Source organism: Balaenoptera ricei, chromosome 8 (assembly GCF_028023285.1).
Source record: "Balaenoptera ricei isolate mBalRic1 chromosome 8, mBalRic1.hap2, whole genome shotgun sequence".
NCBI lineage: Eukaryota > Metazoa > Chordata > Mammalia > Artiodactyla > Balaenopteridae > Balaenoptera > Balaenoptera ricei.
The window spans coordinates 42,501,493-42,645,671 of NC_082646.1; the positions used below are offsets into that span (position 1 = coordinate 42,501,493).

Consider the following 144,179-nt stretch of genomic DNA (forward strand, 5'->3'; position numbering starts at 1 on the left):
GTTTTCAGATCCATGAGGATGAGTGAAATAACCTATGGAGAGGGTGTAACAAATTACCACAAACTTAGTGGCACACATTTATCCTCTAACGGTTCTGGAAATCTTTAGTCCGAAATCAGTTTCAATGGAATAAAATCAGGGTGCCAGCAGGACGAAGCTCCCTCCAGAGGCTCTAGGGGGGAATGCATTCCCGTGTCTTTTCCAGCTTTTAGAGCAGCATTCCTCCATCTCCAAAGCCAGCAGCTCAGCATCTTACTTCAGTTGTCACACAGCCTCCTTCTGTAGTCAAATCTCCCTCTGTCTCTCTCTCATAAGAACACTTGTGATTACATTTAGGGCCAATCTAGGTAATCCAGTATAAACTTCCCATCTCAAGATTTTTAACTTAATCATAGCTACAAAGTCTTTTTGCTATATAAGATAACATTCACAGGTTCAGGGATTAGGACATGGAATCTATAGAGATATTATTCAGCCCACCCCGGAGGGCAAAAGGGAGAAGAGGGCCCGGTTCAAGCCCTGGGTCATGCTAACATTTAAGTCAGAGGGAGAAGAAGGAACTAGCACGAGACTGAGAAGGAATAGCCACTGAGGAAGAAGGAAGGCTGGCAGGCCATGTTGTAGAGCCAAGGAACGAGAGGGTACCTAAAAGGAAGGAGCTGCCAATGGTTACTGAGATGTTAAGTAAAGTAAAGATGGGGAGGAAGCCACAGGAAATGGAATCATTTCCATTATGATTATTATGGTTCTTATGGTTTTGATAACAGCAGATTGGGATGCAAAGTCGGGGTGGGGCAGGGCCCTCTGGATGGGAAGCCATTGGAATGGGTGGAGGTATGCATAGGGTGAGGTGATATAGACAGTGTGTGGACAGTACTTTCAGTTCTGCTATCAAGGGCCCAGAGAAACTGGGTTGGAGGAGGTTATGGAGTTAAAGACAGTGGCTCTTTGTTTGTTTTCTGTTTTTAATGGAGGGTATTGTTGATGACTTCATGCAGGAGGGAAAACTGATAAGTGAGGGAATGAAATTCTTGGGAAAGCAAGAAGGGATGAGGCCCAGAATTAAGGGAGAGATTGGCCCTGCTAGGAGCAGGGACACTTCTTCTATTGTAACAGGAGGAAAAGATGTGTATAAATGTGGTTGATTAGAATGAAGAAATGTGGTATATTTGAGGAAACAATGTTTGGGGAGAGTGTGTTATCTGTAGAGATATATTGTGACTTTGTTTCATTTCTTCTAACAAGTATAACTAGGATAGTTGCTAAATATCTAAAAGATAATTCTCCTGTAACTAAACACCTGCTCCCGGTAAAATAAATTACATATCACTGTACCTGGGGTAGGGGGTTGAAAAAAAAACATGCAAATAGCCATCTTTATAATATGTGAAACTTTATTAAAAAGAGAAACGGTATAATCAAACTACTTTGTGGTTTCATTTTCATTAAAAAAATAAACTAAGAGAGAAGGAAAAAACTTATAACTAAATAATTCGTTGTCTAGGTGAGTTATAAGTAAGTCATTTATCATGATTATTATTATGAAAATATACAGCCTACACGTGTCTGAAAACTGTAGAGCACGTACTACAAAATCACATTATCAGTGGTTAGCAGGCTGGAATTCAAAATCCTTGGGTACCATGTTTGATATGACATTCAAGCAATTTATGAACAGAACTATTAGCATTCGCATCCTGTTTTATGTAAGACTATAGCCTCTATCAAAATACCTGTTTCCTCTCACCAAGATGAAGATGAGAAAATATGAAAGGTCCCTCCACCAGAGTATTTTTTAGGTCCTACTTATTCACCTGGACAGCCAAATGATCCACTGCTAAGGCAGGTGTACTAGTATCACTCATCTGGCAGCAGCATGGGCTAAGGGCAATTTCTCAGTCTAGTAATAAATGTTGCCTTTATCAATCTTACACCTAAAGCTTAGGCATGCATATAGAGAGCATGGATTGCCTCGTAATGGGTTGAGTTTAGTTGTTCAATATTTTATTTTGTATTTGAGACTTGAAAACTGTAATACATATCTCAGAGCTGATTTGTTGGTTTAAAAAATTGCCACCGGGACAATTTTGCCTTTTTTTTTCTCTCCTCTTCCCATCAGAGGTTATGTTTTTAAGAGGCATGGACTCGAGGATTTTGTGAGATCCCTTCTCCTCCCAGCCAGTCAGCTGCATCGACTAATTCTTCCTGGTGTTTTTTTACACGATGAGATTGTCTTTATTTCATAAAAGATGGAGACTGGGAAAGATCCTCCTAACTGAATGAAAAATCAGACTCAAGATTCAAGGTCAGACTTGCCTCTTGCAAAGTCCCCCCCCTCCCCTTAGAAGCTCCCACTAAACTCTCAGGGAGTGTCTTGACTCACAGTGGGAGAACTAGCCTGCTATTTCAGATTCCAGCCCTCCACATTCTGAAATACAAATACAAATTCTCTAGTTGATTTTTGAAAATACAAACATTGCCACAGAAACATCTTGTAAAAATGTGTAACATGAAGTGAGTCGTAAACATTTAAGTATCTCTACAGGTTTGCCTAAAAATGGCAGAATTTTTAAAAATGCATATAACTCTGCCTTTTGTAGCAAACAGTGCACAAGCTATTTATATGAAAGAGGAAAAGGCCAGGGGAGGTGGCTAAAGCCTCCAAAAATTTCATTTGGTCAAATTCTATCAGCAGATACTGATTTAGACATTTTCATGAACTCCTCAGAAAGTTATTTTTCCTGGAACCGCTAAGGGAAGCATGTTACATAACAACGTTGAAAAATCAGCGCCATTCCAGTTAGATGTCTGAGGCAGTGTAACTCTTTCCCGAAATTGTCCATCTAGAGAATGTGACGGTTTGTTAAGGAAGCACTATCTAATCTAAGAATTATGAAAGACAGAAAACAAAGATATCTTTCAGAGGGTCTTCCCACTTCAGCGAATTTGTTCAGAGAACAGACTGGGTCAGTTTTCTCAGTCATGCCCACTCTTCTTATTCTCTATTTTATCCTGAGGATTATTCACAGCCCCTTTAAAATAAATAAATAAAAGCAAATTGCTTTGAATGTGTTCCAGAGGATCAGAGCGTGATCCAGGAAACAGTGTCAGACTTCCTTGGTGAACGATACCCTGGTCCATTTTCCCTACTGAGGAAGACCAGCAGGTCACAGAGCATCCGTGGGGAGCGCACAGGACTGGACTTCCTGATATGCCACCCGCTTCCTTGCAGAGTACAGTGTGAGGGAGAGAATCACCGTGACAATCAGAAGGAGGAGTCCGATGATGAAAAGGATGACCAAGGCTGCTTTGGCTCCTCTGGGACCCAGATTCTTGCCGAAGAAGTAGAGCTGCTCCTTGCCAGGTTCTTCTGTGCAAAAGAAAAGTAAGGTGTCAGGCCTCTGCCTTTCCCTGGGGAGTGAATACTGACCATTCACGTGCAGGATTGGGGGAGGGTATCAATACCATTAGAGGGCGCTGTAGCCGGGTGGGACGCTCCTCCACAAGGAGGCTTGGTGGAGTAAGGAATCCCGTTGTCTGGACAAAGAAGACAATTTGATGGTTTATAAACAATAGAAGTAGATTCTTTTCATGACATGAGTTGTTTCAAGAGTTATGTCATTTCACCAACAAAGACTTTATCCCATCAGTATCTGTAAGTCTTTGTTGGATACTCTCTGTGCTACTTCATGCCAGTACACGTGCTGTTTGTACCCCATCCACATTGCAAGCTTCTGCTCACCTGTTAAGATTCATCTATGGAACCTTGGCTCATGTCTCCAAACTGTTAATCATTGCCTCCTGCTGCTGTCAATGAACCCTGTACTCTGCACTCTATCTTGGCATATGTCATATTCTATTATGGTTAAATGTCTGTCTCTCTTACTTGACTCTGAGCTCCTTGGGGGCTCTCATGCCTCCTATTTTCAGGGTCTACAGGAAGCCTGGTGCTATCTAAGCCAGCATCACTGACAGATAACAGTACCGATGTTTTGAAGGACTGTGTAGGTTGTCTCCATGCCAGCATGGATGTGGTCAGATACATGACAATGTAATAACCATGTCCCTGGGTGATCCGCAAACAGTTCAATGGTTTGGAATGTCCCGGGAAAGAGGTCATATACATCTTCTCGGTAAGATTTATCTATCTGTGGAAAGAAGGGAATAATAAAGATAAGAGCAGAAATCAATAAAATCAAGAATAGGAACATCATAAAGATAAATCAAAGAAACCAAAAGCTAGTTCTTTGAACAGATTGATAAAATTGTTAAACCCTGTGGAAGCCAGCTTGTGATGGCCCCCAAGGATCCCTGCTTCCTGATACTCATAACCTTTGTAGTCCCCTCCTGCATTGTCTGAGGGTTGGTCCTTGAAAGCAGTAGCATATGGCAGAAGTCATGGCATTCTACTTCCAAGAGTCTTAGACCCTCTCTCTCACTCTTTCCCCTTGGATCATTCACTCTGGGGAAAGCCAGCTCCCATGTCATACCCACATGGTGAAGAACTGAAGCCTCTGGCCAACAGTCCTATGAGTGAGCTTGGAAGTGGATCATCCAGCCTCAGTCAAACCTGATGACTGTAGTTTCAGCTGACATCTTGACTGTAGCCTGATGAGAGATGCTGATTCAGAACCAACTAACTAAACTATTTCCAGCCTAACCCAGAGAAATTGTGAGATAATAAGAGTGAGTTGTTTTAGGCCACTATGTTTTAGGGTGATGTGTTATGCAGCAGTAGATAACTAATACAAACCTCTAGACAAACTGACCAAGAAAAAATTTAAAAAACACAAATTACAAATATCAGAGATGAAAGAGGAGATATCACTAAGACTTTATAGACATTAAAAAGGACAATAAAGGAATGTTATGAACAACTGTTTTGTCCATGAATTCTACAACTTAGATGGTATGGACAATTTGCTTAAGATGAAAACTACCAAAGTTCACTCAAGAAGAAATAGATGACCTGAATAGATTATTTATTCAGGTTAGATCTATTCAGGTTATCTGTTAAAGAAACTGAAATTATATCTATTAAAGACACTGAAATTGTATTAAGACCTTCCAACAGATTAAACTCCAGGTCCAGATTGCTTCATTGGCAAATTCTACCAAACATTTAGAGAAAAAAAATAATACCATTTCTAAACAAACTCTTCCAGAAAACAGAAGAGGACAGAACACTCCCAACTCATTTTATGAGGCCAGCATTAGCCCAATTCTAAAACCACACAAACAATTTACAACAGAAGAAAGCCACAACCGATATTCTTTATGAACATATATGCAAAAATCCTTAACAAAACACTAGCAAACTAAATCCAGCAATATATAAAAAAGGATAGTGCATCATGACAAAGTAAGGTTTACCGGGGAATGAAAAGCTGGTTCAACATTTGAAAATCAGTCAATGTAATTCACCAATAGACTAAAGAAAAAAAATATGATCATCGCAATAGATGCAGAAAAAATAGGATTTAACATCTGTTCATGATTAAAACCCTCAGCAAACCGAGAATAGAAGGAAACTTCCTCAACCTGGTAATGGGGTCTACAAAAACCTACAGCTCACTTTATATTCAATGGTGAGTGACTGAATGCTTTCTCCCTAAGATTAAGAGTAAGGCAGGGATCTCTACTTTTGCCACTAATATTCAACATTTTACTGGAGATCCTGGCTAGTGCAATAACACCAAAAAGGAGGGGTGGTGGTGCATAAAGATTGAAAATAAAGAAATAAAACCATCTCTATTCACAGACAACATGATTTGCCATGTAGGAACCCCCACCCCCCCCCAAAAAAACCATCTACAAAAAGAAAATCTACAAAAACTACTAGAATTTGTTCAGCAAAGTTGCAGGATACAAGGTCAATTATACAAAAATCAGTTATATTTCTATATACTGGCATGACAATTAGAAATTGAAATAAAATGAATACCATTTACACTATCACCAAAACTCCTGATATTGGTAATAATCTAACAAAATATATGCAAGATCTGTGTGATGACAACTACAAAACATTGATGAAAAAAATCAAAGAAGTTCTAAATAAATAAATAGAGAGATATGCCATGTTTGTGGATTGGAAGTCTCAATATTGTTAAGATATCAATTCTCCCCAAATCAGTGTACAGATTCAATGCAATCTCAATCAAAATCCCAGCACAATTTTAAAAGCTGATTCTAAAATTTATATGGCAAAGATCTAGAATAGCTCAAACAATCACCATCTGATTTCAAGACTTTTTATTACAGTAAAGCAATCAAGACAGTGTGGCATTTAAGAAAGGACAGGCATATAAATCAATGTAATAGAACAGAGAGCCCAGAAATAACCCACATGTATATGATCAATATGATTTTGACACAGAGGGAGAAAGGATAGTCTTTTTGCTGAAAGGTGATGGAAGAATTGGACGTCTAGGGACTTCCCTGGTGGTCCAGTGGTTAAGACTCCATGCTTCCAATGCAGGGGGCATGGGTTTGGTCCCTGCTTGGGGAACTAAGATCCCACATGCCGTTGTGCAGCCAAAAAAAAAAAAAAAAAGAAAGAAAGAAAGAAAAAAAGAAAAAAAAGAAAACTTGGATGTCTCTATGCAAAAAATAAACCTTGAACCACATATAAAAATTAATTTAAGATGGACCAGAGACCTAAATATAAAACCTAAAACCATAAAACTTCTAGAAGAAAATCTCTGTGACCTTGAGTTAAACAAAGATTTCTTAGACATGCCACCAAAAGCATGATCCATGAAAGAAAAAAATGATAATTTGGACTATATCAAAATTAAGAATTTCTGCTCTTTGATAGATAATGTTAAGGGAATGAAAAGATAAGCCACAGACTAGGAGCAAATATTTACAGATCATATAGATAGAAAGGATTTGTATCCAGAAAATATACAGTCCTCAAACTCAACAATAAGGAAACAAACAATCCAATTTAAAAATGGGCATAAAATTTGGACATCTCACCAAAGATTTACAGATGGCAGATGGTAGAAAAGATAATCAGTATCATAGCCATTAGGAAAATTCAAGTAAAAAACAAGATACCAGAATATACTTAAATGGATGGCTAAGAAAAAATAAAGTAAGAATGGAAGATACCAAGTGCTGATGTGGATGTAGTTGTGGTCAAGTGGTACTCTCATATATTTCTGGTAGGCGTGCAAAATGTACTGCCTCTGTGGAAAACAGTTTGGCAGTTTTCATAAAGTTAAGCTTATACTTACCACATCGCCTAGCAATCCAACCCCTAGATATTTTCTCAAGGAAAATGAAAACTTATGGTCCCACAAAAGCATGTACACAAAGGTTTATAATGACTTTATTTTTAATAACCCCAAACTGGAAACAACCCAAATGTCCCTCAGTGGAGGAACAGATAAACAAACTGCAATACATCCATACAATGGAATATTGCTCAAAGATCGAGTGGAACAAACTGCCGTTACAGCAAGGTGGATGCAATTCAAATGCCGACACAAAATGAAACAAGCCAGATTCATAATGCTACAGACTGTATGATTTCATTTGTATGACATTTCAGAAAAGGCAAAACTATGGAGACAAAAAATAGTTCAGTGGTTGCCAGGGTTTAGACATAGGGAAGTAGATGACTCTAGAGGGTGCAAAGGGGACATTTTAGGGGGTTGATGGAGGTGTTCCATATTTTGATTAGTGTTGGTTACACCACTGTATGTGTTTATCACAACAGAACTGTATACTAAATAGCGTGCATTTTACTCAGTGTAAATTATAGCTTAATTTAAAATATTTATGTATGTATATAAAATAATTTGTATATGTATGTAAAATAATTGTATAATTTTATAAGTTTTACTAAATTTTATTTTTTTAATATAATTTTTTAAATGCAGATTGAAAAAACCAAGTTCTGAAAAGCAGCATAGCCATTTAATATGTGAAACTAAAATCATTGTAGGTTAGTACTTGGTATCTTAAACTGTGTTGAATGAATATACAGAGGGGAGAGGATATTAGATGTTTCATTAGTTGCTGTTCATTCCTGTATAATTGGAAAAGGAGCAGTGCAGGTTTTCCCTGCCGATTAGATGTGATTATTCTTTTCTATTCTACTTCCTTGTAGACTGCACAGCTCTTGAGATGGCAGACTATTTGGACCTTATCCCTGAGATTCTGATTCATCAGGTCTGGGGTGAGGCCTGGCAATCTGCTTCTTAAACGGCTCCCCAGGTGGTTCGGAACAGCCAGCACCACCCATAGGGTGCAGCTTGATGCTCGAAAGGCAGAAAGCCACACATGGTCCAGCCCAGCCCACTAGGGCAAAAGTCAAGGTAAAATTTTGGGCCCAAGCCAAAGCTTGAAATATCTCCTTTACTAGAAAGGACTATTCTGTTGGCTAATTACATAGAAAAGAAATGGAAAAAGGGAAGGGAAAGAGGAAAGAGAAAAGAAAAAAAAAAAAAGAGGAAAAGGGACAAAATACTATGGGTACTTTCATATACGATACTCCAGAGTGGTCAGAATTATCCCCATATAACTGATGAGAAAACTCATCTGAAGCTCAGAGGTTTTTTTTTTTATTACAAGCATAATAAAATACATATTAAGACATATCTACCAGTGGAAGGACACAGTCATATTTTTCTGTTCCATTCTCTAATATTCACTAACATCCCTCACAAGCCTTATTGCCAAATAACTCTCATTTCACAATGGAAATATATTGAATCTGTTAGTAAGTCTTCCCCAAAACACTTTTCTTATACTTACCTTGAAAAGAAAGCTCTCAGCATGATAATGAATGGTGTGTATGTCCATTTCACTTCCTATTCCTAACAGATACCAGTTTGTCATTGTATTTTCATTCATGATGAGGCCATGGAGATTCCCAAAAATCTTTCCATTAATAGCTAAGAAGGTAAAAAGAGAACAGCCTTTGATTAGTGATGATTACTTAATCTGGTTTTAGAACTGATTCAAGAAGATCTTTAGGTCACCAATATTTTCGTCTGCCTGGTAAACATGTAATAATCTCACTCACACTTGCCAATGTCCCCACCATCTAAGACACCAAATTCAGAGTACTAAGAAATCCCTATAAAAGAGAGCCAGAAAAAGGAAATAGTAGTTTGTTTTTAAAAGCTATCTCTTGGGTAGCAGTACATGTTGGTTGGAATATGCCAAATAGGCATATTCCCTTTATGGGGTGGATTACCACCTCATGTGTGAGGTCGCCAGATTTATACCATTCTACAGTTGAGTGGACAAAAGCCAGAGAATTAAGTTTCTATAAATCAAAACTGAAGCAATTAAAAGGTATTTACTTAATATTTCACTTTCTGAGAACTAGTTTGGGGCAAGTTCCTAAACCTGGCTGAATCTCCAAAAAAAAGGAAAACTTCACATGGGCTGAGCCCATGATCTAACAATTACCAAAGCAAGCTCAAGCTGGGCTGACATGGCGAGGACTTTCACTCCTCTGCTTTCTACTAACTTTTTATTCTTTGCATCATGACACAACCAAATGAGTTACATTCATTAAAAAGAGAGAGCCTACTAAGAAACTTTTGGGAGAGGGAGGCAAAATTGTAGGGGAAAGAGTAGCTGAATCAGAGATCAGGCTACTATATTCTATACTATATTCTAATCAATGTTAGCAATTAACTAGCTTTGTTATCTTGGGCAAGACCTATTTTTTTGCACACTTTTGGCCAAAAGTAGATCTCGGTGAGAGAGGATAGGTATATCAATTAGAACACATTACTTACACTTAAAAAAAAGAAGTACCTTAAATTTCAAAGAATTAAATAACATAGACACATTAAAACAGAAATTTGGTGATGGTGTTTCATGTTCCAGAGACAGTTAAACCAGGCCCTCAAATTTGATCAACTAGAAGTTATCCTGTATTCTTATAGAAATATACCAATAAGTGATAATTCATTTCCTAGGAATTACTTTACAGTCTGATAGTTTAGGGATCCCAGCATTCAGAGATACAGCTCCCTAAACAGTTGGTCCAAAACCTCATTGGACCCTGTGGGGAGCCAATCAATGGCTTGGCTGGTTCCCTCTGAAGGAAAGCTTTAGAGGACTTTCTTCAGTCCAGGTGCCCCTGGGAATAAAGAAGGGCTCAGAGAGGGAGGCTGGGACCTTGCACAGATTTCTATGAGCTTATCTCAACAAGAGGGAGGCTGGGACCTTCCACAGATTTCTATGAGCTTGTCTCCTTTTTAAACCTCTGATATACCATGCATTTTGTTGCTCTCCTCAAAATCATCAGAGGGTTTAAAATCTCGTGGATCTTTATTAAGATACTTCTTAATATTGTCATCCAGATACCAGGATTCATTCTCATTAAATACCAAAAACAACAGAACAAATTCATAGTCAATGTCGCTTCTTCTTCCCTTTTCATTCAACACTCCTTCCCTGCATGTAATCAGAGGGCCCATCAAACCACTATAGGTATCCTGAAAGAAAAATAAACTGAATTAGAAGAGCCTTTGAATAATTTAATAACACTGATTAATTGCTTGTAAGAAAGTCATTGTAAAAATACTAAAAGACTATTGACCAAGGAATAAGTACTAAGAAATCCTGAAGAATAGGGTGATCTTTGTGAAAATTTAGGACTATTTCTAAAAATTTTCTAAGAGTGAGCTTTTTGAGGGCTGAGGCTGTGTCCTTCACTCATAGCTGAGTCTCCAGAGCAGAGCCCAGTGTCTACTACATAGAAGGGGTTAAATAAATATTTGTTGAATAAACAAATGCTTATTTCTATTTTCCTGTGTGCTTTTCAAGTGAGACTGTATTTTTTTTATAGAAGTGTAGTTGATTCACAATGTTGTGTTAGTTTCAGGTGTACAGCACAGTGATTCAGTTATGCATATATACATATATATAAATATATAATATTCTTTTTCAGATTTTTTCCATTATAGATTATTACACGATGTTGAATATAGTTCTCTGTGCTATACAGTAGGTCCTTGTTTATCTATTTTATATGTAGTGTGTATCTGTTAATCCCAAACTCCTAATTTATCTCCCACCCCCGCTTTCCCCTTTGGTAACCATAAGTTTGTTTGCTATGTCTGTGAGTCTATTTCTGTTTTGTAAATATGTTCATTTGTATCATTTTTTTAGATTCCACATATAAGTGATATCATATGACATTTGTCTTTGTCTTTCTGGCTTACTTCACTTAGTATGATCATCTCTAGTTCCACCCATGTTGCTGCAAATGATGTTATTTCATTCTTTTTAATTACTGAGTAATATTCCACTTGTGTGTGTGTGTGTGTGTGTGTGTGTATAGCACATCTTCTTTATCCATTCATCTGTTGATAGACATTTTGGTTGCTTCCATGTCTTGGCTATTGTAAATAGTGCTGCTGTGAACACTGGGATGCATGTATCTTTTTGAATTAGAATTTTCATCTTTTCTGGATATATACCCAGTAGTGGGATTGCTGGATCATATGGTAACTGTATTTTTAGTTTTTTAAGGAACCTCCATACTGTTCTCCATAGTGGCTGCACCAATTCACATTCCCACCAACAGTGTGTGAGGGTTCCCTTTTCTCCACACCCTCTCCAGCGTTTATTATTTGTAGACTTTTTGATGATGGCCATTTTGACTGGTGTGAGGTGAAACCCAAGTGAGACTGTATTTATAGGTATATACAGACGCTTATATTCCAAGTCCTATGGGTAAAAGTTAGCTGGATGATTTAGGAATTGATATGAGCCCATGGATGACTTCCATGTCGAGTTGCTCAGCCCTGAGCTTTCTTTTGATAGAAAGCTCCCACATTTTCAACTGCCTATTAGCTATTCTACCTGGATATGACTCTTGCAACAATTCAATCTGCTAAGCATTTCCAAAATGAATTTTAGTATTTCCCTCAAACCATTTCCTTCTCCTGAATTCTCTATTTCTGCTAAAAGCACTATGATATTCCTTGTCATTTAGTTCAGGAAACTTGATTTCAATGTTTACTTCCTCCTTCTTCCTCACTCCATCCCATCTCATTTGCTATCAAATCTTACATTTCTTTTCCCTTCACAATGCCTCTCCATTCTGTGACTTCCTTTCCATTCTATCTGCCATCCTTCTAGTGTAGGATATTAACACCTCACCCTGGACTAGAAATTGGCTCCTCTCTGGTCTCTGCTCTCTGCACCTCCAGCGCATCCTGTTGACAACCACCAGATTAATGTCATCACTCCCATATCTAGAGGTCTTCAGTGACTTTCCAGTGATGGTCCTACTGAATAAAAGACTAATCCTCGACAGGTCCTGAAGCCCCTCATGTGCTCTCCCAGTGGACTTTTCTAGCTTATGCTCCCTTGCTGCTTTCCTTTTCTACCCTAGATGATAGCCGCACGGGACTCTCAACATTTCCCAAACACAGCTTCTACTTCCCTATTTTCAGCTTGGCTCATGATGTTCTCTCTTCCTAGACTCTCTTCCCAATGCCTCCTCTATAGCCCTGCACTCATATAAAACTCACCAGATTCAGAGTTGTAATATCATTACGGGTGTGCACACGTATTATTTTCCCCGAACATGATAAGTTCCTTCAAGACAAGAATATTTGCAGCCCTCATAGTACTTGGTGGGGTCATTTGTGCATCACAAGGGCTCAATAAATATTTGTTGGGATGCACAAAGGAATCAACAAATAAATGTAGGTTTCCCATAATTCTAATATGTAAGTTTTTTTTTCAAGTGTCTGGTATGTTTCTCCTGAACTCTTGTGCTCTCCAATACAACTCAGGGACATTAATGCAGCCATCTAATACTTAAAATGAAGGCTAAGATAATCCCTCACTTTTTAAAATGATGGGCAATGTTTACATTTTATATCAGATATGACCTTAATTTGGACTTCAATTTATGAAGTATAATTCTAGACTAGTTGTTTTATATACACATACCTGGCTCAAGTTCAATATTGAATCTTTGCCTTTAATTTCTAAGTAAAGTTAGCCTATTTATCATTCAAATATTTTGTAGTTTCAGTTACTAAGTTTACTTGGAGTGTGTTTTCTTTCCTGAGCCCTTTTTCACACATCAAAAACCATGGTATAAATTAAATTAAAATATATATTTATTTTATGGTTATCTATTTTACATATCCACTCTTGCTTCAAACTACCTTGTAAGTTCTAAATTTGGTAATTGAAACATTGAGATTTTATTTTTTCCCCTATACTTTAGATCAAGTGTCGGCAAACTTTGTTTTTGTAAAGCACCAGATAGCAAGTAGTTTTTACTGTGTGACCCATACCATTTCCATCACAACTACTCAACTTCATCATCAATAATGCAAACAAACAGTCATGGCCACAGTTTGAGACCCCTGCTCTAAACCAATACATCTCTTCACATATACCCACCATAGTTGTGATAACTTGAATAGTCAGTTTAAAGCCATATCACTTTGAGCATTTTGGTGGCTCTCTCCACCTTACCTTCACAAAGTTTACTGTTGAATAGTAAACCCATGGAATACAATTTGGGTCAGATGGCCCTGGACCGGACCTTTTAGGGACATTCCATCTGTAAGTTTTTATTTCTCCTGAAACAAATGAGAAGAAATAGAAAAAATTTTTATTCATGTTACCTCTGTTCCAGACAATTTACCTGAAGAAATACAAACAGATTCTTCGTATATTTTGGTTAAAGTTTATTGCTGAGTAGAATTGCCCATTCATTAGAAATGTTCCCATTAAATTCACATCTTGATTTTCTGCAGGTTCAAAATGATAGATTTTCATTTCAGACTATAGCCTTCCATCTTAGTTTGCCTTTTCTATTATCAACTGATGTTTATTCAGGAAATGAAGACTTATTTTACACCTCAAAGGTTTTTTTTCCTCAAATTATGTATCTTTTTCCTAAGAGTTATGCTTGAGCATGCTTGAGTTACTGTGGGCCTCAGCCTTGGCTTCTTGTGGAATCAGCAGGGAGATTTGTAAACTCTCACTGCTCAGGCCTCATCCCAAACCAATGAAATTAGAGTATCTGGGATCTGGTACTAGGGTACCAGTATATTCCTTAAGCTTCTCAGGTGGTTCTAATGTGCAGGCAGGTGAGATCTAGTTGGAACCAGAGAGAATCAGAGAGGCCTAGTTTCAAATCTCAACCCTAATGACTTGTTTTCACTCAACCTTGACAAGCTACTTAATCTCACTGATTTTTAGTTTCCTTATTTGTAAAGTGGATTAGTCATCTCAGTTTTCAAATTGTTGTGAGGATGAAATGAAATAAAATACCTAGAATAGTGCCTCACATTGAAGGCAGTCAATAATTGCTAATTTGTATGTATACTAATAACAAATACATGCACTCCCTCTTGTCAGTCCCCATATCTGTGCATCCCCTGGGGCTGACCCAGAGCTTTGCAAAGGAGTCATAAATATATTCATGAATTATCAAGATAATCACATTGTAAAAGGCACATTTAAATTGTTATCTCCTTTTGAACTGTGTCCCTTCCCCACCCTATCAGGACAAGCAACCTACAGCTGAATGTGAGCCACAAAGCAAAACAAAAGTAATGCTTACATGAAACTTTGCTCCATGTTTGCTCATGCACTAGTTGGTTAGCGGTATAATTTTAGGTCTAGTTTCCATGATTTTCATTATAGACCCTATGCCTTGGTAATCACAAGATAAACAACTGATATTTAGCTTTCTAAATGCAAGTGACTACAGGGGTGGTGTTACAGTTGGAACAATCCATCGTCTACCCCAGCTGGGAGCCCAGCTCTCAACAAAAAGAGGATGCTAAGTAAATGTTTGTTGAGTGATTTAATAAAAAGGAGAAGAAGATGAGGAAGAAGAAGAAGAGGAGGAAGGAGGAGAAGAGGAGGAAGGAGGAGAAAGAAGAAGAGGAAGAGGAAGGAGAAGGAGAAGAAGAAAGAGAAGGGGAAGAAGGAGGAGGGGGAAAGGAGGAGGGGAAAGGGAGGAGGAGGAGGAAGTGGGGGAGGAGGAGGAGGAGGAGGAGGAGAAGAAGAAGAGGAAGAGGAAGAGGAAGAGGAAGAAGAAGAAGAAGAAGAAGAAGAAGAAGAAGGAGAGGAAGAAGAAGAAGGAGAAGAAGAAGAAGAAGAAGAAGAAGAAGGAGAAGGAGAAGAAGGAGGGGGAGGAGGAGGAGAAAACTGATAGGGGCTTACTTTTCTTAAAATGCTAGTTTGCTCTCTTCATCACATGCATGCCCTGATTAAACTTTCTTCTCCAAGTTGCCTGGACTTCCTGCACAAAGTTAGTTTATTGCTCCTACATCCAACCTCTGGGTTCTTCCAAATCTTTCTGCGTTATTAGAGACCCTTGTGGGGACTGAATCCCTCTGAGTTCCAGTAAAAAAATAATAATAATTTCTCCTCTGCCATGCTTTAAACATTTTTCTCCCTACTCTTATAACCCTCACATCTAGGACTCTTGGAAGGCCAGTCAGCATAGAGGAGTTGTGTCCCTTGCCACTCCTCACCACCAGGGCACAACAGCCTGGGAGGGGTCACACCAGCTTGCCCACAGCCCTACCAGAGCTCCCCGCCTCCCATGGCTAATAGGCACCTTTCTTCCTCCCTTTAGAGTTGCTTTCAACCATCAAAAATAAATATATTTAATAGCTTTTTTGATCCATTTTAAACCATTTCCCTCTTCATCAAAGCAAGACACATCCATTATAGAAAACCTAGAAAGTATAAAAAATGTGAGGAAGTAGAAAATATGATCACTCTGCTGCTTAAAATACCACCACAAAGATAAAACCATTATTAACATTTTGGCTTATTTCCCTTCTGGTCTTTCTTCTATACTTGTATTTTGCTTAACAAGTCTTTCCCATGTTATTAAAACTTTCTTAAATGTCATTTAATGATTGTACAATGGTCCATTCTAAGAATATTCCAAAATTGACTATTTCTCTGTAGATAGACATTTAGATGTTCATGAGAAGTTTCTTGAAGCAGCTTCTGATACTGGGAGTAGGTTGGCAGAAGTTGGAATAGTAGCCAATAACGATTTCCCTTCCCACAACCCATCCTTGAATAGATACCTTGCTAACTTTTTCTAGTGATGCATTAGATTGTTTTCTTTTCTTTATACCTATTTAAATTTTTTAAAATTTATATGACCTTTATTGCAATTATATAGCATTATTATAATGTTATTATGTATTCATCAGAGGTAAAATGGAATATAACTCCCTGTAATTATACCTATGGTTGCTATCAATTTCATAACTGAAGGTCACAGGGGCTCTTGACATTTATCACAAGCACACTTTAACTGTGTAAATGTTATGGAAGCTCCTTAAATTGTGAGCTCTTCTCTCCCTTCAATGCATCTTTTAAAAGCCAGTTGGAGTTCTATCTCCTTTATAAAGCCTTCCCTATTTGTTCCTAATTAAACAATCAGTCTTCACGGGTTTTCCTTCTCTGAAATTTTATCAACACTCTCAGGTATATTCTTGAAATTCTTCACCACTTAGAATTTCATCTTGCGTAATCTGCACTCTTGCTGAAATGATTCATCTTTTTTTCTTCCAAACTCATTTTAAGCATCTTGAACGAAATGTGTGGTTAAGAGCTCAGGTCCTGAAGTCAAACAGAGTTCCACTATTACTAATGTCTGACCTGGTTAAGTTCTTTACTCCTCTTTGCTTCAGTCACCTGTTAAATGGGCATAACTACCATACTTCATCAATTACAGGATGCACATTTTTCACAGTTTAGCACATCTGATGTCAGGATGTATCTTTCAATCAGTGACATGTTAAAGTTTAATTGGCAGCATGTTTTTTTTTTTTTTCTTTCTTTAGTAACAGATAAAGTAAGGATGGCCATTACAATTGATGGTATCAGGTTAAATGAAATATGTTAGTGTCTACCTCCCCGGGTTATTTTAAGGATAAATGAGTTAAAAAAAACTTGTTTTAAATGTAAAACCTGGCACAAGGTTAACACTGAATATGTGTTAGCTGTTACGTCTTAATACCCTTTAAGGTTCCTAATGGAGCCCTAGGAACTCCATAAGCACTTGGTCATTGGATGAATGGTGATTTCACATTGGGGTAATGGTTGGAACACATTGACATTACAATGAGCTCTCCAAAACCCTTCAGAGTTCAGAAAAGATCAGAGAAGAGTTGAGTCTGCAGTACTCATCAGGATGGAGCAGATCTGCGGGGTAAGTTACCTGGCTTTGTGACAGGCACTGGGAGTCCCTTCCCACTCTCCATGTCCTCCACTCCGTGGGCTGAGATGGAGTAGGGCCGATTGGCCTTGTTCATAAATATGATCAGGATGGAGTCGCCCACCTCGGCATGAATCATTGGGCCTAAAGGCAAAACACAGACCTGTGTACATTGTCGTTGCTCTTTTCAACATTGGTGTAATTTACATGTAGGTAGTATTTGACAAAATAAACGAAGGTTAGCACCGTTATTAGTGTATTTCCTCTAGAGGGAGATATTGGTAGCATTAAATATCACATCATGTTTGGCAATTGGACCAACCTGGGTTCAAATCCTGCCTCCTTCACTTACTTATTAGAGAGGCCTTGAGTAAGTTAAGTGACCTGAGTCAATTTCCTTATCTGTAACATGAGTTTAATAACACCATTTTCAGAGGGTTACAGTAAGGATTGAAGCACAGTAAATACTCAATAAATGCTTAAATTTTTATACTGCTGAGACATACTCTCCAGGAAAAACTATAGCCACGGGACATGGTGACATTTTTTGTTTGTTTGTTTGTTTTTATTTCAGAAAAAAGTGCCCGTTTTGTTATCATTAAGGGATTGGAATCCAAATGACTATGAAAATATAATGTCAATTAAAATTTTTTTAATTAAAATATATGTATATTTTATATATATAATTCCATGCATACTAATGATGTAGGATATGGTGACTTTCAGTTGTAATCCCCCTGTGTGTAACCTTTGGTAAACCTAAAACTGCTCATTATCTGGTTAATGGATATAATAGTGAGGATACAATGAAATGATGCGTATAAAAGGGATTTCTAAGATCACAAAATTAAAACATATGTATTGATGTATGGTCAATACAGTGATTTCACTAATGCATGTCCAAATGTCCAATGCTGTTTCTCAGTATTTGGATACCTTCACGAGATGTGTTCTTCAGCAACTCACGTGTACACATTTCTGTTACAAGCAACCAGCCTGCGTGCCAGTGGAAATCGGCCCACACATCTCTGGAGAGGCCTGCACCCACGTTATTGTGGGACGACCCTCACCCATGACAGGTGCCTCTTGGTGCCCAGAACGTGCCACAAACACAGTTTTCTCAGCCACACCGACAGAGTATCGTACACAAAGGGGTCTTCACAAGGCATTGCTTGAGAGAGGTGGAAACAGACTTCCATCTTGGAAGCACATCAGACCCAATCCCAGTGGTTCTCAATATGTATTTGCATTCTACATTCATAGGGAGATACACCCACGGTTGAGAGTCAGACCACACCCATCCATTCTTCACTGGTTCAAACCATGGTTTTAATTGCTCTTTTGAGAAATGTAGTTGGCTGTCCGTATGAGTGGATGCAGAGTCCACGGATACGGAGGGCCAACAGTACTACGCCATTTAATATAAGAGACTTGAGCATTTTGGTACCCATAGAGGTCTTGGAACAAATCCCCTGTGGATACCAAGGGATAACTGTACTGATGAAAGGCCTAAATAAATCTAAAATTTGTTGGACTATTATTATCTTCAGAAGAAATACTTAGTATGAATCAGAAAGTGTCTGAAAAGCACTCTTTTAATGATAAAGCTAGAAAAGAAAAATCTAGGCATGTTTTTAAACAGTAGTTTGGGGTAGAGTTACAGATGGGGCATGTGCATACTTATATTAAAATCACTATTTGTGTATACATTACCACATAAATTGCACATGCCTTGCTGTATTGGTGAGAGGGAGCAGATGCTTTCTGATTTACCGCCTGGTGGGTCACAGGGAACAGTAATGACCAGAGGTGGGCCTGTCCTGTGCCCTTTGCAGCTTCAGGAGTGCAGACCTCTCCCCGAGCTGCAGAAAATGAATAGATGGGCCTCCCGCTCCACTGGCTGAAGTGCTGCTGGGCTGGCCTCTGATGAAGTCACTGGTTTGTGTCATTTTACTGAGCAAACCAAACCGGGGCTCTTTGGGGGGGGGGGCGGCCCAGCCCCCTCTGCAAGATCAGCACCCTTTCTTCAGAGATCTGTCCACACACAGGGCTCAAAAGAAGGAATGTTCCCATGGGAGATTACTCATTTGGTATGACGAACAAGCTTGGGAGCTGACGTTAATCGATGGTGAAGATGGATGGGCTGTTTAGTAATTTATGAATCTAGTAATCTCGTGGTGCCTTATTTTAATAATAAGAAACACATTACAGCCTTACTATTTATATAAGTTGCCTTGTACTTTTAAAAATGGAGAGGGATTTCTAAAAGTCATCTAGATTAGCCCTCTGCTTTAAGATTTCATCTTCATAATGGAGTCAGGTTTGGTGATGTTCAGGTGAAGAAAAGTGGGGAAGGTTAGCAGGAAGGGCTTATCTGATCTCCAGGTCAGGCAGCCCGGGGCATCAGACAGGCAGAGTAGGTTCTGAGAAGGCCAGGAGTTAGGGCCCCTGGAACTGAATCTAGGCCATTCACCCAAGCACCCCTCTTTTTTTTTTTTTTTAAAGATGGGATTTTTAAATTAATTAATTTATTTTAATTAATTAATTAATTTATTTATTTATGGCTGTGTTGGGTCTTCGTTTCTGTGCGAGGGCTTTCTCTAGTTGTGGCAAGCGGGGGCCACTCTTCATCGCGGTGCACGGGCCTCTCACTATCGCGGCCTCTCCCGTTGCGGAGCACAGGCTCCAGACGCGCAGGCTCAGTAGTTGTGGCTCACGGGCCTAGTCGCTCCGCGGCACGTGGGATCTTCCCAGACCAGGGCTCGAACCCGTGTCCCCTGCATTGGCAGGCAGATTCTCGACCACTGCGCCACCAGGGAAGCCCCCAAGCACCCCTCTTAAGTAAGGGGTTCCTCTTTTGTCAGAATGATTTTCATGGTGTGTTGGTAAGGCACCGTGCATGGATGATTGAGAACCTTGGTGAAGTTATGCAAACACTCTGCCTGCTGTTCTGAGGCATCAACTTGTTTCAGATGAAAATTTCCTGGCTCGGCAGAGGGGTGGCAAAGGAACTTCAGGGCAACAGGTACTGGTTAGACTGCCCTGATGATACGGATTCCTGTTTGCACGTCATCTGGCAGTCTTCTTATGGCTACTGTTTATATGAGCTGAGCACATAGCACACTCCCTGATAGTGGGAGAGCAGGAAGTTGTCATACTTGGATGAATGCAGTCAGGCTACTCTGTTCCTTCCACCCCTTCTTGGGAAGAAGTCTAATCAGACGTGTGTGTGTGTGTGTGTGTGTGTGTGTGTGTGTGTGTGTGCTGGCAGTGCACGGCTGCGATCTGTGCCATACCCAGGAGTGCCAAGTGCTCCTCTCCTGGCGGTTGGGCTTTGATCTCCACAAATTCTCCATTGGTGTATTCCCTGTAAACCACTTTCTTGTACTGAGAGCCAATCCAGTTTTCAGTGTGGTTCATAAATATATCTCCATGTCTGCAAATCAGAAGCAACAGGAATTAAAGTTGTTAGAGGGTAGGAAAATCCTTGAGTGCTTCTGCATGATTTGGGGGTGCACTGGAGCAGTACTTCCCAAATCTGGCAGCAATCAGGATCTCCGTGGGGAGCTGGTTTTTTGCACCAGGCTCTCGGGGAGTGGGACCAGGATTCTGCATTTGAAAGCATCTCTGGGTGCTCAGATGTGGGCAGTCCGGCACTGGCCTATTGTCCACTCTTGGGAACCATTGCTCTAAAGCCCTACTGGGCGCTCAATCCCTGACCAGCCTTAGTTAGAGACTCATAAGAGCCCTTTGAGGTTGCACTTCTCTTCTTGGAACTAACTAACCTCACACACATGCTCACCCATGCACATACACACACATTCTACCACCCTGCATTCCTCCAGATTTTATAGGTATCATTCTGTACCTTGTTATGCTTTTCCACTTTAAAGAGCTCAAGAAAGTCTGTGGGTTGTGTATTGTGCATATACATACAAATATATACATATATTTCGGCCACGTTGCACGGCTTGCAGGATCTTAGTTCCCTGATCAGGGATTGAACCTGGACCCCAACCGTGAGAGTGCCGAGTCCTAATCACTGGACCATCAGGGAATTCCCTAAATATAGATACAGTTGATTCTTGTTATACACAGTAGTTACGTTCTAGAGAGTCACCCCAAACACTGAATTAACAAATACTGAACCAGTGTTCCTAGGGGAAACACAGGGTTAGGTTCCTTTGAACCTCGGGTCACAATATTTTCATCAACAGATCAATATATAACCTTGTTTGACGTGTGTTTCTGTTTAAAGACATCTTATGCAATATATATTGCTGATCCATAAATACTGAACTCATGGCCAATAGTACTATGACTCATGCCTGAATGAAGCTTATCAGGCACCTGTATTTCCTCCATAAGGGCACATTACAGCCTTCCCGTGCTTAGGGACCCTAGACAGCACTTCAGCCCCAAGCTGGGGGAGCCATTTTAAACAGCTAAATCACCAACAAAAAGCACAAAGAAGAAAAAAAAATGGCTCTAAATAGATGACCAAAAGGACACTTGTTTCCATAGGAGAGCTGAAACAAGAAGGCAGAAGGATGCATTGTTGGTTTGACCTCTGCTGGGAATGTGAACATCAAGTGACATACATTTTTTACTGCTTTATTCATATCTGCAAATGACCACAAAAGCACCACGAGAATTGACTTGGGGGTTACAGACAAATTTCAGCAAGTAGGCAAATTCACAAACATGGAATCTGCAAATAATGAGGATCAACTATATATTTTATCTAGCACCAAGCTAGATCATCACAGAAGATAGAAACAAATCTATTGACTTTATCTCCAAATATAGTGGGTCTCATATCCTTCCATTTCCCTACTGTTAAACTGCCGACACTCTAATCTAAGCCACCTACCTAATCTAATCACTTACCTGTATTAACTGGAATTGTTCCTAACCATGTTCTCTGCCCCCAGTGCTTCTTTCCTCTCTCTATTCTCTACTCCAGGGGTCCCCAACCCCTGGGCCACAGACCGGTACGGTACGGTCCGTGACCTGTTAGGAACTGGGCCACAGAGCAGGAGGTGAGTGGCAGGCGAGCAAGCGAAGCTTCATCTGCCGCTCCGCATCGCTCCCCATCACTCCCCATCGCTCCCCATCGCTTGCGCTACTGCCTGAACCATCCACCCCCCTTCCCCCTTCCGTGGAAAAATTGTCTTCCACGAAACTGGTCCTTGGTGCCGAAAAGGTTGGGGAACATGCCAAATTTGAGCATGTTGGTCGGTCCTTGTGGAAAAGCTTTTTAAGGCTTCCCACTGGCAGACCCCTCAATTTAGCTCTCATACCCTTTCCCTATCTGCCTCTGCCAACCTCCCAAACCTGGTTTCCTATCATTGCCCCCCCACATGCTCTATGCTCACGCCATTCTAAATGTTCACTCTCTTGAGCTCCACATGTCCTCCACACCTCCAGGCCTTCACTTGCTGCTTTCCTGTGCTGAGAGCACACTTCCCACCTCTTCAACTGACCCTCTCTTCGTGTTCCAGCTCAAAGACTACTTCTTCCCAGAAGCTTTCCCTGATCACCTACCCTCTCCCCACCTTTCCCCCAAGATGGGGCTTCCCTTCCCACAGTGACTGCATGACTCAGTGTGCTTGTTCTAGTGTCTGCCCCATGGGCCATGAATTCTGTATGAAAAGGACCTTGTGTGCCCTTCTCAGCACTTTGCACAATGCCTAGCACACAGTAGGTGTTTAGCAAATGCATGTATATCTTCTACCCACCACTGTGTGCTTTCCAAGAGAAGAGAATTTTTCTTCTACTTTTATTTTTCCAGGAGTCCTAGTAACGTGTGGTGGCGACAAGCACAGACCCTCGAGCCACCTCTGCTGTTTTCCAGCTTCCCTCCTCTGCAAAATGATGTGATGATAATTCATCTACCTCCCAGGACTGGTGTGAGGATCATCGAAGTTAAGACCTGTAAAGCTGTGTCTGTGTCAGACACCTATTAAGAAACACATAAGCGCTTGCTCTATCATCTCACTAGGATGTCACATGATAATGCTGGGCGAAAGCTGATGGAATGGGTCAAGTGTGTGGCGAGGGTCATATCAGATAAGGTTTGTAAAAGGCCTAGTAAAATGCCTCGCTCATGGGGGGTGCTCAAGGTGGAGAGTCTTTTATATATATATATATCTTTATTGGACTATAATTGCTTTACAATGTTTTGTTAGTTTCTGTTGTACAACAAAGTGAATCAGCTATAAGTATACATATATCCCCATATCCCCTCCCTCTTGAGCCTCCCTCCCACCCTCCCTATCCCACCCCTCTAGGTGGTCACAAAGCACTGAGCTGGTCTCCCTGTGCTATGCAGCTGCTTCCCACTAGCTATCTATTTTACATTTGGTAGTGTATATCTGTCAATGCCACTCTCTCACTTCGTCCCAGCTTCCCCTTCCCCCCCATGTCCTTAAGTCCGTTTTCTACATCCACGTCTTTATTCCTGCCCTGTCACTGGGTACATCAGTACTGTTATTGTAGATTCCATATATGTGCATTAGCATACGGTATTTGTTTTCCTCTTTCTGATTTACTTCACTCTGTATGACAGACTCTAGGTAGATGGTGAGTCTTGTCTGGAATCCCAGGTTAGTTAAATGACATGCATATCAGTCCACAAGCTCAGGAGTGCTAGGTATAACTTTATTTCTCTATAGCAACCTACTCTCTATTTTCAAATTCCTTCTCACTGCACAGATCCTGGCATTGTGCCAATGGTCCCGTTTGTTGCCTTTCTGGGATCCTGAGGTCTCCCCAGCATGTTCTTAGGAAGCCTCAGGGAAAGACTTCCAGGTTCCAAGTTGAGGCAGAGGGTCTGTGCTGACCAGTATAATAAATGTCTCAGGGAAAACACATACTGAGGGGTAGTTTGAAAACCAGAGGTGTCCTATGATATGGCCTTGGGTCAAAAGTCAGAGGCATAGCAACTGGAGTGCAGAGGGGCATTCGTTCCTGGGCTCTGATCTACACGGGTGCCACAGATTGCCACTAGGATGACTTGGCATTTCAATTCTGTACTGCATTTTTATCTACAGATCTGTTGTATTTTTAATAGGTGAAAATGCTCTCATCCCACTTTGTTTTTATTTACTTATGGGCACAATCCAGATTGGCAGGGGCAGGGTGCAGGCACACTCAGCACCCTCTATCTCTCTCTCTATGCAGCTTGGGAGACAATCTCAGAAGACCAAAGCTGGCTCTTCCTGCCAGCCCAGAGGGATGGGGCTGAGAACAGAAATTACACTGAGTTTCAAGACAATAAATTTCTTACACACTCGTGGGCTAAGATTGTACACGTGACAAAATTATTATACGATGATTTCTTCAGTGATGGCAGCCTGTTAATTTAATAATCATTTTAGAAAAAGCCAAATTAATACTCATTTCATTTTCTGCTGCAGTATCAGTCTTTAACTTGTATTGGCAGCACTGGTTTAGCAGGAGGGGTGTCTGGTTTAGCAAACTGGGTTGGTGAATCATTGAATGAATTTTAAATCGTCCTGTCCTTGAGGCAAATCTTTTAAAAATGGAGAGTCATTGTGTTTCTTCATTTGTCCATAAGGTGGCACCATTACATCCTTTGCATTAGCCTGAACCCTCAAAACAGGCCAAGTAAGAAAAGAAACGAAACAGGTTAATATTCGGAACAGCTGGGTGTGGGAGAGTTGGTGGGGGGCATAACCACAGAGGATTAATTAGTATGAGGGCTGGGGAGGGGAGAGCAAGGGAAGTGAGATAATAAATATCAAAGAGGAACAAGGGTGTGAAAGTCAGCTTGTGTTGAGAACAGGATTTGTCCTTCAAAAGGTCTATGTTCGACTCCAACTCTGCCAGTGACTAGTTGGACCACTTAACTGGGCCGAGTCTCCTCGTCCGTATATGGGACGGTGATACCCAAGCAGAGGGTGTTAACTTTGGGGGAAAGGTTTGCAGTTCTGTGCCTGAGATGCTCCTATTCCTTTCCTCCTTGGCTCTAACCGGCGGCCCTGGTGGGCTTAGGGCAGTAGGGACCAGTGGTCATCAGCCTGCAGGGGGCTTGAGCCCCGCTCATTCATTGGTGCTTAGCCTTGGCCGACAGCGCTGCCCAGGAGGGTCAATCTGGCGGACTTTCTGGGTACCAGGCCATCCAAAGACCTGCTTTTCCTGTCCCAACTCGGGGATCTCTGCCAATGCCTCCTACGTGCTCCCTGGTTGTCCCCTACGGTCAGCGCTCGGCCAACGGCTCAGCCTCCATCCCTTTCCCCCACTGTCCTCAATCTACAGCTGCCCATCCCCTCACCCCAGATCTACACACCATCTCTGCCTCTCTCTGCATCCTTTTGTCCTCCCAGGATCACTGTGAGATGGGCCTCTTTGCCTAAACCCTTTCAGTCCAGGCGCTCACTCAAAGCCACATTCGCTGGTCCGACAGCCACCCTTGGAACCAGCCAGCGGATGTGGACCGAGCCCGCCGCGGGAGTGTCCTTAAAATGACTTCAGACCCCTTCCCGGGACAGAGAGGAGAGCTTCCCTAAGCTTTCGTGCCCCTGAGTAAAATCTCTTGTCTGCCAGAACTGGGCAGACAAAACCAGGGCATTTTTAGTTTCCACGTTTGACAAACGTCCACGGAGCATGTGCGAGCCCACCCGAGAGACTCCGCGGCGGCTTCGCCTGTGGTACCTTTCCCATCCTCTGTCCGAGTGCTGCTTTTCGAACTCCCAGTTTTTGTTAGGGGCATAATCCCATTCTACCTCTTCAGCGGCGATGTAAAAGGTTCTTATCATCCCGTACGGCTGCTCAGAAGGGTCCTTGTTGCCGCAGCTGCTGACCTCATACATTTGATTCATGCCTCTCGTGAAGTGGTACAGGGTGGAGCAAAGCACCGTGAAGTTGCCTGGAAGAGAAATAGCTTGGCGTTGTGTGCGATGCTCGAGAGTTTGATTTTGGTTTGCTAGCAAACCTGTGTAATTTATTTCAAAATAGCTAACCGATAAGGTGGATTTTTAAAATATCATCTTTATATAGTATTTAAAAATCAGACCCCAAGGGGAATAAATTACTTTGAATATATTTACTTATGGGGAAAAAATACCATCTGAAATTCATTTGTCACGGACAAATAAAACTTGCAAAGTTGTTGCCAACAGATGATTTCTCTGGGTCTTCCCTATTGTACACACCTATTAGAAGATGGTCACTCCTAGAAAATCACTGATAGGTGATGATTATCTTTGCCCCGCCCAGTTTAAAAGGAGCTCATTACCCGTAAGATGAATATTCTAGACAAAGTTCAAATTAGGTCACGTTTCTGAAGTCATGTCTCTTGCCCTAAAGGCGTTCATAAGCTATAAAGTGCAATACACAAGTAAGGTATTACTATTAAAGCCAAATGTATTTCTTCATTAAGCCCTTGAGCAGAGGATGGTCTTGTTCTAATGGTAAGTCTACATTATGCCAGATGAAAAGAAAAAAGAAAAACCAACAATCATGTCTGACTGAGAACAATATAATTTTTAAGCTGAATTTTCTAGATACCTTGGCATCAGGTATACATATCTTAACTGAATTCACCATAAAATCATATAAAACCAAATTATTGGAATGTATCAACTTTCAGTGAAATTATTGGATCAATAAATCTTCCCTTCCTCTAGTAGACTCTGTTCTCAGAGGTGAGTGAGAGTGCGGGTCTCGTTAACTACCTACAAAGCACAGGGATAGCTTCTATCATGCTACACATGTCTAAATACTGCCAAGTTACCCCTTCAGGATGAGCCCAAACCATTGGTTCATGGGGTACCCTAGCACCCCGTGGTGACCGTCATGAGGAAGGGTCTCTATAAAACCAGAGAGAAGACACCTCGGAAGACAAACGTGGCGAGAGCTTCCTCTGCCTATGTGGGTCTCCAGGCAGCTCATTATTTATGTGTTCATCATTCCTTCAACAGATGAGGAATTATCTTCTCTAAGAACAAAGAGGAGCTTAAGGCCTTGATTGTGGTGATGTCTTCACAGATGCATACTTCTTTCCAAACTCATCAATTTACATATAGTAAATATACAGCTTTTTGTGTATCAGTCATACATCAATAAAGTGGTTTAAAAAAAAAAAAGATTCAAAGAGAAAACGTTTGACTTGCAACTGACAGGCTCCTCTACCCATGTTTTGGGCACTCCTTTTGGCTTAGAGATATGGGACAGGAATTGGTGAAATAACTAAGCTTTTCAGCAATAACTGATTTATACTCACCACCAAGTATAAACTGGAAAACATCATCATGTAGCTCTTTAGAAGCCTGTAGGGCATATGAGTAAGTAGCCAAAACCCTAAAATTATTCCAGCCATCTCTAGTTTTGAATGCCTCTTTCTATGGATTAAACCTATTTGGCTGTTTTCCTCCTCTTCCCTCTTTGGTCTTGAAGAGTGCATTAAAAAAAGATTATTGGTCCCAAGTCATCCCTTGGGATGATTCATAATTGATCAATTATATTAATATAGAAATGTTGAATACTAGAAGTTTACAAGGCAAGGGTTATGGAGCTCCTACTCTGAGACAGTTCTTAGGCAAAAGTTTTGAAGCCCAAACCTCAAGTTCTTAACCAGTGACACGGAGAGGCATCTAAACTGCAGTTCTAGTGTGGAGTAAAGAAGTAAATACCCATTCATAAAGGAGACAGAGCTGGCAAGAACACATCTTGGGTAGAATATTGGTTTCTTTTTAAGACTTATGAAAAAGTTGGGTTGGAGAAACCTTTTGAACACCCGTAGCACTTGCTATTCTTATTTTTCATGAGACAGCATATGCTGCCATATGTAGCTCTATATCTTTTATTAAAATGCCCCCGTTATCTAATTAGCTTGGGAATCTCTAACAGAAGGGACAGGTACTGGTATTTCAATGGGCTCTCCATGAACTTAAGACCCAATGCAGCCTGCTTTCTGGGTGCCCGAGAGAATGAAAATAAGGAAGTCCCTATTTGGGACTCATCAAGAGACCACCATCAGTCTCTAAAGAAGGCAGACAAGTTCATGTCTATAACCTGGAAGCAACCACTGGGCTGCTCATGCCTTGTTGATGTTTCAGAGCAGTAACTAAAATGATGTTTGTGCTTAAAGAGAACAACAACAACAGCAAAAAATCCTCTTTCTTGGGGCTGAATTGTTCATGGATGTAAATCAAGAGCATTCTCCTAGGGTTTGTGAGGCAAGGTCATTTGGAGTACTCCCACTTCTGCTTTGTGGATGTTATCTTAGATGCTTTTCCTTTGTCCTTTACACTATATATTTGAAATAAAATAGTCAGGATTCTCTGATTCTAATCAGGACTATTATTATTATTATTATTATTATTATTATTATTATTATTATTCTAATCAGGACTCTTTCTGTACACCCGGAAGTGCCCTAATTCAAACAATTTCTTCTGGGGGAGGACCCTTAGAGTATATGCCTGGGACAGGAATAAAGACGCAGACGTAGAGAATGGACTTGAGGACACGGGGAGGGGGAAGGGTAAGCTGGGGTGAAGTGAGAGAGTGGTATGGACTTATATATACACTACCAAATGTAAAATAGATAGCTAGTGGGAAGCAGCCGAATAGCACAGGGAGATCAGCTCGGTGCTTTGTGACCACCTAGAGGGGTGGGATAGGGAGGGTGGGAGGGAGACACAAGAGGGAGGGGATATGGGGATATATGTATATGCATAGCTGATTCACTTTGTTATAAAGCAGAAACTAACACACCATTGTAAAGCAATTATACTCCAATAAAGATGTTAAAAAAAAAAAAAAGAGTATATGCCTGAAGATAGGAATTTGATCACCTGAGCTGGCCCTGCCAAGTTTACCTGCATGGTCCGGCTGCATGAATGCTGTTGTGGAGACATGGGGAAACAGGGCCAGGGAGTCGCGGTGAGTCCCTCGTAGGTGGATGGTGTTCCCTTGAAAATAAACTCCATGCATGTCAGTGTCGCTGCCCATTCCAATCATATGCCAGGAAACTCTATCCTTTTTGCACATGGTTAGTCCTTGCTGGTTGCCATACATATAGCCATTAATAGCTAAATGGAAGAAAAAAGATAGCAGAGCCCACTATAATTTTGTAGATGTACTGAAAACACGTCATCTTAGTGAAAGATTATCAGTGTGTGGGGGGGCAGTGGTGTTCAAGTTCAAACTATTTACGGAAGATCCTTATTATCAGAGAATAAATAGTCCTGGGGAAAAGTCACGTGGTGAATCAAATTTAAATGGAGACTGAAATTAACAATGAATAATGAAAATACACTAAACTGTGAATCTGTTCTATTTAATAATGTATACACAGAGCATTAATTCTAAGAATCAATAAGAAATAAACCAGGTTGTTTTCTGGAGTAATTTTTTCTGACAAAATTGTTTGATAGTATAATATGATATCCTTCATTTCACATTTTAGGTTTGCAGATTATAAAGAGTATCATCCTTGCAAAAATATTTACAGACTTCGTTAATTTTCTCGAAGTCTTTTTTAAAGGTCTTGATATAAAAATCATTTTCTTTTGAGGTTCTTATCCTATCATCTCCTTGTTAAGTGTCTTTTCCTCAGTTATTCATTTAATTTTGTCAGATCCTCATTTGCAAATGGCTTTGCATTTGATTCTAGAAGTTATCACACATCTCTTCACTGATTTCATGGATCTTGCATTATTTGAAAAAACTGCAGTTGATTGACATTATATTTGCCTGTCTAGTCAGTGGAGAGGGATTTTGGGGTGGGGGGGAAGGGACACTAAGTTATAAGAGGTTGGCCCTTGAGTAAATAATTTTGCCTTACGATAACTTTGATTTCCATTCCCCAATAAAATAACTGACAGAACTTTGAATAATGATCACTTAGATATGAAAACACTTTGTATCTCCAGAAATGCAAATTCTTTTTCTCTTTTACATCAACCTCAATCCATCAATAGTGGTTACCTGGAGCAGTGCCTTGAGAAGAATTGAGAAACCACATTCCCGCTCTGGGGGATGAATGCCGTGATTGAATAGCACTGAAGGGTGAGTGCACCTAATTATGTCTCAAGCTTGATGGCCCTTAGAGAGATATTCCCACTCCCACTCCTTCTAATGCCCATTCATCATGCACATGAATGATCTGTTACAATCTCATTGTCAAATAAAATTACTTTTTGTTTCTTTATCTGCAGAATGAGTGGTGCTAGGTAATTTTACTCAAATATCTGGAATTATTAGTAGAAATTCCAAGAAGCCCTGGGGCTGCTGAGAAGAATATCACATTTTCTGAAACAAATCTTTGATAATGCTCTTGCAAATAAACTAAGTCTTGTCTGTTGAATGTTAAAGAGATATCATTGTAAATTGTGATGCTAATGATTTAGTCCTTGGCTGGCTGGTAGAGAATCCTCTGTTGCCTTGGAACTCTAGTTTAAAGCCTCTCTTTCCCTGGAATTCCCTCCCTGGTGGTCCACTCGTTAGGACTCGGCGCTCTCACTGCCAAGGGCCCGAGGGCCCGGGTCAGGGAACTAAGATCCCACAAGCCAAACAACGTACCCCCCAACCCCCCAAAAAAGGCTCTCTTTCTGGAACATTCATTCATTCATTCAGACATTCAACAAACAGCGTTGAATATAGACTATATAATACGAGCAATGTAAAGCATTGTATGCTATATAAGGCATTTTCTCTTTGGTATTGTTGCCAACTTTCTTTCTCCCACCCATGCAAGCAAGACTGGAGACAAAATTTAATTTATAATTAATGTGAAATTTAAACTAAAACACATAATTTTCCTTGAATTTTGCTTGAAAAATGACATATTCTACATGTTCAAAATATACAAATGTATTTCAAATTGCCAAACCAGGATGGGACTGGATTTGACATGGTCCATTAGATTGTTTTCTGTTTTCTATATACAGGCTTCTCATGATAAATTGCTTTTGCAACCTAGCTTCTCCACTAAGGAATTGCTATGTTTCCTAATTTATAGTTGAGTTTACCTTTTCTGTTGGCTACTAGAGAGGTAGGAACCACATTTTGTATTCAGTTATAACAAAATTTTTCGTAGAAGATGATATTGAAGGTGCACTATTCCATGCTTTCCATTGGTCCAAGAGGGGACTCTGTTGGAACAGAACATCCAGGACCACAGGAGTCTGAGCTGGTGCTGTGCATCACTTGGAACCTTGAACTTTTTTTGGACTTCCTTGGGATAGAGGGAAAGGGCTATTTCATTATTTTCCCATAATGTTTCCCATACTTTTCCCCATAATATTTAATAAACATTTGTTTATTGTTTCCCAATAATCAGATGTTATGCTTGGTCCTAAGACAAGGCCTGTTATCTCGCCATGCTTGCTTTACGCACTGAAAAAAAATTTTATTGAAGTATATTTGATTTACAATATTATACTAGTTTTAGGTGTACAACATAGTGATTCAGTATTTTTATACGTTATACTACATTTAAAGTTGTTACAAAATAATGACAATATTTCCCTGTGTTGTACAATATATCCTTATAGCTTATTTATTTTATTCATAGTAGTTATTTTCTCTTAATCCCATAGCCCTATCTTGCCCCTTCACCCTTCCCTCTCCCCACTGGTAACCTCTAGTTTATTCTCTATGTCTGAGTCTGTTTCTTTTTTGTTATGTACATTCATTTGTTTTACTTTTTAGATTCCACATATAAGTGAAACATACAATATTTGTATTCTCTGTCTGACTTATTTCACTAAGCATAATACTCTCTAGGACCATCCACATCGTTGCAAATGGCAGAATTTCATTCCTTTCTATGGCTGAGTTTTATTTCCATATATATATATATATATATATATATATATATATATATATATATATATATATATATATATATATATATATATATATATATATATACCATGTCTTTATCCAATTCATCTCTTCATGGACACTTAGGTCGCTTCCATATCTTGGCAACTGTAAATAATGTTGCTATGAACATTGGAGTGCATGTATCTTTTCTTTTCTTTCTTTCTTTTTTTTCTTTTTTTTTGGCTATGCCACACAGCATGCAGGATCTTAGTTACCCTTCCAGGGATTGAAGCTGGGCCGCCTGCATTGGAAGTGTGGAGTCTTAACCACTGGACCACCAGGGAAGTCCTGCATGTATCTTTTCGAATTAGTGGTTTGGGGTTTTCTTTTTGTTTGGATATATATATACCCAGGAGTGGAATTACTGGGTCATATGGTAGTTCTATTTTTAGTTTTTTGAGACACTTCCATACTGTTTTCCACAGTGGCTGTACCAATTTACATTCCCACCAACTGTGTAGGAGGGTTCCCTTTTCTCCACATCCTCGCCAACATTTGCTATTTGTGTTCTTTTTGATAATAGCTGTTCTGACAGGTGTGAGGTGATATCTCATTGTGGTTTTGATTTGCATTTCTCAGATGACTAGCAACGTTGAGCATCTTTTCATGTGCCTGTTGGCCATCTGCATTTCCTCTTTGGAAACGTGTCTACTCAGTTCTTCTGCCCATTTTTAATCAGGTTGTTTGTTTCCTTGATTTTGAGTTGTACAAGCTGTTTATATATGTTGGCTATTAATCCCTTATCAGGCATATCATTTGCAAATAGTTTCTCCCATTCAGTAGGTTGTCTTTTCATTTTATTGATGGCTTCCTTTGCTGTGCAAAAGCTTTTACGTTTAGTTAGATCCAATTTGTTTAGTTTTTCTTTTATTTCCTTTGATTTAGGAGGCAGATCCAAAAAACTATTGTTGGGATTTATGTCAAAGAGTGTTCTGCCAATGTTTTTCTCTAGGAGTTTCATTGTATCCAGTCTTACATTTAGATCTTTAATCTATCTTAATTTTATTTTCATATATGGTGTTATAGAATGTTCTAATTTCATTCCTTTACATGTAGCTGTCCAGTTTTCCCAGAACCACTTATTGAAGAGACTGTCTTCTCTCCATTGTATATTCTTGCCTCTTTTGTCATAGACTAATTGACCATAAGTGCGTGGTTTCATTTCTGGGCTCACTATTCTCTTCTGTGGATCTATGTGTCTGTTTTTGTGCCAGTACCAAAATGTTTTGATTACCATAGCTTTGTATATTGTCTGAAGTCAGGGAGCATGAATCCTCCAGTCCTGTTCTTTCTTGAGATTGTCTTGGCTATTTGGGGTCTTTTGTGTTTCCATACAAAATTTAAAATTATTTGTTCTATGCTCAACATCACTAATTATTAGAGAAATGCAAACCAAAACTACAATGAGATATCACCACACACTGGTCAGAATGGCCATCATCAAAAAAATCTACCAATAATAAATGCTGGAGAGGATGTGAAGAAAAGGGAACCCTCCTACACTGTTGGTGGAAATATAAATTGGTACAGCCACTATGGAGAACAGTATGGAGGTTCCTTAAAAAACTAAAAATAGAGCTACCATATGACCCAGCAATGTGACTCCTGGGCATATATCTGGAGAAAACCATAATTCAAATAGATACATGCACCCCAAAGTTCATTGAAGCACTATTTACAACAGCCAGGTCATGGAAACAACTTAAATGTCCATTGACAGATGAATGGATGAAGAAGATGTGGTACATGTATACAATGGAATATTACTCAGCCATAAAAAAGAAGGAAATAATGCCATTTGCAGTGACATGGATGGACCTAGATATTGTCTTACTGAGTAAAGTATGTCAGACAAAGACAAATACATGATTTCACTTATATGTGGAATCTAAAAAAATGGTACAAATGAACCTATTTACAAAACAGAAATAGAGTCACAGATGTAGAAAACAAACTTATGGTTACCAAGGTGGAAAGGGAGGAAGGGATAAATTGGGAGATTGGGATTGACATATACACACTACTATATATAAAATAGATAACTGATAAAAACGTACTGTGTAGCACAGGGAACTCTACTCAATACTCTGTAATGACCTATATGGGAATAGAATCTAAAAATAGTGGATATATGTATATGTATAATTGCTTCACTTTGCTGTACAGCAGAAACTAACACAACATTATAAATCAGCTATACTCTAATAAAAATTAATTTTTAAAATGTGATTAATTAAATTAGAATAAAAGAAAAAATAATAAAATTATTTGTTCTAGTTCTGTGAAAAATACCCTTGGTATTTTTATAGGGATTGCATTGAATCTGTAGATTGCCTTGAGCAGAATGGTCATTTTAACAATATTGATTCTTACTATCCAGGAATACAGTATCTTTCTATCTGTTTTTGTTGTCTTCAATTTCTTTCACCAGTGTCACAGTTTTCTGAGTTCAGGTCCTTTACCTCCTGGGGTAGGTTTATTCCTAGGTATTTTACTGTTTTTGATGTGATGGTAAATGAGATTGTTTCCTTGATTTCTTTTTCTTATAATGCATTGTTAGGGTGTATAAATACAACAGATTTCTATATATTAATTTTGTATTCTGCAACTTTACTGAATTCATTGATGAGTTCTACTAGTTTTCTGGTGATGTCTTTAGGATTTTCTAAGTATAGTGTCGTGCCATCTGCAAACAATGACATTTTGACTTCTTCCTTTCCAATTTGAATGCCTTTTATTTCTTTTCCTTCTCTGATTGCTGTGGCTAGGACTTCCAATATTTTATTGAATAAAAGTGGTGAGAGTGGGCATCATTGTCTTGTTCCTGATCTTAGAGGAAATGCTTTCAGCTTCTCACAATTGAGTATTGTGAATTGTGAATTGAGTGGAGCTGTCATATATGGCCTTTATTATGTTGAGATATGTTCCCTCTATGCCAACTTTCTGGAGAATTTTTATCATAAATGGGTGTTGAATTTTGTCAAAAGCTTTTTCTGCATCTATTGAGATGATCATATAGTTTTTACTCTTCAGTTTGTTAATGTGGTATATCACATCGATTGATTTGTGGATATTGAGAAATCTTTGCATCCCTGAGATAAATTCCACTTGATCATGGTGTATTATCCTTTTAATGTATTGTTGAATTCAGTTTGCTAATATTTTGTTGAGGATTTTTTCACCTATGTTCATCAGTGATATTGGCCTGTGATTTTCCTTTTTTGTGATGCCTTTTTCTGGTTTTGGTATCAAGGTGATGGTGGCCTCAGAGAATGAGTTCAGAAGTATTCTTTACTCTGAAGTTATTTTGAATAGTTTTAAAAGGTAGGTGTTAACTATTCTCTAAATGTTTGGTAGAATTCCCCTGTGAAGCCATCTGGTCCTGGACTTTTGTTTGTGGAGAGTTTTAAAATTACTGATTCAATTTCATTACTGGTAATTGGTCTGTTCATATTTTCTATTCTTCATTCAGTCCTGGGAGATTGTACATGTCTAAGAATTTGTCCATTTCTTCCAGGTTGTCCATTTTATTGGCATATAGTTGCTTGTAGTAGTCTCTTATGATCCTCTGTATTTCTATGGTATCTGCTGTAACTTCTCCTTTTTCATTTCTCATTTTATTGATTTGGGTTCCCTTTGGCTTTTTCTTGATGAGTCTGGCTAAAGTTTTATCAATTTTGTTTATTTTTTCAAAGAACCAACGTTTAGTTTCATTTATCTTTTCAATTTTGGGGGGTCTCTATTTCACTTATTTCTGCTCTTATCTTTATGATTTCTTGCCTTTTACTAACGTTGGGTTTTGTTAGTTCTTCATTCTCTATTTCCTTTAGGTGTAAATTTAGGTTGTTTTTTTGAGATTTTTCTTTTTTCCCGAGGTAAATTTTTATTGCTATAAACTCTCTTAGAACTGTTTTTGTTTTATCCCGTAGGTTTTGGATTATCATGTTTTCATTTGCATTTGTCTCTAGGTATTTTTTGATTTCCTCTTTGATCTCTTCAGTGATGCACTGGTTGTTTAGTAGCATATTGTTCAGCCTTCACATGTTGTGTTTTTTGCAGTTTTTTCTCATGGTTAATTTCTAGTTTTATAGAGTTGTCATCAGAAAAGGTGCTTGACGTGATTTCAATTTTCTTAAATTTAGGGAGGCTTGTTTAGTGGCCTAGCATGTAATCTAACCTGGAGAATGTTCCATTTGCAGTTGAAAAGAATGTGTATTCTACAGCTCTCGGATGGAATATTCCATATATATCTATTAAGTTCATATGATCTAATGTGTCATTTAAGGCCAGTGTTTCCTTATTGATTTTCTGTCTGGATGATCTGTCCATTGATGTAAGTGGGGTATTAAAGTCCTCTATTATTATTGTGTTACTGCTGATTTCTCCCTTTTGTGTCTGTTAGTATTTGCCTTATGCATTTAGGTGCTCTTATGTTGGGTGCATATATATTTACAATTATTATATCTTCTTCTTGTATTGATTCCTTTTCCATTATGGAGTGTCCTTCTTTGTCTTTTGTAACAGTCTTTAAAGTCTATTTTATCTGATGTAAATACTGCTAGCCTGGATTTCTTTTGATTTCCATTTGCTTGGAAAACCTTTTTCTATCCCCTCACTTTCAGTCTGTGTGTGTCTTTAGCTCTGAAGTGAGTCTCTTGTAAGCAGCATATAGATGAGTCTTTTTTAATCCAGTCATCCACCCTATGTTTTTTTTTTTTTGCATTTGAATAAATGATTTACTTTCATCTCAGGGAAAACAGGTAGTTAGGGAAACACACTACATTTTACAGCCCACATTAGTTTGTAGTTGGTCCTAACCCTTCCTGGCACAGCTGTCAACAGCATCAGCTGTTTTAACCAGAACCAAGGTGTTCACCCCCAATAGAATGTACACAGATGACACTAGAGGACTGCTGGGTTTTCCCTGAGAGAAGCATTAGACAGACAGAAGTTGCTGAGAGAGCCATCTTTCCAAGCAGCCCCTCCCTTTCCATTTTGGAGGATTTGCCTGAACTATGCAGCTAGTCAGCACTTAAAACATGTGCCTCTTCTCCCTAAAGAATCACCCACCCTGCCCCAAAGCACTTGGGCTCCCTAAGCCCTCACAGCCTCTGACCGAAAATAGCAATTGAAGATTCTCATCTACATTTCACCAGTCACACCTAGTAAATTGGGAAGTGGGGCCCCTAAACTCCATCAATCTACAGCTCTGTGCTTATTTCCACAACTGGCTATGGGGAAACAGGCCTTTTTAGTCACCTCAACTAGATCTTAAGATTAATTAACTATATAAAGTGCTTTTAGGTCCTTAGAGATAGACATGATATAAATAGGTGGTTTATGATCAAGAATGATAAATACACAGATAAAAATAGCTCTAGCTAGATGATCTTAAGGCTTGGAGATGAGCGGGCAGGGCAACTGTTCCCTTATTACATTCTTAGTCATTTTATTCGTGCCTATTTTTGTCTGAAGTCCACATACTAAAGGTCAGGTTCAGAAGCTGAAGGTTTCAAAATGACCCTGGTTCCACTATAAAAGTTTTCTTCAGTTTACTAGTAGCTTTTATATAACTCTGAGGTTTAACAGAGCCCATCAATTTCTATAAGTTTAAGTGAGCATATTCAAATGCAAAAGAACCTAGAGAAAGTCACCTAAGATACCGTCCCCTCCTCTGAAAATCCCTAAGGGGATTTTGAAAATTTCTCCCCAAAGACAGGATTAAGCAACAACCAATAAGATACTAGTCCAAGGAAAAGGGACTCTTCTCACCTCATCACTGTTACTGTCAGCACCCATTGTACTGCCACCTCCTAAGGATAAAATTCAAGAAGGATGAAGGTCTGTGGACTCCTTGGGTGGTCACTTAGGTTCCTAGTGCCAAAAACTAAAAGGGCTAGTATGAGTTCAGGGATGGCAAGGTAAATTTGTAAGAACTATAAATATCTGTAGAGGGAGCTGAACAAGCAGCAAATATTTCAAGGAAGGATAGGAAATAAACAGTAAGTTTGATAAAACATCAAGTCTAAAGTCTGTAGAGATGCCAATGCAAAAATTTGAAACAAAGTTTGAGAATCATTAATAGAAATGAAATAAGTATTCGTTTTATTAACTCACTAGGCTTAGACCTGTGTTTAACAAGCAAGCCTAGTAATAGCACCATGGTTAGACTATAGCCTGCTTTTCCAAGCCACCATTGTACAATTTATTAGCAAACAAGGGATCAAATGTCTCCCATCCACCCGATGTGATCTTTTTATACATACTCCTAATTAGTCCCATTTGGAACAGCTGAAAATCTTCTAGCAAAAGCTTTGAAGATGAGCTCATGAACTCAGTTTAAATTTCACCAGTTAAATTAAGTCAAATGGAAGGAACTCAAATGAGTAGTTGCCCAATCAGAGCCCATTATTTGCAAGTCATCAAACCGTGTGCCCCGTCCCCCAATAAAACCTTAAAACCTTGACTCAATTATTGAAAACCCACATGTAACAAAGTGAAAGGATTAATTTCCATTCCTCAATTTCTCAGTCCCAGGTTAAAAAACAAAAAACAAAAAACCCCAAACAGCTATTTAAGAAATACTTACCAAAATCAGATAGGAAAATTAAAGCCTGCATACTTATGAATCAGAATTGTTGTACTACAGCCAGGTTGCGTACAATTACATCAGTTGGTTCTGTATACAATCTAGAACTGACTAGCACAAAATTTAGAATAGAAAAGCTATAAGAAACAGGTTCCTAACTACAGAAGTTGTAAATTTCAAAAGTGTATGAAGAAACTAATGTAATTTCAGACTTTTCTCCCTTTACATTTCAAATAGATGTTCTGCAAAAATATATACAATTTTTACAGACGAATACAAGTTTTTGTCTTAAAAACAGAATATTCCAGATTTGTAATTGAGCCTTAAGTCAAGTATTCTTGGCCATCGCACTAGGCTAATAAACTAGGAATCACTCAAACCAAGCCAAAGTAGAACAGGTATAAACATCCTGGGCATTGGACTTCCTATTCAAGAAGCACATCTAGGAAAGCTAATTATAGAGGATAAAGCTTCCCTTCACACTCTGTTGTACAGTGTTGAGGCTTCTCGTCATAGGTTCTATTATTTGTAGCTTAAATCCATTTTACACATGCCGCTGGCATTGTTAGTGCTTCTATTTTAACACTATAGAAGCTAATGGATTCAGTGGGCATGTTTAATGAACTCTATGACTAGCCTGGCTACTGGCCACTTTCCTGTTCTAGGCAAGGTAATTAGTCTCTCCACCCTACCATCTTCACTAAATCTAAAAGTCCTCCTCCGTGGCCTCCCAAAGTTTGCTTGTTGCTGAAACTGAACTCTGCTTCTTTCACTTCTTTCAGACAGTGACTCTTCAAGGGGGACTACTTTTCCCATGTATTTATTCCTGTTAGCCATAAGCCTCCTGCCACTTGCTTTTCTCCATTGCTAGAGTAGAACTCTTGGAGGTTATGGCCTGCACAGCCTGAAGTCCACTTCATAAATACATCTGATTTCACAGCAGGCGTATGTGGCTTTGGTGGCTGGAGTTGGTTAAGAGACAATTATTGCACTTAAAAGTCTATCGTATTAGATACGCCAAACCAGCTCCTACTCCAGCAACACCTGCAAAAGCCAGCAGCACATTTCTGAGGCCATTTGCTAGGTCCTCTCCATGGAAGAAGTCCACAAACCCATCCCAGCCTCTTTGTTTGACTAGCCAGTCTCTTTTTGTCCTTACGAGAACATCTGTGATGCTTTCTGCTAATGGTTCGATGCAGCTTTCTTGGTTTATACTCTTCAAGTGTTTGGCCACAAAGGCACCAAAAGAAAGGAGAGTCACAATCCTGCCCCAATTTGTTACTCCGTCACTGAAAACATGGACCATCACTCGAGACAAAGATTTGACATCGTCTTCGTTTTTGATGTCCAGTTTCTGAAGCATGCCTTGGAAGGCCGTCTCGTGGCTGTGTTGCACACCGTCCCCGACCCGTGGCACGGTCTCTAACGCCTTCCAGCTGGCGGCCCCTGACCCGCCCAGTGGCTTCACGTCCTTGGCGCTGGTTGCCTGCTCCCGGAGGTATCGAGAGATAATCTCCAGGGACTGCCGGTACAACTCGTCCTCCTCCTCCTCTGCTGGGGGCAGCATCGAGGGGAGTGAGCCGTCCGTGCTGGGGCTGTTACTGGCCTCGCCGACCAACTCCAGCAAAGGCAGGACAGCCAGCCACTTCCCCAGAGGCTCTGGCTCCCACCTGTCCAGCTCGTCTTCAGGCTACATGATGGCATCGGAGGCCAAGGATTCCATCTCCTCAGGCGGCGAGGCACGGCGGGTGGGTGCGAAGAATAGCAGCCTGGCGGGGGTCGCGGTGATGTCGGGGCCCTCGGCGCCAATGGGTGAGGGCCGCGTGACCCTCCGGGCGTCGGGCGCGAGAGTGGCCGGGGAGGAGGGGGTGGAGGGGTGGAGGGGGGTGGAGGGGGTGGAGGGGGTGAGGTTGAGGGGTCGGGGGGCACCGTGCCATCTTCCCCTCCTCCTACCTCCCGCCGGGCCGTGGCCTCCTTTCCCGCAGCCAAAAGCTGCCTCCCCGGAGGAGAGGAGCCGCTGCTGCTACCTGGTCTCAATCCGGTCCCCCCCCAGTAGAGTTTGAGTCTGATTACTGTGTTTCTCTTGAGGCCGAGCATCTCAAACCGCCGCTTCCGCTTCCTGAGAAAAATGGGGGACGCCCCGACTCCTATCTTGAAGAGCGGAAGTAACAACTGAGAGAGGCGCTCCTAGATCATGGTTTTAGGGCCAGTCCACCCTATGTCTTTTGATTGGAGTATTTAGTCCATTAACATTTAAAATGATTATTGATAGATATGTACTTACTGCCATTTTGTTACTTGTATTCCAGTTGTTTATGTAGTTCTTCTTCTTTTAGTTTCTTCACTTGTGGTTTGATGATTTTCTTTAGTGGTACGTTTGTGTGTTCCTTTCTCTCTAGTTTTTGTGTATCTGTTGTAGGTTTTTGATTCGTGGTTACCATGGGATCATATATGATGACCTATATCTACTTGTTTTAAACTGATAGTCATTTAAGTTCAAACACATTCTGAAAGATCTACATGTTTTACTCCCCTCCCACACATTTTGTGTTTTTGATGTTATATTTTATATCTTCATGTTTCTTTCTTTACTGAGTACTGTAGTTATATTTGATACTACAATTTTTTTCTTTTAATCTTTGTACAAGCTTATTTAAGTGATTGAGCCTCAGCCTTTACCCTATATTTGCCTTTAGTAGTGGAATTTTTTCTTTCCTATAGATTCCTACTTCTTGTTACAGCCTTTTCTTTTCCACTTAGAGAAGAACCGTTAACATTTCTTTTAGACTAGGTTTAGTATCGATGAACTCCTTTAGTGTTTGCTTGTCTGAGAAGTTCTTTAACTCTCTTTCTATTTTAAATGATAATCTTGCTGGGTACAATATCCTAGGTTGCAGGTATTTCCCTTTCAGTACTTTGAATATATCATGCCACTCCCTTCTGTTCTGCAATGTTTCTGCAGAAATATCAGCTGATAGCCTTACAAGGGTTCGCTTGTATATGACTCTTTGTTTTTTGCTTGCTGCCTTTAGAATTTGCTCTTTAACTTTTGCCATTTTAATTATGACATGTCTTCGTGTGGGTCTGTTTGGCTTCATCTTGTCTGGGACACCCTGTGCTTCTTGTATCTGGATATCTGTTTTGGAAGTTTTCAGCCATAATTTCATCAAATACATTTTTGATCCTTTTCTGTCTCTCCTCCTTCTGGGACCCCTATAATGTGAATGTTGGTACATTTGATGTTGACCTAGAGACCCCTTAAACTGTTCTCACTTTTAAAATTTGTTTTTCTTTTTGCTGTTCTGAATGGGTGATTTCCTTTATTTTTTCTTCCAGATCACTTATGTGTTCTTTTGTATCACCTAGTCTGCTGTTAATTCCTTCTAGTGTGTTTTCATTTCAGTTATTTTATTCTTCATTTCTGACTGGTTCTTTTTTATATTTTCTAGTTTCTTGTTAAAATTCTCACTGTGTTCATATATTCTTTCCCCTAATTCAGCCAGCATTCTTATTACTATTGCTTTGAGCATTTTATCTGGTAATTTGTTTTATTAGTTGTGTTTTCAGGGGTTTTCTCTTGCTCTTTCAATTAAAACAAATTCCTTTGTTTTCTCATTTTGCTTAACTTTATCTGACTATGAAAGTAGGTGAAACAGTTACCTACTGTGATCTAGAAGGGGTGTCCTTATGTGGGAGCATTCTTTTACAGTCTGCATGTGCCCAGTGGTTTTTATGGGAGAGCTGGATCTGACATGAGCACAAGTTATGTCTTTCCCCAGGGTGTGCTGGCAGCTATCACCTTGGTAGGAGGTGGGGCTGGAGATAGATGGGCTAGGGCCAGAGCCAGGTGTGAGACAAGGTTTCCTCTCTGCTTAGTGGCTGTCACCACCCTATCAGGGGCAGGGACAGGTCCAAGTTGCTGGAGCAGAAGCCCTGAGAGTCAGGTCTGAGTTTGCTCCATCCCTTCAAGTGTGTGCTCTCCCTACTCCCAGCACTGGCACCCTCAGCTCAGAGGGGAGCTGTGCTGGAGCAAAAGGGGTTGGAGCAGGCACTTGGCATGGGTTGAGGCCCAGGCTGTGGCAGTTCAGCTGTACTCAGATATTGGGACTGCTTCTGGTGCACTGCCTATGTACGCACCAGAAATGGCTGCCACTGCCCTGCTCAGACACTGCTTCAGGTCTGGCCTCATTTGTGTCTCACAGCCAAGCTCTCTCCCCTTGGCCACAGTAGCTGTCACCCCAGTGGAGCTATGTCATGAAGCAAGCAGGCCTGTAGCAGTTGCTAGGTTCAGGCTGGGGCGCATGCCAGGGCAATCACAGGAAGCTGTCCAGCCGCCTATGCTGTTTCAATCTTCCCTCTCTGCCCTGTTTCAGGAGTAAGCAAACATGTGCATGCTGCTCGAGAGTGGAACCCAGGCTTCCTTCAGCCTTCCTATTAGTCCCACTGGCCCTTCAACCAGTCTAAGGGACTCATCTTCCTGGCATTGGACCCCAGGACTGAGGTGCACGACATGTGGCTCAAGACACTCACTCCCCAGGGAGGCAGGGAGGATCTCTGCCTATGTAATCTCCCTCTTCTTCTGAGTCCCCTCCCAGGGGCGCAGTTCCCTACCTGATTGATTCTCTTCCCTTCATACACATCCCATTAGATCTTTCTTTTCTCCTTGGTTGCATACGAGTCTTTCTACCAGGCTTCAGTTAGTTTTCAGTGAGAATTGTTCCACATGTAGATGTGTTTTTTTTGGTTTTTATTCATTCATGATATTTTATGCAAATGTAATTGTAGTCACTTCTTAAAATTATAGTTTATAAAGTCCATAGTCATGAAAGTGAGTTTCTATGAAATTGTAGTCACAAAAATACATGTCTACAGTTTTTATTTTTATTTAAATTATAATTATTCCTCTTTAGCTGTCAAGCCCAGTTTTTTTTCTTTTAACATCTTAATTGGAATATAATTGCTTTACAATGGTGTGTTAGTTTCTGCTTTATAACAAAGTGAATCAGTTATACATATACATATATCCCCATAGCTCTTCCCTCTTGCGTCTCCCTCCCTCCCACCCTCCCTATCCCACCCTTCTAGGTGGTCACAAAGCACCGAGCTGATCTCCCTGTGCTATGCAGCTGCTTCCCACTAGCTATCTATTTTACATTTGGTAGTGTATATATGTCCATGCCACTCTCTCACTTTGCCCCAGCTTACCCTTACCCCTCCCCATATCCTCAAGTCCATCCACTAGTAGGTCTGCATCTTTATTCCCGTCTTGCCCTTAGGTTCTTCATGACCTTTTTTTTTTTTTCTTAGATTCCATATTTATGTGTTAGCATACAGTTTTTGTTTTTCTCTTTCTGACTTACTTCACTCTATATGACAGATTCTAGGTCTATCCACCTGACTACAAATAACTAATTTTCATTTCTTTTTATGGCTGAGTAATATTCCATTGTATATATGTACTACCTCTTCTTTATCCATTCATCTGTTGATGGACACTTCGGTTGCTTCCATGTCCTGGCTATTGTAAATAGAGCTGCAATGTACATTGTGGTACGTGACTCTCTTTGAATTATGGTTTTCTCAGGGTATATGCCCAGCAGTGGGATTGCTGGGTCGTATGGTAGTTCTATTTTTACTTTTTTAAGGAACCTCCATACTGTTCTCCATAGTGGATGTATCAATTTACATTCCCACACACAGTGCAAGAGGGTTCCCTTTTCTCCACACCCTCTCCAGCATTTATTGTTTGTAGATTTTTCGATGATGCCCATTCTGAATGGTGTGAGATGATATCTCATTGTAGTTTTGCCTTGCATTTCTGTAATGGTTAATGATGTTGAGCATTCTTTCATGTGTTTGTTGGCAATCTGTATATCTTCTTTGGAGAAATGTCTATTTAGGTCTTCTGCCCACTTTTGGATTGAGTTGTTTGTTTTTTTCATATTGAGCTGCATGAGCTGCTTGTAAATTTTGGAGATTAATCCTTTGTCAGTTGCTTCATTTACAAATATTTTCTCCCATTCTGAGGGCTGTCTTTTCGTCTTGTTTATGGTTTCCTTTGCTGTGCAAAAGCTTTTAAGTTTCATTAGGTCCCATTTGTTTATTTTTGTTTTTATTTTCATTTCTGTATGAGGTGGGTCAAAAAAGATCTTGCTGTGATTTATGTCATAGAGTGTTCTGCCTATGTTTTCCTCTAAGAGTTTTAGAGTGTCTGGCCTTACATTTAGGTCTTTAATCCATTTTGAGTTTATTTTTGCATATTGTGTTAGGCAGTGTTGTAATTTCATTCTTTTACATGTAGCTGTCCAGTTTTCCCAGCACCACTTATTGAAGAGGCTGTCTTTTCTCCACTGTGTATTCTTGCCTCCTTTATCAAAGATAAGGTGACCATATGTGCATGGGTTTACCTCTGGGCTTTCTATCCTGTTCCATTGATCCATTTTTTTTTGTGCCAGTACCATACTGTCTTGATTACTGTAGCTTTGTAGTATAGTCTGAAGTCAGGGAGCCTGATTCCTCCAGCTCTGTTTTTCTTTCTCAAGATTGCTTTGGCTATTCAGGGTCTTTTTTGTTTCCATACCAATTGTGAAATTTTTTGTTCTAGTTCTGTGAAAAATGCCAGTGGTAGTTTGATAGGGATTGCCTTGAATCTGTAGATTGCTTTGGGTAGTAGAGTCATTTTCACAATGTTGATTCTTCCAATCCAAGAACGTGTATATCTCTCCATCTATTTGTATCATCTTTAATTTCCTTCATCAGTGTCTTATAATTTTCTGCGTACAGGTCTTTTGTCTCCTTAGATAGGTTTATTCCTAGATATTTTATTCTTTTTGTTGCAATGGTAAATGGGAGTGTTTTCTTAATTTCACTTTCAGATTTTTCATCATTAGTGTATAGGAATGCTAGAGATTTCTGTGCATTAATTTTTTTATCCTGCTACTTTACCAAATTCATTGATAAGCTCTAGTAGTTTTCTGGTAGCATCTTTAGGATTCTCTATGTATAGTATCATGTCATGTAGATGTGTTTTTGATGTGTTTGTGGGAGGAGATGAGTTCCACATCCTCCTACTCCACCATTTTGATCCCTTCCCTCTAGGCATTTTTGTTGACTCCACACTCTGGTGGCCATTTGAGTTTGGACTCTTGTGCATTACTCTGCCACCTTGGGTAATCTCTCCAAGACTAACAAGAATCCCATGTTACTCACACCAATTACAATGTGGGTTTTCTATTGTTAACAACTGATGTAAAAGAGACAGAGAAGGATAATTAACTAATTTCTCCTACATGAAGATCTTGGATAGGAATGGCTAATGTTTTACAAATTAACACTTTAGATAGTCATACATACAACTTGATAAGAGATGCCTTGCTGGATAATAATTATTTCCAATTATCACCTGGATTATCAGACTTAATGACATTATTGCAAACCCAAGCGAGGGCATTTTGTCAGTAATTTTCTACATTTATGATGTACTGTGATCTTTGCTAGTTCAAATTTTGTATTGCTTTATCTAAGGCTGATAAAGTGCTTTAGAAGTATTAATTAAGTTTCACATCTCTCGAGATAGGGAGGTTTCACCATACCTTGTGAGTCTGAAGCCATGAAATATTTTCATCATGACCAAGAACAATACCCAAGAAACCAAACTTAAGATAGTTAAAGCATTCCAAACATTTTCACTTCAAATGCAATTATGACTTTCCTTTACAGGAGGGAAAAACATTTTTCATACCATGCATTTGGTTGGACTTCACAAACTCTTTGTCATCCTTGTCAACACTGAAGGGACGCCAGGTAAACTTCTGAATATTTTCATCAAGATACCTGCTCAGATTCTCATCAAAGACTGTGAATAATAGGTAAAATTCCTTGTCTATTCCTTTCTATAGAGAAGAAAGAAATGAATGTATTAAAGTACAGCTTGGAGGACTTCTTAGCTCTACTTCACTTTCAAAGTTAACACAAAGTAACACAAAGTAAATTAGGGTCAATGTCAGCCATAGATTTACTAGGTCATTTTGTAAATCAGGTTTCTGATAAATTCATTCTACACCCAACAAATTCATCTTCCTCATTATATCCTTCTCCCTGTCCATGTGACCTCCTTAGAGGAAATAAGTCGTTGCTCAGAAGCTTTCCTTCCCTGTGGTACTCCTATTTTCAGGCTGGTCATCACTGTCTTATTTTCCTTACCCTAGACTCCAAGTCCTGGCCTTGGCCTCTCTCTCTCTGGCCTCGGCCTCTCTCTCTCTGGCCTCATCTCCATGTATCACCCCCTAACTTATTCCAGCTACCCTGGCCTTTTGCTCTTCTGTGAACACACCAACTTCATTCATGCCTCAGGGCCTTTGTGTGTGCTGTTCCCATTGTATAGAAGGTTCTCCTAGGTCTTGCCTGGCTCAATCCTTTATTCTGTTCCATTCCCTACACAGACATCACCTCCTCAGAGTGCCCTTCCCTGACCACCCTATACAAAACAGTCACTCATCTTCCATCCTGCCTGCAAACTCACTCACTTTACTTTACCACACTTTACTTTTCTTCATAGCACTTATCTCCACCTGAAATTATATTTTACTTATGCACTTATATTTTTTGATGTTGCCCAACTGCAATGTAGGCTTTGTGAGAGTAGGGAAGTTTTGGGTCCCTCTCTGTATCCCCAGCTCCAACAAAAATGACTGGAAAAGTAGGCGCTCAATAGGTGATTTTGAGTGAAATAATGAATTCACGTAACCCATGGACTTCGCTATGTTATGTTAATTTGAGTTGATATTCAGGGATTACTTCCCACTGTGTATATTCCTAATCCGTCTTTTTTGAGCCTGTCTGACCAAACAGCATCTTGAACTGCTGAAATCTACTTTTCTTTAAAGCTGAACCAGAGAGGTAACTGTATTTTCTGTCCCTCAACCATCTTCCCATCTCTAATGTGCTCCCTTCCAATCTACCCTTCATCCTGCTGCCTGCTCCAGAGGGATCCTCAGCAGTGCCATCTGATCATATCTCTCTACTTAATCTGGAGAATACAATCTAAACTCACAGTGATCAGTTCCTGCCTACCTGTTCAGCCTCATCTCTCAGCCCTTCCCTCCTGGCACGTGGACTGAAGTAAGGCCAAGATCCTTGCAGCAATCTGAATTTGCTATGTTCAGCAAGCCTCTGTCCTTTATGCGTGTACCCCCTCAACTTTGATGGTCTCCCACTGTAATCCAACTTCAAGGGTCAACTTAGCTGTCCCACCCCTGTGAAGCTTTAACTCTTCATTGAAGATAAGGGTATTCTTTGCTTTATGTTCTTACTATACCTTATGTACACTTACTGCTTTTATCACATGGTGTTTTAGAAGGCAATAATTTAAAATGATTGGCTATGGAAAGAAAAAATATAGGCTTAAAATTTTTCAAAATACAATATAAAAAATTGGGGGGGGGACAAGGGGTCAAATATATTTTAAAAGATCTTGGGTTCTAGTGCCATTCTACTTAAATGCTGTGAAAACTGGGACAAATGACTTGTCTTCTCTAAGCCTAATTCCCTCATTTGCAAACTGAGGATATAAGTAGTCCCTACTTCATGTTTTTTTGGAAGGTAAATTAGATACTATAGGTAAAACACTCAACACAACATCTGGCAAATACTAAGTACTCAATGTTAACTGTTATTAACTGTGATTGCAATTGTACACAAGATGAGAAGGAACCATTGAAAGGAGTTCAGTTGAAGAACCTCATCATCTGAGAGTTACTTGGAATGTAACTTGGTCTATAAAAGTGGGATATTAGCCCAGGAGAAGGTTAGAAGGTAGGTGATAGGACCCTGTGTAATGATTAATTTTATGTGCCAACTTGACTGGGCTATAGGGTGCCCAGATATTTGGTCAAACCTTATTCTAGCTGTTTCCATGAGGGTGTGCTTGGATGAGATTAACATTTGATTCAGTAGACTGAGTAAAGTAGATTGCCCTCCTTAATGTGGGTGGGCCTTATCCAATCAGTTGAAGGCCTTAGCAGAACAACAAAAAGTCTGACCCTCTCACAAGTAAATGGGGATTCCTCCTGCCTTTGAACTGGAACAACAGCTTTTTCCTGCCTTTGGACTCAAACTTAAACACAGGCTCCTCCTGGGTCTTGAGCCTGCTGGCCTTTTGGGTCTCCTGGGTCTCTTGCTGTGACTCACCCTGCAGATCTTGAAACTTGTCATCCTCCATAGTCATGTGAGCCAACTCCTTATAATAGTTTTCTTTCTATCCATATACACATCCTAATGGTTCTTTTTCTCTACAGAACTAGGATTATTGCCAAATATTATAAAATATACCATTTAAATAAATAGCTTGCTATTTCTGATTGGTAAAGTAACTTAAAATGGTTAAATGGCTGACTTTTCCTCTTTTCATCAATGTGTTTAATATCATGCAGACATAGCTTGAAATGCTATGCTTTGCCACACTAATCAGTGTGGCTTAATCGAAACTTCTAAGTTGGGACTTGCAAGAAACAACCTACTTGCTTTCTTGTTCCTTTGGTCATAGTGACTAATGTCCAGATTATAGTGGTGAGCTACAGGGGTTCTCAAACTTGGTTGCACATTGGAGTCACCTGGAGATTCTGATTTAATTGGTCTGGAACACCTGAATAAAGGATGTTTAAAAGGTCCCCCCAGGTGATTCCAATGTGTGGCCAAATTTGAGAAAACTTGCCCGCCAAAATGTTCCCAATTTGCATTTCATATAGATCTCTGAAGCTTCTAGAATCAAAGCAATGCACAGGGAAAGAGACCCACCAAATTCCAGCCACAACAAGCAGAAATCCTGGTTTTCTAAGTGGGCATCTGTAACTTTCAGATCTTAAATTTACATTTAAGATCTGAAAATTAAAATTTTAATTACATTAAAATTACCTTAAATTAAAATTCAGATCTTAAATTAAGGAAAAACAAAATAAAATAAAATCCTCATTTCGTAGAAGTCAATTTCAAGAGCAATGAGGAAAAATCACTTTTTGTAACTGACTCTTTATTAATATTTACTCCCTAGCCATATTACTGATCTCTCTCACATACAACCCTGAGAAGAACTTGGTGACCTTTGATGGCCTACCTGTGTCCCATCAGCATTGAGAATGCCCTTTTTACAGACTAGCAAAGGCCCTACAAGGCCAGAGCTGGAATCCTTGATTGGCTCAACAGCTGAGAAGTAAAGATAGGTCAGACAGGGGGGATCATCAGCTGTTGGGCTTACGCTTTCAGGCACCGTCCACCTGTATGTGAAAGTTTCACCTGGCTTAACGTGTGCCCCTGGCTTCAGAAATCCTGAGGAGATAAATGAAACAGTTATTCAAAGCAACAGCCAAGAACATTAAACTTGTCACACTGGGTCTTCCAGCCCTGGTGTGTCTCTCTCTGATGATGTACTTTGTGGAAGGACAGTTGTTTTCACTGTATCCTACCAGGGAGGCCACTGCCACAATCTGCTGTTTCATGAGATAGAAGCTTATATCAAAGGATTATCTTCTTCACAGATTACATTTAATATCTTCACAGATACTACTTCTTATTCATCTACCAGGCTTAGCAAATGTTAGAAGAGCGATAATTGCCCACTTATATATTAATATATAAATGTAAATTCATAAAATATCATTGAGTACCTTCCATGTGGAATATATTATACTTGGCCTTGCAGAGGACACCCCAAAAAGTTAAACAAGAGACCTATCTTTAAAGAGTTTGAAATCTAGAAGGTTGAACTAGGAATAACCCAAATAACTACAAGTTAGAGGAGGTAAGCGAAGGCCCAAGGTAACAAAGCTGATAAATGGCAGATCTGGGTTTCAAATTCAGGGCTGTCTGATTCCAAAGACTTTGCACTTAACCCTCACATGATATAGCCAAATGAACACATTGAGTCTCTCCAACTAGACTGGGGCCAGAGACTTTCTGCATCTTGTCCAGAGCTTTGCAAAAAGGTGCCCAGGAAGTTTTCTGAGTTAAACAATAGAAAATGTGGACATTTGCACTGTCACTAGTGTTCTTTCTGCACACACACAAAAGTCATTGTGAGCATTTTGACCAAGGAAGAGACTGCAGGCACAGGAAATGTTGCTGCGGCAGGGGGAGGGGAGGGTGGGTGTAGAGAGGGGGAATGCTCCCTCTGTTCCTTCCTTCTCTGTCCCCTCCCCATCACCTGCTCTGGACTGTGACCGGCCTCATACTTGGGCGTGAAGAAGTAAGTATCCCAGGAGTCATGATGTCTGTTGTAGTGATGGGGAAGGCTTCCAACGCGACCAGGAGTTTCCCAAAAGCAGTATCATGAATGGAAGGATAGCCCCTGCAGCCACTGGGTAGAAGCTGCCTTTCTTACATGTAGAGAGCCTGTGCTACATACTCTGTGATTGGGAGAGGCCGTGTATGATGGTAAGCGCATAATACTGGTTTTAAATAAATATTTGTCGATAGAGACAAAGCAAAGACCACATGTAAGATTTTGATTTCAACAAAACATTGGAAATCAGAGTTCCCTTTCAGCCTTCAGCCACAGATCCCATCCAAATGCAGCAGAAAAGCTCTCCATCTTAGAGAAGTGGGGGTGACTGTGAAAGTAGCTCACTTTGAGATTTATTACATTACTGAGGGAAAAGGAAAGGCATTAACATTTCCTAAGTACCTACTGTGGGCCAGACCCTGTCCTAAATTCTCTCCATCCTTTCCCAAAGCCCTATGAGGTGAGTGTCATTATCTGCATTTGATAGGTGAGAAGAATAAGGTTCAGAAAGTTGAAATAGCTGCTCAAGCTCACAGGGCTGGTAAGTAAAGGGACCAGGATTTGAACCAGGTCTGTCCAGTTTCAAGTCCTTTGCTCACTCATCCTGTTTCCTCCCAAGGCTGAGGCTGGGACTTACCATCTACATTTGGGGCTGCATCAGAGGCCTTGTCATAGATCACACCGTGGGGCAAAATACTGTAGACCTTGTCGGCTTTGTTAGCAAAGGTCACTAACAGAGTATCACCCACCTCTGCCTTGATGATGGGACCTGAGAAATATTAAGAGAAGGAGGGATAAGAGGATGAAAAGAGAGAAGTGGATAGGAGCAGGAGAAGAGTCATTCCATGTTAGGTGTGCATGTCCTACTAAAACATTTCCCCTGTTCAAAACATGACAGATGGTTTCACTGTACCAAGAATTCCAAGGTGGGCTTCTGCCTCAGAGAGTCTTTTTCTTCGAGTAAAAGTTGCATCAACATACTCTATATACTGAGCCTTCCAATATTTTCCTCCTATTCTGTTGTCCCCTTGTGTGAAGTAGAGCTCAGAGTCACTGTGGAAAGAATAGGAAGTTGGCTGAGATTACACCTCTGCATATCCACCAAGTGCCTTAATTATGGAGCTTTACTGTATTGCCTTTAGCCCATTTATCCACCCATATCTCCAGAAAAGATAGCACAGTCTTCAAAATAGTCAACCAGCCTTAAAAGTCTTCAGAAGCTGTTTGATGCTCAAGCTCATTTCTCTCTTAGCCATTGTACTTTCTTCCCCAGAGGTCCAGCAACTGAAGAAGGCACAGGCAAACTCCTAAATTACCAATATTGGAGTCCCAGAATGGTGTCCTACAAAGTAACAAAGAGCTAACTGGTTTCTTTGCAGAATAAGCATCCCTCTATCTCTTGCTGATGTCAATATGAATAGACTCTGCATATAGTATGCTCTGATATCTGGCATGATTAAGGAATGGAGTGTCTAGTTAATCAAATAATTTAATCAATGGAGTTACCATACAAACTATATACATGAAATACCAAATTTCAAAGCTGTGAAATACGATAATATAACTTCCAATTAGTACTATCTCTATTCTATTTCTGTCAATGGGGCCATCACTCTTGCAGACGTGCAGGCTTTGTCTTCTTTTTCTGCCTCATCTCCTTATCTTGTTCATCCTGACTTTGTAACCTTTTATTTTGCACCCTTCCTTTTCTTCACCTTCATTTCTTCATCTTTTCCTTTCCTTCCTTCCCATGGTCACAACCCCAGTACGTGCATGTCCTCCTCACCTTGTGCTTGGACCATTATATAAACCTCCTAACTGTGCACACAGCATCCTCTATCTCACATTGGCTCACTCTTTTTTTTTTTTTTTACCTTTTTTTAAAATTGCATTTTATTTTTTTTGAATTTTTTTATACAGCAGGTTCTTATTAGCTATCTATTTTATACATATTAGTGTATATATGTCAATCCCAATCTCCCAGTTCATCCCACCCCACCCCGCCACAGCTTTCCCCCCTTGGTGTCCATACATTCAGATTTTTTTCTCAGCATACACACTACTACTACGTTAATCTTCAAAATAGTAATTTTTATTGTCATTTTACCTGCTCCAAAATCTTCTGTTGCTTCCAATTGCCAATTGCCAATCAAGTAAAGTTCAAATGATTGGAGGACCTCTGCAATGGATATCCAGTTTACCCCAATTCTCTCTGCATTGCTCTATGTAAGTGCCCGTTCCCCATGCAAATCCCCCACACCAGTCATTCACTCTCTGATCTAATCACTCTGCTTTATGGAAGATGCTTTGCATTAACCCCTGCATCTAAAATTTCCCTCTCTTTACAATTCACTTATATAAATTCTACCATTCTTGAGACCCTACTTAAGTTCCACTTCCTCTGTGAAGTCTTTCTGGTTATCGTAGCTCTCTCTGAATGCGCAGAGAACTCACCGTCTGGACAACTCACCTAAATCTTATTTGTAACTTGCAAAATCACTTCTCTTCTCCTGTGCATTCAGCTTCTTTCTCTACCTGAGATTAGGAACATTGTTTTAGACCTCCCTGCATCCCTTATGTCACTTAGTACATTGTGCTGTCACATATTACATTAAATATTGATTGAATATAGCTTAATATTTCATATTTTATAAGGAGCTTCTGAATTCTGGAAGGCTTCTAAGAAATGATTTTCAATGTTAATTTTCATTATTTTGTTTATGGAGAGATAGTGGTCCATAGAGAATGTTCATATCAAAAACATTTTCATATATGGTCCACACAAATTCTTTAGGCAAGCCTCAAGTGCATTGGTTTGGTGGAAGAATGAATGAATGAATGAAATTTACAATGAAAGAAACAAAGGGTATCTTATTGACCACAAAGACAATTTTTAAAACACTCCCTCAAACATTAAAAGGATTATAGGATAGATTCTTGCTGGGGATGCGGGCCCGGATGGCCGCGGGAAGCCAAGGATACAGCATTACATTTAGTCTTCATGTCTCCATAGGCTCCTCTTGGTTGTGACAATTTCTCATACTTTCCTCATTTTTGATGACCTTGACAATGTTGAGGAGTACTGCCTTGTTCTAAAGCCTCAGAGTCTTCTGCTTCAGTTGGCAGAAAGAGAAAGAGACAGTGGAGGAGCCACTTCAGATTCATAAAAACCACAGCTTAGAGGAAGTAATATCTTGGAAAATTTTGAATATTAAATAATACATGCTACTGGATTATAAGGGAAAGAGTGACTTTAAAGAAAAACCTTGGGGGAGACCTTCAAGATGGCAGAGGAGTAAGACGTGGAGATCATCTTCCTCCCCACAAATATATCAGAAACATCTACATGTGGAACAACTCCTACAGAACACCTACTGAATGCTGGCAGAAGACCTCAGACTTCCCAAAAGGGTCTTGGTGCTCCAGCCGGGAGTCAGGCCTGTGCCTCTGAGGTGGGAGAGCTGAGTTCAGGACATTGGTCCACCAGAGACCTCCTGGCGCCACGTAATATCAAATGGCAAAAGCTCTCCCATAGATCTCCATCTCAACACTAAGACCCAGCCACACTCAATGACCAGCAAGCTACAATGCTGGACATCCTATGCCAAACAACTAGCAAGACAGGAACACGACCCCACCCATTAGCAGAGAGGCTGCCTAAAATCATAATAAGGTCACAGACACCCCAAAACACACCACCGGACATGGTCCTGCCCACCAGAAAGACAAGATCCAGCCTCATCCTCCAGAACACAGACACTAGTCCCCTCCACCAGGAAGCCTACACAACCCACTGAACCAACCTTACCCACTGGGAGCAGACACCAAAAACAACAGGAACTATGAACTCGCAGCCTGCAAAAAGGAGACCCCAAACACAGTGAGTTAAGCAAAATGAGAAGACAGAGAAACACACAGCAGGTAAAGGAGCAAGGTAAAAACCCACCAGACCAACAAATGAAGAGGAAATAGGCAGTCTACCTGAAAAAGAATTCAGAGTACTGATAGTAAAGATGATCCAAAATCTTGGAAATAGAAAGAAGAAAATACAAGAAATGTTTAACAAGGACCTAGAAAAACTAAAGAGCAAACAATGATGAACAACACAATAAATGAAATTAAAATTCTCTAGGGCTTCCTTGGTAGCGCAATGGTTAAGAATCCGCCTGCCAATGCAGGAGACACAGGTTCGAGCCCTGGTCTGGGAAGATCCTACATGCCGCGGAATAACTAAGCCCGTGTGCCACAACTACTGAGCCTGCGCTCTAGAGCCGGCGAGCCACAACTACTGAAGCCCGCGTGCCACAACTACTGAAGCCTGTGCGCCTAGAGCCCGTGCTCCACAAGAGAAGCCACCACAATGAGAAGCCTGCACACTACAACGAAGAGTAGCCCCTGCTCGTCGCAACCAGAGAAAAGCCCGCGTGTAGCAATGAAGACCCAAAAAGCAGCCAAAAATAAATAAATAAATAAAATAAAATCCTCTAGAAGGAATCAATAGCAGAATAACTGAGGCAGAAGAACGGATCAGTGACCTGGAAGATAAAATAGTGGAAATAACTACTGCAGAGCAGAATAAAGAAAAAGAATGAAAATAATTGAGGACAGTCTCAGAGACCTCTGGGACAACATTAAATGCACCAACATTCAAATTATAGGGGTCCCAGAAGAAGAAGAGAAAAAGAAAGGGACTGAGAAAATATTTGAAGAGATTATAGTTGAAAACTTCCCTAATATGGGAAAGGAAATAGTTAGTCAAGTCCAGGAAGCACAGAGAGTCCCATACAGGATAAATCCAAGGAGAAACACGCCAAGACACATATTAATCAAACTACCAAAAATTAAACACAAAGAACAAATATTAAAAGCAGCAAGGGAAAAACAACAAGTAACACATAAGGGAATCCCCATAAGGTTAACAGCTGATATTTCAGCAGAAACTCTGCAAGCCAGAAGGGAGTGGCAGGACATATTTAAAGTGATGAAAGAGAAAAACCTACAACCAAGATTACTCTACCCAGCAAGGATCTCATTCAGATTTGACAGAGAAATTAAAAGCTTTACAGACAAGCAAAAGCTAAGAGAATTCAGCACCACCAAACCAGCTTTACAGCAAATGCTAAAGGAACTTCTCTAGGCAGGAAACACAAGAGAAGGAAAAGATCTACAATAGCAAACCCAAAACAATTAAGAAAATGGTAATAGGAACATACATATCGTTGACTACCTTAAATGTAAATGGATTAACTGCTCCAACCAAAAGACATAGACTGGCTGAATGGATACAAAAACAAGACCCGTATATATGCTGTCTACAAGAGACCCATTTCAGATCTAGGGACACATACAAAGTGAAAGTGAGGGGATGGAAAAAGATATTCCATGCAAATGGAAATCAAAAGAAAGCTGGACTAGCAATTCTCATATCAAACATAATAGACTTTAAAATAAAGACTATTACAAGAGACAAAGAAGGACACTAGATAATGATCAAGGGATCAATCCAAGAAGAGGATATAACAATTGTAAATATTTATGCACCCAACATAGGAGCACCTCAATACATAAGGCAAAGGCTAGCAGCCATAAAAGGGGAAATCAACAGTAACACAATAATTGCAGGGGACTTTAATACCCCACTTTCACCAACGGACAGATCATCCAAAATGAAAATAAAGAAGGAAACACAAGCTTTAAATGATACATTAAACAAGATGGACTTAATTGATATTTATAGGACATTCCATGTAAAAACAACAGAATACACCTTCTTCTCAAGTGCTCCTGGAAGATTCTCCAGTATAGATCATATCTTGGGTCACAAATCAAACCTTGGTAAATTTAAGAAAATTGAAATCGTATCAAGTATCTTTTCTGACCACAATGCTATGAGACTAAATATCAGTTACAGGAAAAAATCTGTAAAAAATACAAATACATGGAGGCTAAACAATACACTACTTAATAACCAAGAGATCACTGAAGAAATCAAAAAATACCTAGAAACAAATGACAATGAAAACACGAAGACCCAAAATCTATGGGATGCAGCAAAAGCAGTTCTAAGAGGGAAGTTTATAGCTATACAAGCCTACATCAAGAAACAAGAAACATCTCAAATAAACAACCTAACCTTACACATAAAGCAATTAGAGAAAGAAGAACAAAAAAACCCCAAAGTTAGCAGAAGGAAAGAAATCATAAAGATCAGACCAGAAACAAATGAAAAAGAAATGAAGGAAAAAATAACAAAGATCAAGAAAACTAAAAGCTGGTTCTTTGAGAAGATAAACAAAATTGATAAACCATTAGCCAGACTCATCAAGAAAAAAAGGGAAAAGACTCAGATCAATAGAATTAGAAATGAAAAAGGAGAAGTAACAAGTGACACTGCAGAAATACAAAGGATCATGAGAGATTACTACAAGCAACTATATGCCAATAAAATGGACAACCTGGAAGAAATGGACTAATACTTAGAAAAGCACAACCTTCTGAGACTGAACCAGGAAGAAATAGAAAATATAAACAGACAAATCACAAGCACTGAAATTGAGACTGGGATTTAAAATCTTCCAACAAACAAAAGCCCAGGACTAGATGGCTTCACAGGGAAATTCTATCAAACATTTAAAGAAGAGTTAACACAAACCCTTCTCAAACTCTTCCAAAATATAGCCAAGGGAGGAACACTCCCAAACTCATTCTACGAGGCCACCATCAGCCTGATACCAAAACCAGACAAAGATCTCACAAAGAAAGAAAACTACAGGCCAATATCACTGATATGAACATACACACAAAAATCCTCAACAAAATACTAGCAAACAGAATCCAAAAGCACATTAAAAGGATTATACACCATGATCAAGTGGGGTTTATACCAGAAATGCAAGGATTCTTCAATATATGCAAATCAATCAATGTGATACACCATATTAACAAATTGAAGGATAAAAACCATATGATCATCTCAATAGATGCAGAAAAAGTTTTTGACAAAATTCAACACCCATTTATGATAGAAACCCTCCAGAAAGTAGGCATAAAGGGAACTTACCTCAACATAATAAAGGCCATATATGACAAACCCACAGCCAACATCCTCCTCAATGTTGAAAAACTGAAACCATTTCCACTAAGATCAGGAACAAGACAAGGTTACCCACTCTCACCACTATTATTCAACATAGTTTTGGAAGTCCTAGCCACAGCAATCAGAAAAGAAAAAGAAATAAAAGGAATCCAAATTGGAAAAGAAGAAGTAAAGCTGTCACCCTTTGCAGATGACATGATACTATACATAGAGAATCCTAAAGATGCTACCAGAAAACTACTAGAGCTAATCAATGAATTTAGTAAAGTTGCAGGATACAAAATTAATGCACAGAAATTTCTTGCATTCCTACACACTAATGATGAAAAATCTGAAAGAGAAATTAAGGAAACACTCCCATTTACCATTGTAACAAAAAGAATAAAATACCTAGGAATAAACCTACTGAAGGAGACAAAAGACCTGTATGCAGAAAACCATAAGAAACTGATGAAAGAAATTAAAGATGATACAAACAGATGGAGAGATATACCATTTTCCTAGATTAGAAGAATCAACATTGTGAAAATGACTCTATGACCCAAAGCAATCTAGAGATTCAAGACAATCCCTATCAAACTACCACTGGCATTTTTCACAGAACTAGAACAAAAAATTTCACAATATGTATGGAAACACAAAAGATCCGAAATAGCCAAAGCAATCTTGAGAAAGAAAAATGGAGTTGGAGGAATCAGGCTCCCTGACTTCAAACTATACTACAAAGCTACAGTAATCAAGACAGTCTGGTACTGGCACAAAAACAGAAATATACATCAATGGAACAGGATAGAAAGCCCAGAGATAAACCATGCACATCTGGTCACCTCATTTTTGATGAAGGAGGCAGAAACATACAATGGAGAAAAGACAGTCTCTTCAATAAGTGGTGCTGGGAAAACTGGACAGCTAGCTACATGTAAAAAAATGAAATTAGAACACTCCCTAACACCATACACAAAAATAAACTCAAAATGAATTAAAGACCTAAATGTAAGGCCAGACACTCTAAAACTCTTAGAGGAAAACATAGGCAGAACACTCTATGACATAAATCACAGCAAGATCCTAATTGACCCACCTCCTAGAGAAATGGAAATAAAAACACAAATAAACAAATGGGACCTAACGAAACTTAAAAAGTTTTACACAGCAAAGGAAACCATAAACAAGATGAAAAGACAACCCTCAGAATGGGAGAAAACATTTGCAAATGAAGCAACTGACAAGTGATTAATCTCCAGAATTTACAAGCAGCTCATGCAGCCCAATATCAAAAAAACAAACAACCCAATCAAAAATGGGCAGAAGACCTAAATAGACATTCCTCCAAAGAAGATATACAGATAGCCAACAAACACGTGAAAGAATGCTCAACATCACTAGTCATTAGAGACATGCAAGTCAAAACTACAATGAGGTATCACCTCACACCAGTCAGAATGGCCATCATCAAAAAACCTACAAACAATAAATGCTGGAGAGGGTGTGGAGAAAAGGGAACCTCTTGCACTGTTGGTGGGAATGTAAACTGATACAGCCACTATGGAGAACAGTATGGAGGTTCCTTAGAAAACTAAAAATAGAACTACCATATGACCCAGCAATCCCACTGCTGGGCATATACCCTGAGAAAACCATAATTCCAGAAGAGTCATGTACAACAGTGTTCATTGCAGCTCTATTTACAATAGTCAGGACATGGAAGCAACCTATGTGTCCATCGACAGATGAATGGATAAAGCTGTGGCTCATATATACAAGGGAATATTACTGAGCCATAAAAAGAAACGAAATTGAGTTATTTGTAGTGAGGTGGATGGACCTAGAGTCTGTCATGCAGAGTGAAGTAAGTCAAAAAGAGAAAAACAAATACCGTATGCTAAAACATATATATGGATCTAAAAAAAAAAAAAGGTTATGAAGAACCTAGGGGCAGGACAGGAATAAAGATGCAGACGTAGAGAATGGACTTGAGGACACGGGGAGGGGGAAGGGTAAGCTGGTTTGAAGTGAGAGAGTGGCATGGACATATATACACTACCAAATGTAAAATCGATAGCTAGTGGGAAGCAGCTGCATAGCACAGGGTAATCAGCTCGGTGCTTTGTGACCACCTAGAGGGGTGGGATAGGGAGAGTGGGAGGGAGACACAAGAGGGAGGAGATATGGGGATATATGTATATGTATAGCAGATTCACTTTGTTATAAAGCAGAAACTAACACACCACTGTAAAGCAATTATATTCCAATAAGGATGTTAAAAAAAAAGGATTATAGGGTAATAGCAACACTTGTTGGTATCACACTGTACACTTTATAATGCTTTCACAGACATCTTTGCATATGATTCTACAATAAGAAGTCACAGGAATCTGCATCCACTTAATGAATTGTTAGATTCAATTTGAAAAAATACTATATGCTGCGGGAGCCCAGAGAAAATTATTCAGGTGTCAGGGGAGGCTTTACTTAAGAGGTGACATTAGAGTTAGAGTTTGAAGGGGAAAATGGCATTATACTGGACAGGGAGAAAGAGGAATTCTGGGTAGAGGGGGCTTAACTTATATCAGGCTGTTCTTGAGCCAAAAAGGTTAACCTTCCTTGACTAGTTCATCTCCATTGAAAGAGAGTCCTGCTGGATCTTCCCTGGTGGTCCAGTAGTTAAGACCCTCTGTTTCCATGCAGGAGGCGTGGGTTGGATCTTGGTCAGGGAACTAAGATCCCACATGCCGCGTGGCGGCCAAAACAAAATAAAACAAAACAAAACAAAAAGAGAGAGTCCTGCCATATTCCCTTTTTAAAACTGTCTGCTTCATGTGTGCAAGCACCTTACTCTCTCCCCTGTCAGCTTAGTATTTCTCATGGCATTTAACGCTGCAGCTTGCACATAGTAGATGCTCATAAAATGTTTGATGAATGAATGAATCTAGTGCTTTGATTTAGCCAGCAAATCACGAAGCAATAAATACTCCTCCATTTCTCAGCTGTACACATTACAGGGCTCAGAGCTCCTTCAGTGATGTCATTATGCTATCTATGCAGTATGTGCTCATAAGAGCAGTGCCTGGACTACAAATGAGATCACAGTGAAAAGCCTAATAGATGCCTCTCTTATGAGAGGCTTAGAAACACCAGCAAAGAGAGCTTACCTGCCAGAGGCATTTAGGGGAAGACCACTGAATTTGTTATAGCCTTGAGGACCATAATCCCAAAGAATTTTTTCAGCTGCTATAAAGTAGTGCCTCTGTTGACCCTTCATCTTGGGGTGAAAAATACCACTTTTGCAGTTACCAACATTGTATTGCCCCAGCATGCCAGCTGCAGAAGAGAGGAAAGCCATGAGCTAAGGTATAAATGCTCCAAAAGAAATCATACAGGAAAAAAATGATAGGTTGACTTCATGAACATTTAAAACTTTTGTACGGAAAACAGGACCATAAACAAAGTTAAAAGTAAAAAATAAACAGTGGGTAGGGGGATATTTTAGCACATATGACAAAAGATTAATATGTAAATACCTTTGATAAATAAGAAAGAAAAAAGTAAATATCCCAATAGAAAATGGGCAAGGGACATTTATAGGTTATTCACAGAAGAAATACTACTGACCCATGAACAAATGAAGGAAAAAGAAAAGTTCAACCTTAATAGTAAAGTGATACTGTTGTTCATTTATGAGATTGGTAAAGACTAGAAAGACTAGTAATTCTCAGTGTTGTCAGATGAACAGGGAAAAGGGAATGCTCACACACTGTGAGTGAAGAGTAACAATTTCTAAAGGGGAATTCGGCACTATATGTCCATAGCTTAAAAAAAATTAAACTCTTCAACCCAGGAATTCTAAATCTAGTAGTTTTCCCAAGGAAATGTCAGCCAAAGTACAAACATTTCTATAAATTGATGTTTATGAGTGTTTAGCAAAAAATAGGGAAAATATATGTGTTAATAAAGACTGTTGGTTAAGTAAATTGTAATCTCCTTACAAAGGACGCTGGAAGGATTAACAATGATGTAGTAGATCTATATTCACTGACATATAAATTTATTTCTGGTATATTAACAAGTGGAAAAAGTAAGCTACAGGACAGTATTAATAGATTGATTTCATTTTATATATAACATAAGCATTTATATATTAAGGTCTAGAAAATAGGAAGGATATTCATCAAAATGTGACACCGTTATCTCTAGAGGTAATTACTAATTTTAAAGTTGAATTATACGTATCTTCTAATTTTTAAACATTTTTTTCTGAGGGTATGGACAATTTAGGAAACACTATTTCAGTAACATATTCCAGCTTATGTCCACAACTACTGGCCACGTTTAGCAATCTTACTAATCTCAAATGGCTGCTAATGCCTTGATTAGTTTCTTCTCAGATTTAGGGATCGTGTGTGGAGAACACTTACAATTTACCCTTTTAGGGAGTTTCAGGTATACCACACAGTATTGTTGACTGTAGTCACCATGGGGTATATTAGATCTCCAGAACCCATTCATCTTGCATAACTGAAACTCGGTATTCTTTGAGCTCTCAAGTGTTTTCACCACCACAACAACAAAAATGTTTAACTACGTGAGGTAATAGATATATTAATTAGCTTGAGTGTAAGGTAATCACACCTTACAAGTATATCAAAACATCAAGTTGTACCTCTTAAATATATACAATTCCTATTTGTCAATTATACCTCAATAAAGCTGGGGGTAGGAGCAGGGAAGAATAGTAACCTTGTCTTGTTCATCTTTGTCTTCCCAGGAGAGTGTCTTATACATATTAACTGAGCAGTTCAACATTTGCTGAATTGAATTTAACTGGAATAACCCAGTGGACAAATGTGAGGTTTGCTTAAGGTTGATGGGAACAAAAATGTGCAATGAAAGCAGCCCTGAAGAGCTGCATCCCTGACCTCATAGTGACTGTGTGTAGTTAGTCAGTATCCAAGTTGAATCACACATTATTTCTTCTATGTTTATCCCATTGACACATTTTCTTTTTATATTCTTGTTTTTACCATGTTAGGCCAAACTTTTAATATGTCATAACTCTAATGTTACCAATGCTTCTTAACTGGCATCCAGTAGCCAGAGTCTCTCCATTGTGTCCTTTCTGCACACAGACATCATATTTATCTTCCTAAACCACTGCACTGATTATGTCACTAGTGTGCCTAAGGATCTAGAAGGACTTACTCTTGCCTTCTAGACAATCCTTAGTCTTGCCATTCAAAGACACTTGCCTGGGGCCCAATCTGCCTCTCTAAGGCTTCTCCTTCATCACTCCTCTGACATGAGCCTAAGGTCCAGCTAAGTAAAGACCTATTCCCAAGGAACCTGAACCAAATCATTCAACAGGTATTTGTCAACAAATGTTTATCATTCATCTTTCATAGGATTTTGTACCTATCATTGCATTGTGTCTCAATATAAGGACGAATGTTCTCACAGAGCAGCCCAGAGATGAAACAAGCTGCTACAATTACTAGGTTGGGATTAACATATACACACTACTATATATAAAATAGGTAATCAACAAGGACCTACTGTATAGCACAGGGAACTATACTCAATACTCTGTAATAACCTATATAGGAAAAGAATTTGAAAAAGAATAGATATAAGAATATGTATAACTTACTTTGCTGTACACCTGAAACTAACACAACATTGTAAATCAAATATACTCCAATATAAAATAAAATAAAAATTTAAAAAAGAGATGTCCAAAAGAGAATTCAAGAATTGGATGGGGGATTGGTCCAGATTATCTATAAATTCCTTTTCAGTGCTAAAAATTTATTATTCTATTTACAATTGCCCATGTGTTTTTCCCAGTTCATGTTGCTTCCTCTGCCTGGAAAGCCTTTTTCCCCTTCTTCATCTATCAAATTCCTAACCTTTCTAGGCTCAGATTAGGGACCACCTCCTCAGGAAGCCTCTCTGCTCCAGCAAAGTGATAAAGCACTCAAAGAGCATTTATCATTCTGCCTCAAGTTTTATTCATTTTGTAAATGTCTGACTATATTTAACTACTAGATTCCAGGTTCATAGAAGGTCTTATTATTTCTTTCAATCACTTCTTACCTGGTTCATAGGGATGTGATTAATAAATACCTGTTGATAAGATGCCAAATAGGCATTATATATTTTCCTAATTTAATATTTAATTTAAAAAAAATTAAAAAATACTAAAAAAATAAAAAATTAGGAATATAATTCCTAATTTCCTAATTTAATATTTAATTAAATATAACACGTACAAGAATCTATCCAACAGCAGGCACTGAATGAGCACCATTGATTGTGTGGTTTAATTGTACCATTGTAAGCACTGGTCTCTGTCCTTTTTACCTTGAAAGTGATCACTGACTTGGCAGGTTATCATCCACTTCCCAGGATTCTCAACTATCATTTCTGTTGTCAGGAAGGTGGCTGGGAAGAGGTTGACGACATCAGTCCGATGGCCTCTGCTGATGAAGGTGTTACCATAAAAATGGATGGAATGGATGTCTATCTCATTCCCCATCCCAAATAGGTGCCAGGACACCGATTCACCAACACACATATCAGGCTCGGGGAAGTTTCCAAAGAGGTATCCATTGAGCGCTGAAAAACAGAAACACTAGTGGAAGAGATTCCCCTGCAGAGGCGAGCAGATCCAGAAGAAATGGTAACACATGCGCTAGCACAGTTGAAAATTAGCACAGATTATTGCTTGTAATGTTTTTGTGCAGAAAGGCATGGTTTCTTTGGTAAAATACAGTCCCAGAAAGGAATGAAAAGCATTAGTCTTTTCAAGAGAAAAGCACTCAATAAAAGTGGTCAAAACAGCCTTCGAGCTGTTACGTGAACACAATGAGATCAGGAGCAAACAAAAGCACTGTTCATACTTCCAGGACAGCTTGGCCACCTCTTACCTCCATCTCTATTTACATATTTACCTTCCCCACCAGATCTGTTCCTTGTAATTAGAAACCCTGTCTTACCTCACAGCGGGAAAGCTGACACATAGTAGCTACTTAAATGACAAAAGCATGCAGCAAGAAGAGAAGGAAAAGAACTGATTAGAAGGGACTTATGAGACATGTTACTTTTTTTGCCATTTCTCCCATGCCCATCCCCTGCCTCTTTAACCACCAATTTGTTCTCTGGATCTATGAACTTGGTTTTGGGGGTTTTGTTTGTTTGCTTAGATTCCACATGTAAAAGAGGTCTTACAACATTTGCCTTCCGTGTCTGACTTATTTCACTTAGCATAATGCCCTAAAAGTCCACCATGCTGTTGCAAATGGTGAGATTTCATTCTTTTTTATGGCTGAATAATATTCTATTGTTATATACCACAATTTCTTTATCCATTCATCCATCAAGGGACACTTAGGCTGTTTCCATATATTGGCTATTGTAAATAATGCTGCAATGAACATGGGGGGTGCATATATCTTTTTGAATTAGTGTTTTCATTTTCTTCAGATAAATACCCAGGAGCAGAATTGCTGGATCATATGGTAGGTTTATTTTTAGTTTTTTTAAGGAAATTCCATACTGGTTTTCATAGTGGTTGTACCAATTTACACTTGTTATTTCTTGTCTTTTTGATAATAGCCATTCTAACAGGTATGAGGTGATATCTCGTGGGGTTTTTTTGTTTGTTTTTAATACTTATTTATTTATTTGGCTGTGCCAGGTCTTAGTGGCAGCATGTGGGATCTTTTTTTTTTTTTTTTTAGTTGCAGCATGCATGTGGGATCTAGTTCCCTGACCAGGGATCAAACCCGGGCCCCCTGCATTGGGAGCTCAGAGTCTTAACCACTGGACCACAGGGAAGTCCCTCTCATGTGGTTTTGATTTGCATTTCCTGATGAGTAATGATGTTGAGCATCTTTTCACATACCTATTGGCCATTTGTATTTCTTCTTTAGAAAAATATCTATTCAGATCTTCTGCTCATTTTTTTAAAATAAGATTGTTTGGCTTTTTGCTATTGATTTGTATGAGTTCTTTATATATTTGGATATTAGTTTCTTATCAGATATACAATTTACAAATATTTTCTCCCATTCAGTCGGTTGTCTTTTCATTTCGTTGATGGTTTCCTTTGCTGTGCAGAAGTTTTTGGTTTGATGTAGTCCCACTTGTTTATTTTTGCTTTTGTTGCTTTCGCTTTTGGTGTCAGATTTAAAAAATCATTACCAAGACCTATGTCAAGAAGCTCACCACCTATGTTTTCTTCTAGGAGTTCTATAATTTCAGATCTTATATTCAAGTCTTTAATCCAATTTGAGTTAATATTTGTGTATGTGTGTAAGACAGTGGTCCAGCTTCATTCTTTTGTATATGGCTGTTCAATTTTCCCAACACCATTTATTGAAGAGACTGTCCTTTTCCTCCTGTATATTCTTACATGGGTTTACTTCAGGGCTCTCTATTCTGTTCCATTGATCTCTGTGTCTGTTTTTATGCCAATATCATACTGTGTTAATTACTATGGTTTTGTAATATCATTTAAAATCAAGGAGCACGATACCTCCAGCTTTGTTCTTTCTCAAGATTGCTTTGGCTATTCAGGGTTTTTTGTGGTTCCATACAAATTTTTGGATTGTTCTATTTCTGTAAAAAATACCATTGGGATTTTAATAGAGATTGCATTGTGTCTATAGATTGCTTTGGGTAGTATGAACATTTTAACAATATTAATTCATTCAATCCATGGACACAGAATATCTTTCCATTTATCTGTGTCTTCTTAAATTTTTTTTATTAATGTCATAGTTTTCAATATATGTTTTTTTTACCTCCTTGGTTAAATTTATTCCTAGGTATTTTATTCCTTTTGAGGCAGTTGTAAGTGAGATTGTTTTCTTAACTTCTCTTTCTGATAATTCATTATTAGTGTAAAGAACTGCAACAGATTTTTGTGTATTGATTTAATATCCCTCAAATTTACTTAACTTATTCGTTCTAACAGTTTTTTTGGAGGCTTTAGGGTTTTCTATGTATAGTATCATGTCATCTGCAAATAGTGACAGTTACTTCTTCCTTTCGGATTTGGATGAATTTATTTCTTTTCCTTCCCTAATTGCTCTGGCTTCGACTTCCAATGCTATGTTGAATAAAAGTGGCAACAGTGCACATCCTTCTCTTGTTCCTGATATTAGAGGATTAACTTTCAGCTTTTCACCATTGAGTATCACGTTAGCTGTGGGCTTGTCATATATGGTCTTTATTATGTTGAGGTATGTTCCCTTTATACTCTCTTTGTTAAGAGTTTTTATTATAAATGGATGTTGAATTTTGTCAAATGCTTTCTCTGTGTCTATTGTGATGATCATATGATTTTTATCCTTCATTTTGTTACTGTGGTATGTCACTTTAATGGATTTGTGGAAGCTGAACCACACTTTCATGATTAAAATCCCATGGATTAATAAATCCCACTTAATCACAGTGTATGAACCTTTTAATGTATTGTTGAATTTGGCTTGCTGATACTTTGTTGAGGACTTTTGCATCTGTGTTCATCAGGAATATTGGCCTGTAGTTTTTCTTTTTCTGTGTGGCATCCTTGTCCGCTTTTGGTATCAGCACAATGCTGGTTTCATAAAACATGTTTGGAAGAGTTTCTCCCTCTTCTATTTTTTGGAAGATTTTGAGAAGAATTGGTATTAATTCTTCTTTGAATGTTTGGTGGAATTAACCAGTGAAGCCATCTGTTTCCTGGACTTTTGTTTGTTGGAAGGTTTTTGATTACTGATTCAATCTCCTTGCTAGTATCAGTCTGTTCAGATTCTATTTCATCCTGATTCAGTCTTGGTAGGTTGTATGGTTCTTATCCATTTCTTATAGGTTATCCAATTTGTTGGCATATACTTGTTCATAGTAGTCTCTTATGATCCTTCTTATTTCTGTGGTATCAGTTATAATATCTCATCTTTCATCTCTGATTTTATTTATTTGAGACCTTTCTCTTTTTCTTAGTGAGTCTAGTTAAAGGTTTGTTAATTTTGTTTATCTTCTCAAAGAACCAGATCTTAGTTTTATTGATGTTTTTTATTGTCTTTTTAGTATCTGTTTCACTTATTTCTGCTCTAATCTTTGTTATTTCCTTCCTTCTAGTAACTTTGGGCTTAATTTGTTTTTTTCTAGTTCTTTGAGGTGTAAAGTTAGGTTGCTTACTTGAAACTTTTTTTGTTTCTTGAGGTAGGCATTTATCACTATGAACTTCCCTCTTAGAACTGCTTTTGCTGCATCCCATAAATTTTGATATATTACATTTCCATTTTCATTTGTTTCAAGTTTTAAAAAAATTTCTCTTTTGATTTCTTCTTCAATATGTTGGTTGTTCAGTAACATGCTGTTTAATCTCCACATGTTTGTGAATTTTCCAGTTTTCTTCATGTAATTAATTTCTAGTTTCATATCATTGTGGTCAGAAAAGATGCTTGATATAATTTCAATCTTCTTAAATTTATTAAGACTTGTTTTATGGCCTAACATATCTATCTTGGAAAATGTTCCATATGCACTTGAGAAGAATGTGTATCCTGTTGTTTTTGGATGGAATGTTCTATAAGTATCTGTTAAGTCCATCTAATCTAACATATTGTTTAAGGCTAAAGTTTCCTAACTGATTTTCTTTCTGGATACCTACATTGATATAAGTGGGGTATTAAAGTACTTTACTATTATTGTATTGCGGTCTGTTTCTCCCTTTATGTTTGTTAATATTTGCTTTATATATTTAAGCGCTCCTGTGTTGGGTGCACAAATATTTTAAATGTTATATCTTCTTGTTGGATTGACCATTATGTAACACCCTTCTTATTATAGTCTTTGTTTTAAACTCAATTTAAAGTCTGATATAAGTGTAGCTACTCCAACTTTCTTTTGGTTTCCATTTGCATGGAATAGTTTTTTCCATCCCTTCAGTGTCAGTCTATGTGTGTCCTTACAACTAAAGTGTGTCTCTTGTATCTAGTATAGAGATGGGTTTTGGTTTTTTTGTTTTTGTTTTTTAATCCATTCAGCCCCTTTATGTCTTTTGAATGGGGAATTTAGTCCATTTACATTTAAAGTTATTATTGATAAGTATGTGCTTATTTCCATTTTGTTAATTGCTGTCAGTTTTTGTAGTTCCTCTCTGTTCCTTTCTTCTTCTCCTGCTCTCTTTCTTTGTGTTAGGTTCTGAGAGGTATTATGTTTCATCACTTTCTTATTATTCTCATTATGAAGTTATAAATCTTGGAAAACTAGGTTTAATATTTCTGTGTGTTCTGTATCCCATGTAGCGCCAAATACACAAAAGGCAGTCGGTATGTATTTGATAACATGAGAGGCACTCACCATGCATTTTGTTACTCCTCTGGAAAACAGCATCTTCTTTGTCAACTGAATCAGGGTCAGTGCAGAAATGTCTGATATTTTCCTCAAGGTACCAGCTTTGATTCTCATCCACAAGAGCAAACATTATAACAAACTCTTGATCCACATCAGTCCTTGTCCCTGAATATTTATGCAGGATACCTATCAGGCACATTCAAAAGAGTAAGAAAAAAATTCAAAGTGGACAAAATCAAGATGAGCTTTTCTTCCTGCCAATGGTATCAGGTAATTTTGAAAGACCTACATGTACAAGAGTAACCCACAACATAAAATCAGTGAAAGGCTTTGATGGAAATGATAAAACCATAGAAAACTCATAAAACAGAAAGCCTCACAACCACAGACTTGGAAACCTGGCTGTCCTTAAAGGAAATATACTATATTGACAGAGCACAGATACACTAAATCAATTAATAAGGAATAAAATAGCAAAGAGATTATGTGGGTGAAATAATAAAGCAAAAGCATTCCTGGTCATTTGTCTACATTTTACACTTTCCTATGTGTGGTGTCAGTGTGTATTTTTTTAAAGCATGTAAGTTTCAGAAGGCTATGATTTTTTTAGGCAGAAGCCTGAATTATTGTCCCTGTTATGGATCTTCCATGTTAGAAAAATTTCTTTAATCTTACAGAAAGTTTGGAAGAAGAGGCACACTCTGTGTGAAGCAAGGGAGGTAGGCAAGACAAGACCTGAAGACTATGTACACTTTTCAACACACCTGGGATTAGGCTCCTAGGGACAGAGAGGGTGGGGAAGAGACGTCTTACCCTCTTTGCACACCAGCAGTGGGCCAATTAGCCCAGAGCAGATGTCCTTAGGGGCATCAATGTGCGAATGGTACACCCAGGTCAGGCAATTTGCATCTGCTGGGGCAGGAGCATATTCTTCTCTCACTGGCCAGACATAGCTATAGTTTTTGCCAGGAGGAACATTGTCATCATCCTTGTTCCTTCCAGATGTTCTATCTGGGTACAGGGCTCCTTCCAAGAAAATATAAAACATAGTTAAAATGCAGAGATCACACACTATAGTGGAAAGAGCTAGAGCTTTGAAATCAAACACACATGAATTAAAATTTATTTGCTATGGGACTTCAGGCTAGTTACTTAAATTCTCCCTGCCTTGGTTTTCTACCAGTAAAGCTGGAATGTTTATATCTACCCCCACAGAGATGTAAGAACTACATGAGGCAGTGTATATGAAGTGTCCTGCACAGAGCCAGATGTTTAAGAAATATTCATGAAGATCCCTTCTGACAGGCCTCCCGTACCAATCAGGAAGACTTCAATCTACTTCACTTAACATCAACTGAAGAAGGAAAGGAGAAGCAGCAGAAGAACTAACAAACACTTCTTGGGCACTTACTACACATTCAGCACCTAAATTTGAGACCTGAGAGATTTTGGGTCTCATGAAAAAGATCTGCTGACCTCAAAGCTAAGCAGGTATAGAGGTGACCACTCAGCAGCCAGGCTTAAAAATAAAAACAAGGAAAAAAAAGAGCAGAAACCTTAGTGGCCAACACACTATAAGGAATACAGATTTCACAGGTTTAACCCGGACAAGTTACTAAACAAAAAAGCAAGTAACATAAACAAACTTGGATGATGGAGGGATCAGAATCCAGAATCCAAAGTTGCTACAGTATATTCTCAATAATTACCAGTTTTCAAGAAGAAAAACAACAGCCACAACAAAATGGGACATGCAAAGAACTAAGAAAGTGTGATCCATACTCAAGGAAAAAAAGCAGCCAATAGAAACTACCTCTAAGTGCTTCTAGGTGTTGAATTCAGCAGATAAAGACTTTAAAGCAGCTATTATAAATATATTCAAGCAACTGAAAGAAACTGTGTTTAAATAATTAAAGGAAAGTAGGACAAATTATTCAACAAATAGAGAATCTCAATAAGGAGATAAAATTTATACATTAAAAAAAAGAACCAAGTTGGAGTTTTCACATTGAAACATACAATAAATGAAATAAAATATTCACTAGAGGGGCTTGGCAACAGATTCAAGATGGCAAAAGAATCAGTGAACTTGAAGAGACATTGACAGAATTATCCTATCTGAAAAAGAGAGGGTTAAAAAAAAAGATTGAAGAAAATAAACAGAAACTCAGAGACCTATGGGACTAAATCAAGTATATTAACATGTGTGTAATGTAGTCTTCCAAAGGAGAGGAGAAAGAAATGGGGGCAGAAAAAAATATTTGAAGAAATAATTGCAGAAATTTTTACCAAATTTGATGAAAAACATTAACTTACACATCAAAGGAGCACAACAAACCACAAGTAGAATAAATACAAAGAATTCATACACAAATATATTGTTGTCAAGCTGTTGGGGAAGAAAAAAAGGCAAAGAGAAATGATCACATACTAGGGAGCCCCAACCTGATTAACAGTTGACTTCCCATTTAAATATTTGATATGAGAAGACAGTGGGATGACATACTAAAAATGCTAGAGGAAAAATACCAACCAAGAATACTACATCCAGCAAAACTAGCCTTCAAAAAAATAAGGCAAAATAAAGATACTCTAGATAAGCAAAAATAAGTGAGTTTGTTGCTAGCAGACCTGTCTTACAAGCAATACTAAAAGAGTCTTTCAGTCTAAAAGGAAATAACACCAGAGAACGTGAATCCACAGAAAGAAGTGAAAAGCACCAAAAATAGGAAAAATGGGAGTTAAAATAAAAGATTCTATAAATATATTTTTCCTTTTTTATCCTAACTTCTTTAAAATTCATAAGATAATATACAGTTCCAAGTATAACATCACATTGTTGGGTTTACAGAGGGAGAGATGTAATGACAATATAACAGTAATAGCACAAAAGAGGTGGATGAGAATGATGCTCTGTTGGAGTAAAACTTTTATATATTTCCAGAATTAAGTAGGTAAAAAATATGAAGTATATTGTGATATGTTAAAATGCATATTACAATCCATAGGCCAACCAATAAGAAAAGAACTCAAAATAAATAGTTGAAAAATCAATGGAGAAATATAAATAGTAGATTTTAAAATATTGTTTTACACCAAAGAAGACAGTAAAGGAAGAACAGGGGAATAAAAAAGACAGAATGCATATAGAAAATAATTAGCAAAATAAGTGTAGCTCAAACCAATCAATAATTACATTAAATGTGAATGGTCTAAACACTCCAATCAATATGCAGAGACTGTCAAATTGGACAAAGAAGTAACATCCAACTATATGCAATCTATATTTTAGATTCAAAAACGCAAATAGATTGAAAGCAAAAGAATGCAAATAGCAACAATATGAGAGCTGAAGTGGCTCTCAATAACAGACAAACTAGATTTTAAGACAAGAAATGTATATAGAGACAAAGATAGATATTTCATAATGATAAAAGAGTCAATATATCAGGAAGATAAAACAATTATAAAGGTATTCATACCTAACAAGAGTCTCAAAACACATAAAGCAAAAACTGACATAACTGAAAGGAGAAATACACAACTCAACAGTAATAGTTAGAGATTTCAATACCCTTCTCTAAATAACTGGTAGAAAAACTAGGAAGAAAATCAGCAAGGATATAGAAGACTTCAACAATGCTGTCAAACAACTCAACCTAACTGATACCTATAGAACATTTCACCCAATGACTGCAGAATACACTTATTTACAAGGGCACACGGAACATTCTTCAGGATAGAAAATAAGCTACACATAAAATAAATCTCAATAATTTAAAAGGAATGATACTTCCATCCAAAAACTACAGAATACAATTTCTGCTCAAGTGCACATGGAACATTCTCCAGGACAGAGCACATCTTGGGTCACAAATCAAGCCTCGGTAAATTTAAGAAAATTAAAATCACATCAAGCATCTTTTCCAACCACAATGCTATGAGACTAGATATCAATTACAGGAAAAAACTAAAAAATACAAACACATGGAGGCTAAACAATATGCTACTAGACAACCAAGAGATCACTGAAGAAATCAAAGAGGAAATTAAAAAATACTTAGAAAAAAATGTAATGAAAACACGACAACCCAAAACCTATGAGATGCAGCAAAAGCAGTTCTAAGAGGGTAGTTTATAGCAATACAATCCTACCTCAAGAAAAAAGAAAAATCTCAAATAAACAGCCTAACCTTACACCTAAAGCAATTAGAGAAAGAAGAACAAAAATCCCCAAAGTTAGCAGAAGGAAAGAAAATAAAAATCAGATCAGAAATAAAGGAAAAAGAAATGAAGGCAACAATAGCAAAGATCAACAAAACTGAAAGCTGATTCTTTGAGAAAATAAACAAAATTCATAAACCATTAGCCAGACTCATCAAGAAAAAAAGGAAAAGACTCAAATCAACAGAATTAGAAATTAAAGAAGAGAAGTAACAACTGACACTGCAGAATTACAAAGGATCATGAGAGACTACTACAAGCAACTATATGCCGATAAAATGGACAACCTGGAAGAAATGGAGAAATTCTTAGAAAAGTACAGCCTTCCAAGACTGAACCAGGAAGAAATAGAAAACATGAACAGACCAATCACAAGCACTGAGATTGAAACTGTGATTAAAAATCTTCCAACAAACAAAAGCCCAGGGCCAGATGGCTTCACAGGCGAATTCTATCAAACATTTAGAGAAGAGTTAACACCTATCATTCCAGACTCTTCCAAAATATAGCAGAGGGATGAACACTCCCAAACTCATTCTACGAGGTCACCATCACCCTGACACCAAAACCAAAGATGTCACAAAAAAGAAAACTACAGGCCAATATCATTGATGAACATAGATGCAAAAATCCTCAACAAAATACTAGCAAACAGAATCCAACAGCACATTAAAAGGATCATACACCATGATCAAGTGGGGTTTATCCCAGGAATGCAAGAATTCTTCAATATACGCAAATCAATCAATGTGATACACCATATTAACCAATTGAAGGATAAAAACCATATGATGGTCTCAATAGATGCAGAAAAAGCTTTTGACAAAATTCAACACCCATTTATGATAAATGGGTGGGCATAGAGGGAACCTACCTCAACATAATAAAAGCCATATATGACAAACCCACAGCCAACATCACTCTCAATGGTGAAAAACTGAAAGCATTTCCTCTAATATCAGGGACAAGACAAGGATATCCACTCTCACCACTGTTATTCAACATAGTTTTGGAAGTTTTAGCCACAGCAATCAGAGAAGAAAAGGAAATAAAAGGAAACCAAATCAGAAAAGAAGAAGTAAAACTGTCACTGATGCAGATGACATGATACTATACATAGAGAATCCTAAAAATGCTACCAGAAAGCTACTAGAGCTAATTAATGAATTTGGTAAAGTTGCAGGGTACAAAATTAATGCACAGAAATCTCTTGCATTCCTATATACTAATGATGAAAAATCTAAAACAGAAATTAAGGAAACACTCCCATTTACCATTGCAACAAAAAGAATAAAATACCAGGAATAAACCTACCTAAGTAGGCAAAAGACCTGTATGCAGAAAACTATAAGACACTGATGAAAGAAATCAAAGATGATACAAACAGATGGAAAGATATACCATGTTCTTGGATTGGAAGAATCAAAACTGTGAAAATGACTATATTACCCAAAGCAATCTACAGATTCAATGCAGTCTCCATCAAATTACCAATGGCATTTTTCACAGGACTAGAACAAAAAATTTTACAATTTGTATGTAAAAGTCTTTACAAAAGACCCCAAATAATCAAAGCAATCTTGAGAAAGAAAAACAGAGCTGGAGGAATCAGACTCCCTGACTTCAGACTATACTACAAAGCTACAGTAATCAAGACAGTATGGTACTGGTACAAAAATAGAAATATAGATCAATGGAACAGGATAGAAACCCAGAGATAAACCCACGCACCTATGGTCATTTTTGACAAAAGAGGTAAGAATAAACAATGGAGAAAAGATAGCCTCTTCAATAAGTGGTGCTGGGAAAACGAGACAGTTACATGTAAAAGAATGAAGTTAGAACACTTCCTAACACCATACACAAAAATAAACTCAGAATGGATCAAAGACCTAAATGTAAGGCCAGACACTCTAAAACTCTTAGAGGAAAACATAGGCAAAACAGTCTATGACATAAATCGCAGCAACATCTTTTTTGACCCACCTCCTAGAGTAATGGAAATAAAATCAAAAACAGACAAATGGGGCCTAATGAAACTTAAAAGGTTTTGCACAGCAAAGGAAGCCATACACAAAACGAAAAAAACAACCCACAGAATGGGAGAAAGTATTTGCAAATGAAGAGACTGACAAGGGATTAATCTCCAAAATATACAAACAGCTTATGCAGCTCAATATCAAAAAACCCAAACAATCCAATCAAAGAATGGGAAGAAGATCTAAATAGACATTTCTCCAAAGAAGACATATGGATGGCCAAAAAAACACATGAAAAGATGCTCAACATTGCTAATTATTAGAGAAATGCAAATTGAAACTACAGTGAGGTATCACCTCACACCAGTCAGAATGGCCATGATCAAAAAGTCTACAAACAATAAATGCTAGAGAGGGTGTGGAGAAAAGGGACCATCCTACACTATTGATGGGAATGTAAATTGGTGTAGCCACTGTGGAGAAGAGTATGGAGTTTTCTTTAAAAACTAAATATAGAACTACAATATGATCCAGGAATCCCACTCCTGGGCATATATCCGGAGCAAACTGTATTTGAAAAAATACATGCACTCCAATGTTTATTGCAGCACTGTTTACAATAGCCAGGACATGGAAGCAACCTAAATGTCCATAGACACAGGAATGGATAAAGAAGATGTTGTACATATATACAATGGAATATTACTCAACCATAAAAAAGAACGAAATAATTCCATTTGCAGCAACATGGATTGACCTAGAGATTATCATACTAAGTGAAGTAAGTTAGACAAAGACAAATATCATAAGATATCACTTATATGTGGAATCTAAAGAAAATGGTAGAAAATTTGAAACTTATTTACAAAACAGAAACAGACTCACAGACTTCAAAAACAAACATATCGTCACCAAAGGGGAAGTGTGGAAGGGGGATAAATAAGGAGTTTGGGATTAACACATACACACTATTATATATAAAATAGAGTCAACAAGGGCCTACTATATAGCACAGGGAACTTTACTCAGTATTCTGTAATAACCTATATAGGAAAAGAATCTGGAAAAGAATGGATATATGTGTATGTATAACTGAATCACTTAGCTGTACACCTGAAACTAACATAACATTGTAAATCAACTACACCCCAATATAAAATAAAGATTAAATTTTTTAAAATCCAGTACTTATCAAATTAAAAACTCTCAAACTAGGAATAGATGGGAACTTCCTTCTAAGAATAATCCACATCTAACATCATGCTTAATGTATGGGAGACTGCATGCTTTCTTCCTATGACTGGGAACAGGGGAAGAATGTTTGCTCTTGCCACTGTTATTAAATATTGTCCTGAAAGTTCTAGCCAGTGCAATAAGCCAAATAAAAAACTAAGTTTTACCCGTTGGTAAGGAAGAAATAAAACGTTATATTCATAGTGACATGATTCTGTATTTAGAAAATTCCAAGGAACCCTTTAAACATCTACTAATATACAAATTTAACAAGATAGTAGGATTCAAGATAAATATATAAAACTCAATTGTATTTCTACACACTAGTAACAAACAATCAAAAATGAAATTAAGAAAATTATTCCATTTATAACAGTATCAGAAAGAATAAGATATTTCTGAATAAATTTAACAAAAGAAATGCAAATCTTGTACACTAAAAACTAAGACATTGTTTAGAGACAATAAAAGTCTAAATTCCATGTTCAGATTGAAAGACTCAATATTGTCAAGATGGCAATTCCTCTTTTAAATGCAGATGACAATTTCCCCCCAACTGATTGATAAAACTCAATGCAATCCTAATCAAAACCCGGCTGATGTTTTGTGGGGTTTTTTGGTAAAAATTAACAAGTTCATCTGATATTTATATGGAAATGCAAAGGACTTAGAGTAGCTAAAAAGTCTTGAGAAGAGCAAAGTTGGAGGATTTATGCAACCCAATTTCAAAACTTACTATAAATTCGTAGTAATCAAGACAGTGTGGTGTTGGTGCAAGAGTAAGCACATAGATCAGGGGAACAGAATTGAGAGCCCTGAAATAAATCCTTATACTCATAGTTATTGATTTTCAACTATAGCCTACGAATCATTTATCTTGTATTCCCAGGACCCACAGTCAGTCTCTGGCATCTGGTGGGCACTCAGTGGAAGTATCATGAAGGTAATGAATTTTACATGCTCACATTCACCTACTCAGAACTAACCAAGTCTGGGACCGAGAGCTTTGCTGCACTTCGGATGGAGGTAAAGCACCAAGAACAAAGGGCACTCCTAATCTTGTGTCCATCATCAGAGGTGTCTCCTCTGGCTGCTTAGACAGACCTGTCTATGGCAACTCCCAGGCAAGTTTGGCTGCCTTAGGACAATAGTTAATAACCAGAAGCTCGTCCTTGGTGATAAAGTAAGATGCATCAGAGTTAATGGTGCTGTTCCTGGCATGTTCCTCAGAGCCAGGAGTGTAGCAGGTTCAGCATCATTTGACACATTCCACCTGGTCACGAGCAAGAATGAAATGAAAGATGTGAAAAATACTTCTGAAGACTGAGAAATACTTCCATCTCAAAAGTCTAAGAATGTTGCTTTAAAAAAAAAAATTTAACTTTAGGGAGTACTCAGGAAACTGTGCTATTGAAGCTATTTAGGTACAAACAAGAAGACAGGGATGGGGGACTTCCCTGTTGGCACAGTGGTTAAGAATCTGCCTGCCAAAGCAGGGGACACGGGTTAGAGCCCTGGTCTGGGAAGATCCCACATGCCGCGGAGCAACTAAGCCTGTGTGCCACAACTACTGAGGCTGCACTCTAGAGCCCTCGAGCCACAACTACTGAGCCCATGTGCCTAGAACCCGAGCTCCGTGACAAGAGAAGCCACCGCAATGAGAAGCCCTTGCACCGCAATGAAGAGTAGCCCCCGCTCGCGGCAACTAGAGAAAGCCCGCGTGCAGCAACATAGACCCAGTGCAGCCTAAATAAATAAATAAACAAACAAACAAACAAATAAATAAATAAATAAAATTTTAAAAAAAGAAGACAGGGACGCTTCAGAAAGGAAGCACCAAAGACAGTAGCCTTAAGCAGGGAAGTTGAGGTCCACGTGCACTGAGACACCCTCCCCATAGCTGAGGCTGTTCCTGGTGATAGGACACAGGAATCCGTTGTGCACGCTGCTCCTTATCCAACATGGGACCCAGTCAAGACTGATTGACAGGAAGGTTAGTGTGCTTCTGGGGCCGTGGTGGAGCATGTGTCAAGGGACGCCAACACCCAGTTCTGTAGCAACATAAACAAAAGTGAGAAAGAAGAGAGGAAGGAAATAGGGTAAGAAAAAGGAAAAAGAGAAAGAAAAGGTGGGGACAGATGGACATGGGGTGAGGGGGAGGCAGGGAGAAGACAAAAGTACATGTGTAATCTTAGAATGCGCTCTTAGAATTCCGTTCACTGCAACTGACAGTTGCCTTACTTAAGAAGGAGAGAGAAGACACCAATAATATAGGATTGATATTTACCTTCTGAATCTTTGTTGTAGAAAACACCATGTGGATGCAAGGAGTAGGGTCGGGAAGCAAAGTTCTTTAAATGGATGACAATCACATCACCCACTTCAGCTCTCAAGATGGGGCCCAAGAATCCAAGCCAGGGAGGTTTGGGGATCTCCGTGGAATAGGTCTCATCTGTGTAGTGTCTGTAAACAGCCTTTTTGTAAATACCGCCTATCCTGTTGGGTCCTCTTTCGAGAAATAAGGTTGCAAGTCTAAAAGTAAGAAGGAAAATATTTTATAACTGAAATTAAAAGAGAAATCCTAATAGCTTACCTTAATAGTCCATAAAGTACTTGTAAGCATGATTTCTCATTTGGTGTTCACCAAAACCCTTCAGCCTCTGTAAAGTTGGTAAGATTATCCTCAATTTATTAGTGATGAAATGGAGCCTAAGAATTAAGTGACAAGCCAGAAACAAATAGTATTCACAACCAAACTAAAACAAAACCAAAATATTCTAAAGTCACACTGTCCATTTGCCCCTTTTCATTTAGCAAACACTTACTATGCACTTACCACATTCTCAGTAGGAGTCTATGATCTAATAATGAAAAAATTAAGTAACTACACAGAGCAATATATGATTATGTAAGTGCCAATTGAGTGGTTGATGCAATGGATATTGGCTCAGTTTTTCTAGGAATATATTTGTTTACAGAAGGAAAAGATTGCTGTGGGTCAAAGAGGTCAGAAAAACTTCATATAAAATGCAGAAATTAAGGAGAAGTAGGATTGGATAACAAAATGGAAAAGTTGAGGACACTAAGCAGGGACAGAGCATGAGCAACAAGGAGGAAGAAGTATGGGTGATATGGGGGGAAAGCAAGTTATAGGCTGGGGCAGAGTTCTGGAAGGTGAGTAGCGAGAAGTATGGATGTGTGTAAAATCTGGGGAAAGATTGATAATGAACTTTACCATATGGTTATCATAGGTTGAAGAATTTAGAATTTAGAATTGATCTTGGAAGAACTGAGGACTCACTGAGGTTTTTCATAAAATGGGTGACATGATAATCAGTATTTAGGAATGATCCTTATGGCAATGGTGTGAAAGTTTTAGAGGAGTCAGGCAAAGGGGATAGCAAAGATGGGGGGCAGGGAGGTTGTCAGGAGATTAGGAGGGTGTGATGCAATAGGAAAAAAAAGGGATGGATATGAAAAAACAGAATTCTAAGACTTAACAAAAGCCACATTCATAGAAAGATAGGCAAGATGAAAAGGCACAGGGCAGTGCACCAGATGAAGGAACAAGATAAAACCCCAGAAAAGCAACTAAATGAAGTGGAGATAGGCAACCTTCCAGAAAAAAAATTCAGAAAAATGATAGTGAAGATGATCCAGGACCTCGGAAAAAGAATGGAGGCAAAGATCGAGAAGATGCAAGAAATGTTTAACAAAGACCTAGAGGAATTAAAGAACAAACAAACAGAGATGAACAATACAATAACTGAAATGAAAAATACACTAGAAGGAATCAATAGCAGAATAACTGAGGTAGAACAGATAAGAACAGATAAGAGACTACTACAAGCAACTTTATGCCAATAAAATGGACAACCTGGAAGAAATGGACAAATTCTTAGAAAGGTATAACCTCCCAAGACTGAACCAGGAAGAAGTAGAAAATATGAACAGACCAATCACAAGTAATGAAATTGAAACTATGATTAAAAATCTTCCAACAAACAAAAGTCTAGGACCAAATGGCTTAACAGGTGAATTCTATCAAACATTTAGAGAAGAGCTAACACCCGTCTTTCTCAAACTCTTCCAAACACTTGCAGAGGAAGGAACACTCCCAAATTTATTCTATGAGGCCACAATCACCCTGATACCAAAACCAGACAAAGATACTACAAAAAAAGAAAATTACAGATCAATATCGCTGATGAATATAGATGCAAAAATTCTCAACAAAATACTAGCAAACAGAATCCAACAACACATTAAAAGGATCAAACACCATGATCAAGTGGGATTTATCCCATGGATACAAGGATTCTTCAATATACACAATCAATCAATGTGATACACCATATTAACAAATTGAAGAATAAAAACCATATGATCATCTCAATAGATGCAGAAAAAGCTTTTGACAAAATTGAACAGCATTTATGATAAAAACTCTCCAGAAAATGGGCATACAGGGAACCTACTTCAACATAATAAAGCCCATATATGACAAACCCACAGCAAACATCATTCTAAATGGTGAAAAACTGAAAGCATTTCCTCTAAGATCAGGAACAAGACAAGGATGTCCACTCTCACCACTATTATTCAACATAGTTTTGGAAGTCCTAGCCACGTCAATCAGAGAAGAAAAAGAAATAAAAGGAATACAAATTGGAAAAGAAGAAGTAAAACTGTCACTGTTTGTAGATGACATGATTATATGCATAGAGAATCCTAAGATGCCACCAGAAAACTACTAGAGTTAATCAATGAATTGGTGAAGTAACAGGATACAAAATTGATGCACAGAAATCTCTTGCATTCCTATGCACCAACGATGAAAAATCTGAAAGAGAAATTAAGGAAACACTCCCATTTACCATTGCAACAAAAAAAATAAAATACCAGGAATAAACCTACCTGGGGAGACAAAAGACCTGTATGCAGAAAACTATAAGACACTGATGAAAGAAATTAAAGATGATACCAACAGATGGAGAGATATACCATGTTCTTTGATTGGAAGAATCAATATTGTGAAAATGACTACAGTACCCAAAGCAATCTACAGATACAATGCAATCAGTATCAAATTACCAATGGCATTTTTATGGAACTAGAACACAAAAAATCTTAAAATCTGTATGGAGACACAAAAGACCCCAAATAGCCAAAGCAATCTTGAGGGAAAAAAACGGAGCTGGAGGAATCAGACTCCCTGACTTCAGACTATACTACAAAGCTACAGTAATCAAGACAATATGGTACTGGCACAAAAACAGAAACATAGATCAATGGAACAAGATAGAAACCCCAGAGATAAACCCATGCACCTATGGTCAACTAATCTATGACAAAGGAGTCAAGGATATACAATAGAGAAAAGACAGTCTCTTCAATAAGTGGTGTTGGGAAAACTGGACAGCTACATGTAAAAGAATGAAATTAGAACACTCCCTAACACCATACACAAAAATAAACTCAAAATGGATTAAAGACCTAAATGTAAGGCCAGACAGCATAAAACTCTTCAAGGAAAACATAGGCAGAACACTCTATGACATAAATTACAGCAAGATCCCTTTTGACCCACCTCCTAAAGAAATGGAAATAAAAACAAAAATAAACAAATGGGACCTAATGAAACTTCAAAGCTTTTGCACAGCAAAGGAAACCATAAACAAGACAAAAAGACAACCCTCAAAATAGGAGAAAATATTTGCAAACGAATCAATGGACAAAGGATTAATCTCCAAAATATATAAACAGCTCATGCAGCTCAATATTAAAGAAACAAACAACCCAATCCAAAAATGGGCAGAAGACCTAAATAGACATTTCTCCAAAGAAGACATACAGATGGCCAAGAAGTACATGAAAAGCTGCTACACATCACTAATCATTAGAGAAATGCAAATCAAAACTACAATGAGGTATCACCTCACATCAGTTAGAATGGGCATCATCAGAAAATCTACAAGCAACAAATGCTGGAGAGGGTGTGGAGAATCGGGAACCCTCTTGCACTGTTGGTGGGAATGTAAATTGATACAGCCACTATGGAGAACAGTATGGAGGTTCCTTAAAAAACTAAAAATAGAATTACCATATGACCCAGCAATCCCACTACTGGGCATATACCCAGAGAAAACCATAATTCAAAAAGACACATGCACCCCAATGTTCATTGCAGCACTATTTACAATAGCCAGGTCATGGAAGCAACCTAAATGCCCATCAACAGATGAATGGATAAAGAAGTTGTGGTACATATATACAATGGAATATCACTCAGCCATAAAAAGGAACAAAACTGGGTCATTTGTTGAGACGTGGATGGATCTAGAGACTGTCATACAGAGTGAAGTAAGTCAGAAAGAGAAAAACAAATATCGTATATTAACACATATATGCGGAATCTATAAAAACGATACAGGTGCAGGGCAAAAATTGAGACACAGATGTAGAGAACAAACGTATGGACACTAGGGGGGGAAAGTGGCGGGGGGTGGGGGTGGTGATGTGAAAAAAAAAAAGAAAGAAAACGTAGGGGAGGGGTGGAAGTAAGAAAAAGTCTTTTCAGTGTCTATGCAGCAAACCACCCTTAACAATACATAATACATATGTAACAATAAGAGAGAAGCTCCAGCTCTTATGAGTCTTAGAAGATGCAAATCTTGCCCAAGGAACAAAGAAAGTGGGTGACTTCAAGGAGCCATCCACAGGAAGCAGCCTCCGGTTTAGCTTGAGTGCACTCATTAGAATGCCCAAGTTGTTGGGTTGTATATTGTATTTATAGTGTAGCTGCAGGGTGACCCCACTCTGAGTGACTGAGTAATCACCACGCCTCAGATTCATCCTGAACCTACATTCCAACATTTTGACTTAAGCTGAGGACTTGTCTGTTTCCTGCTGTGAAGGAATCCAGTGGTGTTGGGAAGTGTCCCATTAGCTACTGCTTTAAAGACAAAACGTTTACATTGCCAAGGCCAGGGGCAATACCGTGAAGGGAGACACCTTCCAAAGGCAGGAGAGATCAACCACTGTCAGAACGAACCTGCCTGTGGAAATCCTCTAACCAGTGCAGAGGTGGGCTGCCAATTTAGATTCCGAGGCATTTGTAGCTCACTGGGGCTGTGCAGCTCACCAGCACCTCCGTCCCCCACAACCTGGATCTTTTAGTGGGATTTTTTTTCCCTTCCATTCAACCATCGAGCAGTTGTTGAACCTCTACTGTATATGGGACATTAAATTAGAAACTGGAGTCAAGATGTATAATTCTCAGTCCCTGTATTCAAGAGATTTCCCATCTGGTTGGGAAGACAAAACATGCATTGGTGAATAAATAGCAACACCGAGTTTTCTATATTAAGGGACAACTAACCGTATAGAGCCCAAATATCTGAGTGTGTGTTGGGGGGATGCAGGATGAAGATGAGTTGCAAAGTAACATCAGCAGAGGGTGTGGTCAGAGCAAACATGTGAGATCATATAGTCACAATAAGGACAAGTGGTGTTGTCTGAGCTTGAGATGGGCTGAGGTTCACCAATGAGAAAACAGGACTAGAATGGGACAAGTGCCACGTGGCCAAAGGAAGGGTGAAGATGGCAGTTTCGAGTTGCAGCTCGGGCACAGCCACGCCCTTCTTAATCAGATTAATAGTTTTTGAAGCTATCCCATCCAGTGATGAGCTCCTCTACACCTTGCTCACCCTGGTTTCCCCCTGGCATCCCCTAAGTCTTGAGTTCCCCCTTCACCCACCTCATTTCCACAGAAGCCCCCTAGGTGCCAAATACACACAGTAAAGGGAAAAGAGAATGAGCTTGAATTCCAATGCCCGCCTTGACATTGTGAGGTCTTGGGAAAGTGACTTAACTTCTCTGAACCCCAGTTTCCTCGGCTGTAAACCGCTGACCATGGCAGAGCCACTGTGAGGGGTAAATGAGATGTGGAGCCCCACGCAGAGTGTCTGGGAGAGTGAGCGCTCAGTCAATGGGAGTCAGGGGAGTTATGATCATTTCTGGCAAAACTCTAACTAGAAAAGAGGAAAATGTGACCATCTGAGGTCTCTTTCCCATGGATATCCTGCTCTCCAGAGAACCCCTCAAGACAGGAGGGCTAGCATGAAGACAAACGTTTCCTGAGTGCTAACCCAGTGCCCGCCACCACATCTAAGCATTTACATATCTCCTGATACCCACCCTGCGGTGGGCTGATGATGGCTTCCAAAGATAAATTGACATCCTAATCCCATTATTTGGAGAAAGAGTCCTTGCCGATGTAATTAAGTTAAGGATTTCGAGATGAGGAGATGATCCTGGATAATCCAGGTGATTATCCAACCCAACCTAAATGTCAGTCCTAAATGCCAGCAAAAGTGTTCTCATAAGGAGGAGATAAGACATGCACTGAGGAGAAGGTGATATGAAGACGGAGGCAGAGATTGGAGTGATGCCATCACAAGCCAAGAATTGCCAGCAGCCCCCAGAAGCTGAAAGAGGCAATCAGTGGATTCTCCCTTAGAGCCTCCAGAGGGAGTGTGGCCCTGCCAACACCTTCATTTCAGACTTCTGATCTCCAGGACTGGGTGAGAATAAATTTCTCTTCTTTTAAGCCACCTAGTTTGTGGTAATCTGTTCCAGCAGCCACAGGAGATGAATATACCATCCCCCCCATGGAAGGACTGTCATTATCCCCATCTCACTAATGAGAAAATTGAGGCAAAAAAAAAAAAAAAAAAGAAGAAGACTCAACTACTTGCCTAGTAAATGGAGCAAGAATTCTAAGCTTCTCAGTTGATGCCAGAGCCCCACACTCGCCAGGAGGCAAGACTGCCTTGGCATCTTGTTAGACCACTTGGGCTACACTTGGCTACGGAAAACTTCCCTGGGTCTCCTGGTCCCCCTGACCAGGGCAGGAGATCTGTCACCCCTATGCATGGCAGGGAAAGCTTTAATGACAATGCCTGGAACATAGTAAGGACTCAAGGACAGCTATTATGTTGTCTTTGAGTTCTCTCAAACCCCACAGACCTTGGTGTCCCACTATCCAGAGGTGAGAAAGGGAAGAGGGGGACTAAGATGGTGCTCGTGAAGGATGGGGAAAAGGGAGAATTAGGGAGGGGAAGGTGGCAGGGACTGCCAGCTGCCTTATATTCTTGCTCCCTTTCTTTCTTAGTAAAAGAATCAAACCCTGCTTTTATTCAGGCCAAAAAGCACAAAACTAAAAGACCATATTTCCAAGCCCTCTTTGTGTCTTTGAGCATCCAATGAGATGTAAGTAGAATTGGTTGGGTGGGGTTTTCATGAGAGCCCTTTAAAGGGCTGATGCAGCAGGAATTATGGCCCTTCTACCTTTCCCCTTTCTCTCTTCCTTCTTGGATAACAGGCATGAGGGCTGAGTCCTAGCAGCCATTTTGTGACCATAAGCTTCCTTAAGGAGTAAAGTCGCATGCTAAGGATGGTGGGTCAGAAATATAGAAGGCCTCTGAAATCCTATCATGCCAGCTGTCCCACCAGCCTTAGACTGGCCACCTTTGCATTTCTTTCATAAGAGTATATCAAACCTTAATTTATTTAAGCCACTCTAGTCTTGTCTTTACTGGCAGCCAAAAGCAATCACTAACTGATATAGTAACCCCAAGAGATTCACAAGGCATCAGGCCCAACACATGATTTTTTCTGCTGATAAGGTAGAAGTTGAGATTTGAAAGTCATCATCTGTCTAAGACCAAGCGCTAATGAGGTGAGATCCTTCTCTTTATTTCAAAGCTTATAAAAGCCTTTCTCTTCCTCCACCTGTTTCCCTTCAGTTGGCTCTTCTTTCAGGTAAATATACAGGGCCTTCCCCATCCTAGGGCCTGCTCCTAGGGGGTGTTCAAAACCCTTTGCCATCAACTGGGCTGCCACAGTGATATGGTTGGGTAAACTCCATTTAGAAAAATTTTCTAAATAGAATGTAACTCCTAAATCCTATACTTTCTAGGAAACGTCCATGCTTATAGTCTCAATTATGTTTTTGAGCCCTATGATCAAGCAAAGGTACCAAGCTGGAAAGTTAAATGGCACCATCTGATGGCTATCATATCTTGGTGAAATGATTTCAATTTTTTTTGTTATCTCATCCTTGTGAATCAGGATTTATTAGGCTCTTGGCACTGCCTAATTTTGGTTTCCAAGATTTTTTACATCACTGAAACTTTGGCACTCACCTTTCTTTCCCCCTAATTTTTTCCCATTCCCCTTATTCAAAGATAATGCAACCAGAACAACTAAATTGACTGACAGTGATTAGTTCTTACTTTAATGATTCCAAATGACTGGCCTTGCTCAGTCCTCCATGGGTCACTGTCACTGACAAACTCTGTGTTGGGAAGGGGGGTTATTTTACATATGCTGGGCCTTCCTCTCCACCAACAGAGCACTCATCCTCCAGCTGCAGAGGTGACTGGTGTACATCAAACCACTAGAGAGCAAAGCAGGGAGAAGGAAACACTGTGTCCAAGGCCAGATAAAGACACCAGATAAAGCTCATGAGGGGTTGGGAAGGAAGCTGACCAGAATAAGCCAGGGCTGTGGGGAAAAACTCTGTGGATGAAGTGAAGAACTGGAGACCGTTCTTAAAGAATAGGGAAAAAATGAATGGGTAAATAAAAATATAGAATACTTCAAAAATTGTCACATATCCCCACTCTCGGGCTTTCTTCAACTCTGATTTCTAGGCTGAACATTTGCAAATCATCTCTCTCCTTGCATTGCAAAAAATCTTTCTAGAACTGGCAAGTAAGGTAAGATGTTTTTCATTTAGTTTTGAAAATTATGTCTAATGCCTTGGAATTATACTTCTCAAGTGACTTTAAGGATTGTGTTTCAACTCCCTTGTTATACAAAGTAAGGAAATTGATGTTCAGAGAGATTACGTGACATGTTCAAGGTTACACAGCAGGTTGGGGGCAGAACAAGGACTAGAAGTCAGGTCTCCTGGTTTCTAGTCTAGGCTCTTTCCACTCATAATGGAATACTAGGCACCCAGCCGTCATGGACTTCTAAATATTGGGCATTTTCTGGGTGTGAATATCTAACCAGCAGAGAGTCCTCAGAAGTGCTGTCTACTCATCCTGCAGAAGCTAAGAGGCATGGTCACATCACCCAAGATGATTCCTTGCTCTGGGGGAAATGGCGCAATGCAGAACACACATAGTGAACTCCATACTTGTCCCATAATCGTGACATCTTCACATATGTCACCTGTGGCACCCATGACACTTGTGAATCATGGCACCTGAGACATGTGTCCTGTGGTCTTCAAGCAAGAGTCAGCAGCCAACCACAACTGTACCTTCTTAGAAACTTGCCCTGAGCCACTGGCCACATGAGTAGCACTTCCTGGCATGATTGCTGCTAAAAGCCAGCATGCATCACATCCTCACTCAGGCTCCCTTTTAAGAGTCAGGAGTCTGCCCCACATAAACATTGCTCCTTGACACGCCAGAAGGGAACCCTTGGGGACCTTGGCATTCCAGGTATGACATCTAGTATGCCAGCTTCTCCTAAAGGGCAGGAGTCCTCCTCTATGGAACCAAAGCATTTGTTAAACCACCTTACTCTACTTTGATGACAAACTGTGTTTTAGTCATGCCTATTCTCTTTTTTTTTTCTTTTCTTTTTCACCATAATTATTTTCATACATTTTATTGTAATTTCTTCAAAGCACCATCTTCTGGCTGAAATGATCAACAGAGATCCCCTAACTTCTTCCTGCACCCATCCTTGTGGAAATGGCATTTTAGTATTTGAGTATTTAAAGTACTTTGGGTTTTTAAACAAACTCCCAGACATAGAAAACAAACTTATGGGTACCAAAGCGGAAAGGTGGGGCAGGGGGAGGGATAAATTTGGAGTTTGGGATTAATATATACACACTACTATATTTAAAATAGATAACCAACAAGGACCTACTGTATAGCACAGGGAACTCTGCTCAAAATTCTGTAATAACCTAAATGGGAAAAGAATTTGAAAAAGAATAGACACCTGTATATGTATAACTGAATCACCTTGCTATACACTTGAAACTAACACAACATTGTAAATCAACTATAGTCCAATATAAAATAAAAATTTAAAAAAAAATAAAGTACTTTGGGTTTTTGAATGAACCCAGGTAACTGGTTTGGTCACTGACACCAGTGATCATTTTCAATGTCTTTCTGGAAAGAGTGACAAGTGAGACTAAACCTGCCCTTGGTAAAGAATTGGGTCTTTCTAGAAAGTTCTTATTAATGGAATCCTTGACTTCCCTCAAAGTTGAGTTTAATTCAATGGGAAAGGATCACCTTTGCCAGGAAAAGGTTGCATCATGAAAAAATATTGGCTCTGAAGTCAAAGAAATGTGAGTTTGGTGCTGCCTTTTACATTGTAAATGAGTATTTGACTTCAGAGCCTCAGTTCCTTGTTTGTAGAGTGGGAATAATAACATCTGCAAGCAGTAATGAATTAAAAGTCTCCGGTACAATCACTGGGTCAGAGTAAATGCTACCAAACAGCTATACTGGCATGGGCATTTTAGGAGAAAGATAGAATTCTATGCATATGGAAATGTGTCCAACATCACATTGAGCTTAAAGACTACACTCACTACCCTCAATGCACACATCTTGAATATTTTCCAGTCCAATAGCTGCTCACAATGATCATTTTTCTATTGATGCCTTTTTGAGGACAGCAGAGCTCTATTTCCAGGGAAAGCCCCTGGCAGTTAGGGGAGTCTTTCGACTCCATATCCATTTGTTGCAGTACAAACTGCCACCATCAATTGTCAGCAAATGTGAGATTGAAAGAAGTCAAGAGCATTCTCTGGAAATAGCCCCTGGACATTAAATTTCCTGGTACAAAGCTTAAGGAAAAGTCTTTCTTGGTAGCCTGGCCGGCATGAGCATCATCCTTTTTGAATAAACAAAACATGACTATGCCTCCTTTGTGTTATTAGATAACCTGGAAGCCGTGTGTCCAAGCCAACTAGGTCTTTGGTCTTTCCCCAGGGCAGGGGTACCTGGCTTTTAAGGACCTGTTGGCAGACCCCATGAATCTTAGCAACTAACCTCATCTTTAAAAAATGGAACTTGGATTTGGATGCACTGGGCTCTGCCTATCAAGAAAGGAACAAGCATCTGAATATATGACTATTTGCCAAAACATCTCAAAAGATGTTCTAAGAACTACAATGTTGAAAATATGCATGACAGCTTCTGGAGCCAGAAGGTGATTTCAGAGGGAACTCCAGGGAGCAAATGAGAGATTTAAGACACAGCACTCTGGGAGGAAGAGGGGTAACAAGTGCTATTTTCTGCAAAAATTATAAGTCAGGGACATAGAAGACTGCAGCATCATCTCACCCAGCTATGCCCTGGGCTCTGGAGATAAATATTGCCCTCAGATTGAATGAGTTGGGGCTGGAACAAACCTCTCACAAGCAAAACAAAGCCATTTCTAAGTGGACTCAAGGAAACTCTTAAAATACCAGCCAAATCTATTATAACTCTCCCCCTTTTTTAAACATTACAAAACAAAATGTAACTACCTAGAGCATACCTATCCCTAATTATGATGTTTCATTCCAAAAATAAAAACTAAGAAAACACTATGTGTTTTAACAGTGAAGAATTCTTGAAATTTCTCAAATTTTTATCCCAAGTTTTAACTTTTTTTTTTTTTTTTTAACACAGTGAGTCCAGAACCCATGGAAGTTCTTAGTGATACCTAGTGAAACTTGTCCATGTAGAGAGTAAACCATTATTCAAAACACATGGTTTGGGCTTCCCTGGTGGCGCAGTGGTTGAGAATCTGCCTGCCAATGCAGGGGACATGGGTTCGAGCCCTGGTCTGGGAGGATCCCACGTGCCGCGGAGGAACTAGGCCCGTGAGCCACAATTACTGAGCCTGCGCGTCTGGAGCCTGTGCTCCGCAACAAGAGAGGCCGCGATAGTGAGAGGCCCGTGCACCGCGATGAAGAGTGGCCCCCACTTGCCACAAGTAGAGAAAGCCCTCGCACAGAAACGAAGACCCAACACAGCCATAAAATAAATAAAATAATAAATACTTTAAAAAAAAAAAGTAAAAACTCAGAACCATCTGCTTTAAAAAGCACCAGTCCCATATCCTTAAAAAAAAAAACAAAAACACATGGTTTTGTATATGGCTCTTCACAGACGAGGCTGTGAATATATGGAGCTAAGAATGTCTCTTCCAAATTACACACTCGCCCATGCAAGGGCTCTCCAAGCAAACACAAAACCTCTCCTGTTGATTTAGGTCAACTCACCCCCACTGTAGCCACCCAAGGAATACAACCTTCCCCAAGCAGAGTCAAAAAGGAGCCAAACCTGGGAGTCTATTGGGACCCCAGTTTCACTCACTTGTCTTCTGCGAAACTTTTCCCAGTAATAACATTCTTCCCTTGGGGTACATAGTTCCAGTATTCTTCCACAATCCCAATGTGGTATGTTCTGGTAACTGCGCCAACTATCCCAGACAGACCCAGGAATGTAAGGAGAAGGATACAGCCAGCCGGCCGCTTCTGAGGCATTTGTGGATGTAACTCAGGCAAGCAGCCTGCAACCCTGCCTGTCCCTCCCCCTCACTCAGGGCTAGTTATAAATAAGGAATGGACAAGGTTCAGCTCCTCCTACTTAGGTAGTTTGGGGTTGGGACAGAGGCTGACAACTTGTATAAGCAGAGCAAGCTCAGTGGGGTAGTTGCTTTGATGACAAAGTTTTTGCCATCCATCCAAGTAATGTAACTGGCTTATTTATTTACTGTCCAAACCAAACAGACTTGTTTCTGTAAGGTTTTGTGCTCTGCTCTGACATTAGTCTTTCATCTTTGCCAGGAATGTCAGTACAACAAGTTGGGCTGATGGCTTCCCCCTGCTTTCTCTTTTTTTCTCTACACCTATTACAGGAACATATTAAAATTGGAAAACTGGGTGGGTCTGTGTGGAGCATCAGGAAATAATCCCAAGCATTAAAGAAGACTTCATCTCTTTCGAAAAGGCAGAGAGAGTGATGTAATCACCCTCCACCTTCTCCAACTTGTTTCATGAGGCTACATGAAACAATCAACTCACATCATAAAGTTTATAACAACATTGTAAAACCTCACTAATTCTCCATTGCTCATGCACCATCTTCCCCAGATGCTCTCAAATCCCATCAGCAAAAATGAGGCACTCAATCGCCCAGTTCAGCCAAAATTTTAGAGGCCATCACCCCCAAGGGCAGGGAGCTGCCTTTCTTAGAATGAATGAAAATAATAAGGAAGAAGTACCCTTCAGGCACATGAAGACAAAATTCAGTAGCAGGTCTTTGGGTCAAAAAGAGGAAGGGATGCTCATTCTTCTATTTATTCTAATCTGTGACCTAGAATCTCCGTGTTGAAAGAGACCTCATCCACCCCTGGAAGAGAGCCAATCTGATTCCCATGCAGAGTTGCTCTTGAAGCAGCAGCCATGGAATGAAGGAGACAGCCTCCTGGCTGGGCTTTGAGGTTAGAAAGACCTGTGTCTGAATCTAGTCCTACCAGTTACTAATTTAGTGGCACTGAAGAATAACTTGACCTCGCTAAGTCTGGATTTGTAAAATGGGGATGGAGGGGTTGTTAAGAAAATTTAAAGGATGATATATGAGCAAGTCTAGATGAGTTTGGGCTTGATAACTTTTTAGATAAAACAGCAAAGAAATGATCCATGAAAGAAATAATTGATAAGCTGGACTTCAAAAATAAATTTCTGCTCTGTGAGAGACACTGTCAAAAGAATGAGAAGAAAAGCCACAGACTGGGAGAAAATACTTGCAAAATACACATCTGATAAAGAACTGTTATCCAAAATATACGAGTAACTCTTAAAACTCAACAATAAGAAAACAAACAACCTGATTAAAAAATGGGCAAAAGACCTCAACAGACACCTGGTCAAAGAAGATATAGGGTTGGAAAATAAACATATGAAAATATGCTCCACATCATATGTCATTAGGGAAATACAAATTAAAATGACAATGAGATACTACTACACCTATCAGAATGGCCAAAATCTGGAACACTGAAAACACCGAACGCTGGTGAGAATGTGGAGCAATAGGAACTCTCATTCATTGTTGGTAGGAATGCAAAATGGTACAGCCATGTCAGGACACAGATTGCCAGTTTATTATAAAACTACACGTACAGTGCACATTAAATATCTTACAATTTTATTTGTCAGCTATACCTCAGTAAAACTTTTTTAAAAACCCTAAAATTTTGCCATATGATACAGCAATCACATTCTTTGGTATTTACACAAAGGACTTGAAAACTTATGTCTGGACAAAAACCTGCACAGAATAAATGAACGGTGGTTTATTTATTCCATTATTCCAGATAATGGAGTATTATTCAACACTAAAAAGAAATGAGCCATCAAGCAATGAAAAGACATGGAAGAACCTCAGATGCATATTACTAAATGAAAGAAGCCAATCTGAAAATCTACATATTGTATGATTCCAACTAGATGACACATGGGCAAAGACAAAACTATGGAGACAGTTTAGGGATCAGGGATTATCAGAGGTTTTGTGGGGAGGCAGGGATGAATAGGCAGAGCACAGAGGATTTTTAGGGCAGTGAAGCTACTCCGTATAATACTATAATACGTGGTGGATACATGTCTATACATTTGTCCAAACCCACAGAATATAGAACACCAAGAGTGAACCCTAAAGTGAACCCATTATCATTGGGTGATAATGATGTATCACTGAAGGTTCATCGATTGTAATAAATGTACCACTCTGGCGGGGATGCTGATAATGGGGGCGGCTAAGCATGCGTGGCGGAAGGAGGTGTGTGAGAAAACTCTGCAGCTCAGTATTGCTGTGAACCTAAAACTTCTCTATAAGAGTCAAATCTGTTTTTTTAAAAGAAGATCTGAAAAGATGATGTCTGCAAAGTGCCTACCATACCCACAGAATAGGTTTGCAATAAATGTTAACGTCCTTATTCCTCATCTACACCCTCTAAGAGAGCCTCTGCCTCAGCCCGTGTTATGACAGATGCATTTTCACCAACATTCTTCTGTTTTCTTTCCCAGAGTCCCATCCACCACACCTTCCACTAGCCTCAAGTAAGAGAGTTCTTTCTCTTTAAGTTGTAGGTATGCTATAGGTATGCCATAGCATGGGTTTTGAGTTGACATCTATCTTAGCTAATAAAATACATACTGAGTATCTTGTTTCATAGCCAAGCTCTTAATAACTTTGATTTATTGATTTGTTTTTATGGCAGGACACTTGTACAATAGAATAATTGCCATAGCACATTACCCTTTAACTCAAATCTATTCTTTAGTATAAGTTTGGAAGCTTTGTGTGAGATCGTCACTTTAATATCCACTACAGAGGAAGGATTCACAGGGTGAACCTGAGCACGACCTCAAAAGAAGTAGGGCTTTAGGAGTTCTTGGAATTTGGAAATGTCCCAGAACAAATAGTTTTTTGTTTATACCCCAGAGAAGCAGACTATTTTGGGCCAAACAGGCTTGATGTGGTATCAAAAACTTCATTAGGACATATTCCACACAATTCTTTTAGACGGGAGAAACAGGTATAAATGACACAAATCAAAAACACACAGTTAACTTTTCTACTCAGGATACTGAATGCATATAATGAAGTCCCTGAGGAAGGCATCACCTAATTTCTGATTCAAAATGAGGCCCACAGAGAAGACCCAGAGCACGGGAGGTGCTGTAGCCGATGAGATTAGTGCACTCAATCCATTCGAAGCAGAGAACGTGGTTCCTGAGGGGCAAAAGAGTCAGGGAAAGAGTTTACTAAAAGTGATGAAATAAAGTTCTGGAAATTTCTCTGACTTTCTTCCTTATTCTAGGACAATAGCATCTGAATTACCTAAGAGCTGAGGAGCAGAAAAGAAAGGTGTGTGAGTGAATGAATTGTTCCTGTAACACTCATTTCTGAAAACCCACTGCTAAATACAAGGTGTCATGGACAATGTAGAGAGTTTGATTAGGAAGTCTGTGAGTAATAATGTGAACAAATACTTTAAACTCCATTGGACACTCTTCAGACATGAATAAAGCAGAGAAATGCAACATTTATAAAGCACCTACTATGTGAGATGGACAGTACAGATATTCACTCCATGATTTCCTCAGTATACTCACCAGGTTTAAGACATGGTAAATCTGATGCCATGCATCAATAGAATCATATCATATTTCTCTGAAACATAGTACAGGATACTTAGAGAATAAAACTTTTAGTGGGAGAAGCCAATTCAGATAAATAGTATTCCAGCTAGCCTTAGCTGAGGTGTCATTTTAAGTAATAAATAAACTGTGAATGACAAAATTGGCTGTCCCATTCTTTAGACTTTTTGCGTGTTTTAAGAGAAATATTAAATACTCCTTAAGAGATTTTCGATATTCCAAACTCTGACCAAAAACTTTCACTGGTCTAGCCCTCTCACTGCCCTGCCACAGTAGATCATGGCGCTTCAACCTCCTTGGGTCCCTCAGTTTCTTGATGGGATCTTTTTATTTCTCACCTGGAGGAGCCTTAGAGCTTTCTAGCTGCTCTCACAGGGGCCAGAGTGATCTTCCTGAATGCAGATGGGACCAGGTTTCTCCACTGCCTGAGATTTTTCGGTAGCTCCCCATGGCCTTCAGGATAAGGGCTGATAGCCTTGACTTGACTTTCAAGACTGGTCTTGATCTGGCTCCTAGGGACTGGAGCCCTCTCCTCAACATTTAGCCCGGGCTCTCATCATCATCATCATCATCATCATCATCATGGCAACCAGTTTGCCCTTCATCTGTGCTCCCATCATCACTTTGTGTGTGCCTTTGCCATAGCACTTATCACATTCACACAGTGCAGTAATCATCTGTTTGTCTGCCCTCCCACACAACACTCATCAGAGGCTTCTTATGGGCAGGGACTGAGCCTTGTTCATCCCTGTGTTCCCGGTGTCTGATGTTAAATGGTGAACCAACGCATGAGCGAATGAATGAATGAATATATTAGATGCTACCAGTATGTACCAAGTGTGTGTTATGTGGTGGTTTCTATGCTAAGCCCTTTACATGCATTATTTCATTTAATTATAACAACATCTCTATCAGGTGTGCACCATTTTATCCATTTTACAGATGAGGAAACTGAAGTTTAGAGGGGTTCCATAATTTTCTCAGCACCCCACACTGGTAAGCGGTAGAGTTCTGTGAGACTCCAACACCAGCATTTCTACTCAGACAAAGGAGAACGGGGGCTCCAGAGATTATGGCTTCCTGCTTTATACTACTGAGTGGGACCCGCTCTCTGTAAAGAAATATGAACCAGGACTGTTCAAGGACCTGTCCATTGAAGGAGGATCCCCAAATGCCACCCCCACCCCAGCCCAGTCCATGCACCCCTGACAGCCAGGGAAAGTCCTAATTATTACAGAACACCCAAACATGCCATCCTGCTTCATCCCTCCTTTTAATGTTCTGACCCTCCACCCACTCCACGTCTCATCCGCACTAAATTCCTCACCATCCTCCTGAACCTTCCTAGCCTGTTCCTCTGGGAAGCCTTCCTTGGTTCCTGCTACACCCACCACACCTTCCCTCCCATGTGTCCCTCCTCTGTGCTTCTTCTGGACTTTGCATACATGCTTATCCTTGTTTATATGATTATTTGCTTCCATGTCAGTCTTCCTTACTAGGCTCTAAACTCCTTGAGAACAGGGTCTGACCAGCCCTCAACACCTCCCTCCTGCTATGCCTGAAGTCCTAAGGCTTTACTAAAAGAACTCACTGCTCAGGGCCTGCTCCAGCCTCCACTTGCCACCCCTGGGTACCCCATCTCAAAACTCTTGCTCTCCTGAGACTCTCACCTGCCCATTCTTTTTGGACCATCTGCTCACCTGGGATGGGATTTTGCCCTCCCTCCTCCCCTCACTTCCTCCTTCCCACCATCCTATCTTCCACTCATGCCTCTGCTCCAAACTCTGAGGTCTGAGAACCAGTCCTGCCTCATCCCTACATCCAGTTCTGTGCTCAGGCCCTTTCATATGTGGATTGGGAGATTTGAACGGCATCCTGTTCATCTCTGCATCCTCAGTGGTAAGCACAGAACCAGTGGTTAGCAGTAGGCACTGAGGAAAAAAGGGAATAACAACTGTAGCATTTACAACACGCTAGGCAAGGTACTAAATGTTTTACATACATCATTTCTTATTCCTTGCCACCACAATACTCTATGAGGTAGATATTTTTGTTCTTGTATTGCAGGTGGGAAAACTAAGGTTTGGGAAGATTAATAACTTGCCCATGTCACACAGCTAGAAAATAGTAGAGTCAGGATTCAAACCCGGGTCTGCCTGGTACAGAAGCCTACACTCCAGACCACCACACTGGACTAAATGAAAGCCAAGGCTAGTTCAGGAGACCATTTCGAGAAAGGAAACATGAGCAGTATACAGAATTTCTCCAAACATAAACATGACCTATGATTTTTAAAGAAGCAGAATGTAGAATGCACATGGACAAACACTCCACCAAACAAAAGTCCAGTGATGGAATCATTCATTCCACTATTTGAAAATATTTCCTGAGCACCTACTTTGTTAACTGTTCTAGTCAACTGAGAATGAGACAGGCCCTGCCCTCAAAGAGTTTATGTTTTAGTGAGGGAAACAGCCTGTCGATAATAAACAAGTATTAAAGTATTTATTTAAAAATATTAACCAAATATCATGATGAGTTCAGTGAAGTTCAAGTTAAATCCAACGTGAATGGTGTGGGGAGAACGTCAGGGCTGTACCCAGGAGGTGTCTGAGATGTTTGGGGAGGTGGCCCAGCAGCTTGCTCTGAAGCATGCTGATATTTTATAGAATGGAATAGAGCATATTAGAGTCCCATCCCTAAAGCCTCATCCACTGCCATCATCAACAAGAAAGGACGGAAGAAAGGAAGGAAAGAAGGAAGGAAGGAAGGGGGAAAGAAAGAGAGAGAGAGGTAGAGAAAGAAAGAAAGAAGGAAAGAAAGAAAGACAGAAAGAAAGAAAGAAAGAAGGAAGGAAGGAAGGAAAGAAAGCAAAAGAAAGAAAGAAAGAAAGAAAGAAAAAAGAAAGAAAGAAAAAAGAAAGAAAGAAAAAAGAAAGAAAGAAAGAAAGAAAAAAGAAAGAAAGAAAAAAGAAAGAAAGAAGAAAGGAAAGAAAGAAAGCAAACAAAAGAAAGAAAGAAGAAAGAAAGAAAGAGAGAGAGAAAGAAAGAAAGAAAAAGAAAGAAAGAAAGAAAGAAAAAAGAAAGAAAAAGAAAGAAAGGAAGGAAGGAAGAGAGAGAGAGAGAGAGGGAGGGAGGAAGGAACAAAGGAAGAAAGGAAAAAAGGAAGAAAGGAAAGAAGGGTGCAAGGTCGGGCCTAGGAGACACTTTGGTTGAGTTCTGGGAGGAGTTAATGATGGACCACATCCCTGCCCAGTGGGAACTTCCACTTTCAGGCATCCGTTTGTTCCTCTACTGGGGAAGTGCCTGATGATGCCTTAGAGCCCACACGCCTGAGGCAAACCCTGGTGCCAGACACTTGAGTGAGCCAGCCTTCACAGATGTAGTAGAAAGAAGAGCAAATACTCTCTCTCCAAAGTCCTCTGTTTTCCCCTCCTTCCACACAAACCAACACAACTGAGGGTGTGATTCGAACCCCTAATGCCTCTTTGAAGTATGGATTTTGAGAGGTTCAGGCAGGACTGTCCCTTGGAAGTGTGTGTCAGTGTAGGGGGGAGGGCAATCTAAACAGTTGGAGTGTTAGCCCCATTCTGGCAGCCAGCTTTACACAATCCCACAAAACAAACATGCCTGCCAACTGGAGCAATCAGCCCACCAGGCCACCCTCCTAGAATTGGAACTAACTACAGAGCCCTGGGACAACCACGTAGACACAAGTCCTAGAGCCTCTAGAGGCATCTGGTCAACACCATGCACATGCTAGAGGACTGGAGAGTGCCTTAAAGAGGAGAAATGGGACCAGAAACCAGAGCCCATGTAGATTTTTGTCTGGACTCAAGGCACCCTGCCCAGATAGCACTTCTAGCCCAGAGAGTCCTGGACACCAGAAGGGAATCATCTTTGAGAAAGGCACTCAAAAACGAGGGACCTCCTAAGGACCAGGGCTCAGAGCAGGGCCCTAGTGCCCAAGTCTAAGGACAGTACTGGGTTCAGCTCTCCTCCCAGCTCCATATTGTGTGTGTGTGTGTGTGTGTGTGTGTGTTTTGAAGGAGGGGAACAATCTGGTCACTATGATCTGGACATAGGGTTTTCCCATAGCATCTCTTTGATGACTCCTCTAGACCCTTTAGGGTGATACTCTGCTTCTCACTGAAAGAGAAAAACGAAAGCAAAGAGCCGGAAAGCCCCCCGAGACCCACCCGCTGCCTCTTTCCATGACTAAAGGGTCAGGCATTCATTTACTCCTCCATAGGAAAGGGATTACCCTTCACAATCACTGTCACATCCTAACTATGCCTTTCCGTGCTCCATGCTCAAACCTCACAGCCAGCTGTGTTGTAATTTGAGTGTGTGGCATGTCGTCAAAACTTCTCCTAAACCCAGTCACTAAATGCTCCTGAGACTCTCTATGTATTCACAGCTCAGAAACAAAGAAGGCAAATTCTAGTCTGACAACTCTTTGGGTGGTCAGGAAAAGTCAGATTCCATTGCAACAGAACTTTCAGGATTCTTTTGAGGGACGTTGAATTTTTGTGTGTATCCAATACACTTTCAAAATAGGTGGGTCCCCCAGAGTCTTGAAGCTTGGTTTATAATGATCTTGCATTGTTTGAAATAGTGAAGAAAGCTCCATTTCCCTTCATCATTAGTGGTCAGAGAAGTCTTAGAGACAGAGAGAGTTCTCTTGTCTAGGCTCCAGGGTTTTAGAATGATGTCTATGTGAAGGCATTTGCAAGTCAGGACACTATATAGGATTGTCTGGTTGAAGGTCAATTCAGACTCTAGATCCCCCACTTCTCAGGAAATGGAAGGCTCCACTCCCTTCTCCCACCCTTCCATGGTTCTTCCAGTAATGGCTCAGTAGGACTGTCCGTCCTCAGTACAACCCCAGTGACCTGGGCCTAAGGAATACAGAGCAGCAGGGCAGGGCACTCGGGAAGGGGTTTACCAACTTCCCAACCTGTTTTCTGGGAAGATATCAAACTGCTCATCTCAACACTTCTTAAAAATCCTACCTGAGGGGCAGAGCTCTTCAGGAAGCGCTATTATATGGCATCAAAGATACTGGTTAACTGTAGCAAATTTTTGAGTTCAGGTGGCTGTAGGAAGTGAATTCCTGTTAGAAAGGAGGAACTGGCTCCAGATGGGGCCTGCCTTAGCTGAGACCTCCTTGAGACATAGATTCCCAGGAGAAATGCTTCTGACTATCAAAGCACCTGATGATTCTGTAGAGAAAGTCTTTATAGGCAGTGCTTCAACTCCCAGGTTTGGGCACATAGGCACATGTGATGTGGATTCTGGAGTACAGCCAAGGCTCCCTGTTCTGGCCTGATCACTGATGCCCAAATTCCACAATCAGATCTTCCTGATTTTGGCTTGAGGCAAACCATGTGAAAATGCAAATATCTCATGATATTGGTCTTACTGGTTGAGGTTGTCTTCAATGAATGATTTTATTAGATCCTTTCCCATGAATAGGTTTAGACTGGGGGGGGAGTAAGGGAAGACCATAAGGTACCTGGTCTTCCAATAAGAGGTTCAGTAAGGCTCTGTTTCAAGTCAGAAGGAACCCAAGAGACTGTCTGTTTCAGAAGTCCCAAGTCACAGACCATAGGCCAAATCCAACCTGTGTTGCTGGTCTAGAGTGGTATCTAACACAAAATCTGAATGTTATGTGCTTTAAGTAGGATATGAGCTCTCCAGTTCATCATAGACCCCACCACACCTCACTGGCCTCCATCTATTTACTTCTGTTCAGGACACCTGGCCCGAAGGTATGTGTGTTTTTGACCCTTGAAATCTAGTCCAATTTTTCACTCAATGCAAAAATCCCTTCAACAACATCATGCATTCTTTGCTCATTCGTTTTTCATATATTCATTCAAAATATATGTACTGGGACTTCCCTGGTGGCGCAGTGGTTAAGAATCCGCCTGCCAATGCAGGGGACACGGGTTCGAGCCCTGGTCCGGGAAGATCCCACATGCCGCGGAGCAACTAAGCCCGTGCGCCACAACTACTGAGCCTGCGCTCTAGAGCCCGCGAGCCACAACTACTGAGCCTGCGTGCCACAACTACTGAAGCCCACGTGCCTAGAGCCCATGCTCCACAACAAGAGAAGTCACCACAATGAGAAGCCTGCGCACCGCAAGGAAGAATAGCCTCCGCTCGCCGCAACTAGAGAAAGCCCGCGTGCAGCAACAAAGACCCAATGTAGCCAAAAATAAATAAATAAATAAATAAAATTTATTAAAAAAAAAAAAAAATATATATATATATATGTACTGAGCACCTACTACATGTTGGTTTATAAATACATAGAATTTTAGAGCAGGAAGAGTCCTTGGAGACGTTCTAGTCTTACCACTTCATAGGTGATGTAACTGAGGCCCAGGTAGCTGCACAGCATGTGTGACACCACAAAGCTGCTCTGTGGATGTGGCTGTCTCTCTGGAGACTGCCAAGGACCTCACTGAAATCCAGTTACACTATGACCACGCATTCCCCAATGCCTAGTTCAAGGATTCTCAAAGTGTAACCCAGGGGCCTCTGGGGTCCCCAGGATGCTTTCAGGGCCTCTGTGAGGTCAAAACTATTTTCATAATGGTACAAAACTATTATTTGATTTTGTCACCCTCATTCTCCCATGAATGTACATTGAAAATTTCTGGAGGTACGTGACATGTGATATTGCAACAGATCAAACGCAGAAGTAGATATGAGAATATTAAGCCTGTCATTGAACAGGTTTACATAAGCATATATTACTAAACTATGCTACTGTTCTCACTAAATTTTTCTCGGAAAATATATTTCTATTTAAAAACATGTCATTTAAATTAATATTTAATGTGCCTTATGTTAACATTCATTTTTATTCTTTTAAAATGAATAGTTTTAAATTTCTCACTCTTAATTTCTAATGTGGTAAATATCAGTAGATGTAACCAACAGAAACTATAGCTTTTGGTGTCTTCAATAATGTTTGAAAGTATAAATAGGTCCTGAGTTCAAAAGTTTGAGAATGCTGGAGAGGGTGTGGAGAAAAGGGAAACCTCTTGCACTGCTGGTGGGAATGTAAATTGATACAGCCACTATGGAGAAGAGTATGGAGGTTCCTTAAAAAACTAAAAATAGATTTACCATATGATCCAGCAATCCCACTACTGGACATATACCCAGAGAAAACCATAATTCAAAAAGAGTCATGTACCACAATGTTCATTGCAGCATTATTTACAATAGCCAGGTCATGGAAGCAACCTAAATGCCCATCGACAGACGAATAGATAAAGAATATGTGGTACATATATACAATGGAATATTACTCAGCCATAAAAAGGAACGATATTGAATCATTTGTTGAGACGTGGATGGATCTAGAGACTGTCATACAGAGTGAAGTAAGTCAGAAAGAGAAAAACAAATATCGTATATTAACGCATGTATGTGGGACCTAGAAAAATGGTACAGATGAGCCGGCTTGCAGGGCAGAAGTTGAGACACAGATGTAGAGAACAGACATATGGTCACCAAGGGGGGAAAACTGCAGTGGGGTGGGGATGGTGGTGTGCTGAATTGGGCGATTGGGATTGATATGTATACAATGATGTGTATAAAATTGATGACTAATAAGAACCTGCAGTATAAAAAAACAAACAAAACAACTAATACTAAACTTTCATTGGGTTATTTGTATGGAAATATGTTAATATAAATGTTTCAGACATTACATGAAATTTCTAAAAATCTTATATGTTCTGGTATAATGTTATAAGTCATAATTCTAGTTATTACTTTAAAATGTATATCTCAGAAATAACTAAATTTCCTTGTCAATTGCATTATTATGAACTTTCATCAAATCTTTAACCGTGGTCATTTTTAAGTCTTTTGTCATTTACAGACAGTTCTGGGTGTACTCTGATGCTTTTGCAAATATGTTCCTATAAAAGGGTTTCATCTTCAAGGAATTCATGGAAAAGACTCTGACAAGTACAGGTTTCTGGTAACTGATTGTACTGCTGAACTGAATGAATAAGCATTTTCAGAACTCTAATGAAAAACTGATGAACTCATAAAAGTGCTAACAAAAGATCAAGATGAAAAAAAATTAATTACATGGGACTGAGTGAACTGATGAGGATGATTATAATTTTTGTGACTTTCTGTTTGAATTAAACAAAAAACTTCCACAAGGACTCAGAGGCAAAGAATATACAAATCAATTTTCACTGCAAAGTAAAGGAGCTGTTACAGTGGAGGATTACTGGACTGAATGTCAATATTATGACATAGTATGAGTGTGTTTCGTGTTTGGTAATTGCAATCATTGTTGCTTTTGTTGTGGTCATCCAAAAAAAAAAAAAATACGTTAACGTTAGAGAGTTCACAAGTAGAAAGGGAAAATGGCAGAGAACATAACTAGGGCTTGGATCAATATAGGCCCTATATTAAATAAATACAGGATAATGCAGTATGACAGGTTCCTGATGGGAAAAAGTCCAGAGTGCTGTAATTTACCTTGAGCTTTGCCGTAAGCTGTTTAAAAAGAGTAAATTGTACTTCAGTGTGATATAGTGTGCATTATAATGTAGACAAGAACAGAAGGCCTGCCTTTTGCTAATGCATAATGTGGAGGGCTGGAAGGAAGTTAAAACCTGCATTACCAATCACAACTAATTTTAGTGAGCACTGCAAGCCTTTTAACAGCGAAGGTGCATCCTTGTATCCTTTGTCTTAGTGATATCCAAAATTGAGAGATATACAGTCCTCCTACACTAGGCATTAGTCACACCATATCTGGAATATGGTGTTCAGTTCTGGGCATTAATTTTAATGTGATATTCAAAAAAGAATGACCAAGATAGTGAATTTGTTCAAAATTATGGCATGTAGTTGGAACCGCAGAGCAGGAGGGACAAAAAATGATATGGGAGAGAGAAAGGATTATAAGTACCTTCTAATATGAATAGCTATAGGAAAAAAAAGAACAATTGAAGAAATGGCTTTTTAAAAATATTAACTGCAACAATAAAATGAATGGGGTTACTTACAAAAAAAATTTTTTTTAAATAAATAAATAAGAATAAATTTTAAAATTAAAAAAACCCATCTACCTCCTTACTCTCATAAAAACCAATGATTATTCTTTGTAACAATTAAGAAAATGCCAAAATTTAAAACTATAATTTTCCATAACTCCATAAACCTATAAAAACGTATCTTCTCAGTTTACATCATCACTACGTCTTTCATTCTTTCCTCTCTGCATATTTAAATACGCATTTTCTAATATAAACTATATTTTTTCCTTTCCTGTGTTCTCTGGTTACTTTATATCCATTTTAATCCTAATACTTTTAGATAATGGCAGGCAGCCTCATCAATTCATGAATAAATATGTATATAGATGGGTTTTTAAAAGAATACTGAAAGAATAAAATTCACTTAAATCTAATTACCAGTGTATTTAAAATAACTAATTATTAACCAGTGATAAAGTCTAAAGTTAGCAATTAAAGGCCTACCTCATTTTATTGCACTTCATTTTATTGCACTTCACAGATAATGCATTTTTTTACCAATTGAAGGTTTGTGGCAACCCTGCGTGGTACCATTTTTATAACAAAATTTGTTTACTTCATGTCTCTGTGTCACATTTTGGTAATTCTCCTCATATTTCAAACTTCTTCGTTATTATTATATTTGTTATGGTGATCTGTGATTAGTGATCTTTGATGTTACTACTACAACTCACTGAAGATTCAGATGATGGTTAGCATTTGTGAGCAATAAAGTAATTTTTAATTAAGGTATATACATTGTTTTTTAGACATAATGCTTTTGCACACTTAACAGACTACAGCATAGTGTAAACATAACTTTTATATGCACTGGGAAACCATAAGATTCTTATGACTCACTTTGTTGCAATTTTTGCTTTATTGTGGTGGTCTGGATCTGAGCCTGCAATATCTCTCAGGTGTGCCTGTATTGCATTTTTCAATGTAACTGAAGTCAATGAAAACATTCTATTTTTATTTGATTTTAGCATCGGAAAAATTTAAACTACTGTATTTGGTTACTATTGCTACTGTAATAAGTTATCACAAACAATGGGAAAAAAAAGTTTGAGAACTGTTGATCTATTGTGATAAACCGAGCAAAGGCAAATTATGTTATTTGAATTTTTCCAATAAGCATATATTCATATAAAAGTTGCATAATTTTTTTAGAAAAGGGAAAAAGTGAATGGGGATCTATTTTTGTTTCTTAGAGATGGAAAATGGGGCCTTGCAGCGTGGTAGACTCCTTCAGTCATGTCAAGGCTCAGTGTGACATGAGCCATCCCACCACCGAAGACCGGGAGGAGTTACGCTGGCCGTGTGGTTATCAAAGTATGAAATTAGGTCTGGTGTATCTGGATTTACATCTCAACCCCCAAACCTGGTCCTCCTGCTGCCATCTTAGCAACAAGTGCCACCATCCCCAGGGGCCTAGGCCAGAACCCAGGGTTCCTTTTTCAGTCTCTCCTTTCACTTTCTGCCACACTCACCATTGCCAGCAGCTCCTCCAGCAGCTCTAGGGCCTTTCCTTCACTGCAGCAGCCATCGCTGGGGCAGTCTTTCTCTTGTGCTTGGAGATGGCCCTCGTGTCTTCCCTGGTCTCAGGGCCTCCCTGTCTTCTCCATGGTGGCTCCTCTCTGTCCCCAGAGTAACCATCTTGTTATACGAATCTGACCACGATCCACCTGCTCATGATATAAAAGGTCTATTGTGATCTGGCCCCTGAGGACCAACCAGCCTCACCACCTCACCTCATGTCTGAAGACTTTATCGTCCACCACGGAGAACTCTTTGTATCTCTCCAAACCCACCATGTACAGTGGGGCCTCAGGGCCTGTCCACATAGGGTTTGGAGTTCCCCTAGTCTGGAACACACTTCCCCCTGCTTATCTACCTGGCAAACTCCATACCTCAGGCCTCAGCTCAGGAACGCCCTTCTCCTGGAGGAAGCCCCAGCTCCTGGAAAGGCCCAGTACAAAGTTACACACACAATAAGCGTTTGTTAAAATAAATGAATGAATCCTTTATTTGAAAAAAACCATTATATGGTGTCTGTTAAATTTCCCTGCCTTATTAATTATAGCATAATGAACTGAATTGATATCCTCCAGGGGGAGTGGTCTTTGCTTTGGACACCAGACCTCATTGTACACTCTATTGTGTTGAGACAGTGAGCTGGGATGAATGTTTGTTGACTTCAGGAATTGACCTAATTGTTTTTCTCTTCATATATCTTTCATATCAACTGATTTCTTGTTTATTTCTCCTTAAAATGGAATCACAGGATGAGATTGATATAATTTGTGGTTCCAATAAATTGGTTTCTGGTTAATTGGTTCTGGTCATTTTAAGATTAATAATATGTTACTTACAAAGCTTTTATTTAGTATAAATAATGCATGGATATTATTTGTATCATTTTCTCATTAAAAACAGTACTTCTTTGTGACATTAATTCTGGGAGCATTTTTCTTATAGTGTCAATATGAAATGGGATAGTTTGTCACAGAACCTTTGGTCTAATTAAAACAACCTGTGATCCCTATTTCTTATTAAGAAAGGAAACTTTATAGAAAGAAGATAATCTGTTGAAATAACTCATGTCAAGCACCTAAAAGAGGATTTGTCACATGGTAGTGAACAATAAATGCTAGTTCTTCTCCCTTCTACCATAAAAGTCAAATTCAACAAACAAAGTCCAAAGTTTTCAACATGGTATGTAAAACCCTACTGACTTGACCCCTGCCCACATCAGAAACCTGCTACTCTCCCCATGACACTCTGTATTTCAGCAATATACCCTGCTGGTGGTGCCTGGATACATCATGCCCCTCATCTCTGCTTTTACTCACTCAATTCATCTTCTGGGGATGCCCTTGCCCCATCTAACTCCTTCCTGTCCTGCCGGGCTCAGAGCAGGTATCAACTTCTCTGGAAACACATCTGATCCTGCCCAGCTTGAGTTAGCTGCTCAACCTTGAAGCTCTCATGGAACCTTAGGCTGACCTCTTATCAGAGCCATATGACCTTGGGCCAGGACCTGACCTCTCTCACTTCAGTTTTTTAATCTGTAAAATAGAATAATAATAGTTCCAACCTCACAAGGTGATTGAGATGATTACTTGAGATTTATGTTAAGTGCTTAGAATAGTACCTGGGACATATTAGTCATTCCCTACATACTAGCTATTATATTTATTTTGGTAGAACTTACCACATTGAAAATATCTGTGTACTTATCTGGGTATACAACTCTGTTTTTTTTCCCTCTGTCTCCAAGATCCTAGCAGACCTTCTGGTCACTAGCAAGTGTTCTATAAACTGAAGTAACTCTTTTTAAAAATTTTTTATTTTATATTGGAATATAGTTGATTTACAATGTTGGGTTAGTTTCAGGTGTACAGCAAAGTGATTCAGTTATACATATACATATGCCTGTTATTTTTCAGATTTTTTTCCCATATAGGTTATTACAGAGTATTGAGTAGAGTTCCCTGTGCTATGCAGTAAGTCCTTGTTTAAAATTGATTATCAATTTTACATATAGTAGTGTGTATATGTTAATCCCAACCTCCTAATTTATCCCTCTCCACGTTTCCTCTTTGGTAACCATAAGTTTGCTTTCCATGTCTGTGGGTCTATTTCTGTTTTGTAAATAAGTTCATTTGTATCTTTTTTTACGATTCCACATATAAGTGATACCATATGATATTTGTCTTTCTCTGACTTATTTCACTTAGCATGATAATCTCTAGGTCCATCTATGTTGCTGCAAATGGCATTATTTCATTCTTTTTAACGACTGAGTAATATTCCATTGTATGTATGTACCACATCTTCTTTATCCATTCCTCTGTTGATGGACATTTAGGTTGCTTCCATGTCCTGGCTATTGTAAACAGTGCTGCAATGAACACTGGGGTGCATGTATCTTTTCGAATTATGGTTTTCTCCAGATATATGCCCAGGAGTGGGATGGCTGGATAATATGGTAGCTCTATTTTGTTTTTTTAAGGAACCTCCATACTCTTCTCCATAGTGGCTGTACCAGTTTACATCCCCACCAACAGTGTAGGATGGTTCCTTTTTCTCCACACCCTCTCCAGCATTTACTGTTTGTAGATTTTTTGATCATGGCCATTCTGACTGGTGTGAAGTGATACCTCACTGTAGTTTCAATTTCCATTTCTCTAATAATTAGCAATGATGAGCATCTTTTCATGTGCTTTTTGGCCATCTGTATGTCTTCTTTGGAGAAATGTCTATTTATATCCTCTGCCCATATTTTGATTGGGTTTTTTCTTTTTGATATTGAGCTGTATGAGCTGTTTGTATATTTTGGAGATTAATCCCTTGTTGGTCACTCCATTTGTGAATATCTTCTCCCATTCTGTGGGATATCTTTTCATTTTGTTTATGGTTTCCTTTGCTGTGCAAAAGTTTTTAAGTTTAATTAGGTCCCATTTGTTTATTTTTGTTTTTACTTTCATTACTCTAGGAGGTGGATCAAAAAAGATATTGCTGAAATTTATGTCAGAGAGTGTTCTGCCTATGTTTTCCTCTAGGAGTTTTATAGTGTCTGGTCTCACATTTAGGTCTTCAATCCATTTTGAGCTTATTTTTGTGTATCGTGTTAGAGAATGTTCTAATTTCATTTTTTTATATGTAGCTGTCAGTTTTCCCAGCACCATTTGTTGAAGAGACTGCCTTTCTACCACTGTGTAGTCTTGCCTCCTTTGTTGTAGATTAACTGACCATAGGTGAGCAGGTTTATTTCTGGGCTTTCTATCCTGTTCCATTGATCTATATTTCTATTTTTGTGCCAGTACCATACTGTTTTGATGACTAGAGCTTTGTATTATAGTCTGAAGTCAGGGAGCCTGATTCCTCCAGCTCCGCTTTTCTTTCTCAAGATTGCTTTGGCTACTTGGGGTCTTTTGTGTCTCCATACAAATTTTAAGATGTTTTTGTTCTACTTCTGTGAAAAATGCCATTGGTAATTTGATAGGGATTGCACTGAATCTGTAGATTGCCTTGGGTAGTATACTCATTTTGACAATATTGATTCTTCCTATCCACGAACATAGTATATCTTTCCATCTGTTTGTGTCTTTTTCTATTTCTTTCATCAGAGTCTTACAGTTTTCAGAGTACAGGTCTTTTGCTTCCTTAGGTATGTTTATTCCTAGGTATTTTACTCTTTTTGATGGGATGGTAAATGGGATTGTTTCCTTAATTTCACTTTCTGATCTTTGTTAGTGTATAGAAATGCAACAGATTTCTGTATATTAATTTTTTATCCTGCAACTTTACCAAATTAATTGATGAGTTTTCTCATAGCATCTTTAGGATTTTCTATGTATAGTATCATGTCATCTGCAAACAGTGACAGTTTTACTTCTTCTTTTACAATTTAGATTCCTTTTATTATTTCTTTTTCTTCTCTGATTGCTGTGGCTAGGACTTCCAAAACTGTGTTGAGTAATAGTGGCGAAAGTGGGCATCCTTGTCTTGTTCCTGATTTTAGAGGAAATGCTTTCAGGTTTTCTCCATTGAGGATGATGTTAGCTGTGGGTTTGTAATACATGGCCTTTATTATGTTGAGGTATGTCTTGATATGAGTCAAAATTTTATTATCTATCAATGTAGTCAGCACAGAACAATGTTCCATATTCTAATCTTTCACTTTATATCATTCATAATTTTGCCATTTTAATAGCTATATATGTGTTTATTTATTTCCCTTTATATTTTTACAATTGATTTTGTTATAAACATCTTTGTCATTAAAAAATAAATATTTCCTTTTGGCAGCAAGGAATAGTTTGATCAAAACATATTAACACTTTTACAGCCCTTGAGAGAGATCATCACACTGATCTCCAAAGAGACCAGGCAAATATCCAATTTCTCATGAACCTGTTTCTCACCTTGACTTTTCATCACTGGATTTTATCACTGGTTTTATTACTTTAATGGGGATATAATAGTACCTCCAAGTTGTTCTTATTTGCATGTTTTTAATTACTCCAAGGATGGACATTTTATAACATGATAAGATACTGTATTTTTTGCCATCAGCAACAAAACATCTATTCATTTTTTACTGCACTCAAAGTGCAATGATAGATCTTTCAAATCCCAAACTATATGGTTTTAATCACTGCTACTTTGTAACAAGTTTACAATCTGTTAGAGTAGGAGGAGCATTATTACTGATCTTAAACTGCTTTGATGTTCTTCCCCCAGTTCTCAGGGGTGGAGGAGTAAGAACGCTGAGAGCTGGAGTGGTCAGGGAGTCAACTTTCTTCCCCATTCTCAGAATTTGGGCAGCTGTGATGGTACACAGGAGACATCAGAAACTGGCTACCCCACCTAGCCTACAGCCTTGTTTTGTTTGGCCTACAAGGTTGTTTTTATTTTGGTTTGTCTTGACCTTGAATGTATTCAAGTAAAGCACACTGGGCCCAGTTCTTCACTCCCTACCAATTCCTATCACCTGATGTCTGGTCTAGTTATCTCAGTTTTGTCTCCTGATACCTGGAGTCATTTGAGCTTGCAACCCTAGGCATAAAGCATATCTCAGTGTATTTTAATTCTAACATGGAAATAATAATGTATCTTGTCAGGTTGTTGAAAGGATTACATGAAATAACATGGAACAATTGGAGAAGACTTTTACTTCAGCAACTTTCTTTTCTTTTATCTTTTCCTTTTTTCTTTTTTTGGCTCTGCCCACCCACAGGGGCAATGATAACCTTGTGGTTTTCTGAGCCCAGGGGAGAGACCAGGGATCTTGGTGATCTGTATATCCCCACCCCATTGCACAGTGCCCTGGCACACAGCAGGGATTCACTAAATATTGGCTGAAATCTATTGAATATGAGTATACATATGCCAAGTGCCCAGTAGCTATGCTGTAGATATAAGACCCCAAGCCACACTTTAAAAGGACACACACACCAGCTTGCCATTCCTCAAACACCTGACCACATTCCTGTGACAATTCCCTTATTATTGGTCTCTTACTTGCAGGGTCTGTTGAATTGCTAGCCATGCCAATGCACATGCTAAATTGGATTCTGTTTTTACTTGGCCTTAATTAACGAAGACACTATGGAGTGGTTGCTCAGCCTACATTCACCCATATTTAGTCCCCATGGCCTCCAGTGTCTGCTTCTCCCATTCAGATAGACAGGAGAATGCATTGCCAGATGATGATCTTTTAGTTGGAAAAACACTCTGCTCTCTAAATCATAGGCAAATCCAGGTCACTGGAATTACCTATGGTTGTTAGGCTCTACCCATCTATATTCATTTTGAATGATGCCAAGATTTTACCTCATAAACTGAGACTACACTACTAAAATATTTCAGGCCAAATAAATAATACTTATTTAGAGCAGTCTGCATTTTACTTAACGGAGAAAGAATTTTTAAGATTTATATTATAATATACTAAATTGAATTAAGCCATTATTACCAGTACTATTTAATGAAGTATTATAAAAATGATCAATAGATTAGATAAAAATAAGAAATAAAAAGTATAACCCATGAATAAAATAATTATTTTCTAAATCAGATGATGAGTGTGGCTCATCAAATTAAATTTAAGAAAGAAGAAATTATAAAAGAATATTACAAACAGTTATTTACCAAAGAAAATCACACAACCTAGAAGAAATAGACAAATTTCTAGAAACAAACAACATGTCAAGACTGAATCAGGAAGAACTACAATCCTGCAGCCTGTGGAACGAAAACCACATTCACAGAAAGATAGACAAGATGAAAAGGCAGAGGGCTATGTACCAGATGAAGGAAAAAGATAAAGCCCCAGAAAAACAACTAAATGAAGTAGAGATAGGCAACCTTCCACAAAAAGATTTCAGAATAATGATAGTGAAGATGATCCAGGACCTCGGAAAAAGAATGGAGGCAAAGATTGGGAAGATGCAAGAAATGTTTAACAAAGACCTAGAAGAATTAAAGAACAAACAAACAGAGATGAACAATACAATAATTGAAATGAAAAATACACTAGAGGGAATCAATAGCAGAATAACTGAGGCAGCAGAACAGATAAGTGACCTGGAAGACAGAATGGTGGAATTCAGTGCTGCAGAACAGAAAAAGGAAAAAGAATGAAAAGAAATGAAGACAGCCTAAGAGACCTCTGGGACAATATTAAATGCAACAACATTCACTTTTTAGGGATCCCAGAAGGAGAAGAGAGAGAGAAAGGACCTGAGAAAATATTTGAAGAGATTATAGTGGATAAGTTCCCTAACATGGGAAAGGAAATAGCCACCCAAGTCCAGGAAGTGCAGAGAGTCCCATACAGGATAAACCCAAGGAGAAACACACCGAGACACATAGTAATCAAATTGGCAAAAATTAAAGACAAAGAAAAATTATTGAAAGCAGCAAGGGAAAAACGACAAATAACATACAAGGGAAATCCCATGAGGTTAACAGCTGATTTCTCATCAGAAACTGTACAAGGCAGAAGGGAGTGGCATGATATACATAAAGTGATGAAAGGGAAAAACCTACAACCAATATTACTCTACCCAGCAAGGATCTCATTCAGATTCGATGGAGAAATCAAAAGCTTTACAGACAAGCAAAAGCTAAGAGAATTCAGCACCACCAAACCAGCTCTACAACAAATGCTAAAGGAACTTCTCTAAGTGGGAAACACAAGAGAAGAAAAAGACCTAAAAAACAACCCAAAACAATTAAGAAAATGGTCATAGGAATATACATATCGATAATTACCTTAAACGTAAATGGATTAAATGCTCCAACCAAAAGACACAGGCTTGCTGAATGGATACAAAAACAAGATCCATATATATGCTGTCTACAAGAGACCCACTTTAGACCTAGGGACACATACAGACTGAAAGTGAGGGGATGGAAAAAGATATTCCACGCAAAAGGAAATCAAAAGAAAGCTGAAGTAGCAATACTCATAGCAGATAAAATAGACTTTAAAATAAAGAATGTTACAAGAGACAAGGAAGGACACTATATAATGGTCAAGGGATCAATCCAAGAAGAAGATATAGCAATTATAAATATATATGCATCCAACATAGGAGCACCTCAATACATAAGGCAACTGCTAACAGCTATAAAAGAGGAAAATGACAGTAACACAATAATAGTGGGGGATTTTAACACCTCGCTTACACCTATGGACAGATCATCCAAAGAGAAAATTAATAAGGGAACAGAAGCATTAAATGACACAATAGACCAGATAGATTTAATTGATATTTATAGGAATTCCCATCCAAAAACAGCAGATCACACTTTCTTCTCAGTTGCACACGGAACTTTCTCCAGGATAGATCACATCTTGGGTCACAAATCAAGCCTCATTAAATATAAGAAAATTGAAATCATTTCAAGCATCTTTTCTGACCACAATGCTATGAGATTAGAAATCAATTACAGGGAAAAAAACATTAAAAATACAAACACATGGAGGCTAAACAATACGTTACTAAATTACCAAGTGATCACTGAAGAAATCAAAGAGGAAATCAAAAAATACCTACAGACAAATGACAATGAAAACACGACGATCCAAAACCTATGGGATGCAGCAAAAGCAGTTCTAAGAGGGAAGTTTTTAGCTATACAAGCCTACCTCAAGAAACAAGAAAAATCTCAAATAAACAATCTAACTAAAGGAACTAGAGAAAGAAGAACAAACAAAACCCAAAGTTAGCAGAAGGAAAGAAATCATAAAGATCAGAGCAGAAATAAATGAAATAGAAACAAAGAAAACAATAGCAAAGATCAATAAAACTAAAAGTTGGTTCTTTGAGAAGATAAACAAAATTGATAAACCATTAGCCAGACTCATCAAGAAAAAGAGGGAGAGGACTCAAATCAATAAAAATAGAAATGAAAAAGGAGAAGTTAAAACAGACACCGTAGAAATACAAAGCCTCCTAAGAGACTACTACAAGCAACTCTATGCCAATAAAATGGACACCCTGGAAGAAATGGACAAATTCTTAGAAAGGTATAACCTTCCAAGACTGAACCAGGAAGAAATAGAAAATATGAACAGACCAATCACAAGTAATGAAATTGAAACTGTGATTAAAAATCTTCCCACAGACAAAAGTCCAGGACCAGATGGCTTCACAAGTGAATTCTGTCAAACATTTAGAGAAGAGCTAACACCTATCCTTCTCAAACTCTTCCAACAACTTGCAGAGGAAGGAACACTCCCAAACTCATTCTATGAGGCCACTATCACCCTGATACCAAAACCAGACAAAGATACTACAAAAAAAGAAAATTACAGACCAATATCACTGATGAATATAGATGCAAAAATCCTCAACAAAATACTAGCAAACATAATCCAACAACACATTAAAAGGATCATACACCATGATCAAGTGGGATTTATCCCAGGGATGCAAGGATTCTTCAATAGACGCAAATCAATCAATGTGATACACCATATTAACAAATTGAAGAAGAAAAACCATGTGATCATCTCAATAGATGCAGAAAAAGCTTTTGACAAAATTCAACATCCATTTATGATAAAAACTCTCCAGAAAGTGAGCATAGAGGGAACCTACCTCAATATAATAAAGGCCATATACGACAAACCCACAGCAAACATCATTCTCAATGGTGAAAAAATGAAAGCATTTCCTCTAAGATCAGGAACAAGACAAGGCTGTCCACTCTCACCACTATTATTCAACATAGTTTTGGAAGTCCTAGCCACGGCAATCAGAGAAGAAAAAGAAATAAAAGGAATACAAATTGGAAAAGAAGAAGTAAAACTGTCACTCTTTGCAGATGACATGATACTATACATAGAGAATCCTAAAAATGCCACCAGAAAACTACTAGAGCTAATCACTGAATTTGGTAAAGTTGCAGGATACAAAATTAATGCACAGAAATCTCTTGCACTCCTATACACTAATGATGAAAAATCTGAAAGAGATATTATGGAAACACTCCCATTTACCATTGCAACCAAAAGAATAAAATACGTAGGAATAAACCTAACTAGGGAGACAAAAGACCCGTATGCAGAAAACTATAAGACACTGATGAAAGAAATTAAAGATGATAACAACAGATGGAGAGATATATCATGTTCTTGGATTGGAAGAATCAACCTTGTGAAAATGACTATACTACCCAAAGCAATCTACAGATTCAGTGCAATCCCTATCAAATTACCAATGGCATTTTTTATGGAACTAGAACAAAAAATCTTAAAATTTGTATGGAGACACAAAAGACCCTGAATAGCCAAAGGAGTCTTGAGGGAAAAAAACGGAGCTGGAGGAATCATACTCCCTGACTTGAGACTATAGTACAAAGCTACATTAATCAAGACAATATGGTACTGGCACAAAAACAGAAATATAGTTCAATGGGAAAAGATAGAAAGCCCAGAGATAAACACACACACATGTGGTCAACTAACCTACGACAAAGGAGGCAAGGATATACAATGGAGAAAAGACAGTCTCTTCAATAAGTGGTGCTGGGAAAACTAGACAGCCACATGTAAATGAATGAAATTAGAACACTCCCTAACACCATACACAAAAATAAACTCAAAATGGATTAGAGACTTAAATGTAAGACCAGACACTATAAAACTCTTAGAGGAAAACATAGAAAGAACACTCTTTGACGTAAATCACAGCAAGATCTTTTTTGATCCACCTCGTAGAGTAATGGAAATAAAAACAAAAATAAACAAATGGGACCTAATGAAACCTCAAAGCTTTTGCACAGCAAAGGAAACCATAAACAAGATGAAAAGACAACCCTCAAAATGGGAGAAGATATTTGCATACGAATCAACGGACAAAGGATTAATCTCCAAAATAGATAAACAGCTCATGCAGCTCAATATTAAAAAAACAAACAAACCAATCCAAAAATGGGCAGAAGACCTAAATAGACATTTCTCCAAAGAAGACATACAGATGGCCACAAAGCACATGAAAAGCTGCTCAACATCACTAATTATTAGAGAAATGCAAATCAAAATTACAATGAGGTATCACCTCACACCAATTAGAATGGGCATCATCAGAAAATCTACAAACAACAAATGTTGGAGAGGGTGTGGAGAAAAGGGAACCCTCTTGCACTGTTGGTGGGAATGTAAATTGATACAATCACTATGGAGAACGGTATGGAGGTTCCTTAAAAAACTAAAAATAGAATTACCATCTGACCCAGCAATCCCACTACTGGGCATATACCCAGAGAAAACCATGACTCTTAAAGACACATGCACCCCAATGTTTATTGCAGCACTATTTACAATAGCCAGGTCATGGAAGCAACCTAAATGCCCATCGACAGATGAATGGATAAAGAAGTTGTGGTACATATATACAATGGAATATTACTCAGCCATAAAAAGGAATGAAATTGGGTCATTTGTAGAGATGTGGCTAGATCTAGATACTGTCATACAGAGTGAAGTAAGTCAGAAACCAAAAAACAAATATCGTATATTAACACATATATGTGGAACCTAGAAAAATGGTACAGATGATCCGGTTTGCAGGGCAAAAATTGAGACGCAGATGTAAAGAACAAATGTATGGACACCGTGGAGGGAAAGCAGTGGGGGGGAGGGGGGGCGGTGTGATGAATTGGGAGATTGAGATTGACATGTATTCACTGATGTGTATAAAATGGATAACTAATAAGAACCTGCTGTATATAAAAATAAATAAAATAAAAGTCAAAAATTCAAAAAAAAATGTATTGACACCAAGGGGGGAAAGTGGTGGGGGGCGGGGGTGGGTGGTGTGGTGAATTGGGAGATTGGAATTGACATATATACATTAATATGTATAAAATGGATACCTAATAAGAACCTGCTGTATAAAAAAATAAATAAAATTCAAAAAAACAAAACAAAACAGAAGACTGAATCAGGAAGAAATAGACAATCTGGACTGGCAGATCACTAGTAGTGAAACTGAATTTATAATAAAAAAAAAAACTCCTAGCAAACAAAATTCCAGGATTGGATGGCTTCACAAGAGAATTCTACCAAATACACAAAGAAGAGCTAATCCTTCTCAAACTATTACCAAAAATTGGAGAGGATGGAAAAATTCCAAATTCATTTTACAAGGCCACCATACTCTGATTCCAAAACTAGACACACTACAAAAAAAGAAAATTACAGGCCAATATGTCTGATGAATGTAGATTCAAAAATCCTCATCAAAATATTAGCAAACCAAATTCAACAATATATAAAAATGAGTGTACACCACAATATGTTGGAATTTATTCTAGGACTCAAGGATGGTTCAATATTCACAAATCAATCAATGTGATACACTACATTAGCAAAAGGAAGAATAAAAATCACATGATCATCTCAACAGATGCAGAAAAAGCCTTTGATAAAATTCAGTATCCATCCATGATAAAAAAAAAACCTCTCAACAAAGTGGATATATAAACAACAAGTTCCTACTGTATAGCACAGGGAAGTATATTTAATATCTTTTAGTAATCTATAATGAAAAAGTATATGAAAAGTATAAATATGTATGTGTGTGTGTATATATATATATATATATATATATATATATATATATATATATATATATAACTGAATCACTTTGCTGTACAACGGAAGCTAACACAACATTGTAAATCAACTATACTTCAATTAAAAAAAAAGAAAAAGAAAAAAGTGGGTACAGAGGGAACATTTCTCAACACAAAAAAGGCCATTTATGACAAACCCACAACTAACAGCTTTTTACTCTCTGGTGAAAATTTGAAATCCTTTCCTCTAAAATCAGGAACAAGACAAGGATGCCCACTCTCACCATTTCTATTTAACATAGTATTGGAAGTCCTAGCCGCAGCAATCAGACAAGAAAAAGAAATAAAAGACTTCCAAATTGGAAGGGAAAAAGTAAAATTGTCACTATTTGCAGATGACATGATACTATATATAGAAAACCTTAACATCTCCACCAGAAAACCATTAGAACTAATAGATGAATTCAGCAAAGTTGCCGGAAACAAGATTAATATCTGTTGCTTTTCTGTACACTAAAAATGAACTATCAGAAAGAAAAAGCAAGAAAACAATCCCAGTTAAAATCACATCGAAAAGAATAAAATACCTAGGAATAAACTTAACCAAGGAGGTGAAAGAACTATACTCTGAAAACTATAAAACATTGATGAAGGAATTTGAAATGATGCAAAGAAATGGAAAGATATAGTGTGTTCTTGAATAGGAAGAATCAACATTATTAAAATAGTCATACTACTCAGAGCAATCTACAGATTTAATGCAATCTCTATCAAAATTCTCCTGACATTTTCCACAGAACTAGAACAAATAATCCTAAAATTTATGTGGAAACACAAAGACCCAGAACAGACAAACCAATCATGAGAAAAAAGAGCAAAGCTAGAGTTATCACCCTCCCTGAATTCAGACTATACTACAAAGGAACAATAATCCAAACAGCATGGTACTGGCACAAAAACAGACACATAGATCAATGGAACAGAATAGAAAGCCCAGAAATAAACCCACATGTGTATGCTTAATTAATCTACAACAAAGGAGGCAAGAATATACAATGGAGCAAAAGACAGTCTCTTCAATAAGTGGTTCTGGGGAAACTGGACAGCTACATGTAAAAGAATGAGATTAGAACATTTCCTCACACCATATACAAACATAAAATTAAAATGGATTAAAGACCTAAATGTAAGACCTGAAACCATAAGTCCTAGAAGAGAACATAGGCAGAACATCCTTTGACATAAATCATAGCAATAGTTTTTTAGATCTGTCTCCTAAGGCAAAAGAGATAAAAGCAAAAATAAACAAATGGGACTTAATTAAACTTAAAAGTTCTTGTACAGCAAATGAAACCATTGACAAAAACGAAAACAACCAACTGAATAAAACAAAACGTTTGTAAGTGATATTATCAAAAAGGGGTTAATATCCAAAATATATAAACAGCTCATACAACTCAATATAAAAAAAACCTTATTAAAAAATGGTCAGAAGACCTGAATAGACATTTTTTTCAAAGAAGATATACAGATGGCAAACAGGCACATGGAAGATACTCAACATTGCTAATCATCAGAGAAATGCAAATCAAAATCATAATGAGATTCATCTCATACCTCTCAGAATGGCTATCAACAAGAAGTCTACAAATCACAAATATTGGTGAGGATGTGGAAAAAAGGGAACCTTCATACACTGTTGGTGGGAATATAAATTGGTGCAGACACTATGGAAAACAGTATGGAGGTTCCTTAAAAAACTAAAAATAGAACTACCATATGATCCAGCAATCCACTCCTGGGTATAAATCCAGAAAAAATGAAAACACTAATTTGAAAAAGATACTTGCACCCCAGTGTTCATAGCAACGTTATTTACAATAGCCAAGATGTGGAAGCAACCTAACTGTCTCTCAACAAGTAAATGGATAAAGAAGACATGGTTTAAAAAAAAAAAAAAGCTGAAAAAAAGAGACATGGTATATATATATATATATATATATATATATATATATATACACAATGGAATACTACTCAGCTATAAAAAAGAATGAAATTTTGCTAATTGTAACAACATGGATGGATTTGGAGGGTGTTATGTTTAGTGAAATAAGTCAGACAGAGAAAGATATATACTGTATGATATCACTTATATGTGTAATCTAAAAAAATAAAACAAACTAGTGAATATAACAAAAAAGAAACAGACTCAAAGATACAGAGAACAAACCAGTGATTACCACTAGGGAGGGGGGTGGGCAAGCTAGAGGTAGGGGATTAAGAGGTACAAACTACTATATATAAAATAAATGAGCTACAAGGATATATTGTACAGCAACAGGGAATATAGCCAATATTTTATAATAACTACAAGTGGAATATAACCATTAAAATTGTGGATCACTACATTGTACACCTAAAGCTTACATAATACTGTAAATCAACTATACCTTAATAAAAAAAAAAGAAAGAGTTAATGAACACTTGTTAGAAAAAGGTGCTAAATCTAGCATAATAATACATTTCTGGTGACATTTGTTCAACCCTTTTGGAAGAAAATATGAAAATATGTAGCAGAGCCATTTTTTTAAAAAATTATACCCTATGAGACAGTAACCTCTGTTTTTTATATTATAAGAAAATAATCCATTTTATTAATGGAAAACCACAGAATCCACTTTGTCTAGTTTAGGCAGGAAGGGAATTTATTAAAGGATATCGGGAAACTTACAGGATCTCTGGAATGCAAGACAGAGAAGAGGCTTGGGAGCTATATATCCAGGGATAAGGGCCAACCACATCGTGGGGGCACCAGAAGCTACTCTAGAAGCACCACCACTTGGTCAGGACAGACCCTGTGTCTCCAGACAGCTCATGTCCTGGACATCCAGCACTGAGCTATTGCCTCCAGGTTCCAGAAGCCTCTGCCCCCAAGCTTGCTAGTGGGTAGACACTACACTGCCCACTCACATTGTTCCCTTCCAAACTGGAGTCTCTTACAGATGTATATGTGGCAGGGCCCAGGTCTCTCAAGCAGCAGGGATACTGGGAGAATGAGTTTTAGCATCTACTTTGAGGAAGTGTTTCTCAATATGTGCGAAACTCTTCAAATACTGGGGTAAGGCAAGAATGGTCAAAAGATATTGGGCAGGGCTTCCCTGGTGGCGCAGTGGTTGAGAATCTGCCTGCCAATGCAGGACACACGGGTTCGAGCCCTGGTCTGGAAAGATCCCACATGCCGCGGAGCAACTAGGCCCGTGAGCCACAATTACTGAGCCTGCGCGTCTGGAGCCTGTGCTCCGCAACAAGAGAGGCCACGACAGTGAGAGGCCCGTGCACCGCGATGAGGAGTGGCCCCCGCTTGCCACAACTAGAGAAAGCCCTCGCACAGAAACGAAGACCCAACACAGCCAGAAATAAATAAATAAACAAAGTAAACAATGCATTAAAAAAAAAAAAACATTTATTAAAAAAAAAAAAAAAGATATTGGGCAGCTACATACAAGAAAAAGGTTCAAGACAGTACAAAAGGAGATAGTAATATGTACAATTATGGTCAATACAGCAGAACTTGTCATAACCAAAAATTAGAAATAATTTAGTAAAGGGAGGACTTTTATAATTCAATAATTTCATAGAATATTATTTAATCACAAAAGGTTATAAACATACAAATTCACAGAGACAGAAAGTATAATAGTAGTTACTAGGGGCTGGGGGAAAGGGGTTATGTGGAGCTAGTGTTTCAGAGGTTACAGAGTTTCAGTTTGAGATGATGAAAAAGTTCTGGAAATGGATAATGGTGATGGTTGCACAACAATGTGAGTGTACTCACCACTGAATTGTACATTTAAAAATATTAAAATAGTAAGTTTTGTGTTATGTATATTTCACCACAACAAAAAGTTTTTTAAAAAGAGCTATAAAGAATGATGAAAAATAGTTCTGATATAAAGGATAATGGAAAATTGTATCCATACTATCATTAAAAGAATGTAAACAAGTGAAAAGGAGTAAAAGGATCAAGGATAATTAAATTATAATATCTTAGGACTGTGGGATTATATGTGAATATTTTTTTCTTTTATTTGTAATTTTAATAATGTTACTATAGTATTTTTGATGTCATTTGAAATAAAAAATTAGGTAGTGATTGCCTACTCTCCCGCTTTCTCAAATCTTGAGTTTGAATAAAGAAAGCTGTACAGAAAAGCCAAAAAGTGAGCTAGTCTCATCAATCAAATGATGAGCTCACAATCAAAATTTTAAAACACATAAGGAAAAAATTCACCATGTGCATGAGTCAACAGACACAGTAAAGAGCAGGATTAGAGCCCTAAAAACTTGAGATAGTATAATGTAATTCTAAAAAATATGACATAAACATATTTAAATTAGTTAATGAAGGAATAAATTCTAAGAGTGTCGCTATGAAAAACAATGGTAGATTTTTAAAAATAGAATTTCTAGAAATAAAAAATACAGTCATCATAATTACAAGTAGTGGATGAGTAAAATAGATTAGACATCTGAAGAGATTAATAGATCTATTAATAGATTATTAGATACCTGAAGAGAGAATAAAGCACCTGAATGACAAATTTTTAAAAATTAACTGGGAGGGACTCCCTTGGAGGGAAAAGATGGTCATCATTGCTGAGGGCCCAGGCAGTGACGGGGCTGGGAAAGCACCATCCAAACCTGTGTGAAAATCTACGGACAATTCTAGATATTTTGTCAGTGAGAATTGGCTTGCCTCCAGTTTGGGGTTATTTGATTATCAGAGAAGATTTTAATATTGCACTAGGAGTTTTTGCTTTAGCTGGTCTAACTGATTGGTTGGATGGATTTATTGCTCGAAATTTGGACCATCAAAAATCAGCTCTGGTACAGTAATCGAGACAGTATGGTACTGGCACAAAAACAGAAATATACATCAATGGAACGGGATAGAAAGCCCAGAGATAAACCCACGCACATATGGTCGCCTTATTTTTGATAAAGGAGGCAAGAATATACAATGGAGAAAAGACAGCCTCTTCAATAAGTGGTGCTGGGAAAACTAGACAGCTACATGTAAAAGAATGAAATTAGAACACTCCCTAACACCATACACCAAAATAAACTCAAAATGGATTAAAGACCTAAATGTAAGGCCAGACACTATAAAACTCTTAGAGGAAAACATAGGCAGAACACTCTATGACATAAATCACAGCAAGATCCTTTTTGACCCACCTCCTAGAGAAATGGAAATAAAAACAAAAATAAACAAATGGGACCTAATGAAACTTCAAAGCTTTTGCACAGCGAAAGAAAACATAAAGAAGATGAAAAGACAACCCTCAGAATGGGAGAAAATATTTGCAAATGAAGCAACTGACAGAGGATTAATCTCCAAAATTTACAAGCAGCTCATGCAGCTCAATATCCAAAAAGCAAACAGCCCAATCCAAAAATGGGCAGAAGACCTAAATAGATATTTCTCCAAAGAAGATATACAGATTGCCAACAAACACATGAAAGGATGCTCAACATCACTAATCATTAGAGACATGCAAATCAAAACTACAGTGAGGAATTGACATGTATACAGTGATGTGTATAAAATTGATGACTGATTTAAAAAAAAAAAAAAAAACTACAGTGAGGTATCACCTTACACCAGTCAGAATGGCCATCATCAAAATATCTACAAACAATAAATGCTGGAGAGGGTGTGGAGAAAAGGGAACCCTCTTGCACTGTTGGTGGGAATGTAAATTGATAAAGCCACTATGGAGAACAGTATGGAGGTTCCTTAAAAAACTAAAAATAGGGGCTTACCTGGTGGGGCAGTGGTTGAGAATCTGCCTGCCAATGCAGGGGACACGGGTTTGAGCCCTGGTCTGGGAGGATCCCACATGCCGCGGAGCAACTGGACCCGTGAGCCACAATTACTGAGCCTGCGCGTCTGGAGCCTGTGCTCCGCAACAAGAGAGGCCGCGACGGTGAGAGGCCCGTGCACTGCGATGAAGAGTGGCCCCCGCTTGCCACAACTAGAGAGAGCCCTCACACAGAAATGAAGACCCAACACAGCCAAAAATAAATAAATAAATTTTTTTAAAAAACCTAAAAATAGAACTACCATATGACCCAGCAATCCCACTACTGGGCATATACCCTGAGAAAACCATAATTCAAAAAGAGTCATGTACCACAATGTTCTTTGCAGCTCTATTTACAATAGCCAGGACATGGAAACAACCTAAGTGTCCATCATCGGATGAATGGATAAAGAAGATGTGGCACATATATATAATGGAATATTACTCAGCCATAAAAAGAAATGAAATTGAGTTATTTGTAGTGAGGTGGATGGACTTAGAGAATGTCATACAGAGTGAAGTAAGTCAGAAAGAGAAAAACAAATACTGTATGCTAACACATATATATGGAATCTAAAAAAAAAAAAATGGTAATGAAGAACCTAGGGGCAGGACAGGAATAAAGACACAGACCTACTAGAGAATGGACTTGAGGACACAGGGAGGGGGAAGGGTAAGCTGGGACGAAGTGAGAGAGTGGCATGGACATATATACACTACCAAATGTAAAACAGATAGCTAGTGGGAAGCAGCCGCATGGCACAGGGAGATCAGCTCGCTGCTTTGTGACCACCTAGAGGGGTGGGATAGGGAGGGTGGAGGGAAACGCAAGAGGGAAGAGATATGGGGATATATGTATATGTATAGCTGATTCACTTGGTTGTAAAGCAGAAACTAACACACCATTGTAAAGCAATTATACTCCAATAAAGATGTTAAAAAAAAAAATCAGCTCTGGGATGTGTTGTTGGTCCACTTGCTGATAAAATACCTATCAGTACCTCATATGTTAGCTTGACCTATGCAGATAATATTCCAGTTTCACTTACTTACATGATAATGTCAAAAGGTGTAATGTTGATTGCTATCATTTTGATGTCAAATATTGAACTGTTCCAACACTGAGAATGCTTGCTAAATATTTCAATCCTTGCTGTGCCACTGCTAAATTAAAACCAATATTCATCAGCAAGGTAAACACAGCAGGCCAGTTCATCTTGGTGGCAGCTTATTTTGCAGCTCTGGTTTTGAATTACAGTTGATCCCTTAACACACAGGCATTAGGGGCACTAACCCTCCTTGTAGTCAAAAACGTAGGAATATAAAATGATGAAGCCACTGCAGAAAGTTTGATGGTTCCTGAAAAATTTAAACATAGAATTACCCTATGATCTGGCAATTGCAGTTCTAGGTATACACCCAAGAGAATTAAAAGCAAGGACTCAGATACTTATATACCAATGTTTATAGAAACATTGTTTCACAATAGCCAAAAGATGGAACAGCCCAAATGTTCATCAACAGATGAATGGATAAACAAAAGGTGGTATACACATGCAATGGACTATTATTTGGACTTAAAAAGGAATGAAATTCTGATACATGCTACAACATTGGTGAACCTGGAAAACATTACACTAAGTAAAATAAGCCAGACACATAAAACAAATATTCTATGACTCAACTTACATAAAGTACCTAGAATAGGCAAATTCATAGAGACAGGAAGTACTATAGTAGATGTTACTAGAGGATCTTGGGGGCGGTGAGGAGTTATTTTACAAGGGGTACAGTTTCTATTTGGAATGATGAAAAAGTTCTGGAAATGCATAGTGGTGATGGTGGCACAACATTGTGAATGTACTTAATACCACTGAATTGTATACTTGAAAATGGCTAAACGAGTAAATTTTATGTATTTTATTACAATAAAAAATACAGGACCACCAAATTACATTTGAAATTCACAGAAGCTATGAATAACTTTTTAGCCTAAGTATGTCCCTTGCAATATTTGGGACATACTTATTAAAAAAAAATTAATGTGTTGTTTTCCTTACATTCAAATGTAACGGGGCATCCTGTATTTCATCTGGCAACCCTGACAAGAGATGCTCAGAGTCTTCATTAGGGTAGGGACAAAGCAACGAAGATGATTCGAGAGATGTTTTAGGATTAAAACTGACGGACTTGGTGACCAAATGGAATAAGCATGCGCTGAAGAGGGAAGAAGTGTGAATAGCACTGAGGCTTCTGTTCTGTAACGCAGAGGAGACATTCATGTTGGTAAAGAGCCAACCCCACCCTTCAGTTCATTCATTTGTCCAACTAACCTGTATGCTTTGCCAACACTGTGGTAAGGGCTGTCCAGACCTCAGTGACTAAACAAGCAGCTTACAGTCCAGAGGGGCCTCTGGGCAAGTAAGGAGACAGTGACAATAGGTTATGAGGAGTCCCGTGATGCGGGCAGTATCTGCTGCAGATCCGGGGGTGGGGGATGGGGGTGTCTGTGGCCAAGGTCACGGGATCGGACGGCAGCGCACTGGAATCTGGAACGGGGAAGCAGCAGCAGGAGTGCCTGGAAGGAAACTGAGGACAGTCCTGGCCTCCTGGGCTGTCACGTGGGGTGGCCCAGCAGAGCATGAGGAATGGTACTTCCTTCTTGCCTTCCAAAGATCGGTGTCCTTCCAAGGAGGAACTTCACAGCTCCCAAGCCCAGTAGAACCTGTTGCCAGCAGGTTCAGATATAATCTTGCAAGCTGGAATGATTACCGTCTCCCCTGCTGCTTTCCTGGAACAACGATTTGAAAGTAAAATATAAAATAGATTGTTAGGGGGACTTCCCTGGTGGCGGAGTGGTTAAGAATCCACCTGCCAATGCAGGGGACTAGGGTTCGAGCCCTGGTCCGGGAAGATCCCACATGCCGCGGAGCAACGAAGCCCGTGCGCCACAACTACTGAGCCTGCGCTCTAGAACCCGCGAGCCACAACTACTGAGCCTGTGCGCCACAACTGCTGAAGCCCACGCACCTAGAGCCCGCGCTCCATGACAAGAGAAGCCCACGCACCACAACGAAGAGCAGCCCCCGCTCTCCACAACTAGAGAAAGTCTGCGCGCAGCAATGAAGACCCAAGGCAGCCAATAAATAAATAATAAATAAATAGTAACTTAAAAAAAAAATATATATATATATATATATATATATTGTTAGGACCTTTGCCAACCACAGGTTTCCAAATGCCCAACGAGCAGCAGCCAGAGGGGCCTGGGAAATGGGCAGCTTCTAAATCGGGTCCGTGCCGTGACTTTTCTTTCTAGCTGGAGCGGCCTAAACTGGCCCCCCTTCTGCCTCATATACCCTGTGCGCTCATAAATTATTACTTCATTAGACACATTGTAGCACCACTAAACTTACATCTGCAAAAAAAGCTCCATTAAAGGACTGGGGCTGGCTTAGGAGGAATGAGTCGTCAAGATTAAAGAAAAGCCATTTCTTCAATCTTGGCATTTCTCGGGAAATTCCCTGAGGCTGCTCAGCAGAAAATTAAATTGCCCTGCTAGCCAGCTGGATTCTTTGTAACTTTCTGAGCCTGGAGACCCAATCTCTTCTCATCTCTCTGTGGATCTTTCCACCGGGTATGCAGGCTGAATTTCCTGTCAAGTTTGGTGGAGATTTAGAGATGTCTGGGTGGTAAATCAGCCAAAATCCTGGGGTTGGGCAAGGTGACCTGAATATATGCTGCCCCTTGATTTCAATCCAGTGGAGTATAATCTTACCGTATTAGGTGGGCAGGGGAGGTATGGAGACAGACCCTGAGAAAAGCAAGATGGATGAGCAAAAGGGGCTACAGACAGGGGACTTTTAGGGCAGTGAAACTATTCTATATGACATTGTAATTGTGGGTATGTGTCATTCTTTCTTTCTTTCATCTTCCTGTGGTTGTTAGAATTAACAACGTGCTCCTGCTGTCCAATTTCTTAGCTTGTCTAAGAGGTAAGGCAGGATGAGTTCAGTCCATGGGAGTTCAGAAAAGATTTCCCTAAACCAGGAAACAGCACAGCGTGTCCCACATAGAAGCCTGTGATACCAGCTGATCAAAGTATTAACTTTATGAATTACACTAGTGCGTCCCGAACTTTAATGTGCATACAAGTCACCCGGGGATCTTATAAATTACAGCTTCTCATTCAGTCAAGCCGGGCTGGAGCCTGAAATGCCACATTTCTAACAAACTCCCAGATGTTGCTGATGCTGCTGATTTTTTTTTTTTTAACATCTTTATTGGAGTATAATTGCTTTACAATGATGTGTTAGTTTCTGCTTTATAACAAAGTGAATCAGCTATATGCATACATATATCCCCATATCCCTTCCCTCTTGCGTCTCCCTCCCACCCTCCCTATCCCACCCTCTAGGTGGTCACAAACCACAGAGCTGATCTCCCTGTGCTATGCGGCTGCTTCCCACTAGCTAGCTATTTTACGTTTGGTAGTGTATATATGTCCATGCCACTCTCTCACTTTGTCACATCCTACCCTTCCCCCTCCCCATATCCTCAAGTCCATTCTCTAGTAGGTCTGCGTCTTTATTCCCATCTTGCCACTAGGTTCTTCATGACCTTTTTTTTTTTCTTCTTAGATTCCATATATGTGTTAGCATACTGTATTTGTTTTTCTCTTTCTGACTTACTTCATTCTGTATGACAGACTCTAACTCCATCCACCTCACTACAAATACCTCCATTTCGTTTCTTTTTATGGCTGAGTAATAGTCCATTGTATATATGTGCCACATCTTCTTTATCCATTCATCCGATGATGGCCATTTAGGTTGCTTCCATGTCCTGGCTATTGTAAATAGAGCTGCAATGAATATTTTGGTACATGACTCTTTTTTTTGTTGTTGTTGTTGTTGTTTTTTATTTTACTTTTTAATATTTCCAGTTTAACCATCCAAATTGTTAAAATGTGTTTCTGCTTAGGAACAAGCCACAGTTACCTGGGAAATTTGCTTATGTGGGAGGGCCTATTCCTCAGGAAAACCACACCTATGAAACACAGCTCAAGTTTAGTCAACTCATTGCCATATGTACAATCAAGAATGAGCAATTGTCAGAGGACAGATAGAATACAGTCAGCTGCCCTGAAAATACACCATGAGCATAATGTGATCACTGGAAGTATATAAACAAGAACATTGCTCTAAAATTTATTTTCAGTGATTATCCATTTCTGAAAACCACACAGTTTATGATAATTGAAGAACAATGGAGTACACAGGTTGTGGTGAAATGACCCTCAGGCAGCAGATGACAGGAGGATACACTGCCACAGACGTAGGTTGGGGTGGGGTGAGTCATCACTGACCATCTAGGTCACACTGAGCTGTCATGACTCTTTTTGAATTATGGTTTTCTCAGGGTATATGCCCAGTAGTGGGACTGCTGGGTCATATGGTAGTTCTATTTTTAGTTTTTTAAGGAACCTCCATACTGTTCTCCATAGTGGCTGTATCAATTTACATTCCCACCAATTGATGGGATCCACTCTGAATAGCAAAGGATACACCACATCAATGCATAGGGGAGCAAATTCTTACACTCTTTTCAGTGGAGTGTATGAAAGAATGTCCAGCTAACACCAGTTTGCCCATGGCTACTTCCAGGTACCAATTTCTAAGACCTGAAGGGATATGTTGTGGTCTGGCTGGTTGCTTAAGAGCATATTCATATACACTTTATCCCTACCCCCAGAGAGTAGGCATCACCCAATACTGCATTTCCTTAAGGGTCTTTCAACTGAATTATGTATGAATAAGGCAAGTCTCCAGAGTACAGGCAAGAATGACAACTGCCACAAGAAGGTATAAAGAAAGCTTTAACCTAAGCTTTACCACTTAAGTCTGTTAGCCTCAGCAAGTTATGTAAGCATCAGTTGACCCACCAGGAGAATGAGAATTAGTCAATACTCCCATCTTATTGTGAGAAAGAAATGAGATAATTTATGTAAAGAGCTTGATACATACTCTATGCTTGGTATGTGATAACTACTATTATTCACTCATTCACATACATACTTAGTGCTTATCATGTGCCAAAGTCTGTTCTATGGTAAATGCTATGAATAAAGTGGTAAGACAAAATCCGTAACCTCCTTGAGCTTATATTTTAATGAAAGTTAATGCCTTTTTTTATCACATGGGAAAGAAAAAAGAATTTAGATTTCCTAGCAAGCACTTTTCAGCTCTGAAATATATAATTTTTACTCAGAGGCACAGTTTCACTCAAAGCATAACCAACATTTATAATCATTCAACATTAGACATAAATTAATCCATGTTTCCTATCACTGGAGATAGCCCACATTAATGTAAATGGCACTCGCCAAGACAGCTATAGCAAGGATTTTTCATTGGATAATTGGATTACGTCACATGGCCTCAAAAATCCTTTCTATGTTTATGATAAATGCAATCTAGACCTAAAGCTCTTTAAGATCTGTGTTGGGAATTCCCTGGCGGTCCAGTGGAATTCCCAACTCCGTGCTTTCACTGCCAAGGGCCCGGGTTCAATCCCTGGTTGGGGAACTAAGATGTCACAAGCCACGAGGCGCAGCTGAAAAATAAAAGATCTGTCTCTCCCACCATAATATCCCCAATACCTAGCACAGTACCTGGCATTTAACAGATACCTAGTAAATATCTGTTAAATAAATGATTGGTGGTTCTTTAATTCTTGAACCTATGATTCTATTATTGTTGCCTGGGGCTTATTTTAGCACTTACCACATTGTGTTGTAGTTATTATTTTATCTGTCTGTCATCCATACTCACTTCTGATCTCCCTAAAGATGGGGCTGTTTTCTTAATCTCTGCTAACCAAGACTGCACACAACAAAAAGCCAATACATTTGACCCTTCGACAACACAGGGGTTAGGGGTGTCGACCACCCATGCAGTTAAAAATCCTTGTATAATTTATAGTCAGCCCTCCCTATATGGTTCCTCCATATCTGTGGTTCTGCATCCGGAGATTCAACTAAACTTGGATTAGGCAGTATTTACTACTGAAAAAATCTGCATATAAGTGGACCCGTGCAGTTCAAACCTGTGTTGTTCAAGGGTCAATTGTACTAAGTGAATGTTTGTTGGAGGGGGGAAGGGACAATATATGAACAAATGAATGAATTCTTTGATCCAAATTTTTATGATTTATGAACATATCAACCACACACCTCTTGTCAGAGATTCACTTTTTAAAAAATCAAGACATAAGTGATAAGACCCATCAGCCAAATGGAAGAAGGGATTCTAGGGCCCTGGGAGAAAGTTGACTATGGAAATAATTGCTAACATTCCAGACAGGTCATTTTGTATCATAAATCAGTCAGATTAGAGCAGAAACCTACTAGGTTCACATACCCTCAGTGAGTGCTGAGAAGCGACAATTCAAACTTTCCAGAACTCATGGTCAAGGCTAGGGGTCAGCAGACTTCTTCTGCAAAGGGCCAGAGAGTAAATATTTTCAGCTTTGCAGGCCAGCTGTCCCTGTTGCAACCACTCAACTCTGTTGTAGAGCAAAAGCAGCCATAGACAATATGTAAGCAAATGGGTGTGACTGTGTCCCAATAAACCTGTTTATGGACATTGCAATTTGAATTTCACATCATTTTCACATGTCATGAAATATTATTGTCCTTTTTATTTCTTAAATAAGTGAGGCACAGGAGAATTTTAGGGAGGTGAAACTACTCTATACAACACGGTAATGGTACATTTGTCAAATCCTTAGAATGTACAACACAAAGAATAGAAACCATGAGCTTTAGTGAATAATAAAGTGTTAATATTGGCTTATTAATTTTAACAAATAAACCACACTAAGTCAAGACGTGAATAGGGGAAATTGTGTGCTGGGTGTGACAGGATGGGGGAGGTAGGTACATGGAAGTCTATGTACTATTTGTTCCATCATTCTGTAAATCAAAAATTGTACTTTTAAAAAAAAAAGGCCCCCCAAAAAGTGTAAAAATATATCTCACATGAAGCCTGCTTTGTGAGGCCCCAGGTAGCACGGTGATTTAATTGGGCCCAACAGTGATGGGAGTGGCCTGGCAGGTAGTATCAGGGCTGCCACTCACTCTGGTCTTCACTGAGATGAGAGTCAGGGTCCCGATCTGGCCATTGTCCTCTCACAGAGCAGTGACCAAGGCTTTCTGCAGAGATCATCAGATGGGAAGAGAAGTCCCCAGATTTTTAAAATGCTGTGGAATAACTTTCTGTGTTCATTTTAGAAATTAATCCTAATATAAGAGAAGAGAAACAAGGGTAGGAAGGGAAGAAGGACTGGAGAAGAAGGAAAAAGGAGGAAACACCCAAATCAAGCTCTGTTCAACCTACTTTTCTGGCTCTCGCCCCACGTTCTCTAATTCAGGGGCCCTGAGAGGCAGGCAGAAACACGCTTCCTTGTCCCCTCTCTGCGATCAGAGGCTGCGTATGACTAGAAGGTGAAGTTCAGACAAATGTGAACAAACCATTGTGCTCTGAGAAGGCGGAAAGGAACTCAAGACTTAAGTTGAAGTGGTTTCCGTAGGTCAGCGAGTATTTAACAAGCACTTACCACCTTTCAGGCCCTGTGCTGGAGAAGCTGAAAAGAAAAGAGAGCAGAATTGTGTCAAGCAACTTATAAGGTAATATTTTTAGACACAAGGAGACCACCTTTATTCCCTCTAGGGAGAAATAATTTGCTGCCTCTGCACTTTAGTGCATCAAGAGAAGCACAGTTCGGATGGAAACTCCCTCCACTCAAGCTCCTATCCCCAGTTGTCTCTCTAGGGCCAGCCTCTGCTCCTGAGCTGTCCATATGGCAGCCACGAGCAACATGAGGCCATTGAGCACTCCAAATATGGCTTGGAAAATGGAGACACTGAACTTTTTACTTTTACTTAATTTTAATTAATTTCAATTTAATAGCGCATACTCAATCCAGTTATTGGGAGACATTTAAGTATCTTTGAAGTAACTTGAGTATGTGAATCAACTTTTTTAACCATAAATTTTATAAAATCTAAATACAGATCAAGGATTTCTAATGAAAATTTAACATCCAAATTGAGATGTGCCATAAAAAAAAATGCACACTGTGGGGGGACTTCCCTGGTGGTCCAGAGGTTAAGAATCCACCTTCCAGTGCAGGGGACGTGGGTTCGATCCCTGGTTGGGGAACTAAGATCCCACACGCCACGGGGCAACTAAGCCCACGAGCCACAACTAGGGAGATGCCCACACCACAACAAAGAGCCCACTTGCTGCAACGAAAGATCCTGCACGCCACAACAAAGATCCCATGTGCCACAACTAAGACCCGACGAAGCCTAATTAATTAATTAATTTGTTTAAAAATGCACACTGGGGGGCTTCCCTGGTGGCGCAGTGGTTGAGAATCTGCCTGCTAATGCAGGGGACACGGGTTCGAGCCCTGGTCTGGGAGGATCCCACATGCCACGGAGCGGCTGGGCCCGTGAGCCACAACTACTGAGCCTGCGCGTCTGGAGCCTGTGCCCCGCAACGGGAGGGGCCGCGATAGTGAAAGGCCCGCGCACCGCGATGAAGAGCGGTCCCCGCACGGCGATGAAGAGTGGCCCCCGCTTGCCGCAACTAGAGAAAGCCCTCGCACGAACCGAAGACCCAACACAGCCAAAAATAAATAATAAATAAATAAATAAAGTAGCTATAAAATTAAAAAAAAAAAAAAAGAACTATGGTCTCTAAAAAAAAAAAAAAAAATGCACACTGGAATTCAAAGACTCAGTATAAAAAAACTGTTAAGTGGTTTATTAATAATTTGTATACTGATTACATGTTAATGTCATATTTTCAATATATCAGGAAAAAGTATATTATTTAAATTAATTTTTCTTTTTTCAGTGTGACTATAAAAAAACATATGATTCCATATGTGGCTTGCATTGTATATTTAGTATACGGCACTGCTCTAGAACTATTATAGTTTCCTAGTTGGTCTCCAACCTCCAGGGACTCCAAGCTTTGCTCCTTCATCTGTTTATACCAGATAGTTCCTTCTCAAGCTCTCTTTTTCACATTGTCTTTTTCCATTTAGTGCCTCCTTTCCGGTTACCTGTCATAACTAATTATAACCTCTCAGCTTGTAGTCAGGACCCCCACCATGTCTTGGCTCCCCACAGCCCACAGCTCCTCACAGCTTGTACCTCTGCAATCTCATCCAGTAAGTCCCCTACATACGAACGAGCTTCATTCCAAGAGTGGGTTCGCTAAGTCCAATTTGTTCGTAAGTCCAACAAAGTTAGCCCAGGTACCCAACTAACACAATCGGCTATACAGTACTGTACTGTAATAGGTTTATAATACTTTTCACACAAATAATACATAAAAAACAAACAAACACAAAAAATAAAACATTTTTAATCTTATAGTACAGTACCTTGAAAAGTACAGTAGTACTGTACAATAGCTGGCATACAGGGGCTGGCATCGAGTGAACAGGAAAGAAGAGTTACTGACTGGAGGAGAGAGAGGAGGTGGGAGATGGTAGAGCTGAAGGATCGTCAGCAACAGGAGATGGAGGACAAGCTGCAATTTCACTCACGTCTGACGTTGATGGCACAGGTTCTGAAATTTCACAACTTGAAGGTTCGTGTGTAGGCGACCTACTGTATTTACTTCCTACTATGTTGCCTTTGATATAGCTGAGCAAATGTTCTATCAAGTTTATTTTAGTGTCTTTATACTTTTATTCCTTCCCCCAACTCTCCTTTCCTCAAATTCCATCATTTCTCCTCTCTAATCCACAGTTTCTACCTCCTTCAAGGTATGTATCAAAATACAACTCTTCCAGAAATCGTTCCCATAGTAACATGAGTCCTACCCCTTTTTCCTCATCCCCAGTGACTAGAGTCTTTAAGTCCGGCTGTAGCACAATGCTCTTGTCAGTGTCTCTGACGGCTGGGCCACAGCCCTTGTGCAAGCTGCCCTGTGCCCATGATGGTGCCCCAGCTAGCCAACAAGTTCCTGCACAACAGATCCATACTTGCTCAGTTTTATATCCCTTAACAACACCTTCTGCAGTACTTAATAAATGCTTATGAATGAACAGCTGTTACTATAATAAACCCTAATGAAAGACGTGTCAAGCGGATAATAGGGTTTTCATGTGTTGATACTTCTTCCTACAGAAGTGTTTTATGTGGTGTGAGACCACATCTGGCACGTCACCTTTCATGTCATCTGCGGAAGACACACGCCTTCATCAAAGACTTCATTTGCTCAAGGCATTTACAATCAAGAACCTTGGTTTTAAAGCAGACATTTGTACAAGCAGAGCAGTTAGCATTCTATCTAAAGCATTACTTGACATTTCTCCACATCAAAAGCAATCCTTTCCCGGATAGACTTAGTAGCCTTAGTGTTCTCTCACAATCATTAGGACTTCTTGTAATTTGATTTTTGATGGAAGTATTGAGCTAATACAGTCTTAGAAGAGAAATTCCCTATAAATTTCAGTTCAAATACATTCTTCCAACCTCTAATGGACACACAGGGAAAATAGTCTTCAAAAATGAGGATGAAATAAAGACATTTTAAGGTAAAAGTTAGCTGAGAGAATTTGTCACCAGTATACCCATACTATCAAGAATGCTAAAAGATGTTTCTCAGGTTGAGGGAAATACTACCACATGGAAACTTGATTCTACAGAAAGAAAAAAACCACCAGAAACTGTGAGTAAATATAAAATATTACATTTTTTTCTTCTTATAATTTTCTTAAAAGCCACCTGACTATTTAAGATGAAAATAATTAACATTGTAAGGAAAGGTTTGTAGTATATATACAACTAGAAGTCATGACAACAATAAAACAAAGGATAAGGAGAATAGGTAAATGGAATAGCATAGTTGTAAAAATTATTATATTTGTGGAGTAGAAAGTGTCAGGTATGAGGTGGAAAGTTGGAACGTGAATGGTAAGGTATAAAGAGAGAAGGAAAATGTGAAGGGTTACAATATTGATTTAAACAGCCTTTGACAAGTTAAGGATACATATTGCTATGACCAGGGCAGACACAAAAAAATGAAATAAATTAAGCATAGCTAGGAAGCCAAAAGAGGAAATTAAATGGAATAGAGGCATACTTCATTTTATTGTGCTTTGTTTTAATGTACTTCACAGACACTGCATTTTCTACAGGTTGAAGGTTTGTGGCAACCCTGCATTGTCAGATAATGATTAGCACCTTATAGCAATAAAGTATTTTTAAATTCAGGTATGTACATTAATTGTTTTAGACATAATGCTATTGCACATTTAATAGACTACAGTATAGTGCAAACTAACATTTATATGCACTGGGAAACAGAAAAAATCCTGTGAGTCACTTTATTGAGATATTCACTTTATTGTGATGGTCTGGAACCAAACCTGCAATATCTCCGAGGTATGCCTGTACTAAAAAAAATTCGATTAAACCAAAAGAAGAAAGAAAACAGGCAACAGAAGAACAAAAAACAGCAGGTGCAAATAGAAAATAAGTAGCAAGCTGGGAGACTATAAACTATCAATAATTACATTAAATGTAAATGAAATAAGCATTCCAATTAAAAGAGACAGATTGTCAGACAAGATTAAAAAAAAAAAAAAAAAGCGCAACCCAACCCAACTGAATTGTATGAATTCTACAAGCAATTCACTTTAAACATTAAGCCATAATTAGTTTGAAAATATGGAAAAGAATGGAAAAAATACAACATACAACCAATAAACATAAGGAAGCCATTGTGGCTGTGTTACTATCAAACAAAATAGACTGCAAGACAAAAATTAACACAAGAAATGAAGAGGGATGCTTCATAGTAATACAATGGTCAATTCCTTAGGAAGACATATCAATCATAAATTGCATAAGTGTGTATGCATGTAATAAAAGAGCTTCAAAATACAGAAAGCAAAAATGACAAAACTTAAGGGGGAAATAGACAAATCCATAATCTTATTTAGAGATTTTAGCATCCTATTCTCAGTAACTGTAGAACAAGGAGACAAGAATCAGTAAGAATATAGAGAATCTGAGCAACCCTCACAACCCACTAAAATTAATTGATAGCTACAGAACTCTATACCTAACAACTGTAGAGTACACATTCTTCTCAAGTATGCATAGAACATTCACCAAGATAGACATATTCTGGGCCTAAAGCTTCCCCATAGCTCTAAGACTCTTGCTCTGTCTAGTGAGAATGAGCACAGTTTTCTGCAGCAGCCATCGGCATTCGAGGGATTTCACTGATAGCTGCCAACTGTTGCCAGATCTACTGAAAAAGTGCTCCAGACACCATTCTATGTATCGCCATTCATCCATCCATCTAAAGTACACATATCAAGAGATAGGTGTGGATCCAGCACTTCGCTAGGCAGTCTGCAAGGGACAGAACAAAATGGTTACATGCTTTAGCTTTAAAGAGTTTACCATCTAGATGAGAAAATGGAAAAAAAAATACACACAGGGCAAAAACAGAGGGTAGGTATATAAATGACATAGGAATTCAGAGCAAAGAAAATATTTCAAGTAAGAGTTAGGGAACTTGAGTTTTTGTGTCAGAGAGATCTGAGTTTGAATCCCAATTTTATCAATTGCTAGTGTCATCTTAGGAGATTTATTTAAGGTTTCTGAACCTTATTCTCCTCATCTGTAAAAGAGATATAATACCTCCTTGGGATGTGAAACTACATGAAATAAAACCTGTAAAGCATTTAGCACAGCCCCTGGCACAGAGAAAGTGTTCAATAAATGTTAGTTATTTTTGAAAATTCTTCATTTACCAACCTGGAATTTTTTTTAAAGTATCTAAAAATATAACAATGGAGAGTTGGTTACCTCAGGGTAACCCTAAACAATTTTCAACCAGTCTGTATATGCTTGCTCATCTGTTAAAGAGGGGATATCATATATTAGAGGATATAAAGCACTTAGCACAATAAGTGCTCAAAAAATAACTATCATCACTAATACATGGTAGAGGAAGTGGGGTCATTAGATGCATCTTGAAGGAAATATACAATTTGACTTTATGGAGAGGTGTGAAGAGAGCATACCTGTCTCTTAAAATGTTATATATGAAAGTATTCAGCAGTGTTGAAAACTTAGTAAGTCTGCATTATATTTCAGAGTGTGTATGTGTGTGTGTGTGTGTGTGTGTATGCACACACACATGCACACAAGTTTTAAAGAAAAGAATACAGGAAACATAAAGGCAAAAAAATGAGATAAGCAGGTTTTTTAAAATATATACTACTTTACTCAAAAAAGTCACATAAAATGCAAGCCATAATTAGGAAGCTATCTGGAAAGAAAATAAACCACAGGTCCAATCACCAAATATGTGCAAATTTTAACAGATATGAGATCCTACCTTTCTTAATATATTAGTCATTGTGTTATAGTGAGTTTTATAGGATCCTGTTCTTATGTGCTGATACAGGGTCCCAGTCTCCCGCAAAGACCTCACCCAGCATCTGGGATCCTCAGGTTATGTCTCCTCCATGCTCATGAACAAGCCATATCCAGCTACTACATAAATATTCTATTTTAAGCATCTTCTGCCCTGGCCTGTGCTCTGGTGATGCTGACTTCCGAGGCCCTGGTGCTTTAGAAGCTGCATGAAGATACCACATCACTACCTGCAGGGCTCACCAATGAGCTCCTCGGCTGGGCACTGCCTTCTGTCTCCAGGTATCAGGGCCACTGCCAAATTGAAGTGTTTGTGTGTATTAGTTTGCTAGAGCTGTCATAACAAAGTACCATGGGTGGCTTAAACAACAGAAATTTACTTTCTCATAGTTCTGGAGCCTGGAAGTCTGAATTTAAGGTGTTGGCAGCGTTCATGTCTTCTGAGACCTCTCTCCTTAGCTTGTAGATGACTGCCTTCTTGCTGTAGCTTCTTCACATGTGTCTGTGTCCTAATCTCCTATTCTTATAAGGACACCAGTCATATTGGATTAGGACCCACCCTAATGACCTCAACTTAATTCCTCTTTAAAATCCCTATCTCCAAATACATTCTGAGATACTGGGGGTTAGGACATCAGCATATGAATTTTGGAGTGACACGATTCAGCCCATAATAAAGGGCAAAGTAGATCCATGGCCCTTGGAATCCTCCTTCACATGTCCATGTGGGTACCAAAGGCAATATTGCTGAGAAAGGGGCTATTTCACTTTTCACTTGAACCTCCCACCTGCACCTCTGTATTAGACAGATTTAAGTTGGAGGACAAGACCTTTCTGAGACAAATTCAAATGGCTTTGTGAAAGACCACAAGGATGTTTGGGGGTGTGTGAACCTAACTTTTATGGTTGAATTCCCAGAAGAACAACAGATCCTCCCCCAAATAAACCCTTAGAGTATCATTTCTCCAGTGGGTCCCACCAGCCACAGAGGTTGGCCATTGGTCTATCAAGTTGGCTACAGACGGTTTGGTAATTTCAGGTGGAATTTTTCATTTATGTTATTCTGCAGATTTGGAAATGAAGGATCGATTGTTATTGTCACAGAAATCTCATATCATTTTTAAAGGTTGCTCATGCCCTTCAAGGACTGGATTGGCTTCTTCTGACCAGCATTCAATTAATAGAACGTGGTTTGAGATGAATGGATAAAGATGTGGTATAGGACTTCCCTGGTGCTGCAGTGCTTGAGAATCCGCCTGCCAATGCAGGGGACACAGGTTCAAGCCCTGGCCTGGGAAGATCCCACATGCCGCGGAGCAACTAAGCCCGTGCGCCACAACTACTGAGCCTGCACTCTAGAACCCGCGAGCCACAACTAATGAGCCTGTGTGCCACAACTACTGAAGCCCGTGTGCGTAGAGCCTGTGCTCCGCAACAAGAGAAGCCACCACAATGAGAAGCCCGCTCACCGCAACCAAGAGTAGTCCCCGCTCGCCACAACTAGAGAAAGCCCGTGTGCAGCAATGAAGACCCAATGCAGCCAAAAATAAATAATAAATTTATTTTTAAAAAGATGTGGTATATATATTATATATATATAGTATATAATATATATATAATATATATAATGGAATACTACTCAGCCATAAAAAATGAAATGTTTCCATTTGCAACAACATGGATGGACTTGGAGGGTATTATGCCCAGTGAAATAAGTCAGAGAAAGACAAATACTGTATGATTTCACTTATATGTGGAATTTAAAAAATACAACAAACTAGTGAGTATAACAACCACAACAACAAAAAAACAGGGGCAAGATACGGGTAGGGGAGTAAGAGGTACAAACTATTATGTATAAAAGAAGATACAAGGATATATTGTACGATACAGGGAATATAGCCAATATTTTATAATAACTATAAATGGAGTATACCCATTAAAAATTGTGAACCACTATGTCGTACACCTGTAACATATAATATTGTACATGAACTATACTTCAGTTTAAAAAAATAGCAATACTTTGTCCCAGCTAAAGTACTTTATATCATTTGCATGTTACTGTTCATGTTCATTAAATTGGCATTTTTACTTTGCCTATGGTATTATATTATGCTACCAATTTGAAAATGGGGTCAAGTCCTCAAATATGATTCATTGAAGTATAAAAGTCATGATTTTAAAAAATAAAAATAATAAAAGTAAAACAGTAACAGCAATACTACATTTCAAAACAAAATCATAAGAGCGAAAAGGATGCCAGTATAAGTATAGACTGTACTGGCTCTGTAGTAGAATAAGTGAATCTCTGAATGTGATGATTTCCCACAGCAGCTGAAAAAGAAAATTACCTCTGAAATACCACCATTACCATCTGAAAAGTTGATTTACTGTGGGGCAATACACTCATCTTTGGTGCCTAGTGTGCTGTCTGTTACGGAACTTCTCAAATACAAAGCCATTTGATGCTCTTGTTTCATGTTCAAACAAAGCACAGTGACCTTGTTTATAAAGAAATTGATTAATCATCACTGGAGAAGAGAATAAACCTACAGAGGCATGGCTAAAACTTATGGTCCTCATGACAAAAATAAATAAATAAATCAGATATTTTCAAAAGCTTCTAAAACCAGTCCCAAATTTCAAAAAAAAAACAATACTGTTTCATCTGTTAAGGAGAAAACAGGGCAGCTAATGGTAAAGTCCCTGTATCAGATGACGCTGTTGGTATCAGACATTACCCACAGCGCACACTGTGGAAGAGCAATGACAAGACCATGTGGCATTCTAGCAGAAGTTTTACTTATGAGTTGGATGAAACACACTGATGTGAAGAGTGTGATTTGGTTCTTAAAATGGAAAGTACCCGTACCAGAAAGATGTGCTTGCAACTTTTCTATGTTATCAGTGGAAACCAATGTTATAGGAACAAAATATTTTGTTAATTAAAAATTAATGTAGCAGCACTATTTACAATAGCCAAGATATGGAAGCAACCTAAGTGTCCATCAGCAAATGAATGGTTAAAGAAGCTGTGGTAAATATATACAAAGGAATATTACTCAGCCATAAAAAAAATCTTGCCATTTACAACAACATGGATGAACTTGGAGAGTATTACGCTAAGTGAAATGTCAGGCAAAGACAAATGTTGTCTGATAGAACTTATATGTGGAATCTAAAAAATACAACAAACTAGTGAATATAACAAAAAATAAGCAGACTCACATACATAGAGAACAAACTAGTGGTTACTAGTGGGGAGGGTGGGGAAGAGACAACATAGGGGTGGGGGAGTGGAAGGTATAAACTATGGGGCGTATGATAGTCTCAAGGATGGATTGTACAACATGAGGAATACAGCCAATATTTTGTAATAACTGTAAATAGAAAGTAACCTTTAAAAATTGTATAAAAGTTTTTTAATTAAATTAAACAAAAAACAATGTGAGCTCTGATATTGACTCAAATGGTATTTTGAAATCATTGTTGACAAAGAGGTCCTGTTAGGTATGAACTTGAGCAAGTCACTTAATCTCTTTACCTCAATTTCCTCACCTGTGGACCAAGTGTTAGGCTCCATGACCATGAAGTTCCTTTCTAAATCCCCCAAGCAGCTTTAGTTCTCTACCACTGAAGTTGGCCAGTCCTGGTCCATAATCCCTGTGACTTCATGCTATTTAGGAAGGTAGCTGTGAACAATAGTTAAGAACAAGGGCTCCAGAGTAAGGCAAACCCAGATGAGCCCCTCTATGCCTCAGTTTCCTCGTATGTTAAATGGCAACAATGTAATGAGGCCACTTACTGCAAAGTACATACAGAAAGTATTGTTGTGAGTAAAATGATTATTTAGCAGAGTTCTTGATATGTAGAAAACACTCAGTAGATGTAAGTTATTATTACTGTTGTTGTTATTATTATTATTACCACTTCTCTTCTAACTGACATTAGTTGGCAGTGAGGACAGCTTGTGGGAAGAAATAAATTTAGGAGAGGAAGAAAAGTAAAACTATATATCACAACATCTTGAGAAGAAAACAGGTCTGATTGGGGTTTGTTCTCAAATGGGGAAACTGAGGCAATGAACTATGGAATTGTAGACCAATGCTATCCAGTGAGTCATTAATGGAACCCCACACCAAGCCCAGAAATGGGTTTCCTGAGGATAGTTATACAGGGCATTCAAGACTCATTGAGTCTTATGAGATTTCCTAACAGGAAGGTGTCCCACTTTCTCTACCCTAATATCAGCTTGAAGGCCATCAATCAGAGAAAGTCACATGGACACATGCACTGATGATAGAGGGAATAGGAATGTAGCAAAATTTTAAGGATAGGGAGACGAGTGATGATAAATTCTCTGCAATAAGTTCCTCTTCTCAGAGCTCTCTCATGGAGCCTCAGAATGTTGATGAAGAAGATGAGCCATAACTATTTATTCCACTACAAAGGCAGAGGTCATGGGAAAGTGCTATAGGATGAACCTACCTGGTCACAAATTGGAAACTCTGCATCAATCACTGACCACACGCACACTCACTGAAAATAAAAAATGTGCTTTGTCCTCAGCTTCACTTACCTTCAAGACACATAGTAAATGTTCACTAAATACTGATTAGATCAAATCCTTACTGCCTCTCACCATTATGCCACTATTAAATCTCTAGATTTATAGTAATTGAATGCAGCTATATTCCTGCTACCAGACACTTTTAAAATCGCTATTCAAAATGTAACCTGGCACATCTAAACCTTTTCTGTCATTTAGCTTCCCCACACTGATTCCCTCTGGTGAGACAATCACCCTTCTCCCATTCTCACTCACGCAGTTTGGACAGGAATGACGAGACACACTTAGCTCAGAAGGGGAGTACATGACACAGGACTAGATAATCAGAGCATCTTGTTATCCTGGTCTTAGTCATTGGCTCATAACATGTGACTCAAAAAGGGCCAATTAAGAGCAAAGAGATTTTTTTGAAACTGCAGATGAAAAGGTTCTTTTCCACCGGACTTAAACCTGGGAGCATGTAACTCAACGCCACCCAGGGCCTGTGAATAAAGGCAGAAAGTAGAGCACAGAGCTGAGAGATTAAAGAAGCCACATCCCAGCGATGTTGCTTGGCCCCCTGAATTCAGCAGTGGTCAAAGTTATGTGAGCCAATAAATTCTCCTTATTAAAAGGAGCCAATTCAAGTTTGTCAATTTCTACATTTATCACTTGAGCTTGAACAGGGTATTAGTGTGCTAGGGCTTCCATAAAAGGTACCATAGACCAGGTGCCTTAAACAACAGAATTTTATTTTCTCACAGTTCTGGAGTCCAGAAGTCCAAGATCAAGGTGCTGGAAAGTTTGGTTTCCTCTGAGGCCTCTTAGCTCACAGATGGCTACCTTATCTCCATGTCCTCATCCAGTCTTTCTTCTGTGTGTCCACCCCTCTGTGTCCATCCTCTCTTCGTGTGTCCAAATTTCCTCTTCTTATAAGGATGCTAGTTATACTGGATTAGGACCCACCCTAATGGCCTCATTTTAACTTCATCACCTCTTTAAAGGCCCTATCTCCTAATAAAGTCATATTCTGAGGTACTTGGGGGTTAGGGCTTCAACATACGAACCGTAGAACACACAATTCTGCCTGTAACCACCAGTAAGAGTCAAAAGGAGAGTTCAGAGTGGTGATCATTTTGTAATGCATAAAAATATCAAATCCCTATGTTGTACACCTGAAACTAATACAATGCTGTAAGTCAAGTATACTTCAATTTTATAAAAGGGAAAATATAGTTCAGAAAAACAAAGGGAAGAAAATTATCAAAGAAACCATATGAAAAGATTTACCAGAGATGAAAGATAAGCATTTCTAAATCAAAAGGGCCCACCAAGTTTGCAGCACAATGAAAACAGACTCTCATCTAGACCCTCCACTATGAAATTTCAAAATGATATGGAAAAAGACCCTATGAGATGTTAGGGTGAAAAATATAGGTCACCCACAAAGGAACAAGAATAAGACTGGCATCAGGCTTCTCCTCAGCAATATCAGGAATTAGAAGACAGTGGAATAATGCTTTCAAAGTTCTAGGAAA

General features: G+C 38.9%; 1 protein-coding gene and 2 pseudogenes across 1 annotated transcript; 1 reads left to right on the forward strand and 2 right to left on the reverse strand.

Moving 5' to 3' along the window:
- Window positions 1–3,167: 3,167 nt before the first annotated feature.
- Window positions 3,168–91,390, reverse strand: HEPHL1 (hephaestin like 1). The gene is made up of 20 exons (XM_059929401.1): window positions 91,221–91,390; window positions 79,097–79,341; window positions 70,187–70,399; window positions 69,380–69,559; window positions 64,388–64,642; window positions 61,183–61,351; window positions 51,848–51,987; window positions 51,572–51,703; window positions 49,771–49,982; window positions 46,402–46,552; window positions 29,059–29,271; window positions 25,889–26,102; window positions 20,506–20,645; window positions 17,213–17,353; window positions 13,483–13,589; window positions 10,250–10,472; window positions 8,770–8,909; window positions 3,986–4,148; window positions 3,466–3,537; window positions 3,168–3,370 (listed from the first exon to the last, which is right to left on the reverse strand). Exons 1-20 carry the CDS (start codon window positions 91,388–91,390, stop codon window positions 3,168–3,170), a joined length of 3,483 nt encoding a protein of 1,160 aa, XP_059785384.1.
- Window positions 39,661–40,757, reverse strand: LOC132369727 (induced myeloid leukemia cell differentiation protein Mcl-1 homolog; annotated as a pseudogene).
- Window positions 91,391–120,793: 29,403 nt separating the features above from the next.
- Window positions 120,794–124,932, forward strand: LOC132370143 (cardiolipin synthase (CMP-forming)-like; annotated as a pseudogene).
- Window positions 124,933–144,179: the final 19,247 nt, after the last annotated feature.

Bases quoted from the DNA above. Each gene is read 5' to 3' on its own strand.
- HEPHL1 (XM_059929401.1), bottom strand. From the start codon at position 91,390: ATGCCTCAGAAGCGGCCGGCTGGCTGTATCCTTCTCCTTACATTCCTG. The intron at 29,272-46,401 runs GTATGAAAAATG...TCTTCCATTTAG, and splicing joins GAAGTCCAACCAAATGCATG to CTATTAATGGCTATATGTAT. The intron at 8,910-10,249 runs GTATATCAGAGG...TTACCTTCTTAG, and splicing joins GGAGAGCAACAAAATGCATG to CTATTAATGGAAAGATTTTT.